The sequence below is a fragment of the Odocoileus virginianus genome, unplaced genomic scaffold, assembly GCF_023699985.2.
Source record: "Odocoileus virginianus isolate 20LAN1187 ecotype Illinois unplaced genomic scaffold, Ovbor_1.2 Unplaced_Scaffold_4, whole genome shotgun sequence".
NCBI lineage: Eukaryota > Metazoa > Chordata > Mammalia > Artiodactyla > Cervidae > Odocoileus > Odocoileus virginianus.
This window is the reverse complement of record NW_027224266.1, coordinates 3,712,989-3,857,167: the sequence shown is the minus strand read 5'-3', so window position 1 is coordinate 3,857,167 and position 144,179 is coordinate 3,712,989. Positions and strand designations below refer to the sequence as shown.

General features: G+C 39.3%; 2 protein-coding genes and 3 non-coding genes across 8 annotated transcripts; 4 read left to right on the top strand and 1 right to left on the bottom strand.

The window, feature by feature from the left end:
* Positions 1-41,196: 41,196 nt before the first annotated feature.
* On the bottom strand, positions 41,197-65,509 carry CUNHXorf58 (chromosome unknown CXorf58 homolog). Of its 3 annotated transcripts, none has more exons than XM_020903061.2 (9): positions 65,422-65,509; positions 62,807-62,942; positions 61,729-61,825; positions 59,755-59,849; positions 59,221-59,332; positions 49,211-49,342; positions 44,584-44,813; positions 42,013-42,175; positions 41,197-41,465 (listed from the first exon to the last, which is right to left on the bottom strand). In XM_020903061.2, exons 2-9 carry the CDS (start codon positions 62,920-62,922, stop codon positions 41,292-41,294), a joined length of 1,119 nt encoding a protein of 372 aa, XP_020758720.1. In that variant the 5' UTR covers positions 62,923-62,942; positions 65,422-65,509; the 3' UTR covers positions 41,197-41,291. The 3 variants fall into 3 exon arrangements, with proteins under 3 accessions (XP_020758720.1, XP_070318503.1, XP_070318504.1); XM_070462402.1 differs by having other exon boundaries at positions 42,017-42,175; XM_070462403.1 differs by lacking the exons at positions 59,221-59,332; positions 59,755-59,849.
* Positions 65,510-65,752: 243 nt separating this feature from the next.
* Positions 65,753-125,723, top strand: APOO (apolipoprotein O). Of its 2 annotated transcripts, none has more exons than XM_020903060.2 (8): positions 65,753-65,956; positions 92,574-92,681; positions 93,867-93,986; positions 96,310-96,364; positions 99,065-99,160; positions 103,970-104,061; positions 107,332-107,412; positions 125,634-125,723. In XM_020903060.2, the coding sequence occupies exons 1-8, from the start codon at positions 65,948-65,950 to the stop codon at positions 125,667-125,669; spliced, it is 597 nt and encodes a 198-aa protein (XP_020758719.2). In that variant the 5' UTR covers positions 65,753-65,947; the 3' UTR covers positions 125,670-125,723. The 2 variants fall into 2 exon arrangements, with proteins under 2 accessions (XP_020758719.2, XP_020758718.2); XM_020903059.2 differs by lacking the exon at positions 65,753-65,956 and adding an exon at positions 67,443-67,633.
* On the top strand, positions 73,126-73,198 carry TRNAG-UCC (transfer RNA glycine (anticodon UCC)). The gene has a single exon. It is a non-coding gene; the product is annotated as a tRNA-Gly (tRNA).
* Positions 117,225-117,331, top strand: LOC139033383 (U6 spliceosomal RNA). Its single transcript, XR_011485963.1, has one exon. It is a non-coding gene; the product is annotated as a U6 spliceosomal RNA (small nuclear RNA).
* A 7,117-nt stretch (positions 125,724-132,840) lies between the features above and the next one.
* On the top strand, positions 132,841-132,913 carry TRNAG-CCC (transfer RNA glycine (anticodon CCC)). Its single transcript has one exon. It is a non-coding gene; the product is annotated as a tRNA-Gly (tRNA).
* The last annotated feature ends 11,266 nt before the right edge of the window (positions 132,914-144,179 follow it).

Genomic DNA, 144,179 nt, shown 5'->3' with positions numbered 1-144,179 from the left:
CTGCCTTCACACATGCTCTTTCCATCTTCCTTTCCTGGCTAACCCTTTCTTGGCCTTCAAGAACCAGCCCGAGCATCATGGCCTTTGTCATCTTTTTGAACTGTCCCCTATGGATACCTAGATCCTACCTTCTCTGACACTTGATTATGACTGTCTTCTTTAACTATACTCATTGAGGAAAGATTCTTTTTATCTTTATTTTCCAAGAATCTGATAATGTCTGGCACAGGGTCAGTCTTCCTTAATAAAAATAGAACCCAGAAACTTGGAAGGTCACCAATGAAATGCTCCTGGTGAGGAGGGGCAGTTTTATTAGAGAGCTTGATTGTCTGCCAAAACGGACCTCCCTGAGGAATTTTCCTCCATTCAGTTTCCACTAGCACTGCTCCTGTGTCTAAAAGGTGGATGCATACAGCTATACAATTGTTAACAGACAGTTCTTCCCTTAATATCCAATATTTCTGACCCAGGGGTGTTTTGTAGATCATTAATCTCCTGAAATGCTCTGGGTAGAGGATGGGGCAAGTGTTCAGTGGTCACAATAATCTTATGAGACACTACATTTCATCTCTCGAGAATCTCAAACAGCAAATATAAACATCTCTGAGAAGCCCTGATGTTAATTCATTTTTATTTGGTTTAGCTAGGTGTAAATTAAACATTTGACCACTGAGCTTTTTTTCATGGAATATATATGATCCACGATTGCTCTTGTAAGAGCCTGGCTAATGAGTAACTGAAAGAAAACAATCACAAAGGACCACTGATTCAGGCACTCTGGTCTACAAAGTAGGACTTGCTCCTGCAGCACCAGTTAGATTCCAGGCTTGAAGTCAACATCTTGCCAAGATGACATTACCCTGGAGTTTTCACATCCCAAGGAAGGTCCCACCTTCTCCCCCCAGTAGTAAGATAAGTTTGTATAATTAATTTGTACAACTTGTGTGATTTAAGGAGCAGGACTTCCAGAATGGCCAAGTAAGGAGCTCAGCAAATCCTCTACCTAAAAAGCAATGATAAAAGTGAGCAAACTCGAGACTTCTTTGAAGGTCCAGTGGTTAGGACTCTGCACTTCCAATGCAGAGGCATGGGTTCTATCCCTGGTTGGGGAATTAAGATCCTCCAAGCCGTGTGGTGTGGCCAGGATAAATAAATGAATAAATTTTAAAAAGCAAACAAACTTGTCCAAAAAAAATGTAAAGACTCTGGAAATTGACCAAAGGCATACAACAAATTGAGAAGCATTTATTTGAGAAAATGTACTGAACTTGAGGAAAGAACGGTGGGAATCTGATGTTTTAGCCTGAGGCTGTTTCCATCCCAACTCCCTGTCCTGGAACTCTGTGGCATGGAAATTCTACCAGGGTCATCAGAGGGGGCCTGCCTTCCTTTGGAATGGAGTGTGGAGAGTCCCACGTGTCATTGTGGCTAACACTGCAGCTCGTCTGAGGTCTCAGTAGTGATCAGGTTTAGCAATAGACAGTGGACAGGCCAGGAGATCTTGAGAATTAGATAGCTCCTGGTGCTCCAGGAAGCTGTGCTCATGGACAGGGCCATGTGTATCTAAGGGGAGTCCTAAGAAGGCCCTATGAAGCTACTTGTCCCTGGCTGGATGTGAGGCCTTGTAAACACAGAAAATAAAAACTGCAGCAGACTTGGAAACTGCTCAAACTTTGAATGCATTCCCCAGGCCACACATAGATTGCTCAGCAAAGAGCAGAAGCCTTACTGGCTTAAGGTGTTTAAGTGTAACTTCTGAGCAGTCATTGGTTGACCACAAAGCTGTGTCGACTCAGGTGATCCCTGGAATCCAAGCTTAAAAATAAAAACAAGAATTATAAAGGAAGAAACAGCTGAGCCATCAGTGGCTGTACATGGGGTGGGGGAGGCGAGTGGGGGATGGCCTCCATAGAATTCCTCCTGGCGAGTCGCTAAGCACACAAGCCAGAAAAACCACAAAAAATTTAAAACAAGCCAAACAACCACACAGAAGCCAGGGTTGCTAAAATATATTATCTGTAATGTTTTTAATGAAAAATTATGAGACATGCAAATAAATAGCAAAGTGACCATACCCAGGAAAATAAGGAGTCATTAGAAAGCTGTCTCAGGGATCAGAGTATTATGGAGATGAGTGAGATTAGTTTTATATCCTGTATTCCACATAAAATTTTATTGAAAACAATTGCACAAGTCATTAAAATTTCTTTGAAAATATTTGTAGCGATTGCTTAGTGTTCCGTAATATGGCTATACATAATTTATCTAACTATGCCCCTATTGTGACACTATACTACATTTTAAAAATTTCTTTCATTTGATACATTCCACGCTTTTGATTGTTTCATTTATGTAGTTTTGTAAGATGGAATTAAAAAATGAACTAAGATCCTTGAAAAATATTGCCAGGCTAAGCTCCAGGAAAGTTGTACAATATTAAACTCACATCAGCAGTGAATATGAATTTCTCTATTACCACATCTTGTACTTAGAAATAAATAAATTAGCAATTTAATAGGTGAACATTGTATTTTAATTACTATTTCTTTGATTACAGTGAATGTTTTTTTTATTACAGTGAATGTTGAGTGATATTTCCCATGTCTATTTGCCATAATGTTCTATGAATTCCTGTTCATGTCTTTTATGCATTTTTCACTGGTATTTTGGTGTTTTATTATGGATTTTGAAGGATTCTTCATCAACAATGCTTTGTTACACTTGAGTATAGTATTTCAAATGACTAGGTATCTTTAATTACTGGCGATTATTAAAAATGATATAATCAAATTTCATTAAATGTGGAAAACAAATAAAACAATTTAGAGAAAACAAGGGATGGAGAGTATACTGATGGAACAAAATGATTAAGAATCAAATATATTTGAGAGATAGGAGAAGCTGATAAAAATACTGAGAAAAGCATGGTATACATTACAGATTCAAAAGAAACCTTATTCAAGTGTTAATGTACCCTTTAGATCTGGGGTATGAGAATTTTCTTTGTAGGGCGCCATCTTCTCTAATGGAAACATATATTCACACTTGTACTGAATACCTGCTATGTGGGTGCTAGTAGGCGTGAAAGAAAAGATCTCCTTTGCTCTCAATCTAATGAGGAAACATAGACACCCAAATGTCACTTAAGGCAAGAAAAGGTGCCAAGTAGAGGGAAAAACAGGGTGCTGTGGGAACTCAGGAAGTTAGTTACTATAGATGAGAATCAGGTTTATGGAGAAATTGGCATTTCTAGTTGGTCATGAAGATTAACTTGGATTTCTCTAGGTGGAGAATATGAAAAAGAATTTTAAAGAAAGATTATGCAAAAAATCTGAGGAGGTCACATGAGGCGGGAGGTTCTGATCCAGGCATGCACACAGATCCGATCCATCATGCACCCAGTTTTCTATTCAAGTGGATTCTAGTACTGGTAGAAATAATCAACATAGAACAGCACCTAGTAAAATTTGTTGAGATGAAAAAAATGGCTCATTTTTATCTAAGGGCTCATTTAACTCATTAAAATTATTTATCTCTGAGGATTTAAAAAATAGCTACCATAGAAAATTTAGGCTCTGTAGAAATAACACAATAAAACTGAGAATGGCAAAAACTTTATATAATTACATTTGTAATCGTAGGTTGGGCTCCCTGGTAGCTGACTCCATCTGAGACTAGAATGTGAATACAAGTTATCTAAGAGGTCATTCCAGAAGGCATCATTAGGGAGGTGGGAAATAAGACAGTGATGGGGGTTCTTTCCTGGTTGGCTCAGTGGTAAAGAATCTGCCTGCCAATGCAGGAGACACGAGTTTAATCCCTGATCCAGGAAGATCCCACATGCTGCAGAGCAACTAAGCTCGAGAGAAAAAAAAAAAAAAAAAGACAACGATAGGGATGAACCAGTAAAGGGTGTATCATCAAGCAGTTTTTCACTGGGGGTGACTGGGTTCAATTCCACCGCCCTCCCCAGGGTACTGGGAAAAACTGCGTAGAACATACCTGAGTCATCCCCACCAGAGGACTAGGAAGCTGGGGTACTGATTGCCATCTGTCACTGGCTTAGGGTTACTTGCAGGCCCATTAGCTCCCCAGCACTTCTGGCCTGGGGTGTCTGGCTGAGAGAAAGCCCTCAGGTGGGGAGTTGCATGTATGTATTGGGAAGGGTAAGCGCCAAGGGAGTATGGGGAGGGCCACAACTACTATCTGCTACATTTGTTATTGACTCAAAACTATTAGAAGAATCCACCTATTGACAAAATTTAGGGCCACAGAATTTGCATCTCAAGAAATTGGTTGACATTATTGCCATAAAAGTAAACTCACCTTGTAAGAGGTTAAAGCTAAGACTTTTTTATTGGGACAAATTTTAAAACACGTCTCCATGGTAACATTTTTATGAACAAGAATTTTCCAGATGAAAATAATTTCAGTAAAATGAAAGCAAGTAAAAAATTTAAAATATATCTTAGAAATATTTTACCTGCATTATACAGAAAAAGGATATCAAGAAATTAAATTGATTTTGAGTTTGCTCAGGAAAATACGTTCTTTATTAAATTTCATCAATGTTGGCATGATTTTGATTAGAATGTTTGTACTCACAAACATGGAGTCACAGTGTCCTCAGGCTCAAAACAAGAGGAGGGTAGAAACATCCTGTTCCTGAACTGCTAGAGGCCAAAAAATGAAGAGGATTTGTGCCAGGGGAAATTGCATGGGTAAATGCAGAGTGGAAAAGCATATGGAATGCTTTGGGAATGATGAATTCCTCACTGACAGAGCTATGAGAGCAGATGTTAAGCAAAAAAAAAATCATATTCATGAATATTCTGTGGATCTGCAGAGTTCTTTGTTGAAAGAGGATAAGAGAAAAATTGGATATTACAGCCCTCCAGTGAAACGCCTCACGACTTTTCACTAATATCCCATGACCTTACAGAAATGAATAAAAACCCATTAAAATAATGAAAGATTGACAGACAACATAATACAAAATTGTGAACAGCCTTGAAAACTTTAAGGCAAATGGAGTTAGACTGAGAAAAATAGATCTATACTTCACATTATGGAATACTCAGGCTTCTCTTCATGATAGACAGCAAATCAAAGAAAGATTTTTTTAAGGTATATTGTTCTTGCTCCACCAACTGCGTCCTGACTCAGAGATTTGTGCCTTTACTAGCTAGAGAATTGGCCCTTCAATTCTCTCGATTCCAAGGAGCTACACTGTAAGGGAAGCAGTTTTGTTGCTGAGTTTTGCCTCTTGCCTTGAAACCCCTCACCCCCACCAGCACCCTCTGACCCCTTTGGCCCCCATCTCCACTCCTCAGTCTACCCACTATCTTTTTGTATTTTCACATTGAGACAGCCCAACGATCAACTAGGTAGGAAGTAAGAGCCGAGTGGCTGTGGTACAAAGCATATCCTCCCCCATTAGTGTAGGTGACCACAGACATAGGAAGGACAGTTGCACTTAACTGCCACTGGCTTCCAGTACCAGAGAAGGAGGTGAGAGGAGGGCAATAAGCACCAGAGTTGAAAGAGGCACAATGAGGGGAAAGTCTGTTAGAAGCTGAAATGTGGACTGGAAGCTATGCTCATCACCTTACCCACTTTCCAACTGCAAATGCATCAAAGGAATGGAACCATTACCCAAGGGATAGAAGTTAAGAGTAAAGGCAACCCACACGTTCTGTTGACACTGAGACTGGAAAGGTCTTCGCTTGTTTGTGTATGAATTAAGAGGAAAAAAAAAGTTGGGGTTTACAAACAAAGACTATGGGATAAAAGAAGTCGTTGGGAGACTCAGAGAAAGGAAATATTTGTGAAAAATTATTTGCTTTCAGATCCAGAAGAACAAAGTAACACTGCTTGGCATTTTCAAAAGATTGCAAATAATCATAACCTCTGTGTGTGAGAAACAAAAGGTCACAGGTAAATGAGCAAAAGTTGAAAAGGTCATTGACTCAAAGACTGTAAGAAAAGGCAACAAGAGGATTAAAATCCATATGAAGTCAGTAAAGAATAGAAAGGATGTTGTAGAAAATTCACCTGCTGATGTGAAAGGCATCTTTGAGATGCTTTCCCAGAGTGCAGGAGAAAATGACAAGGAGATTTAGTTCTCACCACAGGCTTCATGAATACCTACTATGGTGCCAGTCACTGTGCAAGGTGCTAGGATCTAAAGGCTTTCATATTCTCAATCCTGAGAGTATGAGAGGCTTTCATTAAATCCTTAGACACAAATTAGCAAGGAGATATAAGAAAGCCTTCCTCAGTGATCAATGCAAAGAAATAAGAGGAAAACAATAGAATGGGAAAGACTACAGAACTCTTCAAGAAAATTAGAGATAACTAGGGAACATTTCCGGAGAAGGCAATGGCACCCCACTCCAGTACTCTTGCCTGGAGAATCCCAGGGATGGGGGAGCCTGGTGGGCTGCTGTCTATGGGGTTGCACAGAGTTGGACACAACTGAAGCGACTTAGCAGCAGCAGCAGCAGCAGGGAACATTTCATGCAAGTTCAGTTCAGTTCAGTCACTCAGTCGTGTCCGACTCTTTGCGACCCCATGGACTGGCAGCATGTCAGGCCTCCCTGTCCATCACCAACTCCCGGAGTTTACTCAAACTCATGTCCATTGAGTCGGTGATGCCATCCAACCATCTCATCCTCTGTCGTCCCCTTCTCCTCCTGCCTTCAATCTTTCCCAGCATCAGGGTCTTTTCAAATGAGTCAGTTCTTCACATCAAGTGGCCAAAGTATTGGAGTTTCAGCTTCAACATCAGTCTTCCAATGAATATTCAGGACTGATTTCCTTTAGGATGGACTGGTTTGATCTCCTTGCAGTCCAAGGGACTCTCAAGAGTCTTCAACACCACAGTTCAAAAGCATCAATTCTTCAGCGCTCAGCTTTCTTTATAGTCCAACTCTCACATCCATACATGACTACTGGAAAAACCATAGCCTTGACTAGACAGACATTTGTTGGCAGAGTAATGTCTCTGCTTTTTAATATGCTGTCTAGGTTGGCCATAACTTTCCTTTCAAGGAGTAAGCGTCTTTTAATTTCATGGCTGCAGTCACCATCTGCAGTGATTTTGGAGTCCAAGAAAATAAAGTCTGCCACTGTTTCCACTGTTTCCCCATCTATTTGCCATGAAGTGATAGAACTGGATGCCATGATCTTAGTTTTCTGAATGTTGAGCTATAAGCCAACTTTTTCACTCTCCTCTTTCACTTTCATCAAGAGGCTCTTTAGTTCTTCTTCACTTTCTGCCATAAGGGTGGTGTCATCTGCATATCTGAGGTTATTGATATTTCTCCCAGCAATCTTCATTCCAACTTGTGCTTCATCCAGCCCAGCATTTCTCATGATGTACTCTGCACATAAGTTAAATAAGCAGGGTGACAAAATATAGCCTTGACGTACTCCTTTCCCAATTTGGAACCAGTCTGTTTTTCCATGTCCAGTTCTAACTGTTGCTTCCTGACCTGCATACAGATCATACAAGAGGCAGGTCAGACTTCTGGGCATACACACCAAGGAAACCAGATCTGAAAGAGACACGTGCACCCCAATGTTCATCGCAGCACTGTTTATAATAGCCAGGACATGGAAGCAACCCAGATGCCCATCAGCAGACGAATGGATGAGGAAGCTGTGGTACATATACACCATGGAATATTACTCAGCCATTAAAAAGAATTCATTTGAATCAGTTCTAATGAGATGGATGAAACTGGAGCCCATTATACAGAGCGAAGTAAGCCAGAAAGATAAAGACCATTACAGTATACTAACACATATATATGGACTTTAGAAAGATGGTAACGATAACCCTATATGCAAAACAGAAAAAGAGACTCAGATGTAAAGAACAGACTTGTGGACTCTGGGAGAAGGCGAGGGTGGGATGTTTCAAGAGAACAGCATTGAAACATGTATATTATCTAGGGTGAAACAGATCACCAGCCCAGGTTGGGTACATGAGACAAGTGCTCGGGCCTAGTGCACTGGGAAGACCCAGAGGGATCGGGTGGAGAGGGAGGTGGGAGGGGGGACTGGGATGGGGAATACATGTAAATCCATGGCTAATTCATTTCAGTGTATAACAAAAACTACTGTAATGATGTAAAGTAATTAGCCTCCAACTAATAAAAAAAAAAAAAAAGAAAAAAACAAGAGGCAGGTCAGGTGTAAAGGCAGGTCATGCAAAGATGGGCACAATAAAGGACAGAAATGGTATGGACCTAACAGAAGCAGAAGATATTAAGAAGAGGTGCAAGAATACACAGAAGAGCTATACAAAAAAGATCTTCATGACCCAGATAACCACAATGGTTAACCTAGAGCCAGACATTCTGTAATGTGAGGTTAAGTGGGCCTTAGGAAGTATCACTACGAACAAAGCTAGTGGAGGTGATGGAATTCCAGTTGAGCTATTTCAAATCCTAAAAGATGATTCTGTGAAAGTGCTGCACTCAATATGCCAGCAATTTTGGAAAACTCAGCAGTGGCTACAGGACTGGAAAAGGTCAGTTTTCATTCCAATTCCAAAGAAGGGCAATGCCAAAGCAATGTTCAAACTACCACACAATTGCACTCATCTCACACGCTAGCAAAGTAATGCTCAAAATTCTCCAAGCCAGGCTTCAACAGTATGTGAACTGTGAACTTTCAGATGTTCAAGCTGGATTTAGAAAAGGCAGAGGAACCAGAGATCAAATTGCCAACATCCGTTGGATCATAGAAAAAGCAAGAGAATTCCAGAAAAACATCTACTTCTGCTTTATTGATTACACCAAAGCCTTTGACTGTGTGGATCACAACAAACTGTGGAAAATTCTTCAAGAAATGGAAATACCAGACCACCTGACCTGCCTCCTGAGAAATCTGTATGCAGGTCAAGAAGCAACAGTTAGAACTGGACTTGGAACAACAGACTGGTTCCAAATTGGGAAAGGAGTACCTCAAGGCTATATATGTCACCCTGCTTATTTAACTTACATGCAGAGTACATCATGCGAAATGCCGGGCTGGATAAAGCACAAGCTGGAATCAAGATTGCCAGAAGAAATACCAATAACCTCAGATATGTAGATGACATCACCCTTATGGCAGAAAGTGAAGAAGAACTAAAGAGCCTCTTGATGAAAGTGAAAGAGGAGAGTGAAAAAGTTGGCTTAAAACTCAACATTCAGAAAACTAAGATCATGGCACCCAGTCCCATCACTTCATGGTAAATAGATGAGGAAACAGTGGAAACAGTGACAGACTTTATTTTTTTGGGCTCCAAAATCACTGCAGATGGTGACTGCAGCCATGAAATTAAAAGATGCTTACTCCTTGGAAGAAAAGCTATGACCAACCTAGACAGCATATTAAAAAGCAGAGACATTACTTTGCCAACAAAGGTCTGTCTAGTCAAAGCTATGGTTTTTTCAGTACTCATGTATGGATGTGACAGTTGGACTATAAAGAAAGCAGAGTGCTGAAGAATTGATGCTTTTGAACTGTGGTGTTGGAGAAGACCCCTGGATGGCAAGGAGATCAAACCAGTCCATCCTAAAGGAAATCCAGTCCTGAATATTCATTGGAAGGACTGATGCTGAAGCTGAAACTCCAATACTTTGGCCACCTGATGTGAAGAACTGACTCATTTGAAAAGACCCTGATGCTGGGAAAGATTGAAGGCAGGAGGAGAAGGGGATGACAGAGGATGAGATGGTTGGATGGCATCACTGACTTGATGGACATGAGTTTGAGCAAGCTCCAGGAGTTGGTGATGGACAGGGAAGCCTGGCGTGCTGCAGTCCATGGGGTTGCAAAGAGTTGGACACGACTGAGCAACTGAACTGAACATAAAAATAGTGGCACATTGTGATGGCTGTCTCAACTGGCACTGTAAAGACTGCTCAAAAGACGCCAGTTCTGCTTCTATGGTTAGGAAAGGTCTCTTTAAAGAAGGTATATATATATATAAAAGAAGGTATATATAGCCAGAGATATAAACTGTGAGTAAAAGAAGATCAAAAAATAGAGAGTGGGGCAGGGTGTGTAACTGTGCAGCAAAAAATTTTTGTGGAGCAGCAGAGAGATTGAAAGAGGGCTGAGGAGAGGAAGGTAAGAATGTGGTGCACGTTGTGATGGGAGAGCTACTAGGGCCATATCATACAACACCACTGAAGGCTGGGTGAGGTGTTTGTATTTTATTCTAAGGGAAATGGGAAGTCACTGAAGTGTTCTAGTAGGTGGCTGGTGGGATTTACATTTTAAAGGGTCATCTGGTTTCCAAATGGCAATAAGGATGGAGTTGGAAATCTCACTGAGGGGTCAGTGAAGTGTGAAGGGTGATGATGACTTGGACAACGGTGGTGCCTAACACTACACAGAGAAGCGAATGGTTAGGACATGCTTGGGAGATTACAACTGGCAGAACCTGGTGATGGGTTGGGTACAAGAAGTGTTGGAGAGGGGACCATCTTGAAGACAGTACATATGATGATGCCACAAATTACAATGGGAAAGATGGGTAGAAGAGTGATTTGGGAAGGGAACAGCAAGAATGCAGGTTCGGACATATCAGGTCTCAAATGCTTGTGAGGTGTTCACCAGTGAAGAGGTCCAAAAAGTCCCTAGACAGACATCTAGATGAAGTTCAGAAGAGAGGTAAGAGCTGCAGAGATACAATGGACAGTCATTCACCATTAATGACAGTACTTATTTTGCTTTTACATACCTTTTCCTGATGGAAGTATTCAAAGATACACAAAAGTAGAATTATATACTGAATTTCTATGTACCCGCCATAGTATGTATAATATTTTGTCATGAGAATGGTAAGTATCCTAAAGAGAGAAAGATCCCAACTCCAACTCATCCAAAAAAATGGAAATGTCTGAACCTACTTCATGGAGTTATGATGAGAATAAAATGAGATTCGCCATATCAATAGTGTGTGGTAACCGATGTTAGCCATTATTATTTTGGTATTGTTGGGTGGGCCATATTGATCTAGTATTGGAGGGAAAAAATATATCCAGGTTAGTGAGTGGAAACAAATTACTTAAGTTTCTAAACTCCAGGAGAAAGTATTCACATCACTGAGTTCTTAGGGAGGGAAGAACCAAACAGAAGCTACTGACACAACTATGGCAAGTTTTGGAATTCTCGAAAAGGTGAGGCGAGCCAGGGACAGATCAGGAGTCTGACCTGGTAAAATTAAAGTTTCAAGAAAGTGTGAATTGTGCATATAAGATTCCTAGTCCCTGGCAATAGAGCCCCCAATTTATGGTAGTGACATTACATGAAGGGAAAATTCACATGAAGATGAAGTAAGAAGTAAAGAGAACATGACATGATGTGGTCTGGTGAGAAGTTTGGGAAGCTTTTTGCTGTAAAGAATGACTCTGTCAGTAGATCTCCCCACACAAAAAAAGGATTATGAATAAAAGGGTTGAAAACGCCTGTGCTCTGGAGCTGAGATTTTCAAACATTAATGGACACACAAATGGCACAAATCTGGGCTTTCTGTGGCCCAGGAAGTTGGGGGTAGAACAAGGAAGGAGTCACCCACATCAATGCCCCCAAGAACCCATCAAAGTTGAGGGAGGAATGAAGAGAGAGATGGTAGATACAGAGAACAGAGAGGGAGCATCTGCACCCAGGGACTCGCTGTTCCTACCAAGGCATGCAAAGAGAGCTCTTTGAGAAGAAGGTCTTCATAAGCTGGAGGAAGATCTGTATCTGTGGACTGAAAGAACTCACCATGGTTCATAGAAAATTAACTACTTGCACAAAGAGACATTTGGCAATGATGCTTAAGGAGGGGGGAAGCCCTGCCATCACTCAGGGAGGAGAAACAAGTAATCATGAATGGAGGCTTGAGTTCCACACGCCACATGCTACTTTCCATGAATTCTCTCATTTAACCCTCATAGCCTTCCAATAAAATGGTGGTGGTGGCTGTTAAGTGGACTGGATTCAGCAACTCGGACCATCTTGTCAGGATCCCTCTGCCCTCCAGCTGCCTCAGCTCTGTCATTGCGCGTGGGAGCAGGCAGCCTTCCCCCAGATGCACACAGGCAGCTCTGGGCTCACAGTGTCCCAGCTCAGCTGCCCCAGAAGAAGAGTCCGTCTTCTGGTTTCCCCACAGAAGGACACTGGTTGTTTATGCTCTATGCTCACCCTTGGATCCATGACGGTGGCCAAGAGGATGGAGTAAGATATTCAAGCAGGGGCTGAGGGTACTATGACTAGAAGTCCCACCAGAACTAAAAGGTTAGAGTGAGATGAAACAGACAAAGAGGAGAAGGAAATGGCAACCCACTCCAGTACCCTTGCCTGAAAAAATCCCATGGACAGAGGAGCCTTGTAGGCTACAGTCCATGGGGTCGCAAAGAGTCGGACACGACTGAGTTACCCTCTATGTATGTATGTATATGTATGTCTTTTTAAATAAAACTTTTAACATAAGCATTGCATAAACAAACAAAAAAAGAAACAGACAAAGAAAAGAGAGGAAGGATGGTCTGGCTAACAGATCCAAAGGGTCCATGACAGGGAGGTCTGGGAGCTGCCCCACTTTACAGAGGACAACAGTAAGGATCAGAGAGGATCAGAGAGGTCAAGTCACTTGCCCAAGGTCGCACATTCCTGGCAAGCTGAAGAGCCAGGACACAAAGCGAGGTGGTCTGACCAGAACTCTTAACCACTGTGCTCGAAGGCAACAAAGTCAAGTTTGGTTTCAGACTTCTCTGCAACATCAGTTTTCAGAAGAAAAAGTCTAGCAACAGCTTGACTTTTGGGGGGGAAAGACTGTAACTGAAGATTTGTGTGCTCTGCCAAATTGTCTTTCACAATAGGGAACAAACACAAAACACACATTGTGTGACAGGCACTGTTCTAAGGGCTTTATATGTATTGACTCATCCACTCCATGGACTACACTGTAAGACAGAAATTCTTATTATCCTCATTTTACAGATGAGGAAATAGAAGGCCAGAGAGGTTGAGGATCTTATCTAAGAGCCAGGGTGGCACCTAGGCAATCTGATCTCCTAAATCCATGCTGGCAACCACCCTCCCACAAGGTCATGGTTCAAAAGCGTATCATCAACACACACTTCTTGGAAAAAATGTAATAAAAATGTATGATGCAACAAGAGAGTAAAGAAACAGAGGTCAAAATCATGTAAAAACAAAGAGTTTTTGAAAGTCTAAATGATTAATCTGTATCTATCATAAATGTAAGATTTTAGTAACAAAGAGGGAGAAAAGTAAAAGTGAGCTCAACTTGGCTGAGTCAGGAAGAACTAAAACATTACTATTTTATTTTTAAAATTTCTGATAATTTAAGAAATATAGGCCACAGAATGCTTTTTAAAAAATTGTTGTTCTGCTTGAGTATTTTATCAGTATTTAGCAGTTTTCCAAATATAACTGGGACTGTAAAGATCTCTAAATGAAAAACAGATTTTTTTTTTAAAAAAAGATAAGCAGTAAGGCTTTTTTGATAATATGAAGTCATGGATTCAAACATATTCGATGTGTTTCACACCACTGCAATTAGCTTTATTGATGCTCGAATGATCCCCACTACAGCTAGTGGGAACAATGTTGGCACCTGAATCCTTTTGCCATGATCTAGCAGTCTCTGATAGTTTTATTGCTATCAGAACATCTTGTATGTGTCCTTCCACAAATCCACAGATGCTTAAAGGTCAAACTTTACTAGTCCTAAAAGAAGTATATGTGCTCTCCAAAGCAAGAAGATAAAAGCAAAGGAAATACTCGTAAGAGAAAAACAAATCATAAACTAAAGGAAATGGCAAAAAAAATTTTTAAATAGCATAGAAAAAAATGAAACATAATAAACTGGAAGTATTAGCTATAATGACAAATATAAATGGAATCTGCTGCCATATTTAAAAATAAAATTTCCCAGATGGATTTTAAAAAATCAATTCTATGATATTTAAAAGTGTCACACAATGGCACAAAAAGGGAATGGGAAAATATATGCTAAACAAACATAAATGAAGGGACATCAAGATCAAAATACTTAAATTAGTAGAATTTGAGACCCAAAACTGAATGAAGTGGTATGGAAATGTATAAAACTAAAATATGAAGGATAGATCCTCAATAATAACAGTAAGTCTTGGGCTTCCCTGGTGGCTCAGTGGTAAAGAATCTGTCTGCCAATGCAGGAGACATGGGTTCGATCCCTGGTCCAGGAAGATTCCACATGCTGCAGAGCAACTAAGCCCATGCGCCACAACTATTGAGTCTGTGCTCTAGAGCCTGGGAGCCACAACTACTGAAGCCCACGTGCCTAGAGCCTGCGCTCCACAACAAGAGAAGCCACTGCAATGAGAAGCCCATACTGCAACTAGAGAGTAGCCCCCACTCACCACAACTAGAGAAAAGCCCGCACAGCAATGAAGACCCAGTACAGCCAAAAACAAACTAATAAATACAATTATTTCTTTTAAAAAGGTCTAAAAAATAATAACAGTAAGTCTTACAGCTTCCTGGAAAGTCATATGTATATCAGACCATATATCTTTTTCCCTAGTGCCCATGGAGGACTAAAAAAAGCTAAATATATAGCTGTAGTAACAGTGGTGCTTAGACAGGGCTCAACTGCTGAAGAAGACTGACAGGACTCCAAATGGCAAAGCTTACAAATGAACAGTTTATTACAGGGAAAGGACACACTACAGCAAGAGCGTGAAAGTCAGAATATACATCAGAGCATATGACTCACGGCAGGGGCCTGGAGAGGCCAGGTGCAGGCTCCTATTGTCCTCTCACTGGAAGGGCCAGGCCAGATGTCTTGTGGATCAGGAACCACTGACGTATGCACAGAACACTTCAGAACCAGAGATACTAAAATGAAGTCTTTGCTGAGTTTATTTATATTTTGCTCACCACCTAGGCCTAGCCCTGCTGTAGAACCAGCAGAACCCTGGGGCAGGGGTTGGGGAGTGTCACACCAAACCAGGTGCAACTCTTCAAGCTCATCGTTATTAATAAACAAGGCTGACAAGCTGGGTCAAACCACCCTGAAAGTCTTTGGACTCCTGGATATGTAGACACACTATACATCAATGCTTCGTGCTATGACCAAGAGTCACTGTCAAGCAGGAGCTTTAATTTTACCAAACAACTCAGGTTAATTGTAGGTATGCTGTGATTCACCTTGCCAGTGCAATAGCAAAACACAAAGCATAACTAATTTCCAAAGTGCTGAAAACATACAAACTCTATTTTTGGACCATAATTCAAAGAAAATGAATAAATACAATGAGTACAAAGTACTAAAAATGCAAATTATAACAAAGTATGTTTTTGAGAACATAAGTCTGATGAAAATTCACAAGAATGTTAGTATCTAGCATCAGTAAGGATCCAGGGTAACTGGGTCTCCACATTTACTGCTCCTGGAAACATAAATCTATAGACCTTTTCTCAGGTACATCTTGGTATCTATATCAAAATCCTTAAAAATGTACATTCTGTTGGTCCAGAAGTTACATATTTGGCATTTCACGTATAATTGAGGATATGGGCAGGCAAGGATGTTTATTGCAGTGGAGTGTATAATAGCAAAATATTGGAAATAAAATGTCCAGTAACATGGGGACCACTTCACTAAATTATATCCATGTCTAATTATTCCAAATAGTTTTGTGGAGGTCTGTTGCAGCAGGCTGTGTTAGTTGCATGTCTACAATCATTTCCCCTCTTCCTCTCTAGTTATAGAACCCAACTATGGCTCCGGGCAACAATGCTCACTTTCCAGGCAGAAAACCATGACAATCCTGTTCCCACTTTCCCAGCTTTCCTTGCACCCAGGAGTGCAAGAAATATAAGAAGAAATCTACTGAGGCTTTGAGAAAGTTTGTTGCTTTCCTAATCAAAGGGAAGGGCTTCCCAGGTGACTCAGTGCTAAAGAATCTGGCTGCAATGCAGGAGACTCAAGAGAGCGGGTTCCATCCCTGAGTCGGGAAGACCGCCTGAAGGCATGGCAACCCACTCCAATATTCTTGCCTGGAAAATACATGGACAGAGGAGCCTGGCAGGCTATAGTCCATAGGGTCGCAAAGGGTCGGAGCAACTAAACCACCACCACCAGTCAAAGAGAAAGATTCTGTTGATTCAGCCAGTAATCATCTACTGCAGACCTTATGTTAAGGGAGAAAATTTTAACTATTTGTTATGCAAGAGTTGCTTGATTTGCTGTTATTTGGAGCCCAAAGTGTCTCTAACTTAGTGGATGCTGTGATGTGCTTCCTCAGATGTCCCTTCAGGGCTTCTAGATACTAAGAGTGCTCCAGGCTGCCAGCTCTCTCCAGGTACTGCACTCAGTTGAAGTTGGCTGCCTTGCCCAATGTCACATCACCCCCCACACCAGCCCTCTGAGGCAGCCCATATCAACACCTCCAAAGAAGGGTACAGGTCCAGCCTTCTTTCTTCAACTTGGAGGGCCCCCAGCTCCAGAGCTGGAGCCCCAGTGATGACTGCACCATTGCCTAACTTCCCCTTCTGCCTAATCCTACTTTATTCCCTTTCCCGGTGGTGTTGATCTTAAGAGTAGTTCCTAATAAACTTCCTGCACTCAAATGTCTCCAGAGTCTGTTTCCTGGGAACCCCACCCACAGTACTGCTGACACAGTTATTCACATAAAAAAGATATTCAAAATATATTGCTAAATGACACAACAACAAGTTATAAAGCAGGACGCCTAGTGTTTTCTTATACAGATTACATGTCTCATATCGAAAAACTTTCCATAAAAGAAAATACTAATAATTTAACAGCAGAACTTGTGTTTCTAACAATATGCTGAACTAGATATTTAGAGAAACTCCTACTTCAGAACACATTAAATGACAAAAAAGAGAAGTTTTAATGTTATAATACATAAGGTAGTGGTGGGAAAATAAGGGAATTCTTGCGGTGGGGGCAGGAATGATAAGAAAGCACAAATCCACAAGAGTTAGAGATCATGTGACTCTGGAGATATCTGCTGTTTTCTGATGGCCTAGAGCCAGGTTTTAATGAGCCATTGCTGTGGGGGACAGGAGACAAAGCTTAGAGCCCAAGCAGTGTGAAAGGTCAGGATGGAGATGACTGTATCAAGGCTGGAGAACCAAAGAGCAACAGCCTCAAGAAGATCAGTTGGGAAAAACCCACCTTGCCAATGGAGCTCAGGAAAGTCAGCTTCATAGGAACACTCACGCGCAAGCAAACTTGCATGAGTGTGGGCCAGATCTAAGCCTCAATCACTGTGGCCAAAATAAACCCCATGCCCAAAACAGAGTTCAAAGTGGTCCTGGAAAGTGCCCTGAGAAAACTACCAGAAGAAAACAAAAACTTTTCTTAGAAGAAACACATTTACCAGCTTTAAGAATTATCAGAAAGTTACTAATTTAGAATAATATGTAAATCAAGAAACTGTGAGCATTAGCATAAACATCGAAATTCAGAATCAGGTACATAAACACACAAAACAATAGATATGGGATATTCAGGTACTGATTATAAAATACTAATGTTTGTTGTATATAAAGAACTAAAAATAGGGTTGCCAATTAAGGGCAAAGAGACTATCAAAACTGACTAGGGTATATTGGAAAGAAAATCAAATAGGAGCTTATGCAATAAAAAGTAATAATTTAAATTAGAAACACAAAGGGTGTTATAAAGAGTAGATAGAACTAAAGATAAAATTGGAAAATTTATGAATTATGGTCTGAGATATTTTCAGAACATAAACAGACATGATTAAAAGAACTTTTAAAGAACATATCCCAGAAGGATAAAAATGATTCTAAGAGGAACATCTGGAACATTGGTAATGAAAAAAGGCAAGAAAAAAGAAAGAAACAGCATACATATCAGAAAAGAAATAAAATTATCTATATCGACAAACAACCCTTCCATGTATAAAAACCCAAAGAGTCTACCAAAAAACTACTAGAAACAATAAGTGAGTTTATCAAGGTCATAGAACAGGAGGTCAACGTAGAAAAATCAACTATATTTCTGTATACTAGTAATAAACAATTGGAAGTTGAAAACAGTCCTATTTATAAGAGCACCAGAAACATGAAATCCTTAGGTATGATTCTTATAAAATACGTGCCAGATTTATAAGCTAAAAATGACAAAATATCAATGAAAGAAATCAAAGACCTAAGTACATAATGATATACTATCTTCATAAACTGGAAGGCTCATTGTTAAGATGTCTGTGGTAGGCAGCCTCTAAGATGACCTTTAATGATCCCTGCCTTCTGGTAATCATGCCCTTGCACAAACCCCTCCAGTTGAAGGTGGGCTACACCAGATCATGCACATTTAATGACGAGAATAGGGCAAACATGATGTGGCTTTCTAGGTTAAGTGGCAAAGACTCTGTGGTTTTGTCTTGAGTACTCTCTCATCTTCTTGCTCAGAAGAAAGCTAACTGCCACATTGTGAGCTACTCTAAAGAAAGGCCCATGAAAGAAAAGTGAAAGTTTAGTCCTCAGTCGTGTCCGACTCTTTGCGACCCCATGGATTGTAGCCTACCAGGCTCCTCCGTCCATGGGATTTTTCAGGCAAGAGTACTGGAGTGGGTTGCCATTTCCTCCTCCAGAGGATCTTCCCGACCCAGGGATCGAACCCGGGTCTCCCACATTGTAGGCAGACACTTTACCGTCTGAGCCACCAGGGAAGTCCCATGGGTAAAGAAAGGCCCATGGGTAAAGAAATTGAGGGAGGCTTCTAGTCAACATCCCAAAAGGAACTGAATCTTGCCAACAACCACATGGGCGAGTTTGGAAGAAGAACTTCCACCAGTTGAGCCTTCAACTAAGCCCTGGCTGACAACTTATTGTAACCTGATGCAAAGACTTGAGCCAGAGGCACTCTGGAAATCCCAGGTGGCTCAGCAGTAAAGAATCTGCCTGCAATAAAAGAGACTGCTTGCAATGCAGGAGATGCAGGTTCAATCCCTGGGTCAAGAAGATCCCCTGGAGGAGGAAATTGCAATCCACTCCAGTATTCTTGGGCTTCCCTGGTTGGCTCAGAGGTTAAAGCGTCTGCCTGCAATGCAGGAGACCCGGGTTCGATCCCTGGGTCAGGAAGATCCCCTGGAGAAGGAAATGGCAACCCACTCCAGTATTCTTGCCTGGGAAATCCCATGGACAGAGGAGCCTGGTGGCCTACAGTCCACGGGGTCGCAAAGAGTCGGACATGACTTCTAAAATTGATATGGTAAAGCAAAGGAACTAGAATAGTCAAAACAGTATTAAAAAAAAAAAACAAAAAACCAAAGCTGGAAGACTCACAGTGCCTGATTTCAAGATGTGATATAAAGCTAGAGTAATTAAGTGTGGTATTGGCAAAAAGATAGGCCTGTGGATCCATGAAATAGAACAGAGAATCCAGAAATAAACCCACACACATATTGACAATTGATTTTTGACCCAGGCACAAAAGCAAGTTTTACATAGATAATTTCTTCAACAAATGTTGTTGGAACCACTGAACATTCACATGCAAAACAAACAAGAGAACATCACTGTATACCTCACATCATATACACAAATGAATTAAGCATAAATTACAGACCTAGATGTAAAATCTAAAGCAATAAAACTTTTAGAATGAAATCTTCGTGACTTTCATTAGACAAAGAATTCTTATCTCCGACACTAAAAGGACAATCTATAAAAAACTGATAAGCTGGACTCACTAAAATTCTGCTCTTTGAAAAACACTTTTAAGAAAAGGAAACAGACAAACCACAGTCTGAGAAAAATATTTGCAAAATACATATCTGATAAAGGAATTGTAGCAGAATACATAATGTACTCTCAAAACTCAGTAAGAACACAAACAACCCAACTAAAAATGGTCAACATATTTAAACAGATACTTCACTAAAGAAGATATATGGATGATAAAAAGCACATGAAAAGCTGCTTAACATCATTAGTTATTAGGAAAATGCAAATTAAAACCATAATGAAATATCACTCCATTCCCTCTAGAATGGCTAAGATTAAGATGACTAATAACATCAAGCACAAAGCAAGAATGTGGGGCAACTCAAATTTTTTTTTGACATATTAAATTGTATTTTTTAATTTAATTTTTTTCCCTATACTTTGCTAGTGGGGATGCAAAATATTACAGCCACTTTGAGAAAGAGTTTGGAAGTTTCTTATAAAGTTGAATATACACTTACAAAGTTAAACATACATAGGCTGAATAATTGCTTTCCAAATGTGCCCACATCCTAACCCCTGGTATTTGTGAAAGTTACTTTACATGGTAAAGGGAACAAGTTGCAGATGTGACTAAATTAAGGCTATTGGGATGAGGAAATAAGTCCGGATTATCTGGATGGGCCTCATGTAATTTCAATGGTATTTATAAGGGTGACACAAGAAAAGTCAGAGTAAGAAGAGAAGGTAATGTGATAATGGAAGCAGATAACTGGAGTGATGAGCATTGCAGACGGAAAAAGAGACCTTCATCCATCCTCCTGTATTCCACCTGAAGAAGGAATACAAGTGCCCACAAAGATGTTAATTCTCTCCCACATTGATCAAAAATTCAATGCAACCCCAAAGTCTTAGCACAATTTCTTTTGGGTAAAACGTTGACAAATAGATTAATGAAATAGAGAGTTCAGGGATAAATCTTCACATATATGGACAACTTATTATTATTTTTTAAAACTATTTATTTTGCTGTGTTGGGTCTTTGTTGCTGCGCAGGCTTTTCTCTAGTTGTGGCGAGCAGGGGCTACTCTCTAGTTGCAGTGCATTGATTTTTCTCATTGTGTGGTGGCTTCTCTTGTTGGGGAGCAGGGCTCTAGGGCTCGAGAGCTTCAGTAGTTGCAGCACATGGATTCAGTAGTTGCAACTCGAGGGCTCAGTAGTTCTGGTGCACGGGCTTTAGTTGTGTGCAGCATGTGGAATCTTCCCGGACCAGGGATTGAACCTGTCCCTTGCATTGCAAGGTGGATTCTTATCCACTGTACCACCAGGGAAGTCCAAGAACAACTTACTTTTTTAAAACAAGGGTGCAAAAACAATGCGGTGGAGAAACAATAGCCTTTTCAAAAACTGGTATGTAATAATTCGTTGCTGCTGCTGCTGCTAAGTCACTTCAGTCGTGTCTGACTCTGTGTGACCCCATAGATGGCAGCCCACCAGGCTCCGCTGTCCCTGGGATTCTCCAGGCAAGAACACTGGAGTGGGTTGCCATTTCCTTCTCCAATGCATGAAAGTGAAAAGTGAAAGTGAAGTCGCTCAGTTGTGTCCGACTCTTCACGACCCCATGGACTGCAGCCTACCAGGCTCTTACGTCCCGTTACACACGTGCAAAAAAAACCAAAAACCCAAACAAAAGGAACTTGGATCCAAGCCTCACACCATATGGTGAGGACCATATACCAAAACTAATACAAAATGTATCACAAAATAAGTGTAAAACCTATAATTATAAAACTAGAAAAGGGCTTCCTGGTGGCTCAATGGTAAAGAATCCGCCTGCCAATGCAAGAGACATGGGTTCAATTTCTGATCTGGGAAGATCTCACATGCCACAGAGCAGCTAAGCCTGTGAGTCACAACTACTGAGCCTGTGCTCTAGAGCCTGGGAGCTGCAACTACTAAAGCCCTTGACCCCTAGAGCCTGTGCTCTCCAACAAGAGAAGCCACCGCAATGAGAAGCCCACACACCACAACTAGAGAGTAGCCCCCACTTGCTGCAACTAGAGAAAAGCCCAGGCAGCAAGGAAGACCCAGCACAGCCAAAAGTAAATACATAAATAAAATTATTTTTTAAAAACTAGAAGAAAACATGGAAAAAGCTTTGTGACCTTGAGTTAGGCAAAGATTTCTTAGATAGGACAACAAAAGCATAATCCATTAAAAACCAAACTGATAAACTGTGTGCTGTGCTTAGTCACTCAGTTGTGTCCGACTCTTTGTGACCCCACGGACTGTAGCCTGCCAGGCTCCTCTGTCCATGGAATTCTCCAGGCAAGAATACTGGAGTGGGTTGCCATTTCCTACTCCAGGGGATCTTCCCAACCAGGGATCAAACCCAGGTCTCCTGCATTGCAGGCAGATTCTTTACCAACTGAGCCACCAGAGAAGCCCAAACTGATAGACTTCATCAAAATTAAGAACTGCTCTTCCAAAGAGACTTGTGATGAAAAGACAAGCCACAGACTGGGAGAAAATCTCTGCAGAGAATATATCTGATAAAGGATTTGTATTCAGAGTATACAAAAACTCTGAACACTCTAAAATAAGAAAACAACTGACACAACAAAAATATGGCCAAAAGATTTGGCAGGACACTTCACCGAAGAAGATATATGAATGGCAAATAAGCACATGAAAAGATGTTCAACATCATTAGTCCTTAAGAAAATGAATATTAAACTACAGTGAGATATCACTTGACACTTATCAGAATGGCTAAAATTAAAAAGATTGATGTCAAGGAAATGAAAGCCTATATCCACACAAAGACTGTACATAAATGTTCAAAGTAGTAGTTTCATTTGTAATAGCTCCAAACTGGATACAACTCAAACGTCCATTACAGGTGAATTACTCAACATGGATAAACAAATTGTGGTGTATCCAAACAATGAAATATACCATTCAGATGAGTACGTGCAACAACACAGACGAATCTCCAAATAATTATGTTGAATGAAAGAAGCTAGACCAAAAAAAACAGCACATGCTATTTGATTCCACTTATACAGAACTCTAGAAAATGCAAACTAGTTTATACTGACAGAAAGCAGATCAGCAGTTGCTTACAGATGGGGCTGGGAAGGGCATAAGGCAGGGACTACGGTGGCATGAAGAAACTTATGGGGATGACAGAGTATGTATTCACTACTTTGTGGTGGTGGTTTTATGGGTGTATATGTACATCAAAACTTCTCAAATTGTCCTTTCAATATGTACAATTTATCATATGTCTATTATACCTCAACAAAGCAGTTAAAATTTAAAAAATTAAGATTTGTGTACTGTGTATTGAGAATATTTTTCCCTGGCCTAATTTTCTATCCGAGGATTATAACCATAGTCATGCTTGACTAGGAACTCATCATTTACTAGTTATCAGAGGCAGAAAAGCAGGGATTAAAAGGCTCAGTTATTTTTCTCCTCTTTGAAAATAATTTATCTTTTTACTTGCAGAATTAAATTTCTTCAGTCAATGCACTTCAAAATTCAGCTACAATGTTTTGCATTTTAGTAAAGTCAGGAAGGAAACAAATGAAAGATAAAACATAAAACTTAAATTTGAAAAACTTTATCATACTGCTTTTTCCATTATCATTGTTGGTCTCTCATCTCAGTCTGGCCAAAATACAATTAAAATATTATTAATTTCACTAGCATGTAGCTTCAAGTCTAGAATGGAATGATAGAAGAAAACGGAGTTTTGTCAGAAAAGGAATGTCACTCTATAATTCACATTCCAGCTACAATTCCCTGTTCCAGCTATTCTTCATGAGCAAAGGCAAACATTTAAGATATTTAAAGAGCCATGTCCCTTTCCGAAAAGACAAAGAGTAGCAACAATAATGGCATATGAAAAATTAATCAGAGCAAAGCTCCAAATATGGAAAGCATTGGTGTGAGGTTCAAGTTCAGTCAGTTCAGTTCAGTTGCTCAGTCATGTCCAACTCTTTGTGACACCATGGACTGCAGCATGCCAGGCCTCCCTGTCCATTGCCAACTCCTGGAGTTTACTCAAACTCATGTCCATTGAGTCGGTGATGCCATTCAACCATTTTATCCTCTGTTGTCCCCTTCTCCTGCCTTCAATCTTTCCCAGCATCAGGGTGTTTTCAAATGAGTCAGTTCTTTGCACCAGGTGGCCAAAGTATTGGAGTTTCAGCTTCAACATCAGTCCTTCCAATGAACAATCAAGACTGATCTCCTTTAGGATGGACTGGTTGGATCTCCTTGCAGTCCAAGGGACTCTCAAGAGTCTTCTCCAATACCACAGTTCAAAAGCATCAATTCTTCAGCACTCAGCCTTCTTTATGGTCCAACTCTCAAATCCATACATGACTACTGGAAAAACCATAGCTTTGACTAGATGGACCTTTGTTGGCAAAGTAATGTCTCTGCTTTTTAATATGCTGTCTAGGTTGGTCATAACTTTCCTTCCAAGGAGTAAGCGTCTTTTAATTTCATGGCTGCAGTCACTATCTGCAGTGATTTTGGAGCCCAAAAAATAAAGTCTCTCACTGTTTCCATTGTTTCCCCATCTATTTGCCATGAAGTGATGGGACCAGATGCCATGATCTTAGTTTTCTGAATGTTGAGTTTTAAGCCAACTTTTTCACTCTCCTCTTTCACTTTCATCAAGAGGCTCTTTAGTTCCTCTTCACTTTCTGCCATAAGGGTGGTGTCATTTGCATATCTGAGGTTATTGATATTTCTCCCAGCAATCTTGATTCCAGCTTGTGCTTCATCCAGCCCAGCGTTTCTCATGATGTACTCTGCACAGAAGTTAAATAAGCAGGGTGACAATATACAGCCTTGACGTACTCCTTTCCCAATTTGGAACCAGTCTGTTTTTCCATGTCCAGTTCTAACTGTTGCTTCCTGACCTGCATGCAGATTTCTCAAGAGGCAGGTCAGGTGGTCTGGTATTCCCATCTCTTTCAGAATTTTCCACAGTTTATTGTGATCCACACAGTCAAAGGCTTTGGCATAGTCAATAAAGCAGAAATAGATGTTTTTCTGGAATTCTCTTGCTTTTTCTGTGATCCAGCAGATGTTGGCAATTTGATCTCTGGTTCCTCTGCCTTTTCTAAATCCAGCTTGAACATCTGGAAGTTCACAGTTCATGTATTGTTGAAGCCTGGCTTAGAGAATTTTGAGCATTACTTTACTAGTGTGTGAGATGAGTGCAATTGTGCAGTAGTTTGAGCATTCTTTGGCACTGCCTTTCTTTGGGATTGGAATGAAAACTGACCTTTTCCAGTCCTGTGGCCACTGCTGAATTTTCCAAATTTGCTGGCATATTGAGTGCAGCACTTTCACAGCATCATCTTTTAGGATTTGAAATAGCTCAACTGGAATTCCATCACCTCCACTGGCTTTGTTCATAGTGATGCTTCCTAAGGCCCACTTGACTTCACATTCCAGAATGTCTGGCTCTAGGTGAGTGATCACATGATCGTGATTATCTGGGTCGTGAAGATTTTTTTTTGTACAGTTCTTCTGTGTATTCTTGCCATCTCTTCTTAATATCTTCGGCTTCTGTTAGGTCCATACCATTTCTATCCCTGATTGTGCCCATCTTTGCATAAAATATTCCCATGGTATCTCTAATTTTCTTGAAGAGATCTCTAGACTTTCCCATTCTGTTGTTTTCCTCTATTTCTTTGCACTGATCACTGAAGAAGGCTTTCTTATCTCTCTTTGCTATTCTTTGGAACTCTGCATTCAGATGGTGTATCTTTCCTTTTCTCTTTGCCTTTCACTTCTCTTTGGACTTCCCTGGTGGCTCAGATGGTAAAGCGTCTGCCTACAACGCGGGAGACCCAGGTTCAATCCCTGGGTCAGGAAGACCTCCTGGAGAAGGAAATGGCAACCCACTCCAGTATTCTTGCCTGGAAAATCACATGGACAGAGGAGCCTGAGCCTGGTAGGCTCCTCTGTCCATGCAGTCGCAAAAAGTTGGACACAACTGAGCGACTTCACTTTTTCTCTTCTTTTCACAGCTATTTGTAAGGCCTCCTCAGACAATCATTTTGCCTTTTTGCATTTCTTTTTCTTGGGGATGGTCTTGATCCCTGCCTCCTGTACAATGTCACGAACCTCTGTCCATAGTTCTTCAGGCACTCTATCAGATCTAATCCCTTGACTTTGTCACTTCACTGTATAAGGGATTTTGATTTAGGTCATACCTGAATGGTCTAGTGGTTTTCTTCAATTTAAGGTTCAAGTTAACGTTCTTTTATTTTTGCTTATGGATGTCCAATTGTTTAAGCACCATTTGTTGAGAAGACTATTCTTCCTTCATTGAATTGCTTTTGCATATTTGTAAAAAAAATTAGTTTGGTGTATTTATTTTGATTTCTAGGTTCTATCTTGTTCTGTAGATCTATATGTCTATTCCTCTACCAGTATCACACTGTCTTCATTACTGTGGCTATATAGTATGTTAACATCAGGTGGATGTATAATTCCCACTTTATTCCTGTTTTTCAAAATGTAGCTATTCTAGTTCCTTTGCCTTTCCATATAACTTTCAGAATAAGCTTGTTCATATCTACACAAAAACCTTTCTGGGATTTTGATGGGAATAGTGTTAAGCCTGTATATCAACTTAGAAATAATTGATACTTTTACTATATCGTCTGCCCATTCATGAAAGAGCACGTCTCTCCATTTATTTAAATCCTTGATTTCTTTCATCCATATTTTAAAACTTTTTAGCATACAGATTATTTACATGTTTTTTTTAGATTCATACCTGGGTGGGGCTATTTTTGGTAGTGATTTTAGGTGGTATTCTTTTTCAGTTTCCATATGCTTATTGCTAGTATACAGAAATAGATTGATTTGGGGGTATTCATCTTGTACTTTGCAAACTCGTTGAACTTATTGGTTTTATAAGTTTTTTTTTTTTTTTTTTTGCTAGATTCCTTGGGATTTTCTATGTAGACAATCATGCCATCTGCAAACAGGAATAGTTTTCATTCTTCCTGATATGTAAACATCTTATTTCTTTTTATCATTTTTATTGCACTAGCTAGAACTCACAATGCTGTGTTGAATAAGAGTGGTGAAAGTGGACATCCTTGCCTCGTTTCTGACCATAGGGAGAAAGCATTCAATTTTTTACTCTTAAGTATGATGTTAGCTGGGGGCTTCCCTGGTGTCTCAGACAGTAAAGAATCTGCCTGCAATGCAGGAGACCCAGGTTCGATCCCTGGGTGGGGAAGATTCCCTGGAGAAGGGAATGGCTACCCACTCCAGTATTCTTGCCTGGAGAATTCATGGACAGAGGAGCCTAGTGGGCTACAGTCCATGGGACTGCAAAGAGTCAGACACAACTGAGAAACTAACACTTTTCACTTATAATGTTAGCTATAGGGTTTTTTTTTTAATAAATTTTTTCAATGCTCTTTATCAAGGTAAGGAAGTTCCCCTACACTGCTAGTTTGCTGAGAGTGTTTATTATGAATGAGTGTCTAATTTTGTTAAATGCTGTTTCTGCATCCATTATATTATCGGTGATTATTCTACTTTAGCCTGTTGATATGATTTTAAATATTTTACCTTTATATCCTGGAATAAACCCCACTTGGTTATGGTGTATATAGTTTTCATAAATTGCAGGATTTGATTTGCTAAAATTTTTTGAAGACTTTTGTGTCTAAGTTTATGAGTGATGCTACTCTATAGTTTTCTTTTTACACTGTTTTGGTCTGGTTTGGATATTATTATATTGTCCTCAAAATGAGTTAGAAAATATTCCCTCCTCTTTAACTTTCTGGAAGAGTTTTTGTACATTAGTGCTAAAACTCAAAGAATTTTAAAGCTGGAAGGCACTGTTGAAATCACTAATTACTGATTGGGACCTTGATTTGACTACAGGGATACCAGAGTGAGTGAGTGAGTGAGTGTGTGTGTGTGTGTGTGTGTGTGTGTGTGTGTGTTAGTTGCTTAGTCGTGTCCGACTCTTTGCCAACCCCATAGACTGTAGCCCACCAGGCCCCTCTGTCCATGGGATTCTCCAGGCAAGAACACTGGAGTGGGTTGCCATTTCCTTCTCCAAAAGGAACTATAGAAAGAAAGAAAGTGAAGTCGCTCAGTCATGTCTGACTCTTTGCAACCCCATGGACTGTAGCCTACCAGGCTCCTCCATCCATGGAATTTTCCAGGCAAGAGTACTGGAGTGGGTTGCCATTTCCTTCTCCAACAGGGACACCAGAGACCTCATTTTTTCTCTCCAGGTAACCAAATTCAATTGCAGATTTCTATACCTTGGAAGATTACAAAGGAATTAAAGTGACTATTCTTGACACAGAATAGAAAGAAGATAGTATGTTCAGAAGGAGCTGAAAGTCATTTCTTAACTAAGTTGATATTTGTTCTCTTTATTGCACTATAAAGCCAGAAAATGACAAATAAATTCAAATGTTGAGTAAAGAATGAACCAAAGCAATAAGAGCTGGTTCTTGGTTAGTTTTCCCCAGAAGCTCTGAGGCAAGGACTTCAGTACAAGTAGCTTATTTAGAAGGTATAAAAACAAACAAATCCCTCAGTAGGAGAATGAGAAAGTTATTGGGAAGGTAAGGCATGGAAGGCAGGGCAGCCAACAGAGTGAATTATTAAGGCTATTGTCACTATGGGTGACTGGAACTTAATCGTGCTGTGGAAAATGTGAGAACCAATTTAAGGCACACAAACCTCAGTGACCCCACCAAAGACAGACGGAGCTGGGATATTTATATACCAAGTTCTTGAATTAGTCTCACTCTTGAGACTCTCAGGCATTAATTGCCTGGCACTTCTGCCCTGCTATGTAAAAATCAGCAGCAGAAAGCCCTAAATAAAGGTCAGCATGCTTACCAAACAAAAACCAAACACATAAACACACAAAACAAAAACAACAGTTTTACCTGTTGTCCCAATATTTATTATTTTTTTAATCCAATCTTTTCTTCTTTTTCTGGTTCTTCATCTCTCTATAATGACAATTCTCAAAATTACATTCTCCCCAGTTTACATTTAAAAAGTTGTTTACCATTAGTACCCTGCAGTTGTCTTCCTAATGATGCTCTTAAATATGAATACACAATTTGATGAATAAAAAGAAAAAAGGTGGTTAGGGCTTGGTAAATTGGAAGTTAGGATGTGTTCATGAAAGTGGTAAAGGCAAGGGGATACATGGAGGACATCTATAGCATTTGCCATAGCGGGGAAGGGGGATCACATTTTGGAGACAGTGAAAATACCTTACAGAGAAAGATTTGTGTGATTTTATTAGGAAAATATGAATATCATGGGACTTCCCTGGTGGTCCAGTAGTTAAGGCTCCATGCTTCCAATGCAGGAGGTGTGGGTTCCATCCCTGGTTGGGGAACTAAAATCTTACATGCCCCTTGATGTGACCAAAAGAAAGAAAATGAATATCATGATTTAATTTATTCCAAAATTACTCAAACTACAGAAACATATTTCTGGGAGTAACCTCTAAAATTTTTGTCAAAAATAATATCCCTTTGATGCTATGCCTTTGGAAATAATCTGTGAAGGCAATAAGGGACTGGCATGCATAATCTTTGCACAGAGCATTTTTATTCACTTTACATTAATACAAACCTGAATATTATCATCTGATCCTATACAGCCTGTTAAAAGAATCACATCAACTTACATGCACCACATGAGAAAGTACTCTGAATGAGGAAAAAGTAATGGATTGTATGCTGAGAATAACCTATGGATTAATATTTAAAGTTTCTCAAGAGATGATATCATAATAAAACTTCCTGGGACAGACAGTATAATGGCATTAGTCATAGATTTCCGGAAATGCTGATCCAATATCTTTTAACACTGGAGGATTTTTTTTTATTTATACAAAGTTGTAGTAATTATTGATCCAAAATATGCTCAGGTTGTGTTTGATTCTTTCTTAATACTCCATGACAGAATGGTATAATTTTTGATATTTATTTTTTTAGCCTGGTCCCTAACCATCATTGATATTTTCACTTTTAGAAGTTTCTTATATTTCTGCAAATGTTGGAGAATATAATTTGACAGGTTAATTTTAATGCCAAAGATTGTCAAAATTTAATATTACCAGGGAGAAATGAATATTCACTTTTCCAAAAATACAGAAGGAAATGACTTACTCTTGGAGAACTTTAAAAAAATGATACATATGAATATTTTAAACTTAATGTCATTCCTATGAATCATAGCTGAATATAATACTGTAAATTTATAGAGAGGGGTTGAAACTTTTTGGTATTTGGGCAATCTTCATTCTTTCTTATCTTTCTGGTCCACAAATCTGAGCATCTCACCTTACTTCCAAACAAAGATTGAATAGTGGAGGTGAAGTAAATTCTTTTATTAAAACCTCATTAATTTTATAAACATTATATATATATGTAAAACAATCACTATACACTATGAAAATAAGCCACAAAACTATTCTAAATTAAATCACACTTTAAATAATTTAGCCTAGTACTATTTATGAACAGGAAGCCTTGATGTTTGATTTAAAGCAAATCAACAGTTCTTTGTGTTGTTAGTATTATTCTAGAAATAATTAGTATTGGTGGCTCAGATGGTTAAAAATCCACTTGCAATTCAGGAGACATGGGTTTGATCCCTGGGTCAGGAAGAGCCCCTGGAGAAGGGAACAGCTACCCACTCCAGTATTCTTGTCTGGAGAATTCCATGGACAGAGGAGCCTGGCAGGCTACAGACCATGGGATCGCAAAGAGTCGGACATGACTAAGAGACTAACACTTTCAAGGAGACTGTATTATTGCTTCATCATGGGAAAAAGTTACAGAGAGCATCAAGCCCTAAAATCTTATTATTCTGTGTCCTTTTTTAAAGTTAAGGTTCTGATCTTTTTTTTTTTTTTGGCCATACCACCTGGCTGGCAGGATCTTAGTTCCTCAACCAGGGATCAAACCCCAGCCTCTGCAATGAAAGCACTGAGTTCTAACCACTGGACTGCCAGGGAATTCCCAGGTTCTGAACATTTAGAATCATGTAATCAATTTTCCTCCTGTTCTTTCTAAAAAATCCTTTACTGTTGAGTTCCTATAAACTGTTCCTATAAAATTTGCAATCACTGTCAGTGGTGTATGTTAATGTATTAGCTTTGAAAAGCAAACAGAGGTTTCTACATGAGTTGTTATGAAGTTAATAATTTCTTCAGGAAGGCACTGCCGCACTACTTCTATGTTATTATCAAGAGTTCCTCTGTCAGTTAATATATATTTCACATATAAGACCTAACACTTTTGCAGATGCCTCCTGAGTTGGTGACCAAGCTAATGCTATAGAGGGAAGTATAACAATTTGTCCCTCAAGAAGAGTCCCTCAGTTACCTGAAAATAAGGTAAGTCCTTAAAAATTACTTCATATTTTTATAGCATCCTATTCAGGAGCTGACTGTGGCTCAGATCATGAACTCCTTATTGCCAACTTTAGATTGAAATTGAAGAAAGTAGGGAAAACCACTAGACCATTCAGGTATGACCTAAATCAAATCCCTTACAGTAGAAGTGACAGATAGATTTAAGGGACTAGATCTGATAGACAGAGTGCCTGATGAACTATGGATGGAGGTTTGTGACACTGCACAGAAGAGAGGGATCAAGATCATCCCCCAAGAAAAAGAAATGCAAAAAAGCAAATGCCTGTCTGAGGAGGCCTTACAAATAGCTGTGAAAAGAAGAGACGTGAAAGGAGAAAAGGAAAGATATACTATTTGAATACAGAGTTCCAAAGAATAGCAAAGAGAGATAAGAAAGCCTTCCTCAGTGATCAGTGCAAAGAAATAGAGGAAAACAATAGAATGGGAAAGTCTAGAGATCTCTTCAAGAAAGTTAGAGATACCAAGGGAATATTTTATGCAAAGATGGGCACAATCAGGGATAGAAATGGTATGGACCTAACAGAAGCCGAAGATATTAAGAAGAGATGGCAAGAATACACAGAAGAACTGTACAAAAAAATCTTCACGACCCAGATAATCACGATCATCTGATCACTCACCTAGAGCCAGACATTCTGGAATGTGAAGTCAAGTGGGCCTTAGGAAGCATCACTATGAACAAAGCCAGTGGAGGTGATGGAATTCCAGTTGAGCTATTTCAAATCCTAAAAGATGATGCTGTGAAAGTGCTGCACTCAATATGCCAGCAAATTTGGAAAATTCAGCAGTGGCCACAGGACTGGAAAAGGTCAGTTTTCATTCCAATCCCAAAGAAAGGCAGTGCCAAAGAATGCTCAAACTACTGCACAATTGCACTCATCTCACACACTAGTAAAGTAATGCTCAAAATTCTCTAAGCCAGGCTTCAACAATACATGAACTGTGAACTTCCAGATGTTCAAGCTGGATTTAGAAAAGGCAGAGGAACCAGAGATCAAATTGCCAACATCTGCTGGATCACAGAAAAAGCAAGAGAATTCCAGAAAAACATCTATTTCTGCTTTATTGACTATGCCAAAGCCTTTGACTGTGTGGATCACAATAAACTGTGGAAAATTCTGAAAGAGATGGAATACCAGACCACCTGACCTGCCTCTTGAGAAATCTGCATGCAGGTCAGGAAGCAACAGTTAGAACTGGACATGGAAAAACAGACTGGTTCTAAATTGGGAAAGGAGTACGTCAAGGCTGTATATTGTCACTTCTGCTTATTTAACTTCTGTGCAGAGTACATCATGAGAAACGCTGGGCTGGATGAAGCACAAGCTGGAATCAAGATTGCTGGGAGAAATATCAATAACCTCAGATATGCAAATGACACCACCCTTATGGCAGAAAGTGAAGAGGAACTAAAGAGCCTCTTGATGAAAGTGAAAGAGGAGAATGAAAAAGTTGGCTTAAAACTCAACATTCAGAAAACTAAGATCATGGCATCTGGTCCCATCACTTCATGGCAAATAGATGGGGAAATAGTGGAAACAGTGACAGACTTTATTTTTTTGGGCTCCAAAATCACTGCAGATAGTGACTGCAGCCATGAAATTAAAAGACGTTTACTCCTTGGAAGGAAAGTTATGACCAACCTAGACAGCATATTAAAAAGCAGAGACATTATTTTGCCAACAAAGGTCCATCTAGTCAAGGCTACGTTTTTTCCAGTAGTCATGTATGGATGTGAGAGTTGGAGTATAAAGAAAGCTGAGTGCTGAAGAATTGATGCTTTTGAACTGTGGTATTGGAGAAGACTCTTGAGAGTCCCTTGGACTGCAAGGAGATCCAACCAGTCCATCCTAAAGGAGATCAGTCTTGAGTGTTCATTGGAAGGACTGATGCTGAAGCTGAAACTCCAATACTTTGGCCACCTGATGTGAAGAACTGACTCATTGGAAAAGACCCTGATGTTGGGAAAGATTGAAGGTGGGAGGAGAAGGGGACGACAGAGGATGAGATGGTTGGATGGCATCACTGACTCAATGGACATGAGTTTTGAGTAAACTCTGGGAGTTGGTGATGGACAAGGAGGCCTGGCATGCTGCAGTCCATGGGGTCGCAGAGTCAGACATGACTGAGCGACTGAACTGAACTGATTCAGGCATATAATAAATGTTCAATATATATGTCTGCTGAATTAGTATTTTTGTTATTTCATTGTTGTTGATAATAAAGAATGAGTCTCTAGATATACCTACCAATTTACAGGGAATACACAGGTTGGAAGAACAAGTTAAGCTATGCCATGGGAATTCAATCAGCAAAATCCAGATCATGGGATATGCTAAGAGATAAATGATCCAGTTTTGATAACAAATTATAAGAAGGAGAAAAAAAAAAGGTGAATGGGGAACCTACAGATTAAAAAGAGGTAATAGTCATATAAAAATAATAAGCAAAACTAAACCATAGTGTTTATGGATGCATGCTTAGGTGGTAAAACTATAAAGTAATGAAATGGTTACCATAAAAGTCAGAAGTATGGTTACTCTCAGGAGAAGGGGAGCAGTTAGAGAGCCTCTGAAGTGGTTAGCCATGGTTCTTTTTCTGACATGGATTGTGGTTACAAAAGTGTCTTGGCTTCCAATAATTCATTAAACTGTGTACCAGTCATATAGTTTCTATTGATGTGTTATATTTAACAATAAAAAAGTGTAAGAAATAAACCAGAAAGACATATATTTTCAAGTTAGTTTTCAACCTGATTCCATAACACAGAGTTGAGAAGACATGTCCAGCAGCACAACATTGTATAGTATTTCCATTAGACAGATAAAATAGATATAAATAACAGCAAGGTCACAGATCACAGTAAAATAACTAGGAAGCGATGAGTTTTGAGTAACTAGTTTACTTAATTATAAGCCTATACACAATAGTTTACTTAATTGTAAGCCTATACATTTAATTTTTAATAATGGCTATATTTAACAACTGGTTTATGAACTTCCTGGAAATTTAACAACCAGCTTGAGCAATCTAAGTATGAGCTGCTCTGGCACACTCCTGTCTGCATCCAAACAATTCTCTTGCTTTTTTGTATTTTTGAAAAAAACTTTAGTTTAAAAAAAAAATCAAATGTATACTTGCACAGAGTTTTAGAAGTCAAAGAGTTCTACAATGATTGCTGTAAAATCCACTAGACCACTCATCTTTTTTCCATTTTCTGATTCATAGAGGCAACCATTTCAATTCTTTTATTGGATTCTGTCTTCACATGGCTGTCTTCTTATACAGACGCCAGTCCTATTGCTTTAGGGGCCCACCCTGTTCTAGGATGACCTCATCTTAAGTAATCACATCTGCAACAACTCTGTTTCCAAATAAGGTCTCATTCTGAGGTACTGGGACTTCAACATATATATTCTGGGGAAGAAGATGGGACACAACTCAACCCATAACAGTGGGAAAGGGATTTGATGTTTTAATTGTGTCTTAAACAGATTTTCACCCAATTCTTTGTCCTTCACTTCACCCCCACTTCCAAAAATAACCTGTTAGCTGTTGCCATTTGCCGAGTCTTTTAGGGGTTGCATGGTGTAAACTGGTTTGCTTCTTAGCTTTCCTTAGTCTGTTTAAGATACAGTTTTCTTAGATATGTTATGTCAACTATATAAAAAACTCATGTTTCATAACTAACAAAATTTTTTCACTGTTTTCTCTTTATCACTGAAAGTTTATGCCTTAAAAAATCTTTTTACTGTTATTTTAGTGGGGTTTGTGGGGGGAGAAGAGACCAAGATAGATATTCAAGCCAGCATTTTTAGTCAGAAGTCCTTCCATGTGTATCTTAATTCTCTCCTCAAAGGGTGCCTTCTTTCTTAATTCTTTCGCATCTCAAACCAAAACAAAACTTTTTAGGGAAAGAGTTTCTCTAACCTCTATATATGTGAATACTGGCAGGATAGAGAGAGATGGGGTAGGGAGAGAGAACCAGATTTGGCTGACTTAAACTCATACTCTATGATACCACTTGGCCTCCATGAAGTGGATAAACAAGAATTAATATAGTATTCACCACTCAAAAAGAGAATGGCTGGAAAGCAATCTGACAATGCGTATGAACAACTATAAAAATGTTTAAGACTTCTGATGCAGTAGGTAGTGCAATTCTTGGCATTTTATCCTAAGGAGATAATTCAACAGAATTAAATGGCAATGTGTGGACTTTTACTTATGAGAAAATTATACATTAAATATTCTGAAAAACCATCCCATTGCAAAACCACAGAAACCCTAGAGAAAATAAAATAAATTATCTTCTAAAAGGATAGTTGAACTTGTGAGGAAAATCCTCAAGAGTGAAAAATAAAGAGGGAGCTACAAACTAGCATGGTAAGTGACTGATGGCCCTGAGCACATCTGTCACTCTCAGGAACTTAAAGTCTCACATTTTAATGACCTCATGTATGTGGGAGACAGGAAGATCCTGGGCTCAGACAGGTTGGGACTGAGACCTCCGCATAAAGCCAGCCTCTCAAAGGACAGTGAGGTGAAATAAAATGGGGAGAGAAAAGACAGAATGTGGGACAATCTTCTTCAGTATAATTGAAGAGCACAAAATACAAAGAGAAAATCTTTAAAATTTCAAGAGAGAAAAGAGAGAGCATCTAAAAGTCACAACTACTAGATTGGCAGCAACAGGGGAACAACAACTTCAGACTGCTGAGAGAAAACCATTGTCAATGCAGGCTTTGATAACTACTGAAATCATGCATTTAATAATATTTAAGAATAAGGGTGAAATGAGGACATTTTCAGAAAACAAAAAACCGAGTTATCAATAAAAGGTGTGCATTAAAGGAACTTTCAAGAGTATTCATCAGGACAAAGAAAAATGATCTCAGAAAAAAGTCTGAGATTTATAAAACAACAATGATGTCTAATTTGGAGGTTAAAAACAAGGTGGTGCTAAAATATTGGATAACAATAACTTTTAAGACAAGGGGATGGTGATTAGCATTCTAAGACTTTTCGATAATTTGGGAAAGGGAGTGGAGATTTAGGTTTCAAGTACACATGATAAACTTTAAGAGTAATCACTAAGAATAAAAATAAGTTATAAATTCCAAAATAATAGAGGGGGACAATGTGAAATCAAAAGAACAATCTGAAAGAAAACAGGAAAAGGGAGAAAAGATAGAAAAATCAGGACAGATAGCACAACATGGTAAACATAATTCCACATATCAACAATTAATTAAAATACCAATAAAGTATAACTTTAAAACCACCAGTTAAAATCCTCAGATTGGATTAAAACAAAACAAAACAATCCATATATTTGCTGTTATCCTAGAGTAAACCTAGGTTTCAGTGGTAAAGAATCCACCTTCCAAGGCAGGAAACCCTTGAGTTTGTGCCTGAGTGAGTGAGTGAGTGCAAACACTTGGGCAGATCCCCTGAAGAAGGAAATGGCAACCTACTCCAGGATTCTTGCCTGGGAAATCCCACGGACAGAGGAACCTGGCAGGCTGCAGTCCTAAGAGTCACAAAAGAGTCAGACGCGACTTTACAACTAAACAAGAGTAAATCTAAAACACAAAGACATGGTATATCAGAATAATCAATGCTAGCTGCTGCAACAAACCACTCCTAGGATCCCTGGGGCTTAATGCAACAAAGTTTATTTCTTGCTCACATCACAGTTCATCAGGTCTGAGTGCTGCTTTGACTGTTGCTTCTTCAATCAGTGACATAGGAATCTAAGATCTTTCAATCCTAGTTCTACCATTTTGGAGTTTATTTTTTGCTCTGAGCCATATGAGCTCAGTTGTGTCCGACTCTTTGGGACTCCATGGACTTAGTCCATGGAATTCTCCAGGCCAGAATACTGGAGGAAATCAATCCTGAATATTCACTGGAAGGACTGATGCTGAAGCTGAAACTCCAATACTTTGGCCACCTGATGCAAAGAACTGACTCATTTGAAAAAACCCTGATGCTGGGAAAGATTGAAGGCGGGAGAAGGGGACGACAGAGAATGAGATGTTGGATGGCATCACTGACTCAATGGACATGAGTTTGTGTAAACTCCGGAGTTGGCGATGGACAGGGGGGCCTGGCGTGCTGCAGTCCATGGGGTCGTAAGGAGTCGGACATGACTGAGTGACTGAACTGAACTGAGCCATATGAGCAGGGGAAAGAGAGCATCAAAGACCATGCATAACATTTTGGGGACCAATCCTAGAAGGGGTATACATCACTTCTGCCCACATTCCTCTGGTGATCCCAAAATAACTGTAAAAAGATTTGGGACATGTATCTTGTGTTCATAGGAAGAGGAAATGGAATCAGTGAACATCTAGCCAGTCTCTGACACATAAAAGTGTTCAAAATAAGAACAGATGCAAAGGGATATGCCAGGCAGACACTAACCAGAACACTAGAGTAGCTCTGTTCATAATGGACAAGTCTTCAAAGAAAAATGTATTAGGAATAAAGATAATAACTACATGATGATAATAGATTCAATTCATCAGGAAGTGATGCAGTTTCTAAAATTATATATATACCTCATGATATCTTCAGGAGACTCCTAGGTGGCTTGCTGATAAAGAATCTGGCTGCCAATGCAGGAGACACAGGAGATGCAGGTTTAATCCCTGGGTTGGGAAGATACCTGGAGAAGAAAATTGCCACCCACTTCAGTATTCTTGTCAGGGAAAATTCTGTGGACAAAGGAGCCTGGAGGGCTACAGTCCATGGGGTCACAAAGAGTCGGACACAACAGAGCAACTGGGCATGCACACACGCAAACAAAGTTCACAGACTTATGATGAAAAACCAACAAGTCTACCACCATCATAGGCTATAACACACATGTTTCTCAGTAACTGACGTCATACAGAACAGAAGTTAGTAGCATAGTATAGAGAATACAAATAAATGAACAAGCTTGATCAAAAGGAGATGTATAGAATGTTGTACCTATCTATAGAGAATGTACATTTTTCTTCAGAGTACAAATAAGACCTATAAAAACTGACCATATACTTGGTTATAAAGGCAGTCTCAACAGGTTTCCTGGAATCAGTATCATACAAATCGTGTTTTCTGATTACAGTGCAATTGAGTTAAAAATAGCAGAAAGATAACCAAAAGGAAGAATACCATGTATGAAGATGCTCACTCTAGTGTTAATTGCCTACAATAGTGAAAATTAGAATCACTGAAATATCCAATGATATGAGTATGATTAAATAAATTATGCCTTATCAATCTAATGGGGTATCATGGGCCATTAAGAATTATTTTTTAAAAATAGACCATGTTTAAGATATAATATTAAGTGAATACTTTAGAATCTGTATGTTACTTATGATTACAACCATGTGAAAATATGTGCATTTAGACAGATTGGAACGATATGAGCAAGTGAAAACATTGTTATAATGATGAGATTATATGTAATGCTACTTTAAAATTTATTTTATTATTATTTTTATTATTGGCTGTGCAACTTGTGAGATTTTAGTTCCCTGACCAGGGATTGAACCCAGGCTTTTGGCAGTGAAAGTGCTGAGTCCTAACCACTGGACCACCAGGGAATTCCCAATTTTTTTTTATCTTTTATTTTTTGTGTTAGTTTCAGGTGTACAATAAAGTGATTTAGTTATCCATTATGGAGAAGGAAATGGCAATCCACTCCAGTATTCTTGCCTGGAAAATCCCATGGACAGAGTTGCCTGGCAGGCTACAGTCCATGGGGTGGCAAGGAGTTGGACACGACTGAATTACTTTCACATTATCCATTATAGGTTGTTATAAGATATTGAATATAGTTCCTTGTGTTATACAGTAGGTCCTTGTTGTTTATCTATTTTATATATAGTAGTTTGTATATGTTAATCCCAAACTCCTAATTTATTTTAAAATAGACCACATTTAAAATAGATTCTAAATTTTCACTTTATATGTTACTCATGATTACAACTACATGAAAATGTGTATTTAGACAGACCAGGAAGGTATGAGTAAATGAAAACAGTCACTATATTATAGAGATGAGATTATCTGTAATTCTATTTCTTAAAAATAGTTTTATTTATTTTTGGCTGTGTTGGGTCTCTCGCTGCCTGGGCTTTTCTCTGGTTCCTGTGAGTGGTGGCTACTCTCTAGTTGCGGTGCACATGTTTCTCATTGTGGTGGCTTCTCCTGTTACCGAGCACAAGCTCTAGAGCACGTGGGCTCAGTAGCTGAGGCTTCTGGGCTCTAGAGTACAGCCTCAGTAGTTGTGGCACACAGGCTTAGTTGCTCCATGGCATGTGGAATCTTCCTGGACCAGGGATTGAACTTGTGTCCCCTGCATTGGCAGGCGGATTCTTTACCATTGAGCCACCAGGGAAGCCTTGTAATTCTACTTTTAAAAGAATTTTTTGTGATGTGATTACATTGTGTGTTAGTCAGTCAGTCGTGTCCGAATCTTTGCAACCCCATGGACTGTAGCCAGCCAGGCTCCTCTCTGTCCATGGAATTCTCCAGGCAAGAATACTGGGAGTGGGTTGCCATTCCCTTCTCCAGGGGATCTTCCCAACCCAGGGATTGAACCCAGGTCTCCTGCATTGCAGGCAGATGCTTTACCATCTGAGCCACCAGGGAAGCCTGATAACATTATTTAATGTAAGTTAAAAGAATCAATAGAAGACACATCTCAGTCTGGCAGCTGATGCTAGTTATGCCTTAATATCCATTATCCCTTTCTTTTATAACAATAGAATCTTAGGTGGGTACATAACTGCTCCACACAGCCTCCCTTGTAGCTAGGCATTATGATGGGACAAAGTCATATCATAGCTAATAAAATATGAGAAATGGGTGCCGTTAAACATAAAGAATCTGTCCTTTGACTTTTTCCTTCATCTTGTTATCTGAAATGTTGCTGGTTTTACTACTGCACATACTGTGAGTGAACTGGATCTGATCTGCATTTGATTAGATGAGAGACTGCTTCCCAACTTAATGAATGAGAATATGTGTGACTCATGAGGACAAATTATGTCTTCTATTCAACCAGTGTCCAGTACAAGCTCTGAAAACAAGATTATCCATCCTATTTTTAGAAATCGAATGAGGATATATTAATATTGAAGTGTACACATATGTTAAATATATTATAGTGGGAATTATATACATTTACTCCAATATTCTTTATCATTTAAGAGAATGTTTTAATAGAGAATGAGATCCATTTATAGGCTGCTTTGCCTGAGTTAAATCAGGAATCAACCTGCACATTTTAAATATTAAGCAAAATTAAAAATTATATTTTTAAAGTACAATAAATAATGCACGTTGTTTAATTTCATAGCCTTAGGTAAGGTTTGATATACTCTTAATAGCTTGGACCACCACAAAAATTCATTAATTGGTACTATATCAGGAATGAGAATTTATCAGTTCAAAAGGAAATTGATAGATATTACTCAAAATAGTCTTTTATACTTAAAAACAAATACAAAGTACAACAGTGAAGCACATGCAGCATTCTGTCCCAGGTGTTTTCAGTGCTCAATAATAATTAGGTATGCTATGTCATGCCTTCTATAGCAACAAATTCATTATTATTTTTATTATAATTCAGAATGGGTCAATCACAAGCTGTTCTATAAAGACAACATGCTATTAATAAGAAAAAAAAGACACTGGAGGCTGACTCAAGAGCAGCCTTTTATTCTGTGAATTCTAATATTTATGCTAAGCATGTCCTGTTCAGATTTTTTTTTAATGAAGGAAAATAAAAATTGAAATAAAGTTCCAGAGATGAAATACTCACCATTTCTTGAAGAAAATATTATGTAGCTAGTTTGAGGGCACCTATTTGAAATTATTTAGATTAAAATTCTGTCAGTAAAAAAATACCTGTACCTATGGTAATACAGAAAGGGCTTTAAAATTTGTCACACATTTGCTTAAGAGAGCATACTGAGCACTTGTTTATATTTTGTTTTCCTTTAATGCATATACTCATTTATAGACAGACAAGCAGATTGTTGAATAAGTTGGTTTTCTATCAATTAGCTGTGCTTTAAAATGGAGAGTTATTAATAAACAAGTCTTGACACCAGGCAAATAATTCCTTTTCCTCTTTTTCCAATTCGTCATCTGACAGGAGTTCTTCAACTTTCACAATGTCAAAAGATGGGGTGGAGAGGACAACTGTCTCTTTCTGCTTTGCACCTGGTATGTCCATTTTTGGTTCCTAGGTAGAATTATAAATAAAAACAGAAAGTGTTTTATAGTTGGTTTCTACTATTTTATGTTTTCATATTTGACTGTTCATACTTAACCTCATCTGAAAAAAATTTATAGCAGATTTTTAAAAAACTACGAAGGAAACATGAATACATGTTCATTGAAAATATTCTTGCAATGTAGTATACTGAAGCTGACTTTCCACACTATAGCTCTTAATAAGTGTAGATAGAAATGACTTCCATTTTGAGAAACGCACCATTAGAGATGTGCTGAATCAACAGTGTCAATATACAGAAACAATTGGGCTTTTTGCCAACTCACGCTGATGTGGAACCAAAATGGCTGGTATTTATCAGAATAGCTACTCGTATTTAAGAATTTTTAAAACATGTGTTACCAAGAGGAATGTAGCTTTATACCATCTAAAGTACATAACAAATGTATGCTTCATTAGTGAACTTGTAGATTAGGAAAATTCTACTTAAGGAAGCAGAATTACCTACAGTTTGAATATTGTCTAGAACAATGAATTCAGTACAAGTTAAACTTACAGACCCCACAGAAGCATTTTTTTCTTTAGCCATCTTATAAGCTCTCTTCATTTTTTCAACTTTTATTAGAGCTTGTTTGGATCGACGACCCAGATGTCTAATTTGACTTTGCTGTTGGTAGGGCCGATATAAAGGTTGAAGACTTGATAAGAATAAAGGGGACCTAGAAAATATTTGTAGTATAGACAGAAAAATTGCACAAAATAAAATTTACATGTAAAACAAGTTCCAACTTTTACTAAAGCACCCTTTAGCGACTATGTCATAAACCTCAGTGCTTGGAGCAATATTGCATGTAAGTATTTAGGTCAAAGTTATCATTTCTGTTTGAGTTACACAGCATAGTTCTTTCCCACTTATGAAGGTATATGCTGATGTTCCTGCTTAGTCGCTTCATTCATCTCCGACTCTGCGACCCTATGGACAGCAGCCTGCCAGGCTCCTCTGTCTACGGGATTCTCCAGGCAAGAATACTAGAATGGGTTGCCATGCCCTCCTCCAGGGGATCTTCCAGACCCAGGGATCAAATCCAAGTCTCCTGCACTGCAGGCAGATTCTTTACTACTGAGCCACCAGGGAAGCCCATGAAGGTGTATAGACGATGTTTATGATGATGATAATGAAAATTACAAAATGTGGTATCAATTTAAAATCAGTTTTCCTGGAAAACACCGTGTAATAGCCATTTGACTCTTTTAAAAATATACACTACATATGAACACCAACAAGTATTAAATTTCATAATGGCTTACAAGTTGTTTATATCAGTGTTGGAACCAGACATGGTTGGTGCCATGCTCTTAGTTCCCTTGGCCATAGGACACATATACCCAACTTCCAACTGTCAGCATTGGCTTAATTTACTCTGAGAGCTTTCTTATCAGAACAAGAGCCCATGTGCAGGGAAAGTGTCCTAGAATTAATACCTCTCCTCCTAAGTTACCCTTCACCAGTGACTGATGGGTGTTGGTGTATAAATATCCCAACTCCCTTCCCCTCAGTGGGATAACTTGAGTTGCATGTTCTACACTGTTCTACATGTTCATTCCCAGGAAGGATTAAGCTTGTTACCCACAGTAACAACTTGCTTGCTAACACACACTGTTTTGGCTGCTGGGCCTTCCCTGTTTCACTTCTCTACCCCTTGAAGTGACTTAGCACAACACTCCCTCTCATCAACGGTTCCTGGGATCACCTCCGAAATAAACTACTCATACTCAAATCCTTACCTCAGGGTTTGCTTCTGGGAGATCCCAAACTAAGACTGCATTCAAAGGAGTTTTTATGAAAGTACTTTCCCCTCTTCAGTTGATTTAGAATTTGGTTACTTATTTGGCTTTTTAAGTGACTCATTCTTGGATAATCAGTAGCATGAGTCTAAATAGCAGGGAGCCTACAGTTATATATGGTGGCAGAGAAAATTACATCATTTATTTGACCTTGGTGGTAATAGGGTTAAGTCCCCTATTGAATGCTTATATGGATAAGTTAGAGAAAATCTATTTCATGATGACAGACTGCGCCCTACACTAGGCCATCTGTCTGGCAAATGTACAGCCTTGATCATAAAATAAATGGGATAAATCATGTTATTGGGTCAACACCCACTCATCTCTACTCCTGGAAAAAACCCAATGTGTTTGCCTGACAGTGGGTCACCAGTGTCTTTTCATGTACTGAAGCAGTATTTTTCATTTCAAATATGGCTGTGTGAAAAGAGACTACCAACAGGTCCTCTTCAATCTTATTATTTTCTTTTTCATAAGAAAAAAAGCTTAATTTGTAAACAAGATGGGCTAGGTGAGATTTGGTAATGGAAAGAAAAAAAGAATATAATTGGTGTAGTCATAGTCTGTCCATGTTGTTTCAGACCATAATACAGTCTATTTTGCTACGACATGTTCTTCTATAATGTGAACTGGCTCACATGTTATTGGTAAAGAAGGGAATAATGTCACTGCAATTTATATGCAATTTATCCTCTGCAAAGGGAGCCAGAATAGCAAGACTAGAATTATAACCTTCAGCAGAAAAGGAAAATGTTTTCCTCTGTGCAGCATGGGCAATGAGAGTCCTTTTGGTTGCATTTATGAAAATAACAATAACACTGGCACCTAGCGCTCTCTCCCCAGAGAGCCCCCCCAAACACACACAATCTACCCTTACTGCCCTCCACCCTACTTTCTGCCTTGCGTGGTTCCTGGTTTGTGGCAGGTCGCACTGCTTCTCATCTCTACTTGAAAGGTCACCACATTGGTCCAGCACTCCACTTCCATCTGCACTGTCTCAGTGCCCACTACTTCCTCTAATTAAAGGGTCACCAGTATTTTCACTCTACATTTTTGATATTTTCTCTGGTGGCCTGTCTGGTGGTACAAGTTATCTCCCTAGGTACCAAATGTTCTTTTTGCTAGTGCTCTGTTTACAAAGTTGCATAAAATTTGAGCAATCTGCCCCAACCCATTTTTTTCTCACATGCTCTGTTATTATCTTTCCTGAGCCATTTGGCAGAATGTGAACATTTCCAGAAATTCCCCTAATACTGTAACTCCAGTGAAGTACCACTTTTACCTAACTTCAGAAACAATCTGTAGCTGGTGCTGACGCATCTCTTCTGTTTCTGGTCTTTGTAATAGATACTTCATCTCTTCTTTTAGACGGTTTGAGATTATTCCAGACTCGGCATAATCAACTATGTCATACATTATCATTGTCCTGGGAATGTTTTCGAGGCTTAATCTTCGCCAATGGTTATTTCTGCCACCAGAAGATGCAGGGATCTCATCCAGATGACTGGAATACTATATGAAAAACAACCAAGCATGATTGGCTATTTCATCCAAAAAGCATTCCCTGACCCCATCTCTGGACTATATTGAGATCACTCTTCTATGCTCTTATTACTGACTACTTGATGTTCTAGCTACCTGTGTATGTTTTAGCTCCCCTGCTGTGACAAGGCAGGATCCCTGTCACATGGCATTGTGCACATAGTACCACACTCACTGAATATTTATTTAATGCATAAACGCTAAATCTTTAAGGTAAATATAACTCAGATAAAATTGAAAATAGTGGTATGATCTACATACCTGGCAATGCTTGTTCATGACGTGCTTGCATTGAAAGCACAAACCTTTCGAGAAATAATTAGTTCACTTCTGGTGCTAAGTGGTGAATTTCACTATTTTCATGTGGAGTATTTGTAGAAATCCCACTTTTCTTTTTTTACATTTAAAGTATTACATTAGGAATTTAAAATGTATATATAACTAATTCAACCTTATAAATGTTCATTTAAGAGACAGGAACAGGGCAGGAGAAACTACTATGCTAGGCATTTAGGTTATCTCTCTCTCTGATACACACACACCCCCTCTCTCTCTTGCATTCTCTAACTCACACACATACAAGAAGTCCTCCCTTTGCACCATTTAGGCTTGTACAAATCCCAATTACCACTATTTAGCAAAATAAGCTCAGTCCTTCAACAACACAGTTCAAACTTCACCTACCACAGTATAGCTGAATTAAATGCATAAAGTACAAACTCTGTTGCTAGCTCTTCAATGCGTAGATTACTACAGAAATAATAGGTGTGCGTGGTGGTAGACGACAAATCATGTCACTTCTTTCAAAGTGCATCAGTGATTGGACACTGTGGATCTGCTTTTTAGTTCACACACAGACAGCAAAGTATGTCACTGTGTTGTCTCTTTGTCTCCCAGTGATAACTCCACGCGACATTTTACCAATAAAGATAATCAAAAGAGGGAAAAGTCCAACAAAGAAACAAAAAGTGGTAAAGCTGAAAGTGAAATTCAAATTAAATGTAAACAGAGTTCTAGAAGAAACAGGTGACCATGGAGATGTTGAATCTTTCATCATGCAGGAGACTGCAGCTAGGCTGCTAGAAGGACTTAGTGAAAGTGAACTTATCAACACAGATGGGGAAAATGGCAATGATGGAAAGGGTAAAGTTTTCTTAGAGGAAGTAATGTTGGCAAAAAAGAAACTTCATATTAAAGGAGCCCTGAAATATTTCAGAACACTTCAAGTACAGAGTATAGGGAATTCCCTGGTAGCCCACTAGTTAAGACCTAGTGCTCTCACTACCAGGAAGCTGGCTTTGATCCCTTGTCAGGGAACTACGACCCTGCAAGCCAGGTGGAGAAAAAAAGTACAAGGGGTAAAATGTTGGCGGGTGATGCAAACTCAGGAGTATGACAATTTTCCAGGGCATAGAGAAGATGCTCACTCCTTATTGTAAATTATATGAGAATAAGGCGGCAAGCACTGTTTAAATTACTCTTGATAAATTAGCTTTTTTACAGGTTTTTTGAGAGTCACATCTCTTATAATTCACCAGTTCAAAGTGTATAATTCAACGGTTTTTAGTATATTTTAAATGATAAGCTTTTTACAAAGAAGTAAAACCCTTTAAATTCCGAGTGTTTCTAATGTTTTAAATCATAGTGTACTAAATAAATGCTTTGCTTTTTTCATTTTTCTATATAATTATAACATAGAGTAAGGGAGTTTTTAATGTTTTGATAAGGTTTTTTTTAAAGGCACAGAACAATCATGATTTTTCCCATTGATGATTAAGTTTGGTCTGCATGGTTTCAGCTTTCATGGTCATTTTTATGACCCTGTACTACCATGCAAAGTGAGGACTGCCTGTACATTTTATCTCCTGAGAGTGGAATGGCAAAATGGGTAAACATCTTAGACCTGTCAATGATTTGCTCTGTACTTATTAACTATATGACCTTGGGCAAGTTTTAAAAAATCTCATTAAGCTCCATTTTTCTCATCTTTTAAAGGGTCACAAAATTTACAAACTTGAAGGTTAAAGGAGATAATATGTATTTAAAGAGCTAGAAACAAGGCTGTGTCCATAAAGGGCTCAATAAATGCCAGCAATCATCATATTTCTTTCAATGTCTATCTGGGAACTTCTTTCTGTGACACCAGTCCTTGGCATAGTCACAATCTGCAAGTATGTGACTTACATCATTCACAAAGATAGTTGACATCCCCAAGCTCTACCTCTTCCCTGGTTCAGTTCTCTAATCTTCTAGGTTAGGGCTCTAAGAGAAAGAAAACACAACTGGGAGTCTCTAAAGCACTGCATTAATTTCATGTTTCACATGGAAGCAACTGAGTGAATAGTTAAGGCCATATACTACTACTATTATTATTCCTAGCTAGAATTTTGGGATCCCTTGTTTCTTTAGAACTTATAAAACAGGGGTTATAATAGTATCTAATTCTTAGGGTTCTTATGAGAATAGGAGTTAGTATTACATCAGCATTTGCTATTATTACTATTCAGGTTTCTAGTTTAAGTTCCCTGATTCAGCACTGCTGTCAGACCAGTTATGCAAACCAGAAACCTAGGAGCCATCTTGGACACCTTCTTTTAGCTTACTTCTCTGTTCCCAAGGCCCACTGCTTCTATTCCCTAATTATCTTCTGCATCGCCAGCTTCACTGCCCTAAACCAAGGTACTACTATCTCTCCTAAAATACTGCAGGAACCTCCAAACAAGGAGACAGTTCTTGCTGTCCTCTAATCCCTTATCTACATTGCAGCCAGACAGATCTCTTCAGTATTAGATTAGATCACCTCATTTCCTAAGATACTGTACCAGCTTCTCACTGCATACAGAATCAAGGAAAAAAATAAACACCTTACTATGGTCAAAAGCCCTGTATGATGATCTTTTGCCAGCCCTCCAGGCTGACAGCCCTTCACACCTTCTGTGTCCTCCCTTCTCCAGGCCCACAAACTCTTTTTCAGGCACGGCAGTTCATCCTACCACAGAGCCTTGTCTGGGGTGCACCACCTTGAGGCTGTGACGCATTGTTGATTGCCTGCCTATCAACCATTCTCCAACTCCCTTACTTATGGAGCCCTGGTTTATTTATTTATTTATTTTTGACGTACAGAACAGACATAAGCTCTGGGAAGGAAGGCCCCAGCATATGAACCGTGATTGTCCTACATCAATTATGGGAAAATGATCCCATTTCCCTTTACAGTGATTGGTTTAGGGGGAGCATGTGATCCAGTTCTGACTAAGATCTGAGAAGAAGTTTGCTGGGGGATTCTGGGAAAGATTTTTCTTCATGAGATAAAGAGGAAAAGATGCCGAGTCTTCTTTCTGCCTTTGAGTATAGTTGAGAATGGAATGTGCTAGTCATTTTGTCACTGTGTGAAGGAAGCTGAAAGGACTGCAGAGAAGCTGGCTAAGAACCCTGATATCCTGGAGTTGTGGCACTAGCTATTCCATGATGCTCCTGTCCAGGGACATTCTAATGTGGGAAATTAAATGTCCTTCATTGTTTAAGCCTCTTGTGGTTGCAGATATTCTGTTACTTGTAGCAGAAAGCACCCAAACAATAATAGATCCCTTCCTTACTAGGTCAAATCTCCATCATGTACTCTTTTTAGCACCATGCATTTATTTTTTATTTTTCAATTTTTTGTATTGAGATAAAAATTCACATAAAATTTACCATTTTAAAGTATAAAATTCAGTGTGTAGTAAATTTATGATATATATCACTACTAATTCCAAAATATTTCCATCACTCCCAAAAGAAACCCCACATTCCTTAGCTATTACTCCCCAGACACAATAAGCCACATATTATATGATTCCATTAATATGAAACATTCAGAATAGGCAAATTCAGAGAGATGGAAAGCAGATTAGTGGTTGGTAGGGGCTGGAGTGAAGGGGGGATGGGTGAATTCACTTATTGCATGTGAGATTTCCTTTGGGGTGACAAAAAGGTTCTTAAACTAGATGGTAGTGATGTTTGCACTACACTATGATTGTACTTAATGCCATTGAATAGTACACTTTAAAATAGCACATTTTGCATTTGGAGAAAAGTCTAGGGTGGTAAGTGAAGCTGTAACTTCTATACATGACATTACTATTTTTTTAAAAGTATCTATTGGGTTATCTGCCTGGTGAGATTATGCAACTATTTCTTTTTTGTTATTATCCTTTTTTGTATAAAAATAAAATAATAACAAATCTGAAAAAAATAAAATAGCACATTTTATATTGTGTGTATTTTACCACAATAAACTAATGTATGATTCTTACTTTCTGAAAGATAGGGTCACAAGGCTTATTTTGCTGTTGTTTGTTTTCAATATCCAAATCTAAATATCTTACTTGCATGTAATCTTTCAGGGTGACAATATCTTTGTCATCAGTTATTTTCAACTTCTGGAAAAGACGTTCATCTTCCTTAATTTGATGATAAAATTTCTTTTCCCCCATTATTTTGTAAGCATCAGCCTCAGCCTATAAAGAGAAAAGATTTACTTTTAAAATACTAGTATAATAGCAATAACTATCAGCACACATTTTACATATTTTTGAGACAAATCCATCAAATATTGTTCCTTCTAGTAACTTGCTGTTCAATAAAAAGACTGTATTTACAAAGAAAAAATTATGTAGATTTTTAAACCACTTAAAATCTGTTTTCATAACCATATCTACATAGTTTTCAAATGCAGCAAGAGGAGTAGCAGAGTCTACAATCCCCAGAGGACCAGTCTTTTTTTTTTAACCTGTTTTTCCCCCTTAAAAAAAAATTATTTTCCTTTAAAAAGCAAAACAAACCTCTAACGTCATTCATGCTGTCAATGCAGAGAAAGCCTATCTGATTATTAAACAGGTTGCCCTAGGAACCGCAATGAAAGGTACCGGGGCCAGCTCTCTTTTATGTGGTAGTTAATACGTCGCCCCCAAATGGAAATATATACGCTTCAGAGTGCTCAGACCTCCCTCTCCTTCAGGCTCTTCTCGGTAGCAAAAGAGCAGCAAACAAAGGGTTTTTTCCTCTCACAAATGTCAACATTTTGTACTCAAGGAAAGACCTGAGAGTGCAGACAGAAGAATCACGGAAAACATGGAGGCTCAAATCCTGTTTAGCCATATTTGCTTCATACCCTTTCATGTATACCTGTCCTTGTGCTAAGAGCTATACATAGACTGTGAAGAGAGACTTCAGCGCTCTCCACCCTCCTCCCTACCCTGCCATAAGTATGTGCTGACTCTTCTAATACATATTTATATTACATATCCATGCTTCTGGCCACAGAGATTATGCTTATGTGAAGGGAGAGTGGCATAGATGAAAATTCAAGCATCGTTAGATTCCAGATCAGTTTCTTTTTTTCCTTTGTATCTCAGAATGTGATGCTGTGAAAGTGTGGGAACTCTGTTTTAATGCTGATATTAGGCTATAGAATAGAGACAGGATTGAAACTCAGAATCTCTGTTCTTTTTACTTACACAAAATAACAGGAAGCCTTAATGTATTTCTTATTCCCATTCTCATTTTTGTTATCCAGAATATTTCCTATGTATTTCTTTATTTAAATTGCAAAGCATAGAACACAGACACATGGGGAAAATGAAAGAAAATATTCAAATGGTTGTAGTTTGATTCCAAATGCACCAAATCAAAGGCATAGAAACAGTTTACTAAAAATGTGATGGAACCTTCCTTTAGGCAGATCATTTTTGTTTTCCCTTTCATTAGTTTCCTTAAATACTATGCATCTAAAGAAAAGGCAGTATATTGGCACGTATCTCCATTATGCTTTCTTGCAGTTTGCTGTGGGTTCTAATTCTCATCCCCACAACGACACTAAAGGTAAAAGCAAATAGTTGTACACTGAACAGGTCTGAAAACCATATAATTTATGCCTTGAGAATTTCTTTAGTAGATATACATATATTTTACTTTAGCTCAGGTTACTTAGAAAAGGTATTTTTGGGACTTCCCTGGCTAAGATTCTGTGCTCCCAAAGCAGGGGGCCAGGTTCAATCCCTGGTCAGGGAACTAGATCCCACATGTCGCAACTAAAACCCAGTGCAGCCAAATAAGTAAACACATATTTTAAAAAGAGAGAAAAAGTATTTCTTGTCAGTTCCTCCCTACTCTACTCCACTCAGCCACCACCACCAATCTCTCCAAGCCCCAGTTTTCTTATTCATACGGCAGCTCAGCTGTGTGGCTCAGGTGTGTCAAGCCCATTCCAGTCTCTCAGCCAAAAAACCCCGGAGCCTGGCAGCACAGGGCAGGCTTGTTGCCCAGCTGTGTCAGGGGTTTGAAAAAAGTTTGCCCTCCAGTGGCCAAGATGTTCTTTCTCAGACATTGGCTGTCTATGGCCAGGTTCAGAAAGTCCTTCTGGGTAGGAAGGGATGGGAATGAAGAGAAAAGGAAGAAAGGAGAAAAGAAAGGGATAAAACTAGGCAAGGATTCCACAAGAGCAAACAATTAAGACTAGAATTCTAGAGGCAGGTTCCATTCTTAGTGGGTGACTCAAAGGGTCAGAGGGCAGTTGTTTTTGTTGTTTTTTAATCCCTAAATTGTGTCCGACTCTTTTGGGACCCCATGGACTGTAGCCCGCCAGGCTTCTCTGTCCATGGGATTTCCCAGGCAAGAATACTGGAGTGGGTTGCCATTTCCTTCTCCAGGGGATCTTCCCGACCCAGGGACTGAACCCTTCCTGTCTCCTGCATTGGCAGGCAGATTCTTTACCACTGAGCCACCAGGGAAGCCCAGGTCAGAGGGGGCATCTCTAAATTTGATACCTCTCCTGGTAGCTAGCATAGCTGTGGTCCAGAAGCCCCCACAGCCTTGTGGCTACTTGCTTGCCAAGATCTACAGTTGGGCTTGTTAAGTTACCCTCATATCTCAAGTTACTTCTCTCCCTGGCTGGAAATTCTCACTCATGAAGGTAGTAATAAATGCTCAGGAACAGGGTATCTTGGTTTAGAAAAGTTCAATTATATATAAGCTCAGAGTTAATAAAGCCACCATCACTACTAACATTGTTTCTACCCCGAAGTGTGCACAGTATGGTGGAACATTGTTTCAACCCCAAAGTGTGCACAGTATGGTGGAAATATGAAGTGTTCAAGTCTCAGTTCTGGCTCTGACAAGCCTCTCCAAGTTCCAGCTTCCACACAGGAAAAATGGGAATGACACGTACCTCATCAGAGTTGTCAGGGAGCCACATAAGAAAACATATTTAGTAGGGTTCCTGACTCAGAAGTGGTTAAGAACACGGCTCTGGAGTCAGGTTCACTTGGTCTTGATGTCAGTTCCTTCACTTTGTAGTTGTGAGACCTTAGGCAAGTTACTTAATCTTTTAAAAAATGAAGACAGTAACAGAATCTACATTCTAGAATTTATGACAATTAAATGATAATGTGCTTAAAATGTTTAACATCATACTTGATGGTGCTCAATAAGGGCAGCTATTATTAACAATGTTTTTCCCTTTTACATAAACATTCAATCCTCAAAAAGAACAGGGATTTTCAATTTAACAATTGCTGGATGTTAAGGAATTGTCAACTACCCAGAGGTGTCTAGGTCATGGGGGAGGGCACCTTTATGACAGTGCTTGTCAAACTATATTGTGCCTAGAATCACCTGGGGATCCTGTTAAAATGCACTTGATTCAGTGGCTGTGAGGTGGGACCTGAGAGCCTGCATTTCTAACAAGCTCCAGGGAATGCCATTGCTGCAGGTTTGCAGATCACACTTTATTTTATATTTAGTTTTAAAAACTGTTTTTGGTTTCTGTATAGTTTCCTTTGTTTGCAGACCACATTTTGAGTAGCAAGGCTTTAGAATATTCTAAATATAGTTGGTGGACTACTTTATGACAACCCTGTGTAGATAAGCATTGCTCTGGAAATAGATCATTGAGGTGGATAAATGAAATCAGATCACTTTTATACACATGACTATTCAATTGTTCTGGCACCATTTAAACTGCCTTCAAACCTTTGATAAAAATCAACTGATTATATATGTGTGGGTCTATTTTTGAATTATCTTTTCTGTTTCATTGATCCACATGTCTGTCTTTCTGCCATCATTATAGCATCAGGATTACTGTAGTGTTTTAAGTCTTGAAATCAGGCAGGGTAAATTGTCTAATTTTGTTTTTTTTCTCTAAAGTAGTTTAGGCTATTCTATATCCTTTCACTTGTTTTTGCTTTTGTGTGTGACAGTGTGTTTGTAAATAAATGAGAAAGGCTGTTGGAAAATCATAAGGAAATGAAACTAGAAATGGATATAAGAACGAGGGGAAAGATGGAACAACAAAAAAGAATTGGTGAAACTCCCCTCCTTCATAAGTGAACTTAGATTAAACATCTGAATGGACTAAAACTGACTGACTTCTTTCACATTAAGAAATAAACTTAATAACGTTGCAGCAGTTTGCTCAAGACATAGTGTCTATTATATATTCAAAGAGAAAAATAATTCAGTGACCTTAGAGTCACTGAAATTTCCATTTCTACAGGTTTTCTATTAACTATGAATTCAAATAGTGCCAGAGTTTCTTTTGAAGCTGAACTAAAGGGTAAAAGGAACCCTAAACTGTTCTTTTCAAGCTGGATATGTTCTGACCATTTACAAGCCTTTATACTATTTAGTGAAAAAAGCTGAAAAGTATAATCTCATTTAAAAATAAGAACAAAAATTTTAGCAATATATTTATATTTTTTATGGAAAAAATAAAGGATACACAACAATTAACAGTGATCATCCCAGGTAAATGAAAGCTGCAGAAGAAAGGCATATTTTCCTTTTTAAAGAAATCTCTGCTATATAAAGGATCAATCCAAGAAGAAGATATAACAATTATAAATATATATGCACCCAACATAGGAGGACCGCAATACGTAAGGCAAATGCTAACGAGTATGAAAGGGGAAATTAACAATAACACAATAATAGTGGGAGACTTTAATACCCCACTCACACCTATGGATAGATCAACTAAACAGAAAATGAACAAGGAAACACAAACTTTAAATGACACAATGGACCAGCTAGACCTAATTGATATCTATAGGACATTTCACCCCAAAACAATCAATTTCACCTTTTTCTCAAGTGCACACGGAACCTTCTCCAGAATAGATCACATCCTGGGCCATAAATCTAGCCTTGGTAAATTAAAAAAAACTGAAATCATTCCAGTCATCTTTTCTGACCACAGTGCAGTAAGATTAGATCTCAATTACAGGAAAAAAATTATTAAAAATTCAAACATATGGAGGCTAAATAACACGCTTCTGAATAACCAACAAATCATAGAAGAAATCAAAAAAGAAATAAAAATATGCATAGAAACAAATGAAAATGAAAACACAACAACCCAAAACCTATGGGACACTGTAAAAGCAGTGCTAAGGGGAAGGTTCATAGCATTACAGGCTTACCTCAAGAAACAAGAAAAAAGTCAAATAAATAACCTAACTCTACACCTAAAGCAACTAGAGAAGGAAGAAATGAAGAACCCCAGGGTTAGTAGAAGGAAAGAAATCTTAAAAATTAGGGCAGAAATAAATGCAAAAGAAACAAAAGAGACCATAGCAAAAATCAACAAAGCTAAAAGCTGGTTTTTTGAAAAGATAAACAAAATTGACAAACTGTTAGCAAGACTCATTAAGAAACAAAGGGAGAAGAACCAAATCAACAAAATTAGAAATGAAAATGGAGAGATCACAACAGACAACACTGAAATACAAAGGATCATAAGAGACTACTATCAGCAGCTCTATGCCAATAAAATGGACAACTTGGAAGAAATGGACAAATTCTTAGAAAAGTATAACTTTCCAAAACTGAACCAGGAAGAAATAGAAGATCTTAACAGACCCATCACAAGCACAGAAATCGAAATTGTAATCAGAAATCTTCCAGCAAACAAAAGCCCAGAACCAGATGGCTTCACAGCTGAATTCTACCAAAAATTTAGAGAAGAGCTAACACCTATCTTACTCAAACTCTTCCAGAAAGTTGCAGAAGAAGGTAAACTTCCAAACTCATTCTATGAGGCCACCATCACCCTAATTCCAAAACCAGACAAAGATGCCACAAGAAAAGAAAACTACAGGCCAATATCACTGATGAACATAGATGCAAAAATCCTTAACAAAATTCTAGCAAACAGAATCCAACAACATATTAAAAAGATCATACATCATGACCAAGTGTGCTTTATCCCAGGAATGCAAGGATTCTTTAATATCCGCAAATCAATCAATGTAATACACATTAACAAATTGAAAGATAAAAACCATATGATTATCTCAATAGATGCAGAAAAAGCCTTTGACAAAATTCAACATCCATTTATGATAAAAACTCTCCAGAAAGCAGGAATAGAAGGAACATACCTCAACATAATAAAAGCTATATATGACAAACCCACAGCAAGCATCACCCTCAATGGTGAAAAATTGAAAGCATTTCCCCTAAAATCAGGAACAAGACAAGGGTGCCTACTCTCACCACTACTATTCAACATAGTTTTGGAAGTGTTGGCCACAGCAATCAGAGCAGAAAAAGAAGTAAAAGGAATCCAGATAGGAAAAGAAGAAGTGAAACTCTCACTGTTCGCAGATGACATAATTCTCTACATAGAAAACCCTAAAGACTCTACCAGAAAATTACTAGAGCTAATCAATGAATATAGTAAAGTTGCACGATATAAAATTAACACACAGAAATCCCTTGCATTCCTATACACTAACAATGAGAAAACAGAAAGAGAAATTAAGGAAACAATACCACTCACCATTGCAACAAAAAGAATAAAATACTTAGGAGTATATCTACCTAAAGAAACAAAAGACCTATACATAGAAAACTATAAGACACTGATGAAAGAAATCAAAGAGGACATAAACAGATGGAGAAATATACCGTGTTCATGGATTGGAAGAATCAATATTGTGAAAATGACTATACTACCCAAAGCAATCTATAGATTCAATGCAATCCCTATCAAGCTACCAACGGTATTCTTCACAGAACTAGAACAAATAATTTCACAATTTGTATGGAAATACAAAAAACCTCAAATAGCCAAAGCAATCTTGAGAAAGAAGAATGGAACTGGAGGAATCAACCTGCCTGACTTCAGGCTCTATTACAAAGCCACAGTCATCAAGACAGTATGGTACTGGCACAAAGACAGAAATATAGATCAATGGAACAGAACAGAAAGCCCAGAGAAAAATCCACATACCTATGGACATCTTATCTTCAACAAAGGAGGCAAGGATATACAATGGAAAAAAGACAACCTCTTTAACAGGTGGTGCTGGTAAAACTGGTCAACCACTTGTAAAAGAATGAAATTAGAATACTTTCTAACACCATACACAAACATAAACTCAAAATGGATTAAAGATCTAAATGTAAGAGCAGAAACTACAAAACTCCTAGAGGAGAACATAGGCAAAACACTCTCCGACATAAATCACAGCAGGATCCTCTATCACCCACCTCCCAGAATATTGGAAATAAAAGCAAAAATAAACAAATGGGACCTAATGAAACTTAAAAGCTTTTGCACAACAAAGGAAACTATAAGCAAGGTGAAAAGACAGCCTTCAGAATGGGAGAAAATAACAGCAAATGAAGCAACAGACAAAGGATTAATCTAAAAAATATACAAGCAACTCTTGCAGCTCAATTCCAGAAAAATAAATGACCCAATCAAAAAATGGGCCAAAGAACTAAACAGACATTTCTCCAAAGAAGACATACAGATGGCTGACAAACACATGAAAAGATGCTCAATATCACTCACTATCAGAGAAATGCAAATCAAAACCACAATGAGGTACCATTACACGCCAGTCAGGATGGCTGCTATCCAAAAGTCTACAAGCAATAAATGCTGGAGAGGGTGTGTAGAAAAGGGAACCCTCTTACACTGTTGGTGGGAATGCAAACCAGTACAGCCACTATGGAGAACAGTGTGGAGATTCCTTAAAAAACTGGACACAGAACTGCCATATAACCCAGCAATCCCACTCCTGGGCATACACACTGAGGAAACCAGATCTGAAAGAGACACGTGCACCCCAATGTTCATCGCAGCACTGTTTATAATAGCCAGGACATGGAAACAACCTAGATGCCCATCAGCAGACGAATGGATAAGGAAGCTGTGGTACATATACACTATGGAATATTACTCAGCCATTAAAAAGAATACATTTGAATCAGTTCTAATGAGATGGATAAAACTGGAGCCCATTATACAGAGTGAAGTAAGCCAGAAAGATAAACACCAATACAGTATACTAACACATATATATGGAATTTAGAAAGATGGTAACGATAACCCTATATGCAAAACAGAAAAAGAGACACAGATGTATAGAACAGACTTTTGGACTCTGTGGGAGAAGGCGAGGGTGGGATGTTTCAAGAGAACAGCATAGAAACATGTATATTATCTAGGGTGAAACAGATCACCAGCCCAGGTTGGATGCATGAGACAAGTGCTTGGGACTGGTACACTGGGATGACCCAGAGGAATGGGGTGGGGAGGGAGGTGGGAGGGGGGTTCAGGATGGGGAACACATGTAAATCCATGGCTGATTCATGTTAATGTATGGCAAAAACCACTATAATATTGTAAAGTAATTAGCCTCCAACTAATAAAAATAATTGGGAAAAAAAATTCTCTGTGCTATTTCCTTTTTTTCAACAGTTACTTTGTAATTAAAATAAATTTAAGTTACTGTACAGCATTTTTAATGCCTTGTAATATATGCACAGTGCTTTCCAGTCATAGACTCAAGCTTCTCATTTGCAGTAGCCTGGGCATAGCAGGGTCTGCTAGGAACTGTCTTGGGAAAACGTACGTTCCTAAAAAAGCCCCATTATATAACCTCAGAAAAGCAACAACTGATGACATTTTATAGGGACAACTATAAGCTTATCCTGTAGATATATGTGAAAATGGATTTATCTCTGGAATGGAGAATAAATACATACTTTCACAATTGAAATCATTCTATTGATATATAAATGAACAAATATTAATGTTTCTGAAACACCATATTCCACATGAAACCACTAGTCCTTATGCTACATTTCTGAAGCCAAGCTAAATTTTCTCTGGTATTGCCTGAGAAGACATAGAGAAGCAGTCTCTTTTCCTTTTCTAATACTCTGCAGAGAATAAATGTTGCACATGCTGGATCTGGTCAGAAACTGCCAGGGTGTGTGGTCTTTTATTCTGAATACATGCCAGTACTGATGATTTCAGGTGGGTCATACCTTTCACGTAAAATATTTCCATAAGTCTACAAGAAAATAACCTTTGATATATGGTTTATAAAAGGCTAAATATGAGAATGTACACTTTAAAAAAAAATCAATTATAGTCATGTATAAGGGTCAAAGGAATAAAACTTAAGTTGTAGATCCTTGCTATTAAAAATATGGTCTAGAGACTTCCCTGGTGGTCCAGCGTTTAAGAATCTGCCTTGCAATGCTGGGGACACAGGTTTGATCCCGGGTAGAACTAAAATCCCACACGCCTTGGAGCAACTAAGCCTGAGTGCCACAACTAGAGAGTCAGTGGTGCAACAAGATCCCGAGTGCTGTAACTAGGAATCAGTGCAGCCAAAGAAATAAATATTTTTTTAAAAATGTGGTCCATGGATCAGCAGCAGTTGCAGCACCTGGGAACTGGGTAGAAATTCAGAATCTCAGGCTTCATCCCTGATTGACTGAATCAGAAACTGTATTTTAACAAGATCAGGTGAGTCTTATGCTGTAGACACAATTGTGATGAATATAAATGAAAGTAAGAAGTATAAGAACTCATGTAAAAAAGGATAAATATTTTAAAAGTTCCTTTTCAATACTCTAGCACACTTGTTCTAAACAGGCTACCAGAATCAAAGAGACAATGATAAAATACCATTAAAACAAAATTGCATCAAATGTTCTACATAATTAAAAATAAAAATATTTAACAATGTAATTAAATTATCATAACAAACATAATAAACATTATTAATATAATTAATAATAAAACTCCTGACCAATAAGTCACTGTAATTCATTATTAACAAACCAAAATTTTCGTACAAAGAAAACTGATGGGTATTTCCTAGGTCCTTATACCAGTACTTCATTCCCAATATATTTTTTTTAGCTAATAAGCAAAGACACTTTGAAACATGATGCTTAAAAAATACTACCTGCCTGCTGGGCTATTTAATGGTGAAATAATGTAGTCTGTATACTTTGAATGCAATTCAGATATCAGAGAGATGTTAAGAAGCTAAATTAACACAAACTCTACATCATTAAACATCACCTCACTTGATGGCTTTAAAAATTTTTTTCCGCTGAAATACTTATAACCATGGCCTTCAGTGTGAAGAAAAATTTTAAATACGATGAAAGGTGGAAATATTTCGCCACTAAATCTGAAATAAAGACCAGAATTAGTCATTTGGTATCAGACTTGGAACTCAGCTACTTCTCCCTCTTGTACTTAGGATCATTCACATAGTTTCTTACATGCAGGTTAAAGGCTATACCAGAGCATGAAAAGAACTAGCAATGAAATGGATCCCAAAGGATGAAAGAGCCCCACTTTGACATGTGTGCACAACTATTCTCATACGTGTGTCAGACCGAACACATCATAGGAGATGAGAGCTACTCTCAAGGCAACTTTTGGCCTGAGAGAGTCATGCCTTGGCTTCTTCACATAATAAATGTAAATAAGAACAAGACACTTAATTTGTAATTATAATGTGAGAAGTTATGAGGACTTAAGAAAATAAATTTCTAAGATTTCTTCATACTAAGTACTTCTTGAAATGAATCTGCATAAAAACATTACCTGAATCTAACTTTACACTTCATGCAAGGATCTTTAACAAGCTCAGCCTCTAAAGGGCTCACTTTCTTCAAAATTTCATGTGTCACGTGATATTCCTGAAATAGATGATGGTGCCATCAATGAAACACAGTACCCTGCCCAGGCACAATTTACTGAAAACAACACAGGAGGCATGGTAAAGTGAAAGTACACCAGACTTGGTATTCTAAAGATCTGAGTTCTAGTCTTGGCTCCCTCCATTATCATCTGTGTCACCTTGAGTCACTACTTTATCCCTTTGGCCTCCAAGTTTGGGTATGTATACCTCCTTGGGATCCCAGGCACTGTTCTTTCCCTAAGACAGCACTTTTCACAATGTGCTGTAACTAACTATAAATGTGTCTGTGTTTCCTACTAGATCGTAAGCTTCATGAAGGCAGGGGCCATTTATTTGTTTTTTACCATTGCATTCCTAGTATCTAGTACAGTGCCTGGAACACAGCAGGTACTAAATAAGTATTTGATGTTGAGTGAATCACTGTAAAATGAGGATAATAATAGAAATGGTACTAGATTTTAAGCGCCTTTTATATACCACACTACATTAGGTACCTTATACACATAAATATTTGAATATTATCATTTCCATTTTACAGATGAGCATGCTGAGGCTCTGGGAGTGTCTGTAACCCATTCAAAGGCATAAAAGCAGTAAGCAGAGAAACCAGGACTCAAACTTAGATCTGTTTAATTCTAAAGCCCCCATTTCCCCCCACTATGACCCTGCCCAACCTTTATGCCTATGACAATCACATAAAAATGTACACTACAGGGCTTTTAAAATGACAAAGCATTATTAATGTAAGGTATTACAGTAACTTGAAGTGTTAGGTTAACAGATTAAAAAAGAATTAATTTCTTTTTTTCTGTTACTAAAAGAGTTTAAAATTATGACAAACCAGCATTACAATAATTAAATACACATTCCACATGTGAAGACAATAGACAATGGACCTGAAATGTCACAGGTTTACCTGAATGGGTTTTCTCTGAGGTATTCTGCTTTTGCTGACATCAGAAATGGGTCTGTAGGTCAGATGGTGAGAAAGTGTACACATTTCTCAGCGTTTATCATTTTTTTTCAGAACTGCTAAAATTCCCTTAATGTGACTATTACTAATTATAGACTACTGTAATCACAGGTGATTTTATTAGGAGAATATTAGGTACTATATGAAAGAAGGCTTAATACTCTGCCAGGGTTGCCAGAGTTGTTTCTTTGGGGAGTGAGGGGATGTGCACCTTTTTGTTTGTTGGTTTGTTTTTATTCAAATAGGACTATATTATTCATAATGTGCTGTACTTGCCTTGTTTACTAATGAGATATTTTAGCTACCTTCTATTGCAGAATCATATGCAAGGCTGCAAGGCTTAACAGTATGAAAGTATCAACATTTATTTAACCAGTATCCTATTGATGGACATTATAGGGTTTATTTTCTTTGCTGTTATAACAATACTCCAATGAATTTATATATATATTGTAGAGTGGATTCCTAGAAGTAAAACTGCTGAGTGGACGGTACAGGCACTTTTAATTCAGAGACTTTTAGCGTTGTAAGATCACTGTCTCACATCTTCAAATAAGGAATGGAATTTTAAAAAATCACATTGGTTTCAGAAAAAGAAACAATAGTTACTCAGCTTTAAAGTAAATCCATGTATACCTGTGGCTGATTCATGTTGACGTATGGCAAAAACCATCACAATATTATAAAGTAATTATCCTCCAATTAAAATAATTAATTTTAAAAAGTAAATCCAGAAATATTCATTCAGGGTTAACCAAAGAAGAAATGCCACAACCCCCTGCAATATGATTAGATTCAAAGAGAAGAGATTTTAAAAGGCTATATATTCTATCTTTATTTAACACACATTTTACCTTGACAAGTAATTATATCTGTCAGAGCAAACAAAAAGCAAAATACATACCGCTGCACAAATTGTATGCTTAAGGAGTTGAAACACAGTTTTGTCGAGATGAGATAACCAAGCTCTCTGTATCACGTGAGCCGAAACATCTTTATTTCTGAGAGGAAACAAAAGAGCTTAAGATTTGTGAAGTAGTTTTCATTTTCCTAAAATCTTGGGGAACTCTGAATTTATGCTTCCTCCTCTTGCACCTCCCCATCCCCCACCCTAAGTCTGACTTAATGAGGAACATTTCGATGTGGTAATTAGAACTGGTCATCTGTAGAATCTAGTCAGAATGAGGATATGAAATACTTCAGAATATTTCCCTCGAGATTAAAAAAATCCTGGTAAAACTTTATCATCAAAAAAATGTGCTTTCTAAAAACATCTGTGACCTAAAATGATTCCATTAGAGTTAGTTCTTAAAGACATTGTCCAACTAGTTCAAATGCTAAGAAAATAGAATGTAGAATATGTGAAGTTACAGGAGAACCAATGTTCTTCTGGGAGCGGATGACCATGCCCTAGAAAAAGAAATTCCCTTCTCTGATCTTTGTTTGAGCCAGTCTCATCCCAGTCAGAAGGTCAGAGCATCATTCTACTTTGATCATGTCCCAGCACTGGCAGATTGTAGGAATCTCACTCTCCAAGAACTGCCCCCTACAACCCTATCATTACCTATCACAGGGTTACATGCAAAGAGAGGTACTCCCGTATAGTGTCGCTGCCAGCTGGCAAAGTGCAGACTACAAGATGTAGAGCAGAAAAGTCCTGAAGTATGGAAACAAACCCTTGAAAAGTAGCTGATGTCATCTATTAACTTTCTGCAAATTGCTTACCTTCTTCCAGTTGCTACTTTCTCACTTACAAAATGTGGCAACAAGACTGCATCACAAAGTTGTGTTAAGATCAAAGAGATGTGTGTTAACATGCCTTGTCAATTATGAAATACTGTAATTATAATAATTATTATTCAATTCAAAAGTAATTTTAAAACACACAAAAAACCCCTCTAATTTACAAAACAAGAAGTGTTGGATGTTAGCTGGGTAAACATCATATGGAAACTGTCCAGTTGTAGAAGATGGCTACTTACTGTTGTTTTTCCTTTGTCTTTACAGTATTTGAGAAATGTACTTTGTGACCTTTTCCCAAGAGTGGATTATCTGATTTCGGGACACCAGTAACTGGTATCTTCAGGGAATGGCTCATTTTCCTCACAGTGAAATACTCTGAAAGTATATAAATTAAACATTTGAGGTCATAATCTATGTTATTACACTGCTTAGATGAGACTCAAGTTCCATATGATTGTTAGGCTAATTCTAGAGCCCCTGAAAAAGGAAGGTTTCATAGATCTCAATATTACTTACATCCTTTGTGTGCTACAAGAATTGTGAGGTATATAGGAAAGACAGTGGATCTACCCATAGCCTTTTAATTGGTCTCCCGGTCTCCAGCCTGTTCATTCTCCACACTGCAGCTGGAGTTAACTTCTCAGAGTAATAATCCAACCTTATCACTCTTCAACTTAAAATCTTTCAGGGACACCTCATTTCCTCCAAGCTAAAGTGCAGACTCCTTAGACTTGTGTGCAAGTCTTTTCACAATCTAGCTCCATTCTCTCTCTCTAATCTCAAAATACCAACTTTCCACTAGCATGCCTCTCTATACTCTGTGAGAATAAGAATTTCTTCCTAAAGTCAGTGTTTTACAACTCTGTACTGATGACCATGCCATTTCCTCTACCTGAAACAACTTTCCTACCACCAGCAAACATCAATTCACCCTTCAAGATCCCATCTAAGTGATGCCTCTTCTCAGAAGTTTTCCATCGTTTCCTTTTTACAGAACTACTCACTACTGTCTTCAAGGTCTCATAATACTGTATATGTTTTTCTTTCACAGTATTTCTCATATGCACCATAATTTGATTTCTTGGCTGTCATTCCAACAAGTTGGTTGAAGGCAGGAGGCAGCTTGCTATCCATGGAATCCCCAACGCACATCAGAGTGGAGGGTTTTTATATGCTTTCTAAAAACTTTTCATCCTGGTTTTATAATGGAATAGCTGTGAGACTTTGGGCAAGTCCCTTAACCTCTCAGTAACTCAGTTCCCTCTCTGGTAAAGTGAGAGGATGTGTAATAAGTGATCTGATTCCACCTCTGATTTTCTATCCCTTACACATTACTCCAATTTGGAAGCAGCTCACAAATTCTTAGTCACTGCTGAGTGTCTTGTACTAAACCAGGGTCTCTTAATCTTTTCTTTTGGTGCCATGGACCCCTATATAGGACAAACTCCTTCTAAGAACTATGTTGCTTAAAATACATAATATAAAATATATGGGATTATGAAAGACTCCAATTATCTTGAAATTATTGTCAAAATATTTTCAAAGACAAAATTCTAGAAATGGGTCTTCTTTATGCATTAAATGAGAGCTCTGTACTTGTGAAGTGGTAATAAGTAGAAACAGTATTTCAGGAAATTTGCTGTGACTGTAATGTGATATGAAAAGAGTGTGTTTTCTATTGATGACAAAGCCACAGGTACTGCTGATACTACTGTGGTTTGTTACCTACATATAATTGAAAGAAATGCTAAAGTTCAGGTAGAGGTTTGGGAAAAGTTGCGATTTTTTCCTAAGTTCACATACTCCCTGAATTAAGACTTCTTGCCCTAACTGATCACTTATAAGTCACACTTTTATATACATATGACATTCCATTACTGAGGCAGAGCCTTCAGAATCTCAATATTTCTCCTTAGAAATGGGGATGGGGATGGCTTGGAATACACTGATCTCTTGAGAAAGAGAAAAGCAGTCCTTAATATCCAGGAGCTGGCCTGGCATTCACAGCTGGGCTTAGGTGTTAACCCTGGCTTCCTACCACCACCCAACCCAGAGCAAAGCCCTGCTTCCTTGAACCCGCCCCCAAATCACCCAACCAAAGTCCAAATCCTAGAATAAATCTTTCTAACACTCTCTCACTGAGATGCCCCACTGTTTCCCAAGGTGTGCATTTTCCTAGCAGCTGCAAGAAACAAACCCAACTTGTTCAACTACAGATGTGTTCCTAGTGGTCTTTGGCTGGAGGGCAGGGACACAGCACCACACAAATCCCCCAAATCTTCTAGATGCCTGCTTGGATGGGCTTACACTTGCTATGGGATTAGATGTGAAATACAGAACGAAATATTATACGAAACACAACCCCATTATAAGCCAACGTGACAGTTGTTGAGGTGAGACCACAGGCTTTAAAGCTCGACTAGGTAGATTTGGATCCTGACTTTCCACTTTCCTTCTCTATGGCCTTGAATCTATTCTCTGTGCTTCAGTTTCTTCATCTACTAGATGAGGAATAATAATCGTGTCCATTTACTTGGGTATTTGGAAAGAGAAGACAATATGTGTATGGAGTTTAGGTAAAAGCCTGGCATAGAGTAAACGCTGTTGCTCATTGCTATTCTTGTCAATAAGATAATTATTACCATTATTACTTATTTCTATTAGTATTAAGGGAACAACAGTTGATTCCCAGTAAGAGACAAGAGGCTTAAGTATTTTAAAGAAAAAAAATTTCAGGGTCTTTCGAGATGAAAGGATGTGGCAAATCAGTTTAAATTTAAAATCTTAAAACTGTCCGCCCAGAGTGGAAACAAACAAACAAACAAACAAAAAAAAACACCACACAAGTAAAAACCTTTTGTGAGGTAAATCCAGGCCCCAGAGGTCGGCGGTTTGCGACTCCGAGGCTTTCGCTGCCGCCCGAGGCCTGACGAGCGCCCCCGCCTGGCGGCCTCCGCACACAGGATTCTCAGCCTACGCAGCTGGGCGTCCAATCACCGCGGCGAAGGCAGATTCCCAGCGCTGCGCGGGCAGCGGCGCCTCCCTCCTCGCGCCCCCGCGTGCGGCCCTCATGGAGCTGGCGCTTTCCCGCCGCCTAGCAACCGCCGGCGCAGGGGCGGAGCCTCCGGAAGGCGGGGCTTGCGTTCGCTCGCCGCCTGAGGCGCCACGCGCTGCAGTTCAACAACGCGGATTTCAGATCCCGGCTTCCGAGCTAAGCCTTGACCGCACGGAATTGGCTGTGCGGCCGTCACCCGCACCGCGGCCCATTTGCAGTCGGAAGAATCGGGCCCTAGCCGGCCGCCGTAGCCGCCTCTCTCTCTCTCCGTAGTGGGCGGGGCCAAGGCTGGGGTGACCCCGCCGGAGCTGCCGCTGCCAGCGACATGTTCAAGGTGAGAGAGTGGAGCCGGGTCACAGCTGTCACCGCCCCCTCCCGGCCGCCCGGAGCCCTCCCCGCGCTCTCGTGGGCCTCTCCGGGGACCAGGCCCGGCTCGTCCCGAGGTTTTTCCCGCCTCCGGGCCGGCTGTGTCCCGGCCTCGCTGTTCATTCAGAGGTCCGCGTGGAGCGAGCGGCTGCCGGGCGGAGGCGTGAGACCCGGGGTGGCTGGGTGGGGCCTTTTGGTTTGTGCTCTCGTGAATAAAACACTTAAAATTTTAAAGTACCCCTCAAAGTATCCACCCTCCGGCTGGTCGCCTCTTGGGTTCGTTAGAAAAGTTAGGCCACATCAGGGCACTGCGGGGTTCGGCTTTGGTTGCCTGGCAAGGTCAGGTTTCAGGACCTGCTGTATGAATGGGGGAGGGTCACCTTTGGAGAAGCTGCTGCAGGAAGTCGGAGAGGCTGGCCTGGGAAGGGCTGGATGAGAAGGAGCAACTGGAACTTCTCTCCTCCTCCCGGCAAACGTTATATAGTATGAACAAATTGACCCCCTTCTTTCCATTTTATGAACTCGTGTCCTTTGAAAGAAGTTGACTTTTACAGTGAAGACTGTCTCGAAAATCTGCATTTTAATATGAAGACATTGTTCTCCTTTAAAAAGAGTAAATGGTATTTGTATATCATGAAAAACAAATCCCAGGCTATTAGAAAGGAGTCTACAAAGTCGAGTCTTGAAGCAGTGCACTCATAAAATAGTGCTAATGAAATGTCAGAATTGTACTACTTATGGTTTATGGCTTTGGGGGCATTAGGACAGAATAAAACCAGACCATGGATTTGGCCTTCCACTTGTGGCGTTGCCACTTTCCAGCTGTGTGACCTTGGGCAAGTCACTTGGCCTTTCTGTGCCTGATTTCCTATTGGTGAAATTGGGGAACTAGCTTCTACCTTGTAGGGTTATTATAAGGAATAAATACATTAGGTTTGAAGCACTTGGAAGAGGCCCTGGCACATAGTGACATCTAAGTATTTGCTTTTCTTTTGCTTACAGGCAGCTCACAGTTTAGTTAGGAAAACAAAGCACAAAAGCATCTTGCATTTATTTCATAAATTTGTGTTGAAACACTTACGTGCTAGGAGTTTGGCTCAGTTTTAGGGTTGCAACAACTAAGGATATGCTATGATCAGTTTACATTATTAATGTACTGTGGTAGTAAAAAGAGTAGAATCTGTCTTACTAGGGGTTCTCAACCTGTGGATCTCGTTCCCTCATAGGGTCTGTGAGTAGAATTCGGGGGTCCCTGAACTTTGATGGGAAAGTATAATCTTTTTCACTAATCTTCTGGTGAAGTTTAGCATTTCCTTCAGTTATGAATGTAGGTAACTGTTTCAGTTATCCATTTTTGGATAATGACCTTGAAACCACAATGATTTTTTTATTTCTCACCACCCATAGGTTGGCTGGGCAGTTCTAAATTCAGCTGGTGGCTAGACTACAAGGTGGCCTTTCTCCCATATCTGTGGGCCTGGGGCCCGTCAGTATGGCTATCTTGGGCTTCCTCACATGGTTACTGGTTTCCAAGAAGGCTTGTCCTGAGGCATGAACACCTGCTTGCATCACATTTGCTGATGTCAAGACAAGCTACATGGCCAAGCCCAGAGTCAGTATGGTGGGGACTACACAGAGCATAGATGTGAGTACATATGGTTCACTGGGAGCAATTCATTTAATAAGCTACTACAGCAACAAGCTACAGTAGTATTAGCAGTACCTGTCACCAGTCGAAGTCAGTAGGACCAGTGCATGTCACAAACATTGTCATATCATATTATAGTTGTTGCAGATCTCCAAATATCATTTATATTCATCATTACATCAAAATTATAGTAGTTCTAAGACTCACTGTTATATCTTATTTAATGAGCTAGTAAAGAAACACATTACTGTATCAGATTTTTGGTCTTAAAAACAATTATACTGCACTGTAATTGGCATTTTACGCAATTAGAAGCATTTTTTGGAGAAGGGGTCCAAAGGACTCATCAGACTGCTGAAGAGGTCTATGGCGAAAAAGAGCAAGGAAGCCCTGGGGACTTCAGACAAGGCAAGTTTTGAGAGATGGGAGTTCCTCAACTGATTGAGTTGGGGAACAGCAGCAGTGGTACTCCATTGGGAAAGTGCCACCAACTTAGTTCTGCTGTATCAAGGGAAAGATAAAGGGAACTGAAATTGTTGAAACTTTTTTTTTTTAGTAGAAAAGCTCACAGCAAACCTTGGTGGATACTAAAATGTAAGGAGGAGGAAGAGGGGAGGCCAGAAATTTTTGAAAAACAGGGGCATAAGATAAGTATAAGTAGGGGCATAAGAGTGACATTTAGAAAATGAAGAGAGGGAAGTTCAGGGATGTTAGTTCAGTTCAGTTCAGTCGCTCAGCCGTGTCTGACTCTGTGACCCCGTGAACTGCAGCACGCCAGGCCTCCCTGTCTATCACCAACTCCCGGAGTCCACCCAAACCCATGTCCATTGAGTCGGTGATGCCATCCAACCATCTCATCCTCTGTCGTCCCCTTCTCCTGCCCTCAATCTTCCCAGCATCAGGGTCTTTTCAAATGAGTCAGCTCTTCGCATCAGGTGGCCAAAGTATTGGAGTTTCAGCTTCAACATCAGTCCTTTCAATGAACACCCAGGACTGATTTCCTTTAGGATGGACTGGTTGGATCTCCTTGCAGTCCAAGGGACTCTCAGGAGTCTTCTCCAACACCACAGTTCGAAAGCATCAATTCTTCAGCGCTCAGCCTTCTTTATAGTCCAACTCTCACATCCATAACATGACTACTGGAAAAACCATAGCCTTGACTAGACAGACCTTTGTTGGCAAAGTGATGTCTCTGCTTTTTAATATGCTGTTTAGGTTGGTCATAACTTTCCTTCCAAGGAGTAGATGCTTTCAATTTGGGAAAACCCAATGGCATAAACAGTAAGGAAAATTATCTCATAAAATCCAGAGAAAGGGTGGATTCCAGTGGGTCAACAATGTCTTCAGGGTCCCCATCTCTTTTCTTGGCTTTCCGCAGTAAGATTGGTTCCCCTTAAGTTTGCAGGATGACTACTAGTAACACACACTTTCTCATCCACTAGAGCAAGAGAGGACAAAACTTCAGACTTGGATTACACTCTTCCTTCAATCTGATAGGTCAGCTTATGTCAGGTGTCTGCACCTTACCCAATAGCCAGTGCTGGGGGAATGGCATGACCTGATGAGCTTAGACAAAACAGAATCAGCTCAGGATGGGGTCACTCTACCTTAGTCACCTGGGAGAGAAATGAATCCATGTACACAATGGGACACTGGAAACTGGATGTGCAGCAGCAATGTCTGTTACAGAAAGATGAGTTAGATGGGTTTGGAGAAGTGTTCGCTGATTTGGTCAGTTTGGTTGGAAGACTCATGATCTTTATACATGTAGGTTTACTGGTGGAAGTGAAAACTAGATTAATACGGGTTGGTGACTGAAAGATGAGTTAATGCGATTTAGAAGATTGACTGTCAAGGGAAGTAGGAAGAGTATAGTAATTAGAGGGACGTGTTAGGTCAAGATTTTAGAGTTGTTCTGTGGTTGTTGCAGTATTCAAGATTTGGCAGTGTTTATGGCCTCGGGAAAATTCCATAGACAGAGAAACCTGGCGGGCTACAGTCCATGATGTCACAGAGAGTTGGATGCGGCTGAGTGTGCATGCACGCAAACAGACACACCCCATGGCCTTGGGAAGAATGTAGAGAAGAAACTTTGTTACAAAAGAGAATCCCTCAGCTTTGAAAAGGAGGAGAGATAGTCCCTTCCACTTGTAAGATGGAAGGGAAAGAAGGATGGCAGTGATGATAGACCACTGCTTCTCAACTAGATGCTATCACCTGCCTTGGATATGTTTTAGAAACTTGGTTGGTTCTTCACATCTTTTTTATTAAAAAAATTTGGGGGGCATGCCATGTGACATGCGGGATCTTAGTTCCCCAACCAGGGATTGAACCTGTGCCCCCTGCAGTGGAAGCATGGAGTCCTAACCACTGGACTGCCAGGGAAGTCCCTGTCTTTCACATCTTTTAGTTGTGTTGAACATTCATATGCTGAAATATAATGCTTATAAATCTTTCCTTTTCATTCTCCATTGTGTTACCATCAAATCAATATATTGATCTCTTTTTTTGGACTTATGTGTATAGGGCTTCCCAGGTGGCACTAGTGGTAAAGAACTCGCCTGTCAATGCAGGAGACATAAGAAATGTGGGTTTGATCCCTGGGTCGGGAAGATTCCCTGGAGGAGGAAATGAGCAACCCACTCCAGTACTCTTGCCTGGAGAATCCCATGGACAGAGGAGCCTGATGGGCTACAGTCCATAGGGTTGTAAAGAGCTGGACATACTGAAGCGACTTTAATACACAAAACACATATGTGTAGGTGATGAATTTTACTTCAAGACACTGGGTTGGCCAAGAAGTTTCAGTTTTTCTGCAATCTGGTATGGAAAAACCCTGAATGAACTTTTTGGCCAACCCGATAGCAGGAGTTACTTAGAAAATAATTTGTCATAAATGTCAGTGTTGAGACTTCCCTGGTGGTCCAGTGGTTAAGAATCTGCCTTGCAATGCAGAGGACATGGGTTCAATCCCTGGTTGGAGAACTAAGATCCCACATGCCTCAGAGGAATGAATCCCGCACACTGCAACTAAAGAGTCTGTGGGCCAAGATGAAGATCCTGAGTGTTGCAGCTAAGACCTCATGCAGACGAATAAATATATAAATAAACAAATATTTTTTAAAATGGAGGTGTTAAATCGAGTAGGTGAGGATCAGGGCTCCTCAAACTTTAATGTGCATGCGACTCTTGTTAAAATGCAGATTCTGATCCAGGAGGTCTGGGTGGGGGCCTCAGAGTCTCCTTTTTTTTGACAGGCTCCTGGGTGATTTATTTATTTATTTTTAATCTTTAAAATTTTATTTTATTAAATTATAGTTGATTTACAGTGTTGTGTTAGTTTCTACTGTATAGCAAAGTGATTTTCTTTTACACATTCTTTTCCATTATGGTTTAGTACAGGATATTGAATATAGTTCCCTATGCTCTTCACGTTGTCTTTTATCCCACAAATACATTTTTTTTCATTTATTTTTATTAGTTGGAGGCTGATTACTTTACAATATTGTAGTGGTTCCTGGGTGGTTTGGATGCTGCTTGTCTCCTTTCACAATTTGAATAGCAAGAACTGAGGCAAATTGGGAAGTGAATGGTTTTTTTGTGTGTGTGTTTTCCAGGTGAGTGATTTTTATCAGCATGGTGAGATTTGGAAGAGGCATTGACCAAAGAGCAAAAAAGATAAGTTAGAGGCTTTGAGGGCTCTGCTGAGAACTGCTACTAGCCCTCTCTCATGATTGCAGCCTGGGAGTGGGGATGAGCAAATGGTAGGGATTGATCAGGTGTATCAGCTTGTGTCAGCTAGGACTGGAGGACAGAAGAGTTGATGATACAGGTGTTGACGGAAAAAGTAAAGTTTGTGTGGCTGGTTATGTGTATCAGTTCAGTTCAGTCGCTCAGGCATGTCCGACTCTTTGCGACCTCATGGACTGCAGCATGCCAGGTTTCCCTGTCCACAACTCCCAGAGCTTGCTCAAACTCCTGTCCTTCGTGTCAGTGATGCCATATGTTATATGCATATACAATAAATTAGAATATTGAAACTCTTAACCACTATTTAGGTTTAGCTATCCATCTTCAAGTCAGTAGGGGGCGCTGGTGGATTACAAAACACCTTTGAAGAGCTGCCCAGTATTTAGTGCTTTGGCTTCCCCTGTAGCTCAGATGGTAAAGAATCCGCCTGCAATGCAGGAGATGCAGGTTGGATCCCTGGGTCAGGAAGATCCCCTGGAGAAGAAAATGGCAACCCACTCCAGTATTTTTGCCTGGGAAATCCCATGGACAGAGGAGCTTGGTGGACTACAGTCCATGGGGTTGCAAAGAGTCAGACACGACTTAAGTGACTAACACTTTCACTTTTTTCCAGTATTTACATTCTATTGCAGGAAGCAGATTTTCCAGGTGCTGCTGCCAGAAGCTTGAATATTGACTTTATACACCCAGTCTCCAGATTCATGTTACTAGATTTCATTCATTGCACATATGTCTATCATAGTTCATCTATGAGTTGGGCACTCTACTGTACCTTGCCGGGTGTAAATGAAACGACCCATTTTTTTTTAACCTGGGAGAGAATCCCCAAATTTGGCCACATAGCAGAATTATTTGTGAGACAGTCTCCAAGTTGCTGCTCATGGATCTGATTGAGTTTTTAAGTGAGGTCTAGGAACCTCTAGTTTTGAAAAAGCCCCTCAGGTGACTATGAAACCTAGGTTTTAGAAGCTCACGCTGTGATCAGTGGCACAGATAGGGATAGTTCATTTGGATGCACTGGGACAAGTGCTCTGATCTAAGAGTCAGGGAAATGTGGAGCAGTAGTTCTCAACCTTGACTGCATGTTAGACTCACCCGGGTAGTTTTATAAAAATTTTATCTATTTTTATTTTTGGCTGCCTTGGGTCTTTGTTGCTGCGCAAGGGCTTTCTCCAGTTGCGGAGATCCAAGGCTTCTTGTGGAGCACAGGCTTCGGTAGTGCAGGCTTTGGTATTTGTGGCTCATGGGCTTAGTTGCCCCAAGCATGTGGGATCTTCCCAGACCAGGGATCAGACCTGTGTCCCCTGCATTGGCAGGCAGATTCTTAACCACTGGACCACCAGGGAAGCCCTCACTGGTTAGTTTTTTATAAGTCCCTGTGCCCAGACTGCACTGGACCAATGCCATCAGAATCTCTGGGGTTGAGCTCTAGGCATCTAGTTTGTAGGGCGTGTAGGCAAACTTGAGGAGTACTGACTTAGAGGAACAAGCACCAGCAGGGGGCATCAGGAGACTTGGTAGAGGAGAGCATGCTCTAGTCCTGGTCTTTGAAACAGGGCAGACAAGGTTGAAAGAGCCTTCTTAAGCAGAGAAAAAGCTCATGCAAGGACACAAGTGAGAGTTCAGTGCCAGGATGAAACCTTGGGCTTCACCGTGTTACCTGGGGTGAGATACTAAAGTTTTCTGTAGCTTTGTCCTCATCTGTAAAAGAAGGATAGGACTAGTTGCAACCTGGGACTTCCCTGGTAGTCCAGTGGTTAAGACTCTGTGCTTCCAGTGCAGGGGGCTCAGGTTCAATCCCTGGTCAGGGAACTCAGTTTCCACATGCCAGTTGGTGCAGCACCCTCGCCCCCCCTCCACCCCCTGCAAAAGACTGGTACCAACCTTAAATTGTTGTGTGGATTTAAATTAACTCAGACCCAGAGTTTAGCACAGCGTTTGGTACAAAGTAAGTGCTCTGTAGACATGAGCTGTTAATATCTTTTAGTTGGTGTTTTGTGTAGGAGGCTGCTATGGTAGTGTTATGGTGGTGCACAGTCTTGGGACTTTCCAAAATTATTTTTTAATGTCAAAACTTGGTATTTGATTGGATGTGGCAGAGTTGGGAGAAGGAGAATTTCAGGATGCTGCCCAGGCTTTTGGCTTGGAAAATTGAGTGGCTGTTAGAACTATTGAGTGAGATGGGAAAGTGGAAGAAGGCTGAGTTTGGCTTGAAAGAGATGATAACTTGCTTTTGAACAGGTTGGACTTGTAGAAGTTTCTGTGGACATTAGAGGTGGTAATCAGTTAACATGGAAGTAATCAGTTAACATGGAACCCAGGAGGGTGGAGTTTTCCTGAGAAGAGATGTGGGCTGAAGGTAAAGGAATCATCAAATGCCTCAAGGGCTAGAAGATAGCCTAGTGAGAGCTGGTCTATGTCACTTCCTTCCTGTAGGACGGAGATCTGACCTGTACTCAGAGCTCACTGCTCAGAGGGGCCTGAGGTGACCGTATCCTTGGCTCTAAGGTGTTATTACCTTGCATATGCTTTGTGACTGTTCGGTCTTGATGTAATGCCTTTATTGCCTGTCTTTCTGAAATCAATTTTCTTATCATGAATAGTATGTTACTATTGTAAACTGAGGGGAGAATTACACTGATAAACGGAAAAAGAAAATCCTCAGTGAATACATTTTGCTCACATAAAAACATATTTACATGCAGAACTAACTGAATATTCTTCCTTTCTTACCCTTCAAAGATGTTGGGTGGTAGGATCACAAAGGAGAAGGAAAAACTGCTCTGTACCACAGGCTGCAGTCAGAAAGCACAGACTCAGGTTCTAGTTGTGTTTCTGGTTTCTGGCTGAGCAACTTTAATGAGGTTTCTTTATCTCCCTAAGTCCCCTTATCAGGATGCTGTGGGGACAGTAACAGGCCCCTCCCATATGGCACAGGGTTGTTGGAAGGTTTAGATGCAATAATATATGTAGGAAGAATGGTAAACTGCCAAATACTAAACAAATGTGAGGTACTTTTGATGTCTTTTGCATCATACCTGTCCACCAAAATGATCTAGAGTTTCAGGTTAGCACTATCGACCTAGGACTATAAAAAGTAGCTCAAACTTGAGTAAATTCACTTCTCATTTGGAACTGAATTCTGCTCAGGACATTGTACCACTCTTCCCAATGACTTTGAAAATGCAAATAGCTTCTCATGTGCAGCTAACACTGGAAGAAGAGGAGGAGGAAGTAGATGAATTATACCCTAAAAGAATGGGGAGCAGAGACAAAATGGGGAACAGTAGATAATGCACTTGACATTTATGATAAATTTATTGCCCCATGAGACCTATGCATATTTACTGACTTTTTATGATTTAAAGGTTTAATGTTTTAATTACATGTATATGTACTCCACACCCATGTCCTTTCTAGGCTAGCTGGGACTTCTTACAGGCTGAGAAATGAACTTTGATACTTGTTTGTACAGTACATTTAAAATTACTGCAAGTAGTTAGATGCACAAGAAATCTCTGTAGCAGTGATACATACCTATTTCAAAAACTTGAGAATTAACTTATAATATGACAGGAAAGTACCAAAAGATTTTTTTTAAATGAAGGAATTAGAAGAGTTTGTATCAGTTGATTTTCCCCAGTAATGTTAAAGTGGAAATTTATAGTTAGTGCATACAACATGAAACTTCATATGGATATTTTCAGGGAGGAAAAAAACTCGGTCCCAAGATATATTTTAGAATTTGGAAACTACTTGTTTTTCACTTTTGCTGCATGGCCTCATGCCAGTTTTATTAGAAACCTTGAACTGCCAATTTCTTAATATGGATTTCAAAACTTGCTTCATTGTACACTAAAACTTGTAGAAGGAGGAATTTAGAGCAAGGGTTGTCTAGTTTTCATTATAACTTTGAATATCAAACTGTGTTTTCATGATAATAGCATTATAGACAGTAAGTAGTATTTTGAATGAATATTGTTCTAAAGGCACTTTAAATACAGCCACCCTCTGTCTTCCTACTTCTTTCTCACTCTTTGAAGCAAGCAGTTTGTTTTGTTCCAAGCCCTCACTGGCTCCAACTTAAGGACGTCTTTGTTTGGTTGGGTGAGGATGAGGAAGCCTCCATGGGAGCTAGAGACAGGTTTACAAGTGCATGTTCACTGCTTTAGTTGGGACACGGGCACAGTGGTTTCTTTTTTGCAGATGTTCCTATTCATTCCTTTGAACAGTCTTTTAAAATAGGATATATGAAAACAATAAAGGTTCATTTTTCTTTTTTCCCCACTCTGTAGATGTCAGTCTTGTGAAATAACAGCTTGCTTTTTTTGTGCTCGCTGAAATGAATCTCCTTTGCCATGAAAGGTGCTGCTTCATGTGTCATTTGATGACATGGGTTAAACTGGTGAGTGAGCAGGTGAACACCGACTGATAGGAGGACTCCAGCGAGTTTCCTAAACCGTTTGCTAATGGCTTACCTCACTTGGCAAATATTGACACTGAGCCTGTTGGTAGTCACATGGTTTGGTAGCACTGTTAAAAGTTGCTGTGTTTAGTCCAAATATTGACTTTTCCTGTTTTTGTTCCTTATTTTCGCAGAGATTTTCATTATGAATCTAGACGGTCATCAGCTGATTTGAGCCTTCCACATGATATTTTTTTGAAAAAGAATTTTGCAGTTTCCTTTTCTTTGAAGAATAAAAAGCCTGTGAATAACTGAGATGAGGTTAGGGCAGTTGTCAGTGAGTTCAACATTCTCTGTGCACACAGTGGTCTGTTAGGAAACAAAACCTGGGTGTAGATAGACTTTACTTTGACAGAATACCTCTTCCTCTTAGAAGATGGAAGTCCTTTTAGTTGTTAGAAAATGTAGAAGCATTTGAAAGGCAAGTCTTGAAGTCAATATTCCCTTATGTGTTTTTTTTTTTTTTTTTGCTGCCTATATTTCCTTAACTTAGAAAAGATTGAATGGATCTTGGGATGCCATTCGGGTTTAGGTAAGCACTGTTAAATTTCTGTCTGAATGAGGAAGTTCAGAATAAATTTGCTACATGATAAATTATATGTCATCTTTGTTCCAAGGCTGTGAAACCAGTACAGCCCAACCAGATGACTCAAAACCTGCCTGAATGAACAATTATCTCACTCTTTGGCTCTGAGGTTTCCTTCCTGTTTATCAGATAAGTTTATTTATTTTTGTGTGTGTGAATTCAACAAAATTCTGTAACTGTTTTAAAAGATGAAACAATTGCAGATAAAACATATTTGCTTTGCATTGCTGACCTAATTTTGTGGTGAATTCTGCCCTCCAATGATAAAATAGAAGGTGGTTTTCTGGGAAAAAAAATGTTAATCTTGAAAACAGCCTTGGTTTTTTTCTTCCCTTATCTCTTTAGATCACAGTGTGTTTATAGTGGATGAGGAGGAACTAGAAAATATCAGTTACCCCAGCACAGAATTAACAGAATTCAGAGTTTCTCATAAGATAGTTCTATGTTTGTCATAGTTGGAAGACAGTTTTTCTTTTCGTTGGTTAAAGTCTGAGCTCTTAAAATACTGACTTTATAGTCCTTTCACTGTGAAACAGATCGAAATGATTGTGGTTTGTCTTGTTGAAGTGTAAGGGCTCCCAGATTTCTACATGCAAATGAGGGCCTGTCAAAATAGTCATTATTAAGAGGACAGATTTAATTACCTTGTCAATACATTTCTTCCAAACATGCCGTCACTGATCAGTATATTTATTCCAGAAATGTCATCTGATCAAAACATTTTATCCTTTTTCATTTGGAATTACCATCACATTTTCTGGCAGATTGTTTAGAATATCCTCAGGAGCCAGCCATTTTTGTTTCTTTCATGTTATAAAGTTAATATTCATTGCAAAAACTTCAATATATTCATTTAATTCTAAAGAATTATCCTTAATCCCACCACCTGTATATAACCACTGTAATATCTTTTTCAGACTCATTTCTGGGCATTCTTATATAGATATCCTTAGTTTGATATTTTCAAAAACCTCACAAATCCCCCACCTCTTTAAAAAAAATCTAATTTATTTCATTTTCTAATCTGCTTTTATTTAAGATATATTGAGATGTTTTCTTACAGTCTTAAAATTCGATGTGAAGGCATTTAGAAATGAAAGCTGTATGATTACATATTGAAAGTAAATTTTCTTTATTAATTTGTTATATAAATAGTTATGGTAAGTTCTGATATGATCTATCAAGGTTACTACTTTGGAGAGAAAAAAAACTTATTTTTGAGGAGGAAAAGGTATACTGTATTTTTTTCTGGTTGCTTTTTTTGGTGTTTACCACCTTAATCATTTTTCTTAAGTTCCATACTTTTAAATTATGGTGATAAAACTCATATAACATAAAATTTACCATCTTAACCATTTTTAAGTGTATTGTTCAAGTGTGTTACATATATTCACATTGTTGTGGACAAGATTTTCATGTTACCAAACCAAAGCTCTGTACCCATTCAACAACAACTCCACATTTTCTTCCCTACAGCAAAACCACCATTTTGCTTTCTGTTTCTATGAATTTGACTACTTTAGATGCTTCATATAGATGAAATCATACAGTATTTGTCTTTGTGACTGACTTATTTCACTTAAGGTTCTAATATTCCATTGTATGTATATATGGCATTTGCTTAGCCATTTATCTGTCCATGGATAGTTGGGTGACTTTTCACCTTTTATTTGTTGTAAATAATGCTGCTATGAACGTGGGTGTGCAAATACATCCTTGAGGCCCTGCTTTCAATTCTTTTCCATTTATATCCAGGAGGGAAATTGATGGATCATACAGTAATTCTGCTTTTAATTTTTTGAAGGGTTTCCATGTTGTTTTCCTTAGTGATTGTACCGTTTTATAATCCCACCAATAATGAATGCACAAGGGCTCCAGTTTTTCTCTTATCTTCTCCAGCACTTTTATTTTCTGTTTTTATTTTCATAGTAGCCACCCTGAGGGGTATGAGGTGAAAAAATACCTATTTGAAAAATTGTGTAAATCATGCTAAAATAATTTTTCCTTGTAAAAAGTCAAACAGTACAGTTATGACAATTATCTGTTTTCCATCATCTGCGTCCCTCTAATCCTCTTCTAAGAGAAAGCCTCTGTTACCGGTTTGGTGTGTGACCCTCCAGATTAGGAAGGATTGCTGTATCAAATGTAGGTACTGTACTGAATGCTTATTATGGGGGGAGGCATATTCTTTTGATGTTTGGAGAATGCAGACTCATTTAGTTTCTCTTTATTTTTTATTCAGTTTATGGCACATTACTTTATTTTTCATTTATTTTTATTAGTTGGAGGCTAATTACTTTACAATATTGTAGTAGTCTTTGTCATACATTGACATGAATCAGCAATGGATTTACATGTATTCCCCATCCCGGTCCCCCCTCCCACCTCCCTCTCCACCCGATCCCTCTGGGTCTTCCCAGTACACCAGGCCCGAGCACTTGTCTCATGCATCCAGCCTGGGCTGGTGATCTGTTTCACTATAGATAATATACATGTTTCAATGCTGTTCTCTCGAAACATCCCACCCTCGCCTTTTCCCACAGAGTCCAAAATTCTGTTCTGTACATCTGTGTCTCTTTTTCTGTTTTGCATATAGGGTTATCATTACCATCTTTCTAAATTCCATATATATGTGTTAGTATACTGTAATGGTCTTTATCTTTCTTGCTTACTTCACTCTGTATAATGGGCTCCAGTTTCATCCATCTCATTAGAACTGATTCAAATGAATTCTTTTTAATGGCTGAGTAATATTCCATGGTGTATATGTACCACAGCTTCCTTATCCATTCGTCTGCTGATGGGCATCTAGGTTGTTTCCATGTCCTGGCTATTATAAACAGTGCTGCGATGAACATTGGGGTGCATGTGTCTCTTTCAGATCTGGTTTCCTCGGTATGTATGCCCAGAAGTGGTATTGCTGGGTCATATGGCAGTTCTAATTCCAGTTTTTAAAAAAATCTCCACACTGTTCTCCATAGGGGCTGTACTGGTTTGCATTCCCACCAACAGTGTAAGAGGGTTCCCTTTTCTCCACACCCTCTCCAGCATTTATTGCTTGTAGACTTTTGGATAGCAGCCATCCTGACTGGTGTGTAATGGTAGCTCATTGTAGTTTTGATTTGCATTTCTCTGATAATGAGTGATGTTGAGCATCTTTTCATTATGGCACATTACTAAGGACAGCAATGCAGCCTGATTTGGGCAAAATTGTTTATTGTTTTCATCATTTTGTTTTACCCTAAATTCTTTCACATAATCTATTTTTTGTTTTATGTTCTTCTTTTAGAACATGAATAACCTCAAAAGTATTGTCAGTTTTCATAGACGTAAAAAAAAATCCCTATCAGATCTTTCCCTCTTAAACAACTGGAAAGAATCAGATTAAAAGCATTTTGTTTTTAAGTGAAAAATGCTTTCAGATGGAAATTTTTGCAGGAAAAGTTGATTGAAGATCAAAGAAGTAGTGTAACATTTAGGGAGAAAATACATAATTGTGCCTCATTTCCTATAAATATAGGAATATCTAATTTTAAATGGCATTTACTTTTAAAATGTTCCCAAATGCCATTTATTTTCCACCCACAGTGATAGATACAAAAGTGATGTTATCCAATAACTTTGGAAATAGCTGCACATTTTAGTGTACAGGTTATGTGACAGCTAGTTATATAATAGCTAAAATGGGCAGTAATTAAAGCATTAGATTTATTTATACAGTTTTGATACCAGGTTATTTATTTTGAGTAGATTATCGTTGAAACCCATCTGATCTTGAGATTAAAAGAGAGCTTCTGGATTGAGAATGTTGATATGTAAAAGTCATGGTTTATGGTTGCTTGTATTTGTTCCATCTAGAGATTGTAGCTGTTGTTGTTTAGACAATCAGTTGTGTCTGACTCTTTGTGACCCCGTGGATTGTAGCCCACCAGACTCCTCTGTCTATAGGATTTCCCAGGCAAGAATACTGGAGTGGGTTGCCATTTCCTTCAAGGGATCTTCCTGACCCAGGGATCAACCCATGTCTCCTGCTTGGCAGGCTGATTCTTTACCACTGAGCCACCTGGGAAGCCCATAGATTGTAGCTAATTATGAGTATAACTGAAAAGATTGTAGTGTGGCATGAGAAATCATCCTTATGAACCAAACCTTTGTTTCTTTTGTTACTCTTTACAGAGACTGCTCCTAGTGACACTGAGTCTTAACATCAATCGGTTGGGTGACTTTGCTTTAAAAAAAAGGAAGGAAGACAGGAAGGCAGGCAGAAACTTTCTGATTGTTGATTCTGCTTTCTCTCTATGGTTGTTCCCCAGAATTTCCAATTGTGGTACATTATTCCTTTTTCTATGTTACTCCTGTCCTTTGTCTGGTAATGCACTTATCACAAGTGGCATAATTCTTTGTTTTCCAAACTATTAGATTGTAGGAGCAGTGACCGCATCTTATTGTCTTTGAAGTCTATTTTCACTGTTCCATTAAAGAATTGCTTTGATGTTGTCTTGTGTGTGGCTTGGTAAGGCTATTAAAGGACATAGGGAAACTCAGAGAAAAAGAGCTTTTTGGAAAAAGAGAACTCATTATGAGGTAGCATTTGAAAAACCTGATGGGGATGTCCATGGGGAGTTAGACAACCAAGCTGAGGCTTAGGGAGTGACCAGGCCTCAGAATTGGCCTACTGATTTGGGTATCAGTAGCATAGAATGGGAGTTAAAGACTTAGATTTAATGAGGTTGTGCTGGAGTGAGAAGAAGAGAGGATTAAGTACTACTCTGACTCATCAACCTTGAAGAGATGGGCAGACAAAGAGAAGCCCCATATAGAGATCTGTGGAGTGCCCTACAAAGCTTAGAGAATGGAGCTAGAGCAGAATCTTGGAAACTGAAGAAAGAGTTTGGTGGGAGGGGTCACCAGTTTCAGGGCACAACTGAGATGCCAGGTGTCCTTTGCAGTTTAGTTACTGGGAGGTCATCGGTGGCCTGGGAAAGGCCACTTTTAGATATCTTGAGTAGTGAGGGGAGGAGGGAATAAAATAGAGAAAGGAGGCGGAATCTGTCTAACTTTGTGTTGACATATACATACAGGAAAGTGCACAGATCACAAGAAATTTTTGCAAACAAACTGTACTGGTATATCTTGTACTCGAGAAACCTTCAGGGCCCTTCTAAGTTACTCCCAGCTCACTAAGGATATCCGCTGTTCTGTCTTCTAACCAGTGGACAGTAGTTAGAGGACTAGGGGTAGAGGGTATTGTGTTGTGTTTAAGATGGGAAAGATTTTCTTGAATGTAAATAAATCCTGTAACTTCTCTAGTGGTTGGCCAGTCACTGTTTCTTTTTATGTTTGGGACAATTTCATTTCATCCTTTCAAGTGTTTTTGAAAGTAAGTACAATTCAGTGTTTTTACAAACTTAAGTTGAATAATTGTTCCTCAAGCATCTGCTTTTGGAATAGTGGTTTTCTAAACTTGGCTGATCATGGGAATAGATTCTTGGGACTCTCTTAGGTTTACTGAGTCAGACACTCTGGGGGAAGGCATTGGAATCTGTGAGTCTAAAAAAAATTCCCAGGTGATTCTGAAACCTTTTATGTTACACAGTCCTGGTACACAGCACATTTTATTGAAAAGGAAACTGGTGTGTGTATGTATACATACAGAAATACACACTCATATATGTGTATATATATTTTAAATTTATATACATGTATAGATATTTAAATTTATTTTATTGACCTATAGTTGATTTACAGTGTTGTGTTAGGAAATTGGCATATATTTTTAGTGGAAATTCTAGTAAAATAATAGATCTGTAATGGTGGGAGAATAAAAGTATTACTCTTCTTAATAATGAGAGAGACTATATGTTATGTTTTCCATAAAATTGATAAAGCAGATTGTCAGGGTTTTGAGCCCAACCGTTCCTGAGCATCCTTGAATAATTCTGAGGATGACTGATTCAGCTTGAGATTTTTATGTGTCCCTAAAGCAGTCTGTATAGTCAAAGCTATGGTTTTTCCAATAGTCATGTACAGATGTGAGAGTTGGATCATAAAGAAGGCTGAGTGCCAAAGAATTGATGCTTTCGAACTGTGGTGCTGGAGAAGACTCTTGAGAGTCCCTTGGACTGCAAGGAGATCAAACCAGTCAATCCTAAAGAAAATCAACCCTGAATATTCATTGGAAGGACTGATGCTGAAGCTGAAGCTCCAATACTTTGGCCACCTGATACGAAGAGCCAACTCATTGGAAAAGACCCTGATGCTGGGAAAGATTGAAGGCAAAAGGAGAAGGGAGCAGCAGAGGATGAGATGGTTAGATAACATCACCAACTCAATGGACATGAATCTGAGCAAATTCTGGGAGATGGTGAAGGACAGGGAAGCCTAGGGTGCTACAGTCCATGGGGTCACAAGGAGCTGGACACAACTTAGCGACTGAACAGCAACAACATAGCAGTTTTCGTGGGACACAATCAGAAAGTTGTCTTGGAGCTTGAGTTCTGGACAGTACACTTTTATTTGCAAAACAAGGACAGTTTAGCCTCTGGGTATCCACTGTGATCTGAGTGTGAACTCACCTGATTAATATCTTAGTTAACTGTGTACAGCAATCTGCCCTTGCTGCTAGTGCTAAAGGCTAAACTCAGTCTTATGCCTGAGTCTTAAAAAAATTTTTTTTTAAGTTATAACTTGAGTTTCTTTGAGTTAACTCATAAGCTTCCTCTAAACTCTCAGGGACCATGTTTGCTTAAGTGTCGTATCATGGTGTGCATGCTTGCTTCACTTGTCTCTTTGCAACTCTATGGAATCATAGACTCTTTGCGACTCTATGGACCATAGCCTGCCGGGCTCTTCTGTCCATGAGATTCTCCAGGCAAGAATACTGGAGTAGGTTGCTGTGCCCTCCCCCAGGAGATCTTCTTGACCCAGGGATACAACCTGTGTCTCTTATGTCTCCTGCACTAGCAGGTGGTTTCCTTACCACTAGTGCTACCTGGGAAACCCATGGTAACTGATGTGGAATAGATATGTAAAAAATATTTCTTTTAAAATGAAATTCTAGTTGACCTCTTCCAGTTGTTATATAACACTACTTCCCTGGCCAGATTTGTTTTTGTTCTTGTCAGTCCTTGATGAGCTCCAGTGGAGAGTAAGAAGTGGAAGCCTTTTAAACAGTGGTGGCCTGCTCTTTTACAATGTTTCCTGTTAGGGCCCCATCCAACCAACTGCCAATCCTGCTGCTCAGTTTGCATTGACAATCAAGTGCTCTGTGGACTATGTAAAACAAAAGTTGAGAGACAAAGAGAGTCCACATGTCTAAGATGGAGGATATACCTTGATAAGCACAGCATATAAGATGTATTCTTAGGGAATATAGTCAGACAGAAAGAAAGAGGGTTTAACCACATGAGCCAGAGAACTCCATGACACTCCCTCTGAAGTCTGCAAACTCAGGGTCATCAGCTGACCTGTTTCCCCTATGACTATGGGTCTCTTACAGCTACCTTTAAAATATCAAGGAACCCAATACATTGGTTTCCTTAATTTGAGACCTTCAACTAGCTGAGTTCCAGGAGGGGTGTCTAGTGACCGAAGGGCACAATACAGAGGATAGGCTGGACCTAAAGCAGTGCAGTCTTTGGATCTAGTTAGTCCTGTGGCTGTAGCTTAGCACTCATTGAAGATACAGAGTGGACTTGACTTTGAACTACCAAACCAGACTCTTCTAATTCAAGGTAGAGAATGTTTAATCGGCTCTTCAGTTCAGTTCAGTTGCTCAGTCGTGTCCGACTCTTTGCGACCCCATGAACTGCAGCATGCCAGGCCTCCCTGTCCATCACCAACTCCCAGAGTTCACCCAAACCCATGTCCATTGAGTCGGTGATGCCATCCAACCATCTCATCCTCTGTTGTCCCCTTCTCCTCCTGCCCTCAATCTTTCCCAGCATCAGGGTCTTTTCCAATGAGTCAGCTCTTCGCATCAGGTGGCCAAAGTATTGGAGTTTCAGCTTCAACATCAGTCCTTCCAATGAACACCCAGGACTGATTTCCTTTAGGATGGACTGGTTGGATCTCCTTGCAGTCCAAGGGACTCTCAAGAGTCTTCTCCAACACCACAGTTCAAAAGCATCAATTCTTCAGCACTCAGCTTTCTTCACAGTCCAACTCTCACATCCATACATGACCACTGGAAAAACCATAGCCTTGACCAGATGGACCTTTGTTGGCAAAGTAATGTCTCTGCTTTTTAATATGCTATCTAGGTTGGTCATAACTTTCCTTCCAAGGAGTAAGCGTCTTTTAATTTCATGGCTGCAATCACCATCTGCAGTGATTTTGGAGCCCAAGAAAATAAAATCAGCCACTGTTTCCACTGTTTCCCCATCTATTTGCCATGAAGTGATGGGACTGGATGCCATGATCTTAGTTTTCTGAATGTTGAGCTTTAAGCCAGCTTTTTCACTCTCCTCTTTCACTTTCATCAAGAGGCTCTTTAGTTCTTCTTCACTTTCTGCCATAAGGGTGGTGTCATCTGCATATCTGAGGTTATTGATATTTCTCCCAGCAATCTTCATTCCAGCTTGTGTTTCATCCAGTCCAGCATTTCTCATGATGTACTCTGCATAGAAGTTAAATAAGCAGGGTGACAATATACAGCCATGACGTACTCCTTTTCCTATTTGGAACCAGTTGTTGTTCCATGTCCAGTTCTAATTGTTGCTTCCTGACCTGCATACAGGTTTCTCAAGAGGCAGGTCAGGTGGTCTGGTATTCCCATCTCTTTCAGAATTTTCCACAGTTTGTTGTGATCCACACAGTCAAAGGCTTTGGCATAGTCAGTAAAGCAGAAATAAATGTTTTTCTGGAACTCTCTTGCTTTTTTCTTTTTTTTCTTTTAGTTTTCTTCTTTATCTTATTTTTTAAAATTTTTTACAAACCCTTGTGTCGAGGGCTGACTTTCAATAGATCGCAGCGAGGGAGCTGCTCTGCTACGTACGAAACCCCGACCCAGAAGCAGGTCGTCTACGAATGGTTTAGCACCAGGTTCCCCACGAACGTGCGGTGCGTGACGGGCGAGGGGGCGGCCGCCTTTCCGGCCGCGCCCCGTGTCCCGGGACGAAGGGCTCTCCGCACCGGACCCCGGTCCCGACGCGCGGCGGGGCGCGCCGCGCCGCGCCCCGAGGGACGCGGGCGCTCTCTTGCTTTTTTGATGATCCAGCGGATGTTGGCAGTTTGATCTCTGGTTCCTCTGCCTTTCTAAAACCAGCTTGAACATCTGGAAGTTCACGTTCACGTATTGCTGAAGCCTGGCTTGGAGAATTTTGAGCATTACTTTATTAGCGTGTGAGATAAGTGCAATTGTGCAGTAGTTTGAGCATTCTTTGGGATTGGAATGAAAACTGACTTTTTCCAGTCCTGTGGCCACTGCTGAGTTTTCCGGTCTTGTTTTTGCTGACTGTAATCAGCTCTTAGAAGGTGCGTATGTACCCAGTTTCTGAGCCAAGCCATCTACCCTGGGTGGAGAGTGAGCCTGGCAAACAAGGAAAGATTCTCAAAGACTGTCACTTGGGACAGTGAATGCTCAGGCCATGGGTACACATAGTCTAGAGATCCTAGCCCCTCACCAGAAGAGGTCCAGCAGTGGTCTCACTTCCCAGGAGGTATTTTTAGTCTGGTTGTACCATGATGGGTCAGGATCCCTCATGGAGAGAGAACACCTTTGTGTTCATGTCTCACAGGGCAGCATAACAGGAGTGCCCATGAAGAAAAGGTCACAAAGCCAGCACTTTAGTGATTATGACCCAGTTGGTTAAATCTTTCTTGAGGACATCAGACTTCCAGATTCATGTTCTTTTTCTTCATTGGGGAGATAAAAGATTAAAGAAGATTCTTCTTTGCTCCTTGTATTGCCCTCACACTTTCCTGGGGTGATTTCTGCCCATTTTAACAGACTTTCCTTTGTAAATCCTGATATTGAGTGGCTTAACCCAAACAGTCAATATGAGCTCTGACAAATTGTGATAGCCATCCGGTAGGGGCCCACCATTGAGAATCTCCATTTTGATACCATCTGGTCAAGCCGTATAGAGTAGTTTCTCACCAAGAGGAGCCCTCTTTGATACCAAAAAAGAAAATAAACCACCCAAGATGCTGGGTAGTGAATCAGCATCAGACTTCTCTGCCTGTGGATTCTTTACCCAGGCTCTTCCTGTGAGTTTCCACTGCACATCAATACCACCAGGTGTGTGGCTGACTCATTGCTGAGAATGACCCTTGACCTGCAGTCTTAACCCATATTTTGGCATAAACCTGACATGATTTAGGTGTGTATGAATTTTTTTTTGACATACAATTTATACACATTGAGATGCATAGATTGTAAGATATACGGATTGTAATGTGAGCTTTGACAAATGTATACACCTTCTGTAGCTCTCACCCAGTCAAGATATTGATCATTTCTGTCACTGCAGGAAGTCCCATTGTGCCCCTTATCCACAAGTCTACCCCACACATACTTCACCTCCCAAGCATTGTTGTTGTTGTTGTTCAGTTCCTCAGTCGTGTCTGACTCTTTGTGACGCCATGGACTGTGGGATGCCAAGCTCCTCTGTCCTCCACTATCTCCTGGAGTCTGCTCAAACTCATGTCCATTGAATTGATGATGCCATCCAACCATCTCATCCACTGTCTTGTCCTCTTCCTGCCCTCAATCTTTCCCAGCATCAGGGTGTTTTCCAATGAGTCAGCTCTTCACATCACTTGGCCAAAGTATTGGAACTTCAGCTTCAACATCAGTCCTTCCAGTGAATATTCAGGGTTGATTTTCTTTAAGGATTGACTGGTTTGATTTCCTTGCAGTCCAAGGGACTCTCAAGAGTCTTCTCCAGCACCACAGTTCAAAAGCATCAATTCTTTGGCGCTCAGCCTTCTTTATGGTCCAACTCTCACATCTGTACATGACTACTGGAAAAACCATAGCTTTGACTATATGGACCTTTGTCGGCAAAGTGATGTCTCTGTTTTTTAATATGCTGTCTAGGTTTGTCACAGCTTTTCTTCCAAAGAGCAAATGTCTTTTAATTTCATGGCTGCAGTCACTGTCCACAATGATTTTGGAGCCCAGGAAAATAAAATCTGTCACTGTTTCCACTTTTCCCCTTCTATTTGCCATGAAGTGATGGGACCAGATGCCATGATCTTAGTTTTTTGAATGTTGAGTTTTTAAGCCAGCTTTTTCACTCTCCTCTTTCACCCTCATCAAGAGGCTCTTTATTTCCTCTTCACTTTCTGCCATTAGAGTGTTATATATGTATCATCTACATATCTGAGGTTGTTGATATTTCTTCCAGCAATCTTGATTCTAGCCTGTGATTCATCTAGCCTGGAATTTCACATGATATACTCTGCATAGAAGTTAAGTAAACAGGGTGACAGTGTAAAGCCTTGTCATACTCCTTTCTCAAATTTGAGTCAGTCTGTTGTTCCATGTCTAGTTCTAACTGTTGCTTCTTGACCTACACACAGGTTTTCTCAGGAGACAGTTATTGACTGTGCTAATTTCTATCACTGCATATTAGGACTAAGACCACAGATTTTAAAGCATAAAGATTTCCTTAAAATCTAAATGGTGAGAAATATCAGGAAATAATATTTAATCAAGTAAATTGGCACTTCTCAAGGCAGGAGGAGGCCTCCAAGGAGACTTTTGTGAGCATCTGGACACATTTTTGACTTATGGCTGGGAGGGATTGCACTGGTATCTAGTGAGTACAGGCCAGGATGCTGCTGTGCCCCCTACAGTGCACAGGACAGCCTCCCAACAGAGAATGATCCAACTCAAAATGTCAACATTGCTGAGACTGAGCAACCCTGAAGTAAACCTCTGCAGAGAGAATTGTGGCCCTGGGGAGTGTTAATTTCTGGATGGCCCAGGTCTCTGGGGATGAGGTTTTTTTGTTGTTGTTGTTTTAATTTGTTGACAGCCTGCAGTAAACTGAAAGGGCAACTGCAGGAGAGAGCTTTCTTAAGTGCTGCCACCCTTGGGGCCACAGTTCCTGCTGTGGAATGGGAGGGAAGGTAGGCTTGGGTCAGGAGAGGCTGACAGGAGAAGAGGGAGATAAGGAAAACAACTTGGGCAATAAAAGGGTAGGCTTAGCATAATAGTAAAACTAGAAAAATGGGCAGGAGTGGGGAAAAGTAGAAATTAATGACTCCTAGGCACAGCGGATAAGAATCTGCCTGCCAATGCAGGGACACCGGTTCAATCCTGGTCTGGGAGAGATCCCACATACTGCAGAGCAGCTAAGCCTGTGTGCCGCAACTCCTGAGCCTATGCTCTAGAGCCCTGGAACTGCAGCTTCTGAGCCTGTGTGCTTTAGTGCTTGTGCTCCACAACAAGAGAAGCCACTGCAATGAGAAGCTCCTGCTTCGCTGCAGCTAGAGAAACCCCATACAAAGCAGTGAAGACCCAGCACAGCCAAAATAAATAAGTAAATTTAGAAAAAGTTAATGACACCTGAAGTACAAGCGGCAGAATAAAAAATAAACAAGTGAGACTACATCAAACTGAAAAACCTCTGCACAGCAAAAAAAAACCCATCAACAAAGTGAAGAGACAACCTATGAAATGGAAAAAAATGTTTGCATACCATGCATCTGATAAAGGGTTGATACCTAATATATAGAAAGAACACATACAACTCGGTAGCAAGAAACCAAATAACCAATTAAAAAATGGGCAAAGGACCTGAATAGACATTTCTCCAAATATGATATGCAAAAGGCCAGAAGATACATAAAAGGATGTTCAGCATCACAAGTCATTAGGAAAATGCAAATTAAAACCATAATGAGATATCACCTCACTTCTATTAAAATGGCCGTCATGAAAAAGAACAAGAGTTGAATGCTGGCATAGATGTGGAGAAAAGGGTACCCTTGTGCACTGTTGGTGGGACTGTAAATTGATACAGCCACTATGGAAAACAGTGTAAAGATTCTTCAAAAAGGACTAGCAACAGAACTATCATGTGCTCCAGCAATTCCACTTCTAGGACTATATCCAAGGGACACAAACTCAAAAAGGTATCTGCACCCCCATGTTCATAGCGTTATTTATAATAGCCAAGACAAGGAAACAATGTGTCTATTGATAGATGAGTAAATAAAGAAATGTATGTATATTGTGCACACACGCACATACATATATATAAAATGGAATATTGTTCAGCCATAAAAATGAAATCCTACCATTTGTGACAACATGGATGGACCTTAAAGGCATTATGCTAAGTGAAATAAGACGGAAAGACAAATATGTGATCTCACTTATAAATGGAATCTAAAAACAAATAAAAAACTCTAGCTCGTAGAAGAAGAGATCAGAATTCTGGTTATGATAGGTGGAGGATGGGAGGAGGGGGGATCGAAGGAAGGTGGTCAAAAGGTACAAACCTTTGGCTATAAGATAAATAAGTACTAGGCATATAAGGTACAACATAGTGACTATAGATTACAGTGATGTACAATATATAGGAGAGTTGTTAAGAGAGTAAATCCTAAGAGTTCTCATCACAAGGAAAAAATTTTTTTCTTTTTGTCATTTATGAGAAGATGGACATTAGCTGAACTTGTAATTGTTTCACAATATATGCAAATTAACCATGCTGTACACAAACTTAGGCAGTGATGTGTGCCAGTTACTTCTCAGTAGAACTGGAAAAATGCATATAAATTCCAGCAAAATGTTAAATTTAAAAAGTAAATGAGATTGAAAATAAAAGATGAAAGTGAAAAAAATATGAAAGTGAGTGAGATTAATCATTAAGAACATAAAAGTAGAAATCTGAATGAAAACAGTAGAAGGCCTTCTACTGAAATTTGAGATGAAATATGTGAAAAGTAGGGAGGATTAAAGATTGAAAGCAGGAATCAAGAATTTAAAAGGTCAACACAAGGCATTGTATCAAATGAGGAGGAAATAGGGGTCAGCATGAACCCAGAATGCTTGGATGGGGAAGTGGGAAAGGGATGAGGCACCAACTGTTGCTGGTAAGAAGGGGAATTGAACAAAGTTGGGGTGGGGCCAGCCAGCTGGCTCAGTGGAAAGTCCCCAGTATCAGCAGTGTTGTTAGTAGTCTGAACAGACCCAGAGGGTGGAGAGCGCTGAGTTGGCACCTCCAGATACCAGCAGCCTGATAGGCCATCTCCTGGGAAGTGGGGAGGGGCATACTGTCAGCAGTGGCTCACTAACCTTTATCCTGAAAGCAAAAGAAATTAGTGGCAGTATTGCCTGGAAATTAATACCTTTCAAGTATTCTACTTAATGCTTTGGGGTGTAGTCATTATTTTTAAACCAGTTTAAGTAATAACCATTTCTTTTTTAAAAAATAGCTTCCAGCTCTTTGTTTGCTTCTGAAACATGGGAATTTTCTTTTGTGTGTGTGTGTGTGTGACTCCAGGCATAAATTTCAACAGACCTTTGAGGTTTTAACTAGCACTATATGCTTTGTGAGTATTTCTGAGTAGCCTAGTCTCTCACATTACAGGCATTGCAAATCTCAGGAATAGGATTTCCAGGCTAAATCATGCCTGAGTAGTTAGAACAGGTCAACCACTCATTTACTTTTTGCCTGTCTTCTGTCCCTTCATGCAGGCAGAAACTATTCTTGAGCATTTTTTTATGTGTTTAGCACAGTTGTAGGCATGAAGAATACAGGGTGAGACACAGCCCCATCCTGAAAGGGCTTCTAGTTTGGGAGGGAGAGCTTCGTAGACATAAATAAATGGATAAATAAGAAAAGCAATAAACCTCCATGCTCTTGGGCAATTGTACAGACAGCAAAGCAAGTGTAGAACATTCTAGGCGGAGGAACCAGCATGAATGAACCCATAAAACTGGAAAACAGCATGGGAAGGAGTCCAAGTTTTATGGGAAAAGGCAGAGTGACTGATGAAGTTAAGAAGGTGGTTGGGGTCAGATCATAAATGGGCCTCTTAGACTCACATAAAAGTCCTAGGTAATAAATACCAAAGGATCTCAAATACGGGTAGTACTCAGGTTTGCAGTTTAGAAAGATCATTCTTTTGCAGTGCGGTGGTTTTGAGTCATCAGAGGGCCAGGTGAACAGTTAGAATTAAGCTGTTGAAACAATCCAGGAAAGAAACAAGGGCCCAAGGGGAGAAGAAAAGAGGAGAGAGTAAGTTCTTTTAACAGGCAGAATTAACAGGACTTAATAACCAATAGGATGGGGGGTGGTGGAGATGACCTTAGAGCTTCTGATTGGGTTGTCTAGTTGGAGGGTGGCACCATTCCTGAGAGGAAAAAGTAGCTGAAGAGGGGGTATTTCTGGTGGAAAGATTCAAGATGGTCAAGTGCTGTGTATTAATTTTTTAAATCTATTATTTTTTAAAACTTTTCTTGATTCTACAGCACACATTCACCTATCAGGCCTCATAGAGACTTGGAGGCACAATCAAGATCCTGATGAGCTGGTTTTGGGTGTGTTTGGTGGTGGGAGCTTGTGTCCCATCCAGGTGGAAATGTCCAGAAGTAATAGGATAAGTGAGTTGGGAGCTCAGAAGAAAACTCTGGCCGGGAATTGCATGTCTGGGAGTCACTGGCTTTGTGTTGAAGCCATGGGCATGAGTGACCTGGTCAGGGAGAGCAGGGCACAGAAAGAGTGTGAGTTTGGGAACAGAGATTGGGGGAGAGCAGCTCTGGGTAGGAATGGAAAGCGAGAGCTGCTGAACATTCCATTCTTAGAATTACAGAAAGGTTCTTCACTCTGTTCAATGAATCAATTGGTGAGATCATTAAAAACTCCTTCCCCTATTATTGGTGTGTGCGTGTGTGTGTGTGTGGTGTGTCATTTATTTTACTTATAAGGCTAAGTAGAAAACTCAGGAACTACTACTGTCTTTTGGAAATGAAGATAAAGATGACTTGGAATTTTGAGTCCATGAGAACATGTTTTTTAGGTTCTGACTTGCATAAAACTTCAAGAATGCATTTATTTCCCATAATGCACAATAAGCCTTTTGGAGCAGAAGTGGCTGAAGTTGCAAGTGTGCCCAAGTTACACACCTTCAGTTTGGAGAATTGGGAGAAGGCTTAAATTACTTCTGTATTTCAGGTAATTCAGAGGTTCATGGGGCCTGCCAGCCTGAGCCTGCTCACCTTCAAGGTCTATGCATCATCAAAAAAGGACTCACCTCACAAAGATACTGTGAAGGTTAATGAGGTAATATGTTGTGATATATTTTGAGTATCTGATAGAGTTACTATGGGAAGGATACAAATTGACTATCAGGAAGCTATAACAATTTGGAAGATGTTTAAAAGGAGGAAATATATTTCCTTATAGTTTGTTTTTATATATGGGACGCTGCTACACTATGGCTTTTTCAACTTTAATTAATGGTACTTAGCTAAGGGCATAATTAAGGAATATTTCTTAGATTTTTACTGGGGAAACTGCTCTATCCCAGTAGATTGTAAGCACAAGTCACTTCTAAGTGATCTTCTTGCTTCTAGACTGCTTATTAAGCCAGGAAAACATTCACATTTTTCCTTCGCCTAAGCAATTAAAGACCAGGGCTCATCCTGCTTCTTGGCTGGATTAGAGGCTTATAAGTAGATGCTTAATAAATACTGAATATATAAAATGAGAAATCATCTCTCCATTGTTTACATTCCTTTTGGTCTCTGCTTCCCACTGATTATTTTGGCTATTTCGTTTCTTTTGAAACTAAAATACTCTGTGTAAAGTATCATAAAGATCTACCTTCAGTCATGATCAGGGTTACTTGAATGGTGTTTACATAAAGCTGAATAGCTTATTTTTTTTGCCCTTTACTCTCTTCTTCTCAGGCCTTGGGGCAGTGGCATCTTTGAGGGTGAAGAAGGCAGCCCATGGTGGCTCTGAAACATTTCTTCTCTGCCTGGGGGACAAACCTGCTCTCCTGCTTTCGTTAGCCTTAGACTGATCATTAGAAGACGACTAGGCTAGGTTAGACTAGAACTAAGTCTAGACTGACTCTTCAGTTAATCTCAGGCTTTTCTTCCCTATCCCACCTCCCACCCACCCTTTAGAGTAATAAAATCCTTTTTTCAAACTAAATCTAAGGTGAAATAACAAATACCAGTATATAAAATGGGTGAAGAGGGCTGCTTTGTCTGCTATGAGTAGGATCGGAGGAGGCTACAACACCTCATAAGAGCCCTGCTCTCTTGGCCTAGGCCTTATTAAGAAAGTAAGTGTGGTAGAAAGATGGTCTAAAGCAAGGTTCAGGGTGCACATAATCCTTAGTCACTGTAGTTCATGAATTACTAGAAATATGATGCTTGTAAATTTGACAGTTGATTGTTATTTCATTGCTGTATACCCTTCTTCATTTTTTTCTGTTTTGTTTTTCAATTTTTGCAGCTTTCACTCTACTCCGTTCCTGAGGATCAGTCTAAATATGTGGAAGAACCAAGGACCCAAACTGAAGAAAGCATCTCTCATCTCCAACATTATTGTGAACCATATACAAGTTGGTGTCAGGTACAGCTGTTCTGAAAATAGAATGAATGCATTTCTGTTTAGAGTCAGTAGTGAAAAGTCTATATTGGCTCTAAGTTTTCAGAAAAAGGCACAACAAAGGGCCCCAAGTTAAAGAGTGCCCAACTTAAAAATGTTCATTAGTGCCATCTCTGGAAGAGAGCAGAGAGCCCTGACTTCCTGGTGGCAGCTGTTGCCATAGCTGCAGAGAGAATTTCCTTCCCACTGGGCAGAGAGTGTCACATTGCCTAGAGAGCAGAGGCCCATGGTACTTACCTTTTTTTTTGGCCAGGCCTACTTGGCTTGCAGGATCTTAGTTCTCCAACCAGGCTTGAACCCCAGCCACAGCAGTGAAAGCTCCGAGTCCTAACCACTGGACCACCAGGGAATTCCCCCATAGTACCTATCTTGTTGGTTGTGGCTATGAAACCATTATTGTCCACCAGGGAGGATACTGGGACTGCAAACATTTATATATATTAAAGTTAGGAAGTTTCTCTCCTCTCAGAGATTCTACAAGTCAGTACCACTTTAAACAGGATGGGTACAGAGCATTTCAGATGCAATATTAAGAGAGTAGATAACTAAAAGAGGGTGGAATTACATGTTTGAGTACTGAAGTGTTTCCTCTAGTGATCAAAGATCTGCATCTACAGATTGACTTGTACTGCTCAGGTTTTAGATCAGACATATGTCATTATGTTCATGAAAGCACATCTGCAGCTTTTAACATTGGAAACTGAAGTTTACAGTCTACAGAATGTTTTTGTTGACTTTGATCTATATATTTGCCAAACTTGATTTTGAAAATTCATGACAAAGTAACAGAATGTAGATGTGTGTGCTGTGGTCTAGATTTACTTTGCTTGAGATTTATAAACTCAATTTTCATCCAAATCTTTTAAAATTTTAAATTTTAAATTTCCACTGTCTGTGCCAGTGCTGAACTTTTGTTCACCAATTTAGAAAAAAAATGGTAAACGTAGACCCTGTCAACAACATAAATTAGGTCATTATACTAGAGTATCATAACCATATTATAGAGTTATGAAATACCTAAAGACTTTACACATAATGTGCTGTACACATTTAGACTTTATTCTCTTGTTCTAGAAGATTTTTAAACCATCTGCTGGTGGTTAAGATAAGGTCAGCACATTTGCAAATATTTTTGTACCATGTAGGCATGACTGCATGACTACTATTATTTCTCTCTTGCTCTTTTTTTTTTTGTGGTTAAAAGTACTTTATCTCTTTACCTTTCAACCTAAGGTTGCTTTTTGTTTTTTACTTTCTTGTCTGTGCTTAATGCTTAGTGCAGCAAAATGCCTCTGAAGCTGACAGCATAGTAATCAACATGTTTATTTGTACTGCTTATAAGTAAAAAAGCTTTTTTGTGATTATATTAGTTTTATTTTCCTGTAGATTGAACTCTTCATGAATGAAAATACTTTTCATTCCTGACTCCATTTTCAGACCTACAAGTTCTAGTCCCTTTCTTTAAGAACTAATTTAATTTTCTTAAATTAGAACTGATTCTAATTCTTAAGAACTGATTTAGTTTTTCTTTCTAGTTAACAGATTATGCTAGCAGAAGTGGCAGTCAGTCCAGACATTGGTCTGTAGCTTTTCTTTTTTTAAAATAAACAAATCATTTTCCAAGTGGCAGCTGGTTCTGATATCTTCTAATATCCACATATCTCTTTTTCCATTTTTTACTGTAGATTTCTTGAAGGTGAATACCTTCTAGCCTAGTTCCTTCTTTTCTTTAAGATCATCTGATGTTCATGTAAAAAGTCTTTTTATTGTTATTAGGAGAATGTTAATACTTCATTTGCTCAGGATTGGGGTATGTGTCTCCAAATCTGGATATAGACTCCTTTGTCACATTCAATCGGGTCATTTCTGCTTCAAATGGGCAGTTTTCAAATACAAGCTCTAAAATCATGGCAAATCAGGAAATAGACTTAATATGAAAGATTTAATCTCACAGGGAAAGGATTTCCACTTTAATTATCGAGGGGACTGAGTGTTTTTCATCCTCTTCAGTTTCAGTAGAAGAATAAAAAGGCCGGGTTGTTGAAACCACTCTACTTGAAATCTTTGCTTCCTGTGGCAATAATAAGCCATTCTGCTAAGCAATTTGTGGTGAACAGGAAATTACAAAAGAAAAAAAACAACACAAAACCCCTCAGATAGACAGTAAATCCCTTTGTTCAAGAAGTGCTAATAACATGATAATTTATTCAGTAAAGATAAATACATATTTATTGTTACTTTCTAAACAACAAAGTCTATTCATTCTTTTTTTTTTTTATCTTTTTAGGAAAAGTACTCCCAAAATAAGCCCAAGATGCAAAGTTTGGTTCAATGGGGGTTAGGTAAGTTGATTTTTAATTAGGCACAGTCAGTTTGTTTGACATTGGATGTTTTAACTGGTATTCCGTGGATGCGCTCCAGGGGATCTGTGAATTCCTTAAAATTATATGTAGAATTTTAGAGTTACTTGGTTATTTCTGGAAAGAGGATCTGTTTTTTCCATCAGATTTCAGGAAACTAGTGTCCCCATTCAGGTAAGTCTCTTCAGGATCATTAGGATTGTTGACCTAACAGGTGCAGATACACTGGATTTTCATTTTTTAAAATCTGTTTCCAGATGCAGTGTCCTAGCTCATCTATAGGATTTCGGAATCAGGATCGCTCATTGGCATGGCTGGTAACACATGTTATAGAAGTCTAGATGCAGGAAGGAACTAGGCTAGTGTGCCTAGGAAAGGCTTTACTGCATGATTCGTGTGTTCTTACATGTTTTCATTTGTTTTTTTATCATCTTTGATTGTTTTTCACATTCACTTAACACATACACCCATAAACTGATTTCACAGTCTTGTGTTCAACTAATATTAAGAAATTAATAGACATTGGTCATATTTCATTCCCTTTATTGGGCGTCTAAACCAGTCATCCTCTTCTTTCTACAAGTGTTTGTTTCCATGACAGAATAAACATGAGTACAGTTTATTTTTCTGTGAAGATCATCAGAGCATTGATGTGCTGATACCCCTGAGACTACCTACCATATAAATACAGTCTTCCTTTGAAGATAGACATATTAGTGGCTTACCAGTTCTTTAAATTATTCATGTAGATTAATATCTTAATTTTAAAAACAGTTATTCAGTGCTTATTAAGTATCAGGAGCTAATCTATGTGACTTGAAAGTATTAATTGATGTAGAATCCTTATAACAACCCTGGCAATTAGGTACTTTTTTACTATCTTTTTTTTCCCCTCAGGAAGCTAAAGATTTCCTGATCTTTTATCTCTCTGTGACTGAGGTGATCTCTTTGTTGTCACCTGTCATTTCCCATAGAAGTAAGCAGTATTTGCAATATGAGTCTTTTTTTTTCTTCTCTTGGACTCAGTTACTGCAAAGGCTCTTAAGAAGAAACATTCCATTATGAGTTGCGTTGTTGTCTGCCAAGACAACCCATCCATTTCCCAGCAGTCACAGCCAAGATGTGTTAACTAGAAGCTGGATTTCAGCTTCAGTGCAGTCTTAGAGTCCCATTTCTTTGTGATCTTCCCACTTTGGTTCCCCTCACCAAGGCATCTGGGTGTCCTGTCACCTGCTCTGTGTTCATGGCTACAGTTGAAAATAACATGCTGGTAGGCAGAAATAAAGAGAAGTAGAAAACTGCTGCAAATGACCCAGGCAAGTTAAAATCAGGTTAAAGGCAAAGTAAGTAAAAGGCCAGACAGGAATTGGTGCAAACAGCACAAACCCTATTGGAGAAGGCAATGGCAACCCACTCTAGTACTCTTGTCTGGAAAATCCCATGGACGGAGAAGCCTGGTTGGCTACAGTCCATGAGGTTGCGAAGAGTCAGGCAAGGCTGAGCGACTTCACCTTCACTTTTCACTTTCATGCATTGGAGAAGGAAATGGCACCTACTCCAGTGTTCTTGCCTGGAGAATCCCAGGGACGGAGGAGCCTGGTGGGCTGCCATCTATGGGGTCGCACAGAGTCGGACACGACTGAAGCGACTTAACAGCAGCAGCAGCACAAACCCTATAACAGTATTTAAAATGATCACCACAGTTCCCAAAGAACCCAAGAAAAGGAAAACTGGCATGTGTCTAGTCTTATCTGGAGGAGAGAATTACAGAGTATTCCAGTTAGTTCAGTTCCACTTTCATTTGTTAAGTCACCACCATGGCAGGCATTGAAGAGAGAGGCTGAGGAAGACAGTGGTCACAACCACTGAGGTGCATATAATAAAGTGTTCAATATTATCTCGAATACAGAGGCAGTCATAGACTACCATTGAAGGTACAGAGGAAGGAGGCTAGTTTAACAGAGATTGGGGAGACGGAAGCAGTCAGGGAAGGAGTTCTGAGGAGGCATCGTGCAAATGAGGTCATCAGGCATGTTCAGGCGTGGCAAATAGGCTCACGTGTTGCATTTGTTTGTGTTTATCTATCAACAGTGACTATTTCCCGCATGTACTTGCACAACAGGTTTCCCTCATTGTTCAGATTTTTCATTTCTTGAGTCTGAATAATGAATTCAGATGGCAAAAGATAAGTTTTTTCCCCCTGAGTCTGATATATTTTGTTCCTGAGTTTTAGAGAGCAATCAGCAAAGCTTCAGACAGTGACACATCTGTCCAAAGATTTATCCGAGTTTATTCTGATCCTGTGTTTGAATAGCGAGAGATTCCTGTATTTGTATTTCTCCCCTTATAAATTATTGATTCGGATCTGTTGCCTTCAAGAATTATGAAGATAATCTAATGTTACTGCCAGATGTCATCAAACTAAAAGGTGTTTGAGAATTGGATACTTACTATGTGACTAGTAAATCATGTTTATCTCTCACATAAAAAGAACTTGTTGAAGCACATTAACAGCAGACTACATTATTTGAAAAGCATTTGGTACTACATATACTTTTATATATGACTTCTTGTTTTGTTCTTTTTGTTTCTTTTTATTTTTAATTGAATATACTTGGTATATGTGTTTTATTTATTAATGAGCAATTTATGGTACTGTTTTCCGGTCTGATTCTATTGTAGACAGCTATGAATATCTCCAAAATGCACCTCCTGGATTTTTTCCAAGACTTGGTGTTATTGGTTTTGCTGGAGTTGTTGGACTCATTTTGGCTAGAGGTAGGTACAATTTTATAGTTTTTTTAAGGAAAAAATTCATAAATCAGAGATAAGATATATGTTTGGTTCTTTGTTTTCATTTATCAGTTTTTGGAATAATGAGTTGGCTTCTGCATATGGCCTTCTTGGTGTATAATTGATATGATTATTTTCTGCAGTATATTTGATTTTAAACATATATAAAAACTGTAAAAAAATAAAATAAAAAATGTGTACTTTTGATTTAAAGAAGTTAGTTATCTTTCATAGGCACATTTACTTCATTTACTTGGTCAAATTCCTGTTGCTCTTCAGTACAGAAAGTGAACTTTTGTTAACCAAGACCTGTCACACATGAGAGACTGTTTGTAAATATTTCACTATTAAGATCAGGCTAATTGGTTGGAATTCTGGCAGTTTACCTCTTAGATGTTTTTGTACACATGTAGAATGGCATATGTTCAAGGTTGTGCACTGTAGTATTTTTTTGAAATATAAAAGATTAGAAAGTAAAAAAAAAATCAGGCTATTAATCACAGTACAGTGATTTCATAGAGAGTTTATAATTTCTTGATGTCTTATAGCTTCAGTCAGTGATGATAAAAAAATCTTTTAAAATACTTAAAGTTAAAAGCTAACAAATATCAACTTAGAGATATTACTACACCTTACTACTGGATTACAAAGAATTTATAGGAAATTCAGGATGATAAAATACTTTAATGAGATGAATTTGTTATGAACTACTTGGAAGTTTCACTGGTTGTAAAATTCAGATTACAAAATTTTCTAAATTAGAAAGATTATGAACCCTGTAATCAGGTTCCCATAAGAGATAACTATAGAGACTAGTTTGATAACCATTTCTCAATATTAAGAACCTTTCTATACATGGCTTAACCATTCTTTTACAATATGGAAGAATGCTGTCCTGGTGCCACTCCCCGAGCATGTGGAATGAACTCCTGTTGTAGTTTCTGTGTCCTCCTCCCATTTGGCGCAGAATATATAAGAATTAAAAGCAGAGTTTATTTTTGCTAATCGACTTGGGCAATAGTTGAATCAGCTTTTTGTCCCAAACTTCTTTCCTCTCCTTCTGTAAAGCTGTCCAAAAAAGCATTCCTATCTTATTTAGATAGTGTTTAGGATTTATGGAGATCCCAAGGCCAGGGTGTTGGAATGTTGACTGGCTGTCAGGGAGCCAGGAATGTGGAATCAAGTGAGATTAGCTTCCTCCTTCCCTCTCCGTGGGGAGAGCACATGGAACAGTTTTACAGCTCCCTGTGCCATGCATGCGCTCTACACTGTGTTCATCCTCTGCACATTCACTGGGCTGACCGTCCTGAAGACGACTGGGAACTGTGCTCTCCTGAGCAGATCAGCAACAGAAGGACATCTGCTGCTGTGGGGCCTTTGCCTTTGTCTTTATTTGCTTGTTTGTTTAGATGTTCCCCTTTCTTTTTCCTTTTCCTGAGAGGACTCTAGTTGTATTAAAATACTTTAAAACCTTAATTCTTTTCCAGAAAAGTACACATGCACACATACTGTACAATAGATCTTTTCCCATGGGTGCTAGGATATAGGAGCCTGAGGTAAACACCATTGGGTGGGGGTTCCTAAGCAAAATGAGTGGGAGGGTAAGTATGTTTATAGGTGGTCAGAGTGATTTGCAGGCCCCTGTAGGTATGCTGGCAGCAGTATGATGGGCTAAGTCTTTCCTGGTAGCATTTCTTTTCTTTCTTTTTTCAAACATTTTATTTATTTTAATATAATTTTATTTTTTTAATAAAGAAATTAAGTTTTTTTTCTTAAGTACACACAGTTGTATGAATTGCCTGTATACAAATTAACCAGGGCTTGACAACTCAATAGACAGGTTTCATTTATAATTAGGACTTTTTTTTATAGTAAATATCTCTAAAATGCTAGGCAATTGTTTATCCTTTCAAGCATAATTTTCCCCCTCCCCATTTTGTAAAGTAATATTAATTATTATAGAGAACATTGTACTTAAAGTAGGAAAATAATCTATAATAAAAATATATATGTATTTACAGTATACAAAGTGATGTTCTGATACATATATATGTATATGACAGGGTTGCCTGCTGTCACCCTATTTGTTTAATCTGTACACTGAGCACATTATGAGAAATGCTGGGCTGGATGAGTTACAAGCTGGAATCAAGATAGGTGGGAGAAACATCAACAACCTCAGATATGCAGATGATACCACTCTAATGGCAGAAAGCAAAGAGGAACTAAAGAACCTCTTGATGAGGGTGAAGGAGGAGAGTGAAAGAGCCAGCTTAAAACTAAATATTAAAAAACTAAGATCATGGCATCTGGCCCCATTACTTCATGGCAAATAGAAGGGGGAAAGGTGGAAGTAGTGACAGATTTCCTCTTGGGCTCTAAAATCACTGTGGATGGTGACTGCAGCCATGAAATCAGAAGACAATTGCTTCTTGGCAGGAAAGCTATGACAAACCTAGACAGTGTGTTGAAAAGCAGAGACATTACTCTGCTGACAAAGGTCCATATAGTCAAGGCTATGGTCTTCCCAGTGGTCATGTACGGTTGTGAGAGCTGGACTGTAAAGAAGGCAGAGCACTGAAGAATTGATGCCTTCGAACTGTGGTGCTGGAGAAGACTCCTGAGAGTCCCTTGGACAGCAAGGAGATCAAACCAGTCAATCTTAAGGGAAATCAACCCTGAATACTTGTTGGAAGGACTGATGCTGAAGCTGAAACTCCAGTATTTTGGTCATCTGATGCAAACAGCTGACTCATTGGAAAAGTCCCTGATGCTGGGAAAGATTGAGGGCAGAAGGAGAAGAGGGTGTCAGAGGATGAGATGGCTGGATGGCATCACCAATGCAATGGACATGAACTTGGGCAAACTTCAGGAGATGGTGAGGGACAGAGAGGCCTGGTGTGCTGCAGTCCATGGGGTCGCAAAGAGTCGGACATGACTGGGCGACTGAACAACAGCAGCAACAACATATGTGTATAAATAGTGAAATGATTACTGGAGTGGAGCTAATTAATGTATCTTTTCACATAGTTACCTTTTTTGTGATGAGAGCATCTGAAATCTCCTCTCTTAGTAAATGTCCAGGGTTCAGTATTATTAACTAGTTATCATACTGCACATTAGATCTCTAGACTTACTCATCCTACATAACTGCACCTTTGTATCCTTTGACCAATATCTCCACATTTCTCCCACCTCCCTACTCTTGATAGCCACCCTTCTAGTCTTTGCTTCTGTATATTTGACTTTTTTAGCTTCTACATATCAGTGAGATCATGTGCTGTTTTTTCTTTCTCTGTCTGGATTATTTCACTTAGCATAATGTCCTCTAGGTTCATCCATATTTTTGCACATGGTAGAATGTCCTTATTTTTAAAGGCTTAATAATATTCCATTGCAAATGTATACCACAGTTTCTTTATCCATTCCTCCACTCCAGACATTTAGTTTGTTTTCATGTGTTGACTCTTGTGAATAATGCTGCATTGAACATGAGGTATTTCAGGTTACTGACTTCATTTCCTTTGGATATACACCTGGAAGAGGGATTGCTGGATCATACAGATAGGTTTCTTGGGCATTTAGCAGATAACAGTGATGAGGGTGGCCTGGACTGTGGTGATTACAAGAGGTATCTCTCTGGAAGAGAAATGAATGGATGATTATTCAGAGAAAGTAGGCCCAGCCAGGCCACTCAAGGAGGGCAGGTGGTTGTTGCCCTTTGTTGTTGCCATTTGGAGGCTCCCTCTGGCCATGCTGACAGTTACAGTCTACATCACTGGCTTCTTGGGAAGTTTGGGGCTGGAAACAGGAAGGGAAGCAGGGGATTGTACTTCCTTCCAGAACTTCTAGGACCCCTAGCTTATTGTGTGCACCAGTTGGAACTAGAAACCCAAGAGCAGCTGCCTATCAGCTTTCTCTGTGCACAGTGCTCAGTTGCTCAGTTGTGTCCAACTCTTTGCAATCCCATGGACTGTAGCCCTCCAGGCTCCTCTGTCCATGGGATTTCCCAGGCAAGAATATTGGAGTGGATTGCCATTTCCTTCTCCAGGGGATCTTCCCAACCCAGGGATTGAAATTCCTGCGTCTCCTGCACTGGCAGGCAGATTCTTTACCACTGAGCCCCTGGGGAGCCTCTATCAGATTCCTCTTATATATTCTTGATTATTTTCTTCTTTTGAATTATTTTACTTTGATCATTTCTAAGAGCTCTTTTCTGCTCTGTTTCACAGAGCTCATTTTTCTTTTAATGCAGTAGCTTCTTAAATTTATTGATGATACCTAAGAACAAGTTTAATTTAAGTTCTTCTCTTTCCTTTGGGGTCATTTTTCTGTCTTTCTTGTCTTGATGTTCTCTTTTATGTTGTGAGCTTTCTTTACCTTTCCTCGGTTGTACAGTCGTATTTAAGAGCAAGGCGATTGGAACTCTAATAAGAACTTTTTACACATAAATGGGACTTGCTGGGAAGCAGGTTCTCTCTCTGGGTTAGCTGAGAGGGAACTGACCTTAAAGGAGAGTGGTGACAATGCCCACCTGAGTGAGGCTGGACTTTCTCCACTAACATGCACATGCTGTTACACCAGCTGTCTTGGCTTTCAGCAGCAAATCTGTGGCATTTCTTTAGAGGTACCTTGTGCCCCTTTTAAGATTTTGTCTGGAGAGATGCCCTGACCACAGCATTTTGGCACTGGCATGGTGTGGAGGAATCTTACACAGTGTTAGATGTACAAGGCAAACTGTGATGATAGAGATAATAAATCCTCTGATGGTGTCCACAACCTTTTATTTAATAGGTTCAAAGATAAAGAAGCTTGTGTATCCACCTGGTTTCATGGGATTTGCTGCCTCTCTTTATTATCCACAGCATGCCATTGTATTTGTCCAGGTAGGTTATATCAATAAGCTTTCATGCTCATGTATGTATGGGTTTACTGCTTCATTTAGTTTTATTTTGCAGACTTTATAACACCAGAGTAAAATTTCTTTGCACATGTAGATTTAAATGGTTTTGCAGCAAATTTAAATGGTTTTCTCCACTGTATACCTCAGTTCTGGCCCTCCTTTCAATGTCAGTATTCAGAGAAGGCAAGCTAATTTGAATATTAATAAAAGAAAATTTAATATACTTTTTTGCATAATTACATGGAAGCCCAGAGACTCAAATTCCAGAGTTGGTGTTTACAGATCAGTTTGGGTGTACCTGGTCATAGCCTGCCCTCCTTGGTGTTGTAGGCATGGGCCTTGTACTCTGGCCTTCTGCCTTCCCCTTCATCTGGTGCCGGCCTCACTTTCCTTGCCGGGGGCTTCAGGGAGTGCAGTTCGCTCCATTGGGAATGCCCTTTTTAGGACTGTCAGTTGGCTGCTCCTTTCTTACCCTTGAGGCCTCAGCTTGATGGCATCCTGGCAGGTAGAACACAGTGGCCGAGACATGAGTACAGCTGATGCCTTCGTCAGCTCAAGCTGCCATGACAAAATACCACAGCCTGTGAGGCTTAAACAACAGAAATTTATTTTCTCACAGTTCTGAAGGCTGGAAGTCCAAGATCAAGGTGTCAGCAGGGTTGGTTTCTCCTGAGGCCTCTCTCCTTGACTTGCAGATGGCCACCTTCTCCATGTCCTCGCGTAGCCTTGTCACTGTATGCACACTTCCCTGATGTGTCATCCTTGTCTTATAATGACACCAGTGGATTAGAGCTCCACCCTTATGACTTCACTTGACCTTAATTACCTCTTTAAAGGCCCTTTCTCCAAACAGTCACATTGTGGGTTAGGGCTTCAACACATGAGTTTTGGGGGACACAGTTCAGTCCATAACAGCTGGACCAGCAGTGCTCAGACTGTAGTCCCTGGATCAGTGGGATCAGGATCGCCTGGGAACTTATTAGAAATGCAAGTTTTCAGGCCCCAACCCAGACCTATTGACTCAGACCCTGAGAGTTAGGGCCAGCAGTCTGTGTTTTTAGCAGGCCCTCTGTGGGATTTTTGCAGGCCCGTAATATTTGAGAACCACTGATAAAGACGTTAGACTCCCTAAGGGCAGTGGTGTCTGGACTTGGAGGGACTGTACACATAGAATCCCTTGGAAAACTGGCAAGAACGAGGCTGACTTAAAGTTTTGAGATCCTACGTAGCTTCTGGAGATGGGGATTCATTTGTTAGAACTGCCATATCACACTGAAACTGGTTTCTAGGAAGAAGAGCAGTGCCATCACCAGAATTAGTCCTTGAAGCTCTGAGCCAATCCGACCAGACACTGTGCCCCCTGGAGTCCTTGTAATATCATTAAGTCTAGATTCCTGGATGGTGCTCCAGTTGTAGGTGGGAGCCCAGTGGATCCAGCTGTGGGAAATTGTTGGCTTTGGTGGCAAATACCAGTACGATCTTTATAACATGGGTTTGGCGTTGTTTATAGCAGTCCTGGAGGCAGTTACTGATCCTCTGCCTGCTTCAGTCCTAACTCTGAAACAGTGAATCATGTCTGCCTGCTCTAGATCACAAAAATAATCAAGCATCATCTTAGTCTGTTATGGTTTAAATAGTAAATTGGCTGGTGGTTGAGAAGCATATGTAGTAACCCTCTGAGTAGAGGTCTTTTTTTTTATCTTCCATGCCACAGCATGCATTGCAAAAGAATTGTTTGTATTCACAACCAAGATAGTAGCATACAAATCTGAGTTGTATTCTAATTTATTTTTAAAGGCAGTGGGAAGGAGTTTTGTCTTTTTTTTTTGGTACCTAGAGTGAGCCAGAACAAAGCAATTAACTATTTTCACTAGATATAAAACATTAGTGATCTGTTTGGGATGATGAAAAAGTTCTGGAAATAGTGGTGGTGATGGTCACATAACATTGTGAATGTAATTACCACTGAATTGTACACCTAGAAGTGGTTAAAATGGTAAATTTTATATTATGTGTATTTTGCACAATAAAACAAAACAAACATCAGTGATCGAAAGAGAATTAGTTCCTATTTCACAGTTTCTTTTCTACTTCCTCTTTTTTTTTTCCTCCTAATGAATGCCATGACCTTGGACAAACCACTTAATCACTTATGTTTTCTTTTCTGTTCAGTAGTGTCTGGAGAATACTATTGTCAGAAAACTCTGAAAGTGATGGGCGAATATTATTTTTCTCTCAGAAATTTAAAACACTGAGAACAGTGCCATACTGATAGTAAATGCTTATTACATCTACCAATGAGTCTGAGAATCATATCATATCATATTTTAAGAACAGTTGGCATAACTGGAAGTATATAACTTGTAAGAAACCAGTATGTTGCAGCCAAATGCTGGATTTACTAGCATTGTGACCTTGGACGAGTCATTTGGCCTCTGAATATTTCCTAATAATCTCTGCCTACTTACCATATAGCATTGTTATATAGAATAGAGGTAAATCATGTGAATGTGCTTGGTAAAGTAAAATGCTATATAGAGACAAATGATAATAAAAATTCAGAAGAGAATAATAACTGCTTTCAGAAAATCAAAGTAGTTTCATGTAGAAGACAAATCAATATTGTCATAAGTAGGACCAATGAATGCAAATTATTGGAAGTTTCTTTTTAAGAAAGCTCAATATTTTTAATAAAAGTTTCCAGTAATTGAAGTCAGCAGGCCAAAGGTGGATCAGCACCTTTTAAGGTAGGGAGCTCACTTACTCCAAAATATTCTCTGACCCTGCAGCCTACCTTTCTGCATGTTGTAGAAAGGATTTTGGAGCAGAAAGCAAAAGCCCTATAGAAACTCAAAGACTTTTATCTTTTGAGGGATCTGGGAACACTGACCACCTTTACTGGGCTCACTTTTTTTTTTTACCTAGCCCCTAAAATGAATGAATGATTTTCGTCTTGAGTTTCAGACTTGGTTGGCTGTTACGTGCGTCCTAGATGTGATAGGTAGAAGCCTTCTTTCTTATCTGATTTTTCAGGAATTTCTCATATCAGCATTTTTTTCCCACATTTTTCCCTTGAAATTGTGAAAGGTTGAAATATACACCTATAATTTATGGCACATTATTTTAAATAGTAGCTATACCTGGGCAAACTATTTTTTCTTCTTACCCTATCATTCTTGCTTTTATTTGGTTACATTGCATAGTTTTTTTTTTCATTGTATAGTTTTAATGTGTATGTATATTTTATTTCAAGGTCAGTGGAGAGAAATTGTATGACTGGGGTTTACGAGGCTACATTGTCGTAGAAGATTTGTGGAAGGAGAACTTTCAAAAGGTGAGAAAGATCTTTTTAATTATCTTCCTTTCAGTTTAAATGTGTGGCTTCTCTCAGGTTTTATAAAATTATTGATAGCCCTGTTGCTTGCTCTTGCTTTTTGTGTTTGTATTTCCTTATGCTTGTAGCTCAGATTCTCGGGTGGCCTTTATTAGAGGAGCAATAGAACTTCTATACATTTGATTGTTTTTAGCAGGGCTGAATATAAGTGGGGATCATAGAATGCATTCCACTTCAGTCTTAGACCATAATTTCCGCTCTATTGTATTTATAATTTGTTCAGAGTGTTGCGTATTATCTGAAAGTTTTATCAAAACTAGAATAGATGGAAACAGGGTATGTTCCCAGAAGAAGAGGAATAGCTGAGACTCCTCCTCTTGCTGTTTTGCTCATCATGGGCCCCATTCTTTGCTTTATCGGTACTGTATCTGTTCATCCCCTAGCCTCTGGGCCAAGTTAAGGGCACCAGTTACAGGCCACTTTACTGACTTGTGGGCGAGCATCAGAGGGGAAGAGGTTGTGGAATTAAAGGACATGCCATTTTTTGTCTCTTCTCACAGCCACTTAGCTGATTAAATGTTGCCCATGTTTGCTGGAACATTCTCCTCTGATAAGGAAGAGTAAGTGTAGAACAAGGTATCATGTCTTCTCTGAACACTCAGAGGCACAGCCCAATGAGGAAGAATTAGGGTTCTTATTATTAGCATACCTTATCTTAGAACACTTGATTCTGGTCATCTCAAATCAGAGTACTCTTTTAAAAAATATAAATACCTGTCTCAAAATTAAAGTTCAGGATTTCGGACTGGAACTTGAAAGTAACATTGTAGAATAAATTATAAGCCCTTCTCATTAGTTACATAAATAGTCTTCCAGTGAAATCTTTTTTTTTTTCCTTCCAGTGAAATCTTAAGACTAGGTTTTATACTGGTGATTTCTAAAGGAATTAACCTCTATTGAGCCTGTTTAAAACCAGCTAGCTCTTGAGTAGGAAGTTGTATATTAATATCAAGTGCCCTCTGGCAATCCATTTTAAAGAATAAACACTCATAGTTTTATTTTCATTTCTCTGACATTTTCTTTGGAAGCTCTCTTTCCTGTTTAAAAAATTCCTTAAGTCCACGCTGAGTTGAATATGAGAAAGGAAGTAGAAATGTGGCAAATGAAACTCCTCCACAGTTCTGCATGCTCTGTGTGGTGTCAGTACAGAGCTGATGCACACAAAAGCCAAGGCGGAGGGCTCCACTGGGAGTCTGAGCGTTCACTGTGGTATCAGGCAGACGCATGCTCACCAACTGGACTGTGGTTGGAATGCAAGCTGAACAGGCCAGCATTTTATAGCTGTTTGAAAACGTTGGATATGGGGAGTGAGGTAGTAACGATGCCTAGTTAGCCAGAGGTTGGTCTATATATCTTCTCTGGTCTCCCGTCTGTGCCCTTGCCCTCTTGCGCATCACTGAGAGTCCTACTCATTCACTCTCAAAGCACAGTTCTCCTGCCAGCTATCTGTTGTGACCAGAAGGTAATAAAATGGGTATTAACAACTTAAACATTTAGCACAAGTTTTAAGTGAAAAATATCAGAAGGCCCTTTTAATTCAAGATTTGATGTACTTAGATTTGGGGAATTATTTGATAGTGAAATGCTTTTGTTTTTTGTTGATTTCCCTGCCCCCCCCCTTGTTGGACTTTGTGGGTTTCAGTATTTTTTATTTTTTCTTTACTAATGACAGTAAAGATTTAAGCTACCCTGGAACAGGAATCTTTTGGAGCTCAGGAACTCTGAAGGGAATTGGGGAACACTTCATGGATTTTTGTTTGTTTCTTAGCATGTTTAGAAATGGGTTTTCAGGTCAGGCTTTAATTACCAGTCTCAAGTTCAGTGCAGTTTGATTCATAATTGTACTACAATCATGTAACAGATATACATACTTTTGGTTGCAAATAGTCAAAAGAAATTTGTGGCCATTGTATTTTTTTTCTTTTTTTTTCCATTTATTTTTATTAGTTGGAGGCTAATTACTTTACAACATTGCAGTGGTTTTTGTCATACATTGAAATGAATTAGCCATGGATTTACATGTATTCCCCATCCCGGTCCCCCCTCCCACCTCCCTCTCCACCCCATCCCTCTGGGTCTTCCCAGTGCACCAGGCCCGAGCACTTGTCTCATGCATCCAACCTGGGCTGGTGATCTGTTTCACCCTAGATAATATACATGTTTCGATGCTGTTCTCTTGAAACATCCCACCCTCGCCTTCTCCCAGAGTCCACAAGTCTGTTCTATACATCTGAGTCTCTTTTTCTGTTTTGCATATAGGGTTATGATTACCATCTTTCTAAATTCCATATATATGTGTTAGTATACTGTAATGGTCTTTATCTTTCTGGCTTACTTCGCTCTGTATAATGGGCTCCAGTTTCATCCATCTCATTAGAACTGATTCAAATGAATTCTTTTTAATGGCTGAGTAATATTCCATGGTGTATATGTACCACAGCTTCCTCATCCATTCGTCTGCTGATGGGCATCTAGGTTGCTTCCATGTCCTGGCTATCATAAACAGTGCTGCAATGAACATTGGGGTGCACGTGTCTCTTTCAGATCTGGTTTCCTCTGTGTGTATGCCCAGAAGTGGGATTGCTGGGTCATATGGCAGTTCTATTTCCAGCTTTTTAAGAAATCTCCTCACTGTTTTCCATAGTGGCTTTACTAATTTGCATTCCCACCAACAGTGTAAGAGGGTTCCCTTTTCTCCACCCCCTCTCCAGCATTTATTGCTTGTAGACTTTTGGATAGCAGCCATCCTGACTGGCGTGTAATGGTACCTCATTGTGGTTTTGATTTGCATTTCTCTGATAATGAGTGATGTTGAGCATCTTTTCATGTGTTTTTTTGCCATCTGTGTGTCTTCCTTGGAGAAATGTCTGTTTAGTTCTTTGGCCCATTTTTTGATTGGGTCATTTATTTTTCTGGAGTTGAGCTGGAGGAGTTGCTTGTATATTTTTGAGATTAATCCTTTGTCTGTTGCTTCGTTTGCTATTATTTTCTCCCAATCTGAGCGCTGTCTTTTCACCTTGCTTATAGTTTCCTTTGTTGTGCAAAAGCTTTTAAGTTTCATTAGGTCCCATTTGTTTATTTTTGCTTTTGTTTCTAAAATTCTGGGATGTGGGTCATAGAGGATCCTGCTGTGATTTATGTCGGAGAGTGTTTTGCCTATGTTCTCCTCTAGGAGTTTGATAGTTTCTGGTCTTACATTTAGATCTTTAATCCCTTTTGGGTTTATTTTTGTGTATGGTGTTAGAAAGTGTTCTAGTTTCATTCTTTTACAGGTGGTTGACCAGTTTTCCCAGCACCACTTGTTAAAGAGGTTGTCTTTTTTCCATTGTATATCCTTGCCTCCTTTGTTGAAGATAAGGTGATCATAGGTTCGTGGATTTATCTCTGAGCTTTCTATTCTGTTCCATTGATCTATATTTCTGTCTTTGTGCCAGTACCATACTGTCTTGATGACTGTGGCTTTGTAGTATAGTCTGAAGTCAGGCAGGTTGATTCCTCCAGTTCCATTCTTCTTTCTCAAGATTACTTTGGCTATTCGAGGTTTTCTGTATTTCCATACAAATTGTGAAATTATTTATTCTAGTTCTGTGAAAAATACCGTTGGTAGTTTGATAGGGATTGCATTGAATCTATAGATTGCTTTGGGTAGTATAGCCATTTTGACAATATTAATTCTTCCAATCCACGAACATGGTATATTTCTCCATCTGTTTGTGTCCTCTTTGATTTCTTTCATCAGTGTTTTATAGTTTTCTATGTATAGGTCTTTTGTTTCTTTAGGAGGTAGATATACTCCTAAGTATTTTATTCTTTTTGTTGCAATGGTGAATGGTATTGTTTCCTTAATTTCTCTTTCTGTTTTCTCCTTGTTAGTGTATAGGAATGCAAGAGATTTCTGTGTGTTAATTTTATATCCTGCAACTTTACTGTATTCGTTGATTAGCTCTAGTAATTTTCTGGTAGAGTCTTTAGGGTTTTCTATGTAGAGGATCATGTCATCTGCAAACAGAGTTTCACTTCTTCTTTTCCTATCTGGATTCCTTTTACTTCTTTTTCTGCCCTGATTGCTGTGGCCAACACTTCCAAAACTATGGTGAATAGTAGTGGTGAGAGTGGGCACCCTTGTCTTGTTCCTGATTTCAGGGGAAATGCTTTCAATTTTTCACCATTGAGGGTGCTGCTTGCTGTGGGTTTGTCATATATAGCTTTTATTATGTTGAGGTATGTTCCTTCTATTCCTGCTTTCTGGAGAGTTTTAATCATAAATGGATGTTGAATTTTGTCCAAAGGCTTTTTCTGCATCTATTGAGATAATCATATGGTTTTTATCTTTCAATTTGTTAATGTGGTGTATTACATTGATTGATTTGCGGATATTAAAGAATCCTTGCATTCCTGGGATAAAGCCCACTTGGTCATGGTGTATGATTTTTTTAATATGTTGTTGGATTCTGTTTGCTAGAATTTTGTTAAGGAATTTTGCATCTATGTTCATCAGTGATATTGGCCTGTAGTTTTCTTTTTTTGTGGCATCTTTGTCTGGTTTTGGAATTAGGGTGATGGTGGCCTCATAGAATGAGTTTGGAAGTTTACCTTCTTCTGCAATTTTCTGGAAGAGTTTGAGTAAGATAGGTGTTAGCTCTTCTCTAAATTTTTGGTAGAATTCAGCTGTGAAGCCATCTGGTCCTAGGCTTTTGTTTGCTGGAAGATTTCTGATTACAGTTTCTATTTCCTTGCTTGTGATGGGTTTGTTAAGATCTTCTATTTCTTCCTGGTTCAGTTTTGGAAAGTTATACTTCTCTAAGAACTTGTCCATTTCTTCCAAGTTGTCCATTTTATTGGCATAGAGCTGCTGGTAGTAGTCTCTTATGATCATTTGTATTTCAGTGTTGTCTGTTGTGATCTCTCCATTTTCGTTTCTGATTTTGTTAATTTGATTGTTCTCCCTTTGTTTCTTAATGAGTCTTGCTAATGGTTTGTCAATTTTGTTTATTTTTTCAAAAAACCAGCTTTTAGCTTTGTTGACTTTTGCTATGGTCTCTTTAGTTTCTTTTGCATTTATTTCTGCCCTAATTTTTAAGATTTCTTTCCTTCTACTAACCCAGGGGTTCTTCATTTCTTCCTTCTCTAGTTGCTTTAGGTGTAGAGTTAGGTTATTTATTTGACTTTTTTCTTGTTTCTTGAGGTCGGCCTGTAATGCTATGAATCTTCCCCTTAGCACTGCTTTTACAGTGTCCCGTAGGTTTTGGGTTGTTGTGTTTTCATTTTCATTCATTTCTATGCATATTTTGATTTCTTTTTTGATTTCTTCTATGATTTGTTGGTTATTCAGAAGGGTGTTGTTTAGCCTCCATATGTTTGAATTTTTAATAATTTTTTTCCTGTAATTGAGATCTAATCTTACTGCACTGTGGTCAGAAAAGATGACTGGAATGATTTCAATTTTTTTGAATTTACCAAGACTAGATTTATGGCCCAGGATGTGATCTATTCTGGAGAAGGTTCCGTGTGCACATGAGAAAAAGGTGAAGTTGATTGTTTTGGGGTGAAATGTCCTATAGATGTCAATAAGGTCTAGCTGGTCCATTGTGTCCTTTAAAGTTTGTGTTTCCTTGTTCATTTTCTGTTTAGTTGATCTATCCATAGTTGTGAGTGGGGTATTAAAGTCTCCTACTATTATTGTGTTACTATGAATTTCCTCTTTCATACTCATTAGCATTTGCCTTACAGATTGCGGTGCTCCTATGTTGGGTGCATATATATTTATAATCGTTATATCTTCTTCTTGGATTGATCCTTTGATCATTATGTAGTGTCCTTCTTTGTCTCTTTTCACAGCCTTTATTTGAAAGTCTATTTTATCTGATATGAGTATTGCGACTCCTGCTTTCTTTTGGTCTCCGTTTGTGTGAAATATTTTTTTCCAGCCCTTCACTTTTAGTCTGTATGTGTCCCTTGTTTTGAGGTGGGTCTCTTGTAGACAGCATATATAGGGGTCTTGCTTTTGTATCCATTCAGCAAGCCTTTGTCTTTTGGTTGGGGCATTCAGCCCATTTACATTTAAGGTAATTATTGATAGGTATGGTCCCGTTGCCATTTATTTTGTTGTTTGGGGTTCACGTTTATACCACCTTTCTGTGTTTCCTGTCTAGAGAAGATCCTTTAGTATTTGTTGAAGAGCTGGTTTGGTGGTGCTGAATTCTCTCAGCTTTTGCTTGTCTGTAAAGCTTTTGAGTTCTCCTTCATATCTGAATGAGATCCTTGCTGGGTAGAGTAATCTAGGTTGTAGGTTATTCTCTTTCATTGCTTTAAGTATGTCCTGCCATTCCCTTCTGGCCTGAAGGGTTTCTATTGATAGATCAGCTGTTATCCTTATGGGAATCCCTTTGTGTGTTATTTGTTGTTTCTCCCTTGCTGCTTTTAATATTTGTTCTTTGTGTTTGATCTTTGTTAATTTGATTAATATGTGTCTTGGGGTGTTTCGCCTTGGGTTTATCCTGTTTGGGACTCTCTGGGTTTCTTGGACTTGGGTGGCTATTTCCTTCCCCATTTTAGGGAAGTTTTCAGCTATTATCTCCTCGAGTAACTTCTCATGGCCTTTCTTTTTGTCTTCTTCTGGGACTCCTATGATTCGAATGTTGGGGCGTTTCACATTGTCCCAGAGGTCCCTGAGGTTGTCCTCATTTCTTTTGATTCTTTTTTCTTTTTTCCTCTCTGCTTCATTTATTTCCACCATTTTATCTTCTAACTCACTTATCCTATCTTCTGTCTCTGTTATTCTACTCATGGTTTCCTCCAGAGTGTTTTTGATCTCATTTATTTCATTATTAATTTTTAATTGACTTTTTTTTATTTCTTCTAGGTCCTTGTTAAACATTTCTTGCATCTTCTCAATCTTTGTCTCCAGGCTATTTGTAACTCCATTTTGTTTTCAAGATTTTGGATCATTTTTATTATCATTATTCTAAATTCTTTTTCAGGTAGATTCCCTATTTCCTCCTCTTTTGTTTGACTTGGTCGGCTTTTTTCATGTTCCTTTAGCTGTTGGGTGTTTCTCTGCCTTTTCATCTTGTTTAGATTGCTGTGTCTGGAGTGGGCTTTCTGTATTCTTTTGGTCTGAGGTTCCTTTTTATTGTGGAGGTTTCACCCAGTGGGTGGGGTTGGACAATTGGTTTGTCAAGGTTTCCTGGTTAGGGAAGCTTGTGTCAGCGTTCTGGTGCGTGGAATTGGATTTCTTCTCTCTGGAGTGCAATGGAGTGTCCAGTAATGAGTTTTGCAATGGGTCTATGTGTTAGGTGTGACTTTGGACAGCCTGTATGTTGACACTCAGGTCTATGTTCCTGCGTTGCTAAAGAATTTGCATGGTATGTCTTGTACTGGAGCTTATTGGCTCTTGGGTGGTGGTTGGTTTTGGTGTAGGTATGGAGGCTTTTGGATGGTCTCTTATTCTTTAATGTTCCACGTAGTCAGGAGTTTTCTGGTTTTCTCAGGATTTGGGCACAAGTCTCCTGCCTCTGGATTTCAGTTTTATTCTTCCAATAGTCTCAAGACTTCTCCAACTATACAGCACTGATAGTAAAACTTCTAGGTTAATGGTGAAAAGATTCTCCACCGTGAGAGACAACCAGAGAGGTTCACAGAGTTACATGAAGAATAGGAGAGGGAGGAAGGAGATAGAGGTGAGCAGGAGGAGAAAACGGGGACTCAAGAGGAGAGAGACAGATCTATGCAGTTATCTGTTCCCAAAGTGTTCTCCATAGCCCAGACACCCACAAAGATTCACAGAATTGGATTGGGAAGAGAAGGGGAAAGGAGGAAATAGAGGTGTTCTGAGGTAGAAAACAGAGAGTCAAAAGTGGGAGAGTAATCACCACACTCCTGAATAGAAATGGGAACTGAATATTGGATTCTTAAATGTCTAAAATTTATATCACATACTGAAAAACAAAGATTAAAAATCTAGTGTAGAGGTTAGACTCTTTGAAATACAATATTTAAAAACAAAAACACAAAAAAAATTTAGAAATGTATATGAAGTTCGGTTTAAAAATAGGGTTTCTCTCTTTTTTTTGGCAAGGTTATAGTAAAATGAAAATTAAGGAATAATAGAGGAGTATTAGAGGACTTTAAAAGGAAATAGGAGAGAAAAACAAGAAAAAGAAAAAAAAAAAAAAAAAAAAAAATTTTCCCCCTAATTAAAAAAATCGTAAAAATATATGAAAATGAAAGTTGAGGAGTAATGGGGGAGTAATAGGGAATTTTAAAAGAAAATAAAAAAGAAAAAAAAGGAAAGAAAAAAATTTTTTTTAATTAAAAAAAAATATACATATATATCTAGGAATTTCTCTGGAGTTGTTGCGGTCAGTGTAGGTTCAGTTCAATTTCAGATAGCTCCTCTTTCCAGCTTACACTTCTCGATATCTATAGGCCCCTTTCGGTGTAGTCGGTGTTACCTTCAGGGATTTTAATCTGTTGCACCGGTCCTTTCTGAAGCGGTTCCCTTTGTTTATTTGGCTTCTGTTTGCCGTCTCTTCGGTGTCTAATTTCTGCCCTGACACAGGTGGGCGGAGGTGATCTCTTATTTAGGTTCGCTAGTTCAGTTCAGTCCTGCTACGGGGAGGGCGGGGCGCTGCAGACAGATACCGCTCTGTGTGGATAGCACTCACCATGTTCCAGCCACACTGGGTTTGCCCCGCTCATGGGTGTCAGTGCTTTCCCCGTCTACACTGCTCAGGCTCCCGGCTGCTCTATATGGAGCGGGCCCTGTGTTGAGTGCGGTTCCAGTTTTCGGGGTACTCCACAAAAGCGCGGATTCGGTTGCGCCTGCGTTTTGTGCCTTCCCCGGCCTGAGCGGTTCAGGCAGCCAGGGGCTTGGGCGTACTCTCCCCGGGTGCAGCGCGCCTTTTCCCTCCGCGGCGAGCGGCTCAGGCAGCCAGAGGCTTGGGCGCCCTCTCTCCCCGGGTACGGCGCGCTTTTTCCCTCCGCGGCCCCAGCGCGCGCCGCCAGTCGGGTCTCAGGAAGTCTTTAGATAGGAACCGGGGGCCTGTTTGCAGTGTGGGAGGGGGTGGCTTCTCAGGGGCTGAGTTTGCCCTTTTCCCCTCCCCCCTGCCTCCTACCTCCAGCGGGGATGGGCCGGCTCTTCTCTGGAGTTTCTCAGTCCCTTTGTTTTGCAAACTGCTGACAGTGTGTTCCAGCCGGTTAATTTTGTCCCTTGCTATCCCACAGTTTAAAAAAGTTCCCTCCGATTGCTCTCAGGGTCTTCGGGCCGGTCCTTACCCTAAGCAATGCCGCCTGCTCCTCTCGTTCAGCCCCCGCTTGCTGCTGGCCGGTACGGGCGTCTGGGGTACTTTTCTGCTGGGAGTTGCTTTTAGGCACGTAATCTGTGGGCCTTGTTTAATTCTTCCTCCCAGTTAGATTGCCAAAAACTTCCCCCAGTCCCACCAGTGCGAGGGTTTCCTGGTGATTGGAAACTGCCTCTATTAAGACTCCCTTCCCGGGACGGGTCTCCATCCGTAGCTCTTTTGACTCCCTTTTTATCTTTTATATTTTGTCCTACCTCCCTTTGAAGACAATGGGCTGCTTTTCTGGGCGCCTGATGTCCTCTGCTAGCGATCAGAAGTTGTTTTGTGAAATTTGCTCAGTGTTCAAATGTTCTTTCGATGAATTTGTAGGGAAGAAAGTGGTCTCCCCATCCTATTCCTCCGCCATCTTGGCTCCTCCCCTTGGCCATTGTATTTTAAATGGGGCCCTGAGTGCTCACTTCTGCAGCACATATACTAAAATTGGAACGATACAGAGAAGATTAGCATGGCCCCCGCACAAGGATGACACGCAAATTCGTGAAGCGTTCTATATTTTTAGCTTCCAACTAATAAAAATAAATGGAAAAAAAAATGGGGTCCTGAAATTTTAAGTGGTATGAATGATGGTTCAGTTCTTTATTATTTCCCATGGAGCTGTATTGCTCTCAAAACCCTAAGGAAGTCTGTGGCATTTTTTGGTCCGCCACATCCCTTTTCCCTTTTAGGAATTAATTCTAAATGTTTGCAGTGAGTCTTCTACCAATGAAATTTGAATGAGGTGATCTTTCAGTCCTGTGATTGGTTGGTGAAGAGGAATTTATCTGCTTCAGCTAAAATGAATTCTTTGCTTTGGCAGAACTGTGAAGCAAAGATGGGTATGTCCAGAAATATTGTCATCATAGTAGGTTGGGGTTTTTTTTTTTTTTGAGATATAATATATAAAATATATGTACAATAACTGTGTATATGTATATTTACAGCTTAAAATCCAACAATATAATGGCCATTCATATGCCAACCAACCATCCATCTTTAAAGATAGGAAATTACCAGTGTCTTTCGACTTCTTCCTGTGCCCCTCTGTCTACACAGAGAGAACCACTGCCCAGAATTTTGAAGTTTTTATTCCCTTGTTCTTCTTCAAACTTTTCTTGTAGTTTAACCACATACATATTTATTCTAAAACACTGTAGTTCAGCTTGCCTGTTGTTTGCCTTTTAACGTAAGTAACTATATCAAATACACATATAAATAAATATATAGTTTGTCTAGATGGAGTCTTACTCTATGTATTATTTTGCAAGTTGTTTTGTTCCCTAAGCATTATGTTCATGGGCTGTGTATGGCCGTAGTTTATTTATACTGCTATAGAATATTTCTTTGTGGGAAAATCCCATGTTGGTGGCTAGTTGGGTGGTTTTCAGTATATTGTTGTTGCACACACAGCTGTGAGCATATTTTTGTACATGTGTCATGGTTTATTAAAAGTCTTTCTAGGCTGAGAGTCCTAGTTCATAGGGTCTGCACATCAATTTTACTAGATGACAAGTTTTCTATTTTTGCCAGTCTGTTGCCTTTGAAGTAGTTTTTCACTGTGGGGTGTGTGTATGTGTTGCTTCGTTTTGTTCCTCAATTTTTGTTTTGAAAAAAAAAATTCAGAACTTCAGAACAGTTGCAGAAATAGTGTAATGAATATACCCTTCACTTAGATTCGCCAGTTACCACTTTGCTACATTTGCTTTGTCTGTCTTTTTACACATGCTTGGGCACTCACCCATGTGTATTTTATTTTTCTGAACCATTTGATACTTATAGATATGGCGCTTTCTACCCATATCTAATTCAGCATGTATTTCTAAAGAATATGGTCATTTACTGATAGAATCACAATACCATTATCATGCTCAGGAAAGTTGACATTTAATTGTTTACATAGACTTTATCTAATATGCAGTTCATAGGTAGATTTCCTTAGTTGCCCCAATAATGTACTTTCCTTCAACTATTAATAGCTTTATCACCTAAGTATCTATCCCTGTCTCTTTAGTCTTGCCCACTATTATTTCTGACTTGATATTTCTTTTAAGGCTTTTTTCCCCCTTCTAAGTCACTTTTAATCTACAGTTTCTCCTTCCATCCTCTTATTTTCCTTACTCTGTATCTGTTAAAAGAACCTGGCATGTTGGACCTGTAGAGTTTCCAACAGCTTGGGTTTTACTGATTACACACTTAGGTGCAGTTGAAAGTGTTCCTCTCTTCTCTCAAGATTTCCTGAAGATTGGCTGCTGGGTCCACAAGCTGCCTAATCAAGTTTGTGTTATCGTAGGTCTATGCAGGCACCTAAGTTTTTGTTTCACTTTACCAGTTTGGTGTTAGTGCCTGTTGAGGATCGATACCTAGACTCACTGATTCACTGGGAGTTGGAAAATGGTGATATTCTATTTCTGTCATTTCATTTTCACATGATAGCTAGAGCACTTGAATAAAGAACTCCTTCCCCTCATAAACTATTTAGTTATAGGAAAGACAAGATAAATGCTCAGTTTTTTCTCTTGGATTTGTCTGGCTTTCAGAATAATAAATTTGTTCCCTCACATCCTCAGAATGTCTCCAACTAGTTGTTTTTTTTTAACAATCATTTTGCATTTGTTGATTTAAACATATTTGGGTTTGAATGCTTTGTAATTCCTATCCTTGTTGGAGTTCAGGTTGCTCATTTTGGCTGGTAGAAGCTGGCTTTGTGTCCTTCTGATGTGATGCAAGAACTCTGCAATAGTTTCCTGGCTGTCTGGCATGTCACATTGGTCTCAGAATTTCTCTTTGTTGTTTGAGTACATTCCTTTGATTACTAACGAGGTTGAACATCTTTTCACATGTTTATTGGTTTCTTCTTGAAATACCTGCTCATGTCTTTTGACATTTTTTATGTGGGTCATTAGTTCCTTTCTTAATGATTGATGTAAAAGCCTTCATTTTTTCCTAGATACTAATATTTGTGGTCACTTGTTTGCAGATGTCTTCTCCCGATTTGAGGCTAGTCTTTTCAGTTTTTGTATCCTTTGATGATGATCAGGAGTTCTTAATATAGTTGATTCATAGATCACTTCCATTACAGTTTTCACTCTTTGACTCTAGGCACTTAATAAAAGCAGGAAACTATTCATTGATTGTTCATTGCTAATTTGAAATCCCTTCAGAATAGTCCCAGCCCAAAGTCTGAGTTTCAGAGATGGAGGCCAGTGGTGGGTGTCAGGCCCCAGGGTCACAGATGGCCCTTTTGGAATTGTCTTCTAAATTAACCAAACACAGCAATGTGTTTCAGTAAAAGTCATGTTTAATTTTCACTAGGTTTTAGAAACTTGTGACAATTTACTAACAAAGAATTATAGAATGACTGTTAAAGACCAACAGTAACTAAAAGCAAAGAACTTAATACTTCTTTGAAGGGCAGGAAAATATAAAGAAATATAAACCTGTTACTAATGTGAAAACTGAGCAGAATTTCTAATGCTGAGCTTTTAATAGTTGTATTCAAGCCTTTGCTAGCTCAGCAGGAAAATAAAAGGGAAACAGTGGCCACCATCCTGAGTAAATCCTGTTTTCTCTTCCTCCATTCAAAATTCCTCAGCTTTCTAAACACACTCAAGTTTAGCTGTAAGTGATATGATTTTAAAATGACTATCTCTGAAATAAGGCAGTCACAGGAGAAATACTGTTTGAGTCCACTTATATGAAGCATCTAAAACAGTCAGATTTGTAGAAGCAGAGTAGAATGGTGGTTGCCAGGGCCTGGGGGTGAGGGGAAAATGAGGAGTTGCTATTTAATGGGTATAAAATTTCAGTTAAACAAGATGGATAATTCTAGAGATCTGCTGCACAGCGTAGTGCCTGTAGTTAGCATTACAATATTGTATACTTGAAAATTTGTCAGGAGAGCAGATCTCTTATTAAGTGTTCTTACCACAATAAAATAAAAATAAGGACAATATAGTGGGTTTTCTGTAAAGCTAAATTTGTTCTGAATTTCTGCCCGTTCTAGTTTTTGTTATTAAAATGCTAAGAAATAAAGGTACCAGGCAATGATTTTTCTTTTGTTCTTTAAAAACAATATTACTTAGCAAAATAAAAAGTAAGAAATCCTGAAAGAAAAAGTCTCTCCTTTTTTTTTGAAAGACATACACTTTTGGTATCAGAAAATGTAGATGAGGCAGGATTCAGTGTGACCTAGTAGCCAAGAGAGTAGACTCCATAGTGGACACTCTTCTCCAACTCCCACCCCACCTCTTACAATTATTGAGTGAGTGAAAGTGGCTCAATTGAGCCTGACTCTTTGCGACCCCATGGACTGACTATACAGTCCATGGAATTCTCCAGGCCAGAAGACCAGAGTGGGTAACCTTTCCCGTTTCTAGGGGATCATCCCAACTGAGGGATCGAACCCAGGTCTCCTGCATTGCAGGCGGATTCTTTACCAGCTGAGCCACCAGGGAACCTTGGGAAATTGCTCTGGTGCCCTGGTAAATGGGGGTTGTTTCGAGGATTCAGTGGGTTTATCCATGTCAGAAGCAGAGAAAATGGACCAACTTTAGACATAGTAGCCATGATGGATGTCATGTGACATCTCCACGGGAGAAGGTAACATCTCCTGATGGAAAATGGAGCCATAGAGCTTAATTATACTCATCAGTCAAAAGTCCTTGTATCTGTTTTAGTTTGCTTTTTGCTGCCGTAACAAATGACCACAACTTTACTGACTGAGAGGAATGCAAATCTATTTTCTTAGACTCTAGGTTGGATGTCCAGTGCTAAATCAAGTTGTCAGCAGGATTGCATTCCTTTCTGGAGGTTCCAGGGGAGAATCCACTTCCTGCTCATTCAGGTTGTTGACAGAATTCAGTTTCTTGGCGGTTATAGGACCAAGGTCTGCTTTGCTGGCTGTCAGCTGAGGGCAGTTCCCAGCCTCTAGAGGCTGCAGCATTCCTTGTCTCCCAGCTCTCTTCCTCCGTCTTCAAAACCAGCTTCTGCAGATGAGCCCTGTTCACATCCTATTTTTTTGACCCTGTCTTCTGTTCTCTTACGCTATAGGAACCCATGTGATTCAATTGGGCCAACCCAGATAATCCAAGATAATCTCCCTATCGTAAGGTCAGCTGGTTTGCAACCTTAACTCCAGTGCCACTGTAATTCTCCTTTGCCATGTACAGTAGCATAGTCACAGTTTCCAGGATTAGGATGCAAACACCTCTGGGGGGCCTTTATTCTGCCTACCACATCCAGTGAACTGGAATTTCATTGGGGTTTTGACAGGTCATTTTTCCTTACCTTCTATTTCCTCATTTAAAAAGTTAAGTGACCTACCACATAGGATATGTGACATTTATGGAGTACTTGCTGGGAGCTTGGCCCTCGGTGTTAAACTCTTTGCTCAGGAAGAGTCTGTGAAGCAGGTTCTATTATTTGTTGTTCAGTCACTCAGTCATGTCCGACTCTTTGTGACCCAATGGACTGCAGCATGCCAGGCTTCCCTGTCCTTCACCATCTCCCAGAGTTTGCTCAAACTCATGTCCATTGAATTAGTGATGCCATCTAACGATCTCATCCTCTGTCATCTCCTTCTCCTTTAGCCTTCAATCTTTCCCAGCATTGGAGTCTTTTCCAATGAGTCAGCTTTTGCATCAGGTGGCCAACATATTGGAGCTTTGGCTTCAGCATCCATCTTTGCAATGAGTATTCAGGATTGATTTCCTTTAGGATTGAACTGGTTTGATCACCTTGCTGGCCAAGGTGATCAAAAGTCTTCTCCAGCACCACAGTTCAAAAGCATCAATTCTTTGGCACTCAGCCTTCTTTATGGTCCAACTCTCACATCCATACATGATTTCTGGAAAAACCATAACTTTGATTATATGGACCTTTGTTAGCAAAGTGATGTCTCTGCTTTTTAATATGCTCTCTAGGTTTGTTATAGCTTTTCTTCCAAGAAGCAAGCATCCTTTTAATTTCATGGCTTCAGTCACTCTCTGCAGTGATTTTGGAGCCCAAGAAAATAAAGTCTGCCACTGTTTCCCCATCTATTTGCCATGAAATGATGGACCAGATGCCATGATCTTAGTTTTTTGAACATTGAGTTTTAAGCCAGCTATTATTATCCCCATGTTATAACTGAGGAAACTGCATTTTGGAGAAGTTAAGTAATTGATCAAAATGATTCAGCTAGTGAAGGTCTCAGACATTTCAGTGGGTTAATATACCTTAAAGGTTTAGCTTCAAATGCCCCTTCATATGGTAATTCATATTAATTAGAAATAAATATTTTGATTAATTGCTGTAGCCCTTTGCAAATATGGCAGACACCAGCTATGGACTACATGAAGTGTAGCTGATCTGCACTGACGTGTGCTATAAGGGCAAATTCACACCAAATTTAGAAGACATGGTCTAAATTAAAAAGATTGTAAACTATCTCAGGATTTTAATATTGATTGATGTTATATTGATTACATGTTGCAATAATAGTATAATATTTTTTGATGTGTTGGGTTAAAATGCATTACTCACTTAAAAAGAACAGTGAAACCCAATATGTATTAAAATTAGATTATAAGGAAAATGGTTGCATTGTAAAATATTTTAAATAAAACTGTCTGGAGATGCAAAAAAAGATTGATTTCTGGCTTGTGCTAAGTCACAAACTGTCTTTTGAAGTCAGAATATTGTTTTTGCTGAAATCATGATGATTTCTGCCAAGAGAAATCTGATTCGTAATAGCGTGGATGGGCTCACTATTTCATTAGTGAGATATTTGACTGTCATGTTTTATTATACTATAAGTAATACATAATCAAACAAGAAAAATTTCCTAGAAACAGAGTTGTTTTCTTCAACCAGAAGAATGTTTTTATGTGCTCAGTTTTTTAATGTCCAAAAGATTTAAAAGCTTATGAACTTAGCAGTTTATATTTTTGAGATCGAGTTTCTGGCAAATACCCATAGTAGAATATATAAGATATCACTAAAAGTACTTGGCAAGCATTATGTTAAGGTAATTCAGACATGAAATACATTTAACTAGGTAGAGAACCACATGATTTTTATGGCACACCCAGTTGTTGGACATGGTTATCTCACTTATCTTCATAAGCTTGTTTTTATCTCTTCATTAATTACATGCCCAAACTTTTTTTTAAACACTCATCAGATTTCTAGGTTCTGCCTCATTCCATTTGTTTATTCAACAAATGTTTGAATGCTCTGTGCTAAGAGGTGCTAGGGATGTTGTGCCCTTGTGAAACATATATTAGTGAAGGATTCAAACATGAATGAAAGAATTCCACAAATCAGGAAGTGCATGGGTGCTATGAATGTGAATAAAGATTCTCATCTGAACAGAAGGGCAGAGGACAGAGGAAAGCCTTGATCTAAAGGATCAGTAGCATTTAGCCAGGCAGAAATTGGGAGTGACCAGTCTAGGTCAAGGGATTTGTTTTGCAAAGGTCTTATCCCAGGAAGGAGCTTGGCAAGTTGGAAGAGCGACAGCAAGAAGGCCTCTGGTGTGTGCGTGACAGTGTGAGAAAGAGGCTCTGGAGGAATAGAGTAAGGCACATAGGCACTGAGTCCTGTAGATTCAGAGCAGCAAGTGGACCTGGATATTGTATGATGATCCACCAAGCAATACATCTTGCTTTATTTGCTAGAACTCCATCATCAAGTGGTTGTGGTCTGTAGATACAGTGGTCATATAATTTGTCATCCAAAACAGGATACCCTTGAGAGTGAAAGGGGACACATATTAATTATACTGAAACAGCAGGTATAAACCAGTATGGATAACTTGAGCAAAGCAGAATGTATGATCACTGTGCTTAGAGACAGGTTCTTAGCCCATACAGTAAGCCTGACATTGCTTAGAAATAGAAGTAATGCTAGAAACCATGCTCTGAAATTATAGGGTTAGGCGTTTGTTCCAGCTTTTTCACTTTCCCCCTCCTTCACTCATGGGTAACTCTGAGAGAAGGCCACTAGGAGAACCTGCACCAAGTCGCCCACAGAATCACAGCCCTATTTTCACCCAAATGCAGCCTAGTGTTTTTCAGATTGCCACTCATGGGAGCTCAGTTCCTTGATGTACATCAGGTCTTATTAATGTGTTTTCAGAATTACAGTCTTAAGAACATATGGGAAAGAAAGTAAGGTCTTAAACATGTAGCCCGTGAATTTTTCCCTCTAGAACCTTTCCTTCATCACTTCTCATGGATGACATGACCTAATTATATGTTCTCAGATGACAGCCAGGCGGGATGGGTGTGGTCTGATTATAACCTCTTTCAGAATAAACATGTTTTGTGATTTGACCCCTACAGTGAATGATATACAGAGTAGAGTACCTACAGGAAGTATTACCATATGTGTAAACCCTTTTTTTTTAATGTTCATATATCATAGTGACTGTTCTTTTTTTTCTCTAAATTTTATTGCAGTTTAGTTGATTTGCAATATTGTGTTAGTTTCAGGTATATAGCAAAGTGATTCAGTAACCTTCTTTAACAAGGACAATAACATGAAGTAGTGAAGAAATCTTTTCACTGTTGATTGGATGTTTTATCCAATCAGCTGTTGGCCAAATCTGTGTAGTGAGGATTAATGGAGTTTTATTTCCTCCTCTCCTCTGGGCCTGAGTCAGTTTCTACAACAGGGCCCTCAGGGAGCCCTAGTAATTCCTTTAGTTTCTGGAGACATGGGTCACTTTGCATCAGATAATAAATAGTGAAGATGTGCACTTTGAAACAGTGCACTGTTTCTTTAGAAGTTTTACTATTTCTTTTCAAACTGCATTAATATTCTTACTTTCTGTTTTACAAGTCAGGAAATGTGAAGAACTCACCTGGAAATAACTAGAATACTCTATGCTCTGTCCATTTTAATCAGGTAAAGAACAAAAAAACTTTGTGGTTATTTTTAGCATTATTAGCACCAATTGAAATGACTTGTCTTTAATTAATTAAATTAATTATAGCTGTTTAAACTTTGTGTGGTGGAAACATAAGGGCCAGGATGATATTTCATTTCATCTTTAATTTCTAGGCTTAAGTGCTATGACTTCTTTAATTGTGTTTGTTCCTGAGAAGTACCTGGGTTTTTTAGACAAGCTAGAACTCGACAGTTGGATTTGTCTACAAACCTATTTCAGACAATCATTTCTTAAGCTTACTTTTTTCAGACAGCATTTCACTATAGTCAGCACACTTGTATTCACCTAATAATCATTCAATAAACATTTGCTGAATGCATGACTTTGGTAGAGACGCTCAAGATTATATAGAATAAGTGACATAGGGAATTCACAGGTGTAATTTTCTTTCTTTAAAGATTGAGTAACTTGAGACTGGGCTTCCCAGGTGGCTCAGTGGTAAAGAATCCACCTGCCAATGCAGGAGATGCAGGAGACATGGGTTCAGTCCCTGGGTTGGGAAGATCCCCTGGAGGAGGAAATGGGCAACCCACTCCAATATTCTTGCCTGGAAATCCCATGGACAGAGGAGCCTGGGGGCTACAGTCCATAGGGTTGCAAAGAGTTGGACATGACTGAATCAACTTAGCACACACACATATGCACAATTATCAAATGAAAAAAAGAAACTAGTATAATACATTTTTAGAGAGGATAATTACCAGAAAATACAAAAAAAAATTTAAGTATGTATCTTCAGATAGTAGGATTATAGATGATTTTTATACTTTTTCTTCTATATACCTTTATGTATTTTTAAATTTTTTCAATGAATATGAATTTTCTTTTATAATAGAAATTTGTTTTAAAAAAATCAGTGTTACATTTATTGTAAGTCATGGCTACTATTTAAAACTCATGAAAGGTCTGGGTTTGAGGTTTTTCTTTCTCACGTTGTCCCCATATTTTTGGAGACCCAGAGAGTCATATAATCTTAGAATTTGAAAAGAAGTATTTGGTATAACCCCCAGCCTCAAGCAAAATTCTCTGTGGCCCCGTGTGTTCCCATTTTTTACCTCCACTGATAGGAAAAGCACCCCACAGGGCAGCCATCTTTGGGCAGTTCTAATTTTTAGGAAGCTGTTTCTTTTACTAAACAAAAATATGTCTCCTTATAACTCCTACACAGTGGTCTGATCTTGCTTTAACGGTCACAGAAAATAAATTCAGATCCTCTTTCACATCCTAGCCCTTCACATAGAAACCCTAAGTCAGCATTTCTCACATTTTGTGATACAGATTACCTGGGAGATTGTTGAAAAGCAGAGGCTTAAGCCCCACCCCAGAATTGGCATCTTTGGGGAGTAGGGCCAGATGTGTATCTGGGTGACTAGTGGGTAAGCAGCCAAGAAGTCACACATGTTTGTCAGAGACTTGACACTGGATATGATTATATTTCTCTCTAGGGACAATGAGTCACAGAATATAGGGAAGCTGTGTACATATTCCTTTCATTTTTTCAAAAATGTTCTGTGCCAGAGTTCAGCTTATTGTATATACAACCTTGATTTCATTTTTTAAGTTGTTTATTGGAAATGTAGTTTTTAATTATAAAAATGATGCATATTTGCTGTAAAGAATTGTTTTTAGATAAATGTTTTGAAAGCTTGTTTTGTCTTCCATTCCTTTCCCAGAGGTAATTCCTATTAATAGTTTGGTATATTATTCCATACTTTTTTCTCTATGTGTAACACACGCACACACACACACACACATCCAAATGTGCTTTTGGGTTTTTGATAGAAAGAGATCATATTCCTTGTACTGTTTTGCAAGTACACCGAAAGCTCCATGCAGGCACGTATTGCAATTTTATTATCACACCTAGAGAAATTAACACTAATTCCTTAATACCATTTAATATTGAGTATGCAGATTCCCCTGATCATCTCATTAATAACTTTTTACAGTTGTTTTGGTTGTTTGAGTCAAGATCATAACAAGATCTGCCCATTGCATTTGACTGATGAGTCTCTTAAGTCTCTTTCATTTTTTTTTTTACAAAGATATAAACTATGTTTTCAGATATCTTAAGTCCCTCTTAAGCTGTAATAGTTCCTTCTCCCTCCTTTTTCTCTTACCATTTATTTGTTGAAAAACTGGGCTTATTCGTCTTTTAGAAATTTCCCATGTTCTGGCAGTGGCTTGAGTGTATCCATTTAGTGTCATTCTGTTTTATCTCTTGGTTCCTGTCCTCTCTGCATTTCCCATAAACTGACTGTTGGATTTGAAGGCTTAATCAGATTTAGGTTCAATTTTTTGGTAAGAATACTTTGTAGACACTGCTATGTTTAGTTATGCTGAATGAATTAACTTGCTTTTTTGAAATTAATTGTTACTGGAGTATAGTTGCTCTCCAGTGTTGCCTTAGTTTCTGCTGTACAGCATAGTGAATCAGCTATCAATGACAGGGCTTCCCTGGTAGCCCAGATGGTAAAGAATCTGCTTGCAGTGCAGGAGACCCAGGTTCGATCCCTGGGTCAGGGCCAAGATCTCCTGGAGAAGGGAATGGCAACCCACTCCAGTATTCTTGCCTGGAGGTCACCACAGAGCATTGAGTAGAGTTCCCTGTGCTATACAGTAGGTTCTCATTAGTTATCTATTTTAGACAATAAATTGCTTTTTTTTGGTCACTGAATATATTGTGTACATCTTTCCCTGTTGGTACTTATTCCTCCTTTAGCTGCTTAATAATTTCCTAGTATGGACTGCCATGATCTATTAAAACATTATTGATATAGATTGTTGGTAGTTTGAAGTTTTTGTTTTTTTTTAACAATGCAGTAAATCTATTGAATTCTTAGAGAAGTTCAAAACATATTAATAAACTGAGATAGAAAAGGTAAACTAGTAGTTTACATGTTTAAAAATGTTTAGTTTTATTTTAAAAGATCAAGGAAGTAGTCACTGGCCTCTAAAATTTTTGTAAATCTCTAATTGCTAAGTAGATTCATTACATATTAGGAGAAAGGCAATCTGAAGGAGAGTTGGCTTGTCTTTGCTGTACCTTTGGATTTGATTTGTGTTTCATTCCAGAAAAGAATGATGGGGTCATGTGAGGAAAGGTGTCTGTAGTGCTAGCTGTGATATCATCACGCTCTCCCCCAGCAGACGGATGGAAATATGGTTGTTTGATTTTCAGAAGGGGAGGAATGTAGTGTGTGCTGTACCATTTAAGCATTTATTTTTAGTTTATTCACCCATCCATCTGGTTAATTTATCTCAGATACACAGCCCGTCAAGAATCTGCATATAGTATTGGAAATAAAAGGTAAACGAAAATCCTTTCTGGTTTTTAGTGTACTCATTTATAAAATGGAAATAATTACAGTTTTCACCAGCTCATTGTGATGTCATGTAATGGTAATATGTGTATTTGATGTGACTTTCTCTATTTAAACCTGAGAAGTTTTAAAAATGCAAACTCTTAGAGCTGTTTTTATCTGGGAGGACACTGTATTTATGTTTTTATTTTTCTTTTAATTATAGGTAAACATTGGAAACTCCATATGGTAAACCAGTATTTCTACAGAAAAATGGCAGAGAAGTCAGTATTGAATGTAGTAAATTGGCATTCTTCTGGAAAAACTATCCTAGGTCTCTCTGTTATCTTGGGTGATGCCATACTCCAAGTGGACTAATCTGAAATTCTTCCACCTAGAGATAATGTATAAGCCTTAGAACCCTTCGTTCTCATGTTGCTATTTATGTACATAATTAAAGATCTAAGTTAAAAAAATTGTCCTTTTTTTTCCCTGATATTATTAGAGTGACAGTTTAAGTGTACCTGATGTCCCTTCCCTGTGTGTATATATGGTATGTGTCTGAGTGTACAGGTATGTGTGTGCATGTTATATGTGTGTGTGTGTGTTAAGGAAAACCACCCACTCTTCTTAGCATCAGCTGGCAGTCTCCAAAGGTTGCATTAAGAAGAGTGGCTCTAGGGGACATAGGTTCGATCCCTGGTCAGGGAACTAAGATCCCACATGTTGTGGAGCAACTCAGCCTGTGAGCAACAACCATAGAGCCCATGCGCTCTGGAGCCTGAGCCTGTTCAACACAACTAGCGAGAAGCCCAAGCACCATGAAGAGCTTGCATGCCACAGCTAAGACCCAGTGTGGTCAAAACTAGGTAACAAACATTTTTTTTTTTTTTTAATAAAAAAAGAAGAGTGGCTCTGAAGCTGATACATCATGCTTCTATCGCCAGCCCAAGGAACAAAACTTGTAAGTAATAGTTTGCCTGACTAATGAGAAGACATGCAAAAGAAAACAATGACCATGACCCCTTGTTTTGTGCCATTGCCTCCCAGCGTGTATAGATCTTCCAGTTCTTGACTCCCAGTGGGAGACGTGTAATGCAGTAATCTCTGTCCTCTGCCGGTGGAGGAATGGTGTGTGGTTGTGTGTGTTGGTTCTCTGTATGTAGGCCTTGTGTTTGCCTTTGTGACCTCTTAATGCACAGCTCGTTGAACTCCATCTTCCTAGTGCTGGCGGGAATGGCAGGAGTCTCTTTGGACTTGTCAGCCAGCCAGGAAGGATGGCGGGGGAAACTATATGAAGGAGAATTGAGACTTTCCAAATTTCAATCAGACTTAAAAATTACAAGTCACCTTTGTATTCTTGCAGCATCAAGCTAATTCCTAAATTGTTGATCTTCAAGAACTGATAGCTGGTAAGATAGCAATACACAAATGGAACATGCACATGTTAATGTTAAATACAATCAATAGAACCAAGATGCCAGGAATGGTGCCAGCATTGCTACTGGATTAATGAGCCAAAGCATACTTGTCTCTAGAATAATCCCCCAAGTGACCCAGAAATCTTTTATTTCCTTTTATACTGAAATACATTTGTCTTACCATATCAATCAACCAAATATATTAAAGCTATGCCTAAATTGTCTCATTATAAACATACTATTTCAGGATTTTCCCATTGTCTTGGCTTCATACATCACCTCCAGAAAGTAGAGAATCCACAGGTTTCCTTGTTCTTGATATAGAGAAGATGAAGGGGTGGCCCCTACCACAGTGTGCTTGGGAGATCTTCAATCAGAATGTGTTTCGGTGCCTCCTAACTGGAAGGTATTTACTTCCGTTTTGAACACTTTGATCCCATTGAAACATTACTTTGAAACTTATTAACTCCTCCAAGGAGTGGAGGATGGAAGTAGGTCTCATAGAGCCAGTGCCTAGTAGTTTCTGGTCCATATTTAGGATAACAAGGGAATCACCTCTCACCCATGGTAACTCAGTTGCTTTTATACTATCATCTTTTCCTTTCATGGTTGTTTGGATTTAATGCTGCCTTTGTTTGTATTTAATAATTTTTACCTGCCTTTCATGAACTTTGAACTATAGGGTATATAAAATTTGCGTATTATAATATGCTGTATTTGCCTAGCTCTTAATACTCTTATAGTGGGCTTCCCAGGTGGTGCTAGTGGTAAAGAACCTGCCTGCCAGTGCAGGAGATGTAAGAGTACATGGGTTCAATCCCTGGGTCAGGAAGATCCCCTGGAGGAGGGCATGGCAACCCACTCCAGTATTCTTGCCTGGAGAATCCCATGGACAGAGGAGCCTGGTGGGCTATAGTCCATGGGGTCACAAAGAGTTGGACATGACTGAGTGACTAACACTTTAACTTCACTTTATACTTTTCAGAGTACCATTTTGTATCTTTCCTTTTTGGCTTATTTCCTTACCTCAGTGCATTTGTACTCTGTTTTTTTTATCCTGAGTTAATATTCTCTATTTACAGTTACACTTTTTATTCTGTTTCTTATAACCCTTTTTTTCTTATAATAAGACTGACTCTTGTGGTTAAGACTTCATGCCTCTACTGCAGCGGGTGCAGGTCCAATCCCTGTTCAGGGTACTAAGATCCCACATGCTGTGCAGTATGGCCAAAAAAAAAAAAAAAAAAAACACACAAGACTGACTCTCAATGCAATTTATCTGTAACTTAGTCAGGGTAGTTCTGTTGGATAACCTTAATGCTTTGGAGGAAGCTTCTTTACCATACCATGTGACCTAAGCTTCTCTGAAGAGATAAATGTGGCATGCTCTGTTCTGTGATAATATGTCCTGAGAAAGATTGCTGTGTCAAAAGTCAAGATTTAAAAGCAGTTTCAGTGGGGGGAAAAAAGAGATTAGTGATACTAGAGGATGCCTTCATCAGTCTTATCACCTGTGTCACACCTTGGGACAAAGTTACAGTAATAGTAGGAGAAGAATCGAGGCCAGCTGAGAGACCACCCACCCGGGCTGTGGAGTAGCAGGTGCCTGGGCCGCTGGGTCAGCAGCTTTTGTGCTAAGTGCGGGGCTGGATTCCAGCCCAGTGGTGGCCCACGTGATGCAAATGGATCAGTGGCATTCCCTAATGGATCAGTGGCATTATATCTAAATGGCCCAAAGAAAATTCAAAATGTATGTATAATGCCTGTGTTCACATATAAAAATAGAAAAATGCAACTTAACTTGTGGTTAAATGGCAAATCTCTGACATCATGTCACTTTGCCAACAAAGGTCCACATAGTCAAAGCTATAGTCTTTCCAGTAGTCGAGTATGGATGTGAGAGTTGGACCATAAAGAAGGCTGAGCACTGAAGAATTGATGCTTTTGAATTGTGATGCTGGAGAAGACTCTTGAGAGTCCCTTGGACAACAAGATCAAACCAGTCAATCCTAAAGGAAATCAACCCTGAATATTCACTGGAAGGACTGATGCTGAAGCTCCAGTACTTTGGCCACCTGATGCAAGAGCCGACTCATTGGAAAAGACCCTGATGCTGGGAAAGATTGAAGGCAAAAGGAGAAGGGGGTGGCAGAGGATGAGATGGTTAGATAGCATCACCAACTCAATGGACATGAATTTGAGCAAACTCTGGGAGATAGTGGAGGACAGAGGAGCCTGGCGTGCTGCAGTCTGTGGGGTTGCAGAGTCGGACACAACTTAGTAGCTATACAACAACAACAAAAATGACAGTTAAAATGAGGCCAAGTAATGAGTAATAATGATTTTCATTAGTTTAAAAATAAAATTCTGGGACTTCCCTGGTAGTCCAGTGGCTAAGACTCTGCACTCCCAATGCAGGGGGCCTGGGTTCAATCCCTGGTCAGGGAACTAGATCCCACATGCCACAACTAAGACCCAGTGCAGCCAAATAAATAAATAAAAATATTTTAAAAATAAAAGAACATTTGAGTTCAACAACAAAAATAAGAGATTTTTCCTCATTTTTCTGTCTTGATGAACACACTTTGCACTTACATTTTGAAAAAGACTGGGTGTTTAGAGGGACATTTTTCTTTGTGACCAGTATTATTCATGATAATTTAAATGAGCTGATGGATTTACTGTGAGTCTAAGTTTGCACTTTTTAATTCATTAATGGAATTTTTAAGTTAATGGAAAAAGCACTGTCAGAGGGACCAGCAGTATATTTGTGCAATGAACCCTCATCCGAGGTTTAATTTTAATTTAAAAGTCAGTATTTGCAATGATGTTTTGTTCACCACTGAAAGAAACGCTTGAGATTTTGGTATTCACCTTGTCCACTTCCTGTCTGATGTTTTGTTTCCCTTCTGATAGGTTCAGATTTCAAGTCAATAATTAGCCAGCACATAGTTCTAAGGGTATGGTTAGGTCAAACTCCAAACATAACCGAAGTTCAGGCTTATTTATGTTTATGAAATGATAGCCAAGCAAATTTCTCAGGAGGAGAAAAGTTTGTTTTCATAAACAAGTGTTTCACTGTTTCACATTTTGTTCACATTTTGTTCAATGCTGAGTCACCTGTATTTCACATTTGAGAGCCTTTATCTTCTTAATCAGCTCTACAGCTTCGTTCGTCTTTAGTTGTGACTCTTGAAGGCAAAAAAAAAAAAAGTGAAGGAAGTGACTGTGTTTCCTGCCAACCCTCCCACCTGTGAAGTAGTCTTCACACTCAGCACTGGCAGGGTCAGTCCAGTCAGATTTACTCTTCATCCTCTCAGATACACGCTGAAGCTACACTGAAGAGTCCTTTCAGTGCTGGCCTGTCTTGGGAGTGTACAAGACAGGTGGAAGAAAAGGCAAGAGGCAAAGATGGAGGAAAATATAGGATGCAAAGGCTACTCACACTCAAAAGTAAAGTCATATGCTTATTTAGTGCAGTACTGGGATTTTGTTAGTGGCTACAAATTTGAGTGTGGTTGGAGGAATGGTTTTATATGCTTTTGTTCACTACAGGGAAAATAGCAGCTTTTAAAGATCAACCATCTCGTTTGTCTTCCATAGCTCTTCTAAATTATGAAAAAACAGCTTTCAGGTAATGATAGAGTCTGAACACATACATTACTTTCTCTGGAAACCCCAGGAAGATGAGAGGAAAGGGGTTGTTAAGATGGCACTAGTGCCCTAGGAAAGGGTAGGGAGAGGCGGACAATTACGACTTCTGTTTTTTTTTTTTTACAGCAGACTTAGTGAACTGTTCAGCTTTTGAAACCCTGTACCTACATAACATTGACATAAAGAAAAATAATGAAAACACTTAAAAACAAATTCTAAGAAAAGGAAGGGTGTTAATATTAAAAGTCTCATGTTTACTTTGTACATTTTGGTTTCATATGTCCAGTGGGGCCCCTCCTGTAATGAATGCATTGTGATACATTTCTCCCCATTTTTTAAAGTTTGAGAAGGTTATGGTGTGTCTTTGTCTTTATGGCATTTTGTGGTTGATACCTGTGATTCATTTTCTGAGTCCTTCATCAGGAATGCAACCCTCTATTGCAGCATTGATCAAAAAGGGGGCTGTGATGCACTGTGGGGCACGTTTTCCAGAATAGGAAGTCCATTGTTTCCTTTCCTTAACTTTTGAGGATACCCATAGACATTGGATTTGTTTCATTGTCACCTACCTGAGGGTATGTGTCCCTGTGCTTCCCTATGTTTCTGACTTCCAAAACAGAGAAGATTGGACTGAGTTATCTGTAAAGACCTTCGATCCCTGTAAATTCCTCTTTAGATTTATTAAGAATCAGCTGAGTGCATGGTCTAGATATTTTGTTTTGTTAAGGAGGAGAAATACAGTTTACAATTCAGATGCAAAGACAAAGCAAGTACACAAAACAATCAGAATAATTACAGAATAATTACAGCCTTATACCATACAGATTAACTGCATTATAGGCAGTGATTCTGTATATTGGTCTTGTGCAAAGAAGCACCCAAGGATATTTGTTTTTTAAAGAAGGAAGTCAAGTAATCAGAGGAAACAAGCCTGGTAAAACAGGACATTGAATGAGTGATTTTACTTTTACTGCATTAGGACCTAACTTGTGCTCTCTCTGTGTGATCGCTATTTCTCCTTGGAACACCTTCCACAGTATGTTCAGCAGGAGTTAGCCTGGGGTTGGGCTTTTGAGGCACCCTTGTTGTATTCTTCTAGCTTATTCCTTAATGTTATTGCACATGTGTTATTGCATATAGACAAGATTTAATGTCTTAATACTTTCAGTATGAATAAGAATTTAAATGTCTGGCTTAGAGTAATACCAGTTGAGATCCTGCAGGTTGTGCTTTAATGAATAGATATACTTAATTTGAAATTAGAAACTTCCCTGACAGTCCAGTAATTAAGACACCATGCTTCCTCTGCAAGGAGCATGGGTTCATTCCCTAGTGAGGAAGCGAAGATCCTGCATGCTGCATGTGGCCAAAAAAATAGAAAAAAAATTAAAATTAATACCCATTTGCATAGTAAGATATACCACTGTCCTTTAAAAATCTTTTTGCTTTTTTAAATAGCATCTCGTTGTATGAATATTCCACATTTTACTTGTCCGTTCCCCCTATTGGTAGATATTTAGATTTTTTAAATTGTTAAATACAATCTGCATTAAACATTCTTTTGTACACCCAAAAAGAAAAATCTCTTATCTTAAACACGTAACATACAATATCTACTGTTGTAATATACTTTAAAAAATTCATTGATAGTATAAACTTCATCTCACTAAAGTGATGACAAAATCAGACTATTACTAGACCCCAAGTTTGAATGTTTCCTTAAGTAAATTTCAAATTAGAGCTTGAGTGAATGTCATGGCTTCTGTGCAGTAAGACAATTAACCTCGCAGTTCTGAGACTGCGGTCTCCAGAGAGACCTCAGGGTTGGCCCTTAGGAAACTCAGCTTCTCAGAAGTCGACAATCTGATAAAGACTGGGACACCAGATTCTTCTCTGTCAGGTCACACAGATTGTTTGTGCAAATGCTGTGATTTATGGTAAACATTTGATTTCCTTCTGGGCATCATGAATTTTGGTAGTTGCTGGGCAGGGGGCTGCCTCTGTGACCAGCCTCCAGTAAGAACCGTGGCTGCTGAGTCTCTGTAATCAGCTTCTCTACAGCAGAAGCATTGCACATGTTAAGCTGCAGTTTTTTACTGGAGAAAGGAAAATGCTCATGTATCCCTCCCAGGCTGGGAGGGTGAGAGCCTCTGAAGCTTGTGCATGCATTTCTCCAGATTCTGCCCTTGTCTTTTTTCCTTGCTGGCCTTGTGTATGAACACAAGGCCTTTCTTGTGGGGTACATGTGTCTCTTTCAATTCTGGATTCCTCAGTGTGTATGCCCAGCAGTGGGATTGCTGGGTCGTATGGCAGTTCTATTTCCAGTTTTTTAAGGAATCTCCACACTGTTCTCCATAGTGGCTGTATTAGTTTGCATTCCCACCAACAGTGTAAGAGGGTTCCCTTTTCTCCACACCCTCTCCAGCATTTATTGTTTGTAGACTTTTGGATAGCAGCCATTCTGACCAGCGTGAGATGGTACCTCATTGTGGCTTTGATTTGCATTTCTCTGATAATGAGTGATGTTGAGCATCTTTTCATGTGTTTGTTAGCCATCTGTGTGTCTTTGGAGAAATGTCTGTTTAGTTCTTTGGCCCATTTTTTGATTGGGTTGTTTATTTTTCTGGAATTGAGCTGCATGAGCTGCTTGTATGTATTTTTGAGATTAATTCAAGTTTAATTAGGTCCCATTTGTTTATTTTTGTTTTTATTTCCATTACTCTGGGAGGTGGGTCATAGAAGATCTTGCTGTGATTTATGTCAGAGAGTGTTCTGCCTATGTTTTCCTCTAAGAGTTTTATAGTTTCTGGTCTTACATTTAGATCTTTAATCCATTTTGAGTTTATTTTTGTGTATGGTGTTAGAAAGTGTTCTAGTTTCATTCTTTTACAGGTGGTTGACCAGTTTTCCTAGCACCACTTGAAGACATTAAAACAGTTTTTATTCATCTTCCTCAAGCAAAGAGAAAGTAGTTTTTGAAAGCCACTGAAAACTCTAAGCTCTCTTGTTTAGACCAAATTAGTGATTGGATTTTTTTTTCTGATTCTTACAATAGAGTCTTTCTTCTTCCTCACGCTATGGAGGCAAACTGTTTGGGCTAGTTCATAAGTAAATAGGTCATAAACTGTACTCCATTCAAAAGTGACGTACTTCTGAAAGCATTTATTTGTCCTACAGAGGAGAGCACTAGCTCATTTCAAAAATATTGTTCTCAGCCTAGATCAGAATGCTAAAGAGCACACATTGCACATTTTGTTTTAAACACAATAGTTTAATTGTTTGTTTTTTGATGGTGCCATAACTATTTCCCTGGAAAAGCACTACCAAATAGGTAAGACTTAGACTGTGGGATCATAGACCTAAATGTAAGAGCTAAAAATCAGAACTCTTAGAAAACAACATAAGAGTAGATTGACTCTTGGTAAAGGAGTAAATCATGACCTTGGATTGGGCAATGGTTCCTTTGATACAACAACAAAAGCACAAGTGAAAGAACAGATAAATTGGGCTACCTCAAAATTTAAAAACTCTAGTGCTTATAAATAATACTTTCAAGAAAATTAGAAGACAACCCATTATATGTATATGTATAACTGATTCACTTTGCTATACACCTGAAACTAACACAACATTATAAATCAACTATACTCCAATAAAAATTAGAAAATAGAAGACAGCACATTGAGTGTGGAAAATATTTGTAAGATGTATATCTGATAAGGGACTGTGTTCAGATATATGAAGAACATTTACAACTCAATAATAGAAAGACAAATAACTTGATTAAAACTAGGCAAGGAATTTGAACAGACATTTTTCCAAAGAAGATTTACAAATGGCCAATAAATAACATGAAAAAGATGTTCATGAAAATTCCCTGGTGGTCCAGTGGTTACAACTCCTTGCTTTCACTGCCAAGACCCCAGGTTCATTTACTGTTCTAGGAACTAAGATCCCACAAGCTGCACAGAACAGACCAAAAAAATGTTCAACATCTTTAGTCATTAGGGGAATACAAATGAAGACCACAGTGAGATACCACATCATGTCTATTAGGATGGCTATAATAAATAGGGAGAATGTGGAGAAGACAATACAGCAATTCCTCAAAATATTGAGCCTAGAGTTTTCATATGACCCAGAAATTGCAGCTATATACTCAAGAAAAATGAAAACATGGTCTTCATGAAAACTTGTATACAAATGTCCACAGCATCATTATTTATAACAGCCAAACAGTGGAAACAACTGAATGTCCATCAACAGATGAATGGATAAACTAAATGTATTTTCACACAGTGGAATATTATTCAACCATGGGAAGGAATAACGTACTGATAAAGGCTACATTGATTACACTTTAAAACCTTATGCTAACTGAAAGCAATGAGTCACATATTGTAAATCATATATTGTATTATTCCATTTATTTGAAATGTCTAGAATTGGCAAATCCATAGAGAAAGAAAGTAAATTAGTGCTTGCTTAGGGACTGTGGAGGGTGGGAGTGGAGTTGACTGTTATCAATCAGGGCTCAACTAGAGAAACAGAACAGCTAGGAGATATATAGAGAGAGGTTTCCTGCAAGGAATTGGCTTAGGTGATTGTGGGGTTAGCTAGACAAGTCTAAAATCAATAGGGCTGAGCATCAGGAAAGGTAGGTTGGAACTCTCAGGTGTGAACTGAAGCTATCATTCATAAGTGAAATTGCTTCTTCAGGGAAACCTCAGTTCTTCTCTTAGGCCTTTTGACTGATTGAACCAGACCCACTTAGATTAAAGTCAACTCATTATGGACTGTAATCACACCTATAAAATAACTTCCACAGCAGTTCCTAGATTAGTGTTTGATTGGATACTTAGGGACTATAGTCTAGCCGAGATGATACATAAACCTGACCACTGTTGGATAGAACATGTGGGACATGGAGGGAAAGTGACTGCAAATGTTTTTTTTGAGATAATTGTAGTGATGGTTACACAACTCTAAATATATAAAAAACTTTTGAATTGTACAGTTTAAATGGGCAAATTGTATGGTTTGTGAATTATATTTCAGTAAAGATATTTTTTAAAAAACTGTGTATATATATGCATACCTGTGTTTATAGCAACACTATTCACAATAACCAGGAGGTGGAAGCAACCCAAATGCCCATCAACAGATAAGTAAAATGTAATATACTGATAAATGAAATATTACTCAGCCTTTAAAAGGAAGAAAATCTAGGGACATGCCTAGTGGTTCAGTGGATAAGACTCCTCACTTCTAATGCCAGGGCTCAGGTTTAATCCCTGGTCGGAGAACTAAATCCCACATGCGGCAAGTAAGAGTTCAGATGTCACAACTGAAGATCCTACATGCTGCAGTGAAGAGCGAAGATTCTCTGTGCTGCAACTAAAACCCGGTGCAGCCAAATAAATAAAAATAAATGTTCAAAAATATAGCATTCCTTCTTTATTTAAAAAAATAAGAAAATCTAAAACAGAAATATTTTTAAAAAGGAAGGAAGTCCTGTCAACATGGTACAATGTGGATTAACCTTGAGGACATTATGCTAAGTCACCAAAGGACAAATACTGTGCGATTCCACTGATAAGTATCTAAAGTACAGTAGTCCCCCCTTATCCATAGTTTCGCTTTCTGCAGTTTCAGTTACCCACAGTCAATCAAGTTCCAAATATATTAAAAGCAAAATTCCAGAAATAATTCATAAGTTTTAAATCCCTTTTATGAGTAGTGTGATGAAATCTTATCCCACCTGGGACATAAATCAACTGTTTATCCCAAGTATCTGTGGTGTGTATACTAACTGTCCATTAATACCTTAGTGGGTGTCTCAGTTACCAGATTGACTGTTGCATGATTGCAGTGCTTGTATTCAGGTATAGTACAGGCATACAGAGATAGAGCAGATTCAGTTCCAGACTACTGCAGTAAAGTGAATATCACAATAAGTGAAGTCACACGAATTTTTTGATTACCCAGTACATACAAAAGTTGTGTTTATACTGTACTGTAGTCTATAAGTATGCAATGGCATTTTGTCTAAAAAAGCAGTATATGTATCATAATTACAATACTTTATTAATAAGAAATGCTGACTGAGACTTCCCTGGTGGTCCAGTGGCTAAGACTGCACTCCCAGTGCAGGGGGCCCAAGTTCGATCCCTGGTCAGGGAACTAGATCCCACATGCCACAACTAAGAGTTCACATCCTGCATGCCACAATGAAATTCAAAGATACTGCCTGCCACAACTAAGACAAGGTGCAGCCACATAAACAGATAAAGGAATAAACATGCTGACTATTATCAGCCTTCAGAAAATCATCTTTTTGTAATAGTAACATCAGAGGTCACCATGACAAATGATAATGAAAAAGTTTGAAATACTGCAAGAATTACCAAAATGTGACGCAGAGACACAAAATGAACAAATGTTTAGAAAAATTGCACCAAAAGACTTGCCTAACACAGTGTTGCCACAAACCTTCAATGTGTAAAAAAATGCAGTATCTACAATGTGCATAGAATGAGATATGCCTTTATGTATATAGGGTTCCGTGCTATCTGTGGTTTCAGGCATCCATTAGGGGTCTTAGAGTAATGTATCCCCCAAGGTTAAGGGGGCATGACTATAGTCAAATCATAGAAAAGAAAGAATGGTAGTTGCCAGGAACTAGGGTGAGGGGGAAATGGGGAATTCTTATTTAATGGGTAACAGTTTCAAATATTTAGAGATGGTGAGTTCACATGATAAAATTTGAGGTAGAGTTGTTTATTTTTCCAGTTAACTGAGACAACTGTTAAAAAGTAACTAAAAATCTGGTGTTGAATGATAGAAATGTGACTCCTTGGCCCTTCTCTGAGTTTGGTGCACCGCTGTGGGGTCCTCTTCAGGGAAGTGATGCAGAACCCAGACCCGTGGTAGCCACCTGACTGTACCCTGTGGTTTTCTGATACTGTCTGGCTGCAGTTTCAGGCTATGAGTGGGGAAGAAGAGCAATCCACAATGAAGGGTTGAACCACTTCCTGGTTTGCCTCTTTCATTTTTAAAATCTATTGCCAGTTGTCACAGTTGACAGATTGACCAAAAGGGAGTGGTGGCTGGAGCTGGCCAGGCCAAGCAGGCCAGGCCCAGTGGTTCTCAGTGAGGTGATTCTGCGCCCCTCGCCCCCAACCAGGTGTCAGTGTCTGGAAACATTTCTGATTTCTCAAGTTAGAGTGGATGCTACTAGATCTTGTGGGCAGAGGCCAGGGATGCTATTTATCTTCCACCAACACACAGGACAGCCTCACAACAAAGAATGATCTATCCCCAAATGTCAGTAGTGCTGGCAGTGAGCAACCCTGCCCTGGACCTTTCCAAGACTAGCTCCTTGACATCTAGGTCTTGACCTAAATCAATGTTTGGTTGGGTGGGTTTCAGTCAACCAATGTAAGGTAGCTTTATTTTCCATCTGCACTATCACTATACTTTGTCTATCTTTTATCTACACCATCTCTTCCCCACATACAATATACTGACTAATATAAATTCCAAGTCTGCAGAGATTAGAGACCTGGTTCCTCCTCACTGTTATATCCCCAGCTTCTTGCATAATCTTTGGGACATAGTGAGATGGAATCAATATTTGTTTCATCAATGAATGAAATGGGTTTAACTTGCTCTAGTCACTTGGCCTCCTCCCTGCCCCCCAAGGCATGCTAACTGCTTTTTCTTAATCCTAAAGCCCCTGGTCCCTTCTTGCCTCCCAATTCCTCCTCCTACCATGGTGGGATTTGAGGAGGAGCAAAATTCCTGGGGGAGGCAGACCTGCAGGGCTCAGGGGAAGTCTCTGGAGCATGCACCATCAGGGAGAAGAAGGACTCATGGGAGACAAGCTAAATGGCAAAGGGTAGGATGGGGGAGTCTGAGTCTGCCTGGCCGCCATTTTGGGTAGGAAAGAAAGGAACTAATATTTATTGAGTGCCTTTTTGGTGAAGGGCAAAATAATCTCATTCAATCCTTTTAATAATTCTGAGATGAGGATGCTCAAGTTCAGCATAATCAAGTCCACATAACTAGCAAGTGGCAGAATTGAGATTTAAAACAAGAATTCTGTGATCCCAAAGGCCAAGCCTATTGTTCAATCCTTTGGGGAGACCAGATAAAATGGGTCCTGTCCTTAAAAGAGCTTCTAATCTTGTGGAAGAGTGGGCAGGTAGGCCCACAAATTAACATATGAACGTTGTAGATATGACCTCTTCACCAGCTTGGAGTTACAAGTGTCATTTCCTTGTTGTTGTTCAGTCTGTCAGATGTGTCTGACTCTGCGTCTGTCTGACTCTCTGTCTACATAGACTGCAGCATGCCAGGCTTCCCTGTCCTTCACCATCTCCCAGAGTTTGCTCAGACTTGTGTCCATTGAGTCAGTGATGCTATCTAACCATGTCATCCTCTGCTGCCCTCTTCTGCCTTCAGTCTTTCCCAGCATCAGGTCTTTTCCAATGAGTCGACCCTTTACTAAGGTGGCCAAAGTATTGGAGCTTCAGCTTCAGCATCTGTCCTTCCAATGAATATTCAGGGTTGATTTTCTTTAGGATTGACTGGTTTGATCTCTTTACAGTCCAAGGGACTCTCAAGAGTCTTCTCCAGCACTTCCTTGTAATTATACTTCCTTGTAATCAAGTTAATTGCTCAAATACCCACATACCCAAATTAGTAGCCAATCCAGTATTATGCTCTCTCTTGGCCCATCCCCCCACCAAATTGTATTCAGGAACCCCAGGTGCTTACTAGGTCTGAATCGGTGAATCCTAAATGAAACCTAGGACGGCCTTTACCACCTGGCCATCCTACCTTTGGATGGGCATTACCACTTGGTCAGTACTGAAATTAAGTCATTGCAAGGGCTGAAATAGTGGCCTAAGATTACCACTATATTCCTGCAGCTGATTTGTACTCATGAACTTGGCCTTTGTTCCACAAGGAGTCCCCATGCCAAGAGAGTCCCAGCCTTAGGTGTGTACCCCAAACAGGCTGTGATCAAATATGGCCACAGCAGTATTTCTGTTTCCACGTGTTCTTGAGGAACCTGACCAGGCCTTCCAGCAAGAGGAGGAATCTAAGTCTCGTCCCTTTAAGTGTGATTTTCTCATATCAGATTGGATGCCGCAGAAGTGAGCTCCATGACTTTTAAGGTTAGGTCCGAAAAGGCAGTGTGGCTTCCACCTGGTTGCCTCACTAAGCTCACCCTCAGAACCTGGACACCTTGCTCTGAGGAAGCCCACTCACACCAAGAATCCACGTGTAGATGTTCCACTGACGGCTCCAGCTATGATCCTGGCATACAGTCAACCGTGGCTGTCAGCTGCCCCTGACCCTGCTGAGCCGTGATGGAATTGATGACTCAAAGAATCCATGAGCATAATTAAATGGTTGTTTATCTGCTTCCAAGTTGGGGGATAATTTCTTTTGCCACCATTGCAACTGGAAAACCACATATCACTGGTGAGAGTTTCGACCCTGCCTTTGAGCTCACCATTCCAGATACTCTTGTCTTCATTGTTTTCAAAGGTCTAGTCAAGGATCAACCTGTAATCATTCTGACGCTTCTTAGGGAGAATTCATCTCCCTGTACTTTCTTTTTGCCTGTAGTTTTGCCAGTATTTTGACGTAATGTTTGTCATATTGTATTAAAGCTACTTGTGTCTGCCTCCCAGGTTGACTGTGAGCTGTCTTGCAGGACAGGGCAGACCCATGTTGTACTCTCTCCACTGGCACCTAATATGTAGCAAAGTTAACAGCTCCTTCTCTACTCACCACATGAAGCATAGACTCAAAAATCAACACTTTGGTACAGTATCAGGTATTGTCAGTGGCTTTGTTTGTGTACATGTATCTGTGTGTTTTCTTTAAAAACAACTCCTGGTACTTCCCTGGTGGTCTAGTGGGTAAGACTTCGTGAGGCCTGCCTGGGTTCCATCCCTGGTCAGGGAACTAGATCCCACGTGCTGCAACTAAGAGTTTGCATGCCACAACTAAAAAGATCCTGCATGCCAAAATGAAGATGGAA

What these genes read in the sequence shown, in the direction of transcription:
- CUNHXorf58 (XM_020903061.2), bottom strand. Translation starts at nt 62,922, where the DNA reads ATGAGCCATTCCCTGAAGATACCAGTTACTGGTGTCCCGAAATCAGAT. An exon ending in AGCATACAATTTGTGCAGCG is followed by an intron (nt 59,850 to 61,728) that starts GTATGTATTTTG and finishes CATCTATTTCAG; the next exon opens with GAATATCACGTGACACATGA. An exon ending in AAGTGTAAAGTTAGATTCAG is followed by an intron (nt 59,333 to 59,754) that starts GTAATGTTTTTA and finishes TCTTTATTTCAG; the next exon opens with ATTTAGTGGCGAAATATTTC.
- APOO (XM_020903059.2), top strand. Translation starts at nt 67,586, where the DNA reads ATGGCCAAGCCCAGAGTCAGTATGGTGGGGACTACACAGAGCATAGAT. An exon ending in TTTGGTTCAATGGGGGTTAG is followed by an intron (nt 96,365 to 99,064) that starts GTAAGTTGATTT and finishes ATTCTATTGTAG; the next exon opens with ACAGCTATGAATATCTCCAA. An exon ending in TGGACTCATTTTGGCTAGAG is followed by an intron (nt 99,161 to 103,969) that starts GTAGGTACAATT and finishes TTTATTTAATAG; the next exon opens with GTTCAAAGATAAAGAAGCTT.